We start from the raw sequence: 144,179 nt of genomic DNA on the forward strand, positions 1-144,179 counted from the left end.
CAAAATCTTTGGCACTTTACCCTCTAACTGGGTCCATTATTTTGGAGCAGAAGACTCTGACTCTGCAGTAAGGTAACAGCAGGTTACCACACCCATTTGGTTGTTGCGAACACGATCCAAAGAGCATTTTTTTTAATGAAATCCATTTATATCTTATTTTCTCATTGATACAATGTTATTTAGCAGGTGATATCACAAAAGTTGTTGGAGAGATAGATAGATAGATAGATAGATAGATAGATAGATAGATAGATAGATAGATCCAGGCATCTATCTATCTATCTATCTATCTATCTATCTATCTATCTATCTATCTATCTATCTATCTATCTATCTATCTATCTACCTATCTATCTATCTAACTATGTAGATATTGAATTTACCAAAACTGGAAAATGAGCTGTATTGGCAGATGGCAGCAATATGAACCACCAAGTTACTTTTTAACCACGAAGTGATTGCAAATTTTGGATAATAAGTTGACCTTGAACCGCTCTGCTAGTCTTTCAAGTCTTTCCTTCTACAAAACAGCCCATTCAAACTCAACTGCTATTTTCTAAAATTATTTATGGTAATCTAATTGTTTTACAAATGAAACATTTTGTTGAGCAGTATTGAAAAATGGATCCTCGACCACAAATTAGAATCTTTAAAACCCAAAGTAACTACTTGGCTGAGAATACAATGAAGATAATATGCCACACACGCAAACTGCAGTGTGACTTTGCGACATCTCACTAAAACAGCACATTGGTGCACTGTGCTCCCCTTGAGCAACGATGATGCCTACAGTACATACAGGAGCAGAGAGTATAGTGTGCCATAGGAATAAATATAATGTACAATACAATATACATTATAGGAAGAAAGCATAGCACTGCTGGTCTGTTTGGCATCTTCTACATTCGTAGCTGGTTATAAACTTCTGTCACTAGGTTTATGCTGTCTAGGTTGATGGCAGCATAAACTAGTGACAGAAATTCTAAACAGATCGGTGTATTACTTACATAATTTTGTTTAGCCGTTCTCCTAATATACAGGAGAATGGGATTCTTGACACACCCCCTCTAGCTGCTGATTGACAGTTGACTGCCTATACACAGCATGGATAGATAACTGCCAATCAGCAGCTGGTGGGTGGAGTTTTCTGTTTCTCATGAATATTGAGGACTACTGGGCTCATGCACATAATGGAGAGGATTACTTATTGTCCATGTTATTTAGGAGGATATCTCTAAATTAGCAGCACAGAAAAATGCAAGCAATCCATTATTCTGTTCAGCTTCTCTGTTACTAGTTTATGCTACCCTTAGATAGGACACCATATAACTACTGACAGAGTGTCTTTAAGTCTCAAAGTTTTTCCAATCCTCTATATAAAGACAGTGACAGATTTGCTGTAATATGTCTTATAGCATGTATTTATGCAATGTTGTCCCTGTATGGCCCTGCCTACCACTAGATTTGAACCTCCTGGTTCGAGCATCCCTAAATGCCAGGAGGGACTCACCCTACACTAGAGGGGTGTGTAGGAGTAAGTTCTGGTAAAGAGATGATTCTGTCTCAAGTCAGAGAAAGATAAGGTAAGGCATTTGTAGGTATGGCAGGAAGTGGTGAGAGATAAAAACCGGATCACATCTTTTGGCTATGTTCACACTACGTATCTTTCTGCTTGTAGTGCGAACCGCGAATATATGCACATAGTTTTGAGGTTGATGCATTCCCTTGAAAGTATACGATATACGGCCGCACAATGCACACTATGTATGAACTTACGATCGTATACGGCGCCGTGAAAAATGAACAAGACCTTTGTTTGAGGACGGAAATGTTCGAACTCACGGCCGTGGATTTACATGCAGTCCCGTACGGAGTACTTATTTCAGTCAAATTGAACTTGATTTTTCGATCCAAAAGGTTCTGTGAGTTTTATTGGTCTGGGCGAAGATTTCCAAGTAAATGACCTGCTTCAGATCGCTTCGAAACAAGCTAGGGAAGCATAACTGTACTACGGGTATATGTTCGCGGTGCCTACGCATTCGGCCGCATGTCGATTTTTCCCACGGTCGTAGTTTCAGCCGCACATGTACAGCGGCGTACGAACTGCGGACGGAATCGTACGCAATGTGAACATAGCCTTTAACTGTAAAAACAGCCGCAAGAGTAGAGGGAATTGCTAATGGTATTCCATATCCTGTTCAGCTGTGTCCTTCTTATATACCGGTGCCCAAAACTGTACACAGTATTCTATATGAGGTCTGACCAGTGATTTATAAAGAGGCAAAACTATGTTCTTATCTTTAGCATCTATATCTCTTTTGATGCATCCCATTATTTTCTTAGCCTTGGCAGCTGCTGCCTGGTACTGATCACTAAAGTTGAGTTTACTGTCCACCAATACCCCCAGGTCCTTTTCAGAAGCAGTTTTACCCAGTGTTTTATTATTTAGCACATAAATGTACTCATAATTTCTATGGCCCAAATGCATAACATTTGACATTTCTCCACCCAAGCCTCCAGCTTCTCCAAATCCCTCTGTAATATGATGTTATCCTCCTCTGTGCTGATTACTTTACCCAGTTTAGTATTATCTGCAAAAATGGAGATTCTACTCTATATACAGTATGGTATGTCCCACGTAGACGAGCTTCAGATGGATCATTCAGCTATAATGCTATATTGCTTTGTCGTAGGTTCTGGTAAACTTATGATGCGATGAATGGGCAGATGCTGTTCTCAGAAACAGGGAGTGCAGATTGATGACCTGCACATATACATACTGTAGGACTGAAACGCACGCTCGTGCTTCTTGGGGCAATGTTAAGTGTCCTGATGCGATATCAGATGTACAGCAGCCTACACCACTTCTCAAATCTCTCAAGTTAGGTGTATACAATATAAGTAATTATGTCTCTGAATGCAGTTTGTATAGATTATCTTTATATTTGTTTTTCCACTGTTTAGAATGTTCGTGTTGGTCACACCACCCTGAACAAGGCCGAACTCAGGAGCTGAGCAGTCAGGACTGGTTGGTACTTGTAAGGAAGGCCACCTGGGAATAACAGGATTGAACAGGTTTCATTATGTAAACATATTCCTATTACTCGTACTGTAGTAGGGTTGCTTATGTATTGAGTTTATTATCTCATTCTGTGTTTTGGCCCATTTAACCCCTTGGTAACATGTGATGTTTATGTATAACACATGCCGATCACTTAGACTGTGGACAAAGCTCAGGATCTGAGTGTGCCTCATAGATATCTCATCAATGATGTCTATGAATATGCTGATTTGGGGTATTAAACCTCTTAAAAGACTTGGCTTTTTTAACACACATTACAAAGTTATATAACTTTGTAATAGGGTTAAATGCCCGGTCTGGCCCCCTTCCCCCACTTTCCGACCCCCGACCCCCCCCCCCCTCCCGGAAGTTAAAGAATGTATACATTACCTATTACGATCGTCACGGTCCTCTTCTCCCGGTGACGACGACGTCAGAGCCGGGGGGCGGTCCGGGTCTTCTTCCTCCTCGGCGTCTTAATTGAAAGTGAATGGGAGAGAAAAGGCTGTTGGTGCACATGCGCACCAGCAGCCTTTTCATTGGCTGGAGCGCATCACATGGCTTCCAGCTTGCTCAGCCCTGATTGGCTGAGCTTGCTGGGAGCCATGTGATGCGCTCCAGCCAATGAAAAGGCTGCCCGTGCGCAAGCACACCGGCAGCCTTTTCTCTCCCATGGACCCGGAAGTAAGAGGCATCGCTGGACGGCGGACGCAGGTGACGGTGAGGCGTACGGCGGGCGAATGGAGTGGCGATCGTCACCAGAGGGATGGTGAGTATGTCTGTGTTTTTGTTGTTTTTTTTTTTTTGGGGGGGGGGGGGTACCCGGCAGAGTTGTCCTTTAAATGTTGAAATCAATAGCTGAATGAGAGGTGCTGTCCCAGATTAGCACTTCTGCAAAGTGACCAAGGGTTGCAGTTTAGTTACAATGGCAGCCAGTGGTCTATTGAAGGCCTCCTACCTGCCATGGTGGATCTGCTAATATGACCTTCTTTAGGTAGGCTGTACTAACAGAGCACCAAATGAACTATTCAATACCATGCAGTAGCATGGCATGGATCAGAATAATCAACCTTATAATTGCTTATAAAAGTCCCCTGGAAGGACTTAACAAGTCCCCCCTGTACCTAAATGGGAAGCAGTTAATAGTTTGTTCCACGGTCCAGTAAGACTGTTAGGAGCTCTGGGGCACCTGTAAGGAGCACTGTCCACCTCCATAAAAAGAGGCTGGCAGGACAGGAACGGCATTGAGGATGAAGATAAGAGACATACCTTCCTCCTCGGCATCTCCTGTGCAATAGGGGACTAGCAGGATCAGCAGGTTAGATTAGTGTAACCTACTGATAATTCCCCTTTAAAATTCTAATCACGCCCATTCACAAATGAAAAAAATGGAAACAAAAAAGTCAAATATGTTTGGTATTGCCACATGTTGAATTGTCTAGAGTGTTAAAAAGTTTAACCACATAAATGGAAAAAAAATTACTAAATTCCAGAATTGCTGATTCTTGGTCACATTATAAATACTAATACTAATACTAATCATCATCAAAATAAGGCCCCTTCTACCAAAAGCTTACAATCTTACAGGAATGGGGTTGAGACATATAGTCGAAAGCGCTTTGTATAATGGTCCAGCTATTGTATTTAAATAGTGTTCTGCATATAGAGGAGGATGAGCCAGCCACCAACCAATCTGTGTGTGCGTGAATAATAATAAAAAAAATAATCTACCCCAAAATAATACCAGTAAAAACTAGAGATCATGGTGCATGACATAAGCCTCATAAGTTATAGATGAAAAAAGAAAATCCTAGGGGTCAGAAAAGGGGAAATTTTCTGAAAATGTATTAAAAAAATTAGGTTTTGCTGGAATTGAATTGACTCACAGAATAAACCTTCAGTTTGGATATGTTCACACTACATAAGTTACGCATTAAACAACGGCTGTGATAACTATGTAACTTACATAGTGCTGCCCCTCTATGGAATTTCAGGTGGAGTGTATACACAAGGGGGGGGATTTATGAAGATATGAAGACCGGCGTCTTCTATTAAGCCCCACCCCCTTTTTCATGTCAGGATTCTCTAAGAGGCGTACGCCTCTTAGTGAATCCGGCCGGCCGGCCGGGCACCCGAATCTGCGCCCGGCGTACCAAATCTACACCTGCTTCCAGCAGGTGTAGATTTGAGTCATGATTTGCGCCTGTGAGCAGGTGTAAATCATGATAAAAGAGGTGCAGGAGGAGGCCACGCCTCCTCCCTGCCTCATCACGCCCCCACAAGCTCCGCTAGCCCGCCCATAGGGCGAGCGGGGCCCACGGGTGGCATACACCAGGGAGAAGGGACGAATCTGCACCTTCTCCCTGGCGTAAGCCTCTTTCGTAAACTTCATAAATCCCCCCATAGTATACACTCCGGCCAGGATCCCTAGCGGCATCCGAATTTAGTGGCAGTGAAGATCATCCATCCGGTACTGCAGTACCGCCTGGGATGATCTTCTCTGACACCGGCTGTTCCTTGACCTGGCTGGGTCACAGAACGGCCGGTGTCTTACTGCGTGGGAACATAGCCTTTTACTGCAAGCTGAACACCCCCCAAAATTAGCAAGATGAAAAGTCATTGCAAAGTACAAAATTCCGCTAAAACAGCAAGCCCCTTTATGGCTTTGTAGATGGCAAATGAAAAGCATTTTGGCTCTTAGAATGTGAGGAAGAAAAAAATAAAATGCAAAAATAAAAACTGTGTGCACAAATGGTTAAACAAGCTAACTAAACAAAGCCATAAAGACAAATAACCAGTAGGAAGAGGGAGATTGTGATCCCACTGTATAGAGATCTAGTGACACCACATCTGGAATACTGTGTCCAGTTCTGGAGACCTCACCTACAAAAGGACATTGATAAAATATAACAGGTCCAAAGATAGGCTTAAAAAATGGTGGAGGGTGTGAGGAATAAATCATATCAGGAAAACATAGAAGATTTGCTATATCATTTCTAGTTCAGAAGTCATTAACAGAGAAATGTGTGTTCAGCCTCAGCCTTTGTGTTCAGCACCATGGACAGCACACTGAACATTAGAAATAGCTGTGCATCACAGGAAAGGTTCCCGGTAGTTGTTGCAACTTTCTGTGTTGAACTTTTGAATTACAAGATATATTGTAAATCAGATTGTGGCAATTACTGAAACAATTCTACATTCCAATGCTACAAGATCACCTTTCCATTAAACAAAAAATTTCTCTTGATTAAATATATGTCAAGATGGCAGCCATGATCCAGACATGGGGTGTTCAATTTTTTTTAATTTCCAAAATAAAAGGTGTCTTGAGACTTTTTTTTACATGAGTCATCAGTCAAAATTGACATGTTATCTGTAGGTGGCTTCTATGAGCAACACCATGATTGCTCATAATGATCAGTGCAGTACCTATGTACTTCATTGATCCATTACCTTAGTGTTCTATTGGTTCAGAATGCTGAAAGTAGCTGCAGAAGGCCTAGAAGAGGCCTCAGGCTGTACTGACAATAGATCGGCTCTCTGAGGTTTCGTTGCGGGGAGCCGATGCAGACCACTGGACCACCAATGAGGTATGTGATGGCCATTTAAATGCAGCTGTCAATTTTGACAGCTGAATCTAAGAGGTCAAATAGCTGACAGGGAAGATTAGGAGAAGACAGGATCATAGTCTCAATGTAATCAGGGTTACCTGGCGTAAAAACCAAAGCCCTTAATAGTATTAAGCACAGAGGGGGTCTAATACTATTTAGGGGCACAGAAGGGGCCTATACTATATGGGGCATAAAGGAGCCTATACTATATGGGGATATAGGGGCCTATATCACTGAAGGGCCATGGGGAGCTGCAGTGCACCTCTACATAAGTCCTGCATGCTCAGGTGCTGGTGGGAAATTTTATAAGACGGGTGAGTGAGATGTTGGTCTTCATAAATTTGCCCCTATGTATAACTGGAGGTAGCCACTATAGATGGATCCATAAAATGCACTTAGGTTGGTATTGATACACTTTGGTTTATATAGATGGACTGTGAATATAGTTTGTACTACTATTTAGAGATGAGCGAACCGGGTTCGGGTTCGAACCGATCCGAACCCGAACGATCGGCATTTGATTAGCTGGGGCTGCTGAACTTGAATAAAGCCCTAAGGCTATGTGGAAAACATGGATAAAGTCATTGGCTGTATCCATGTTTTCCAGACAACCATAGAGCTTTGTCCAAGTTCAGCAGCCCCGGCTAATCAAATGCCGATCGTTCGGGTTCGGATCAACTCGAACCCGAACCCGGTTTGCTCATCTCTAACTACTATAACTATGCACTGTGGGCATTATTTATTTTTTACATCTGTCACCAATGGCTGCTAGCATAGCTAGCAATATTACCAAAAAGGACCCATAGAAAACTACAATTACTACCGAGAAATGCTATTGCTCTTGCTATTAGTAGTATATGGAACATAATGTTGTTTTGTTCTGTGTGGTTGGTTCACTGTTCACTTCAACACATTACAAAATAAAATCCTGTTGTAGTAACTTTATTGATGGTAAATAGTCATAATGATACATTTAGTTGGCGGCAACAGTCTGGTCCAACCAGGCTCTAAGAGCTGTCACACGAGCGTATACAGCGGGAGTGGATGTAGAGCAGGAAGAGCTTCCCCAGGATACAATACCGACCAAGGTCCAAGCTCCGTTTCTCTGGCACACAAGAGGTCCACCGGAGTCACCCTGCAGAAGAATTACAGAAGAAACTCTATGGTTATGTATGTTCTTGTGTTGGAAAATCTTTTTCTTTTTTTATTTTATTTAAGTAGTATGGACTTGTTGCTGTACCATTAACAAAGTGTAGAGCAGTTCTGGCCACACTGTAACACTAGCAAAGCCAACCGTGGCTGATGCATAATGCTCTCCTAAAAGTCTCCAACATCATTGGCGGCCATCAATTCTACTCAGCATGAATAAACTTACTTAAGTGAACAGAACTGAGGGCCACTGGTCCCTTGTCCAAGCTGTGATGCTCAAGAGCTCATGAGATGTTAGGGAGACAGTGACATGTTGTTGGGGTATACCCACCACTGATGTTGACTTTTGTTTCAGTAAATTATTTGAGATGAGGAAATTACCATTACTGCTTCTACTCAAATGCCCTACTATCATAAAATGTCATACCATGCAGGAGGAGGCTCCAGATGCTCCAGCACAGATCATGGTGCTCTGGATTTGGCTTCCCCAGTGTTTCTGGCAGTCAGCGGTGGTCAAAAGAGGCAGAGCCACCTGTTGCAGTTTGCTTGGGGTGGTTTGTGCTAAAAAAACATAAAGACATTTAATGGTTAAAAAAACCCTCAACATTGCAATATAGAGTTTAATTGGAAGCATCATAGTGAAGACATACAGATGTAAGAGAATAACCAAAGGGGTTGCCTCTTTAAGACCCGAGACATCCTTCTATCAAATGAACATCAGATAGTTAGGCAAATATGCTATACTATGTTTTCTTCTGCAAAGGAAATGCCTGGACAGACAACTTGCTACAGCCAAATTGGGGATTTCCTGGTGGTGCAGAGTGCAGGACTCAGGTTATTAGGGTATGGTCACACTACGTGGAGACTTCAAGCAGATTTCGCCACGCGGCCTCTACTTGAAGTTCAGCCCATTCCATACCCTCAATGATATTTGCCAGCAGATTCCGCCATCTGCCTTAAGAATTGACATGCCAATTCTTTAAGGGGACGGTGGAATTTGTTGGCAAATATTTTTTAGTCTGTGGAACGGATGGAACTTCAAGCGGAGGCCATCCGGCAGAATCCGCTTGATATCGCCGCTGAAATTCCATAGTGTGTATGTACCCTTACCCGATTGCCCCCGTAGTCGAATTCTAAAAGATATTGTTTCTGATGGATGAGAGAACTCCTTTATTTATATAGCTATGTTTAACCATAGTATTTTGCTCAGTATATTTAGCCAAAACCAGTAGTAGAACCAAGAGAGGAAAAACTATAATGAGAAGATTTGCACTGAAATACTATGTGTGAACATACAAAGCATTTAACATTAAGTTTTGCAAACTTTTTACCCAGTTTTGTCTCATGTTTAAAAAGTTATAAAAAAAAGTCTAGAAGAAAAAAACAAAACAAAAAGAAAACAAAATTACAAAAATGATAAAAAAAATGAGCTATACAAATACTAACACCTGAGTACAGCATCTCTGTTCAGCATACTGTTTTTATCAAACTTATACTTCCTATAGCTACATCACTTATAGAACTTACATGCAGCATTAACGTAGCCCCATCCAGTAGTGACACATCTCTCTCCACCATTGAATATATCAGCACTAGCGGCAATGCAGACGGGGCCCACACGTTCATTGTAGGTGGCAGCGCTGGTCAGCTTTATAAGAGTGATGTCGTTTACAATGGTCCAGGAGCTGTAGTTGGGATGTCTGAAGACCTGTTATAATAGCACAAGCTCATGATTCATGCTATCGGATAATCTACAAGATGTGTAACTAACATTGAGTGTTTTTTATTTGTGATGTTTTCTATACTTTATATATATATATATATATATATATATATATATATATATATATTTACTTTTTTTCTGCTTATACTGGAATCACACAAGTACTTATGGATGTTTTTGAGCCATATTCATGACCGTTCCTAGCAATAGTGTAACTTACCCTGGCGATGGTCTTGGTCTGAATAGGCTCAGCATTGGAAGAACGGTCGAATTCACCCAGAATTACACGGTGGTTGGTTCTGTGTACAAGAGGAACAAAAAGTTAGTTTCTGTTAAAAGAGTCATGTTAGTTTAATAGGTAATTAAAAATATATATTATGTGTCTATAATATTATTATGTTTTTCTAAATTCTAGTAAAGTTTCTGTACATGTGGTATTAGATTAATCCTCTTACTATACATCAAAACTGGTGGGAAGATAACCTAATACAGTCTAAAACTGACCCAATCTAAATTTACAATGCGTATTTCTACATCTCTAGATCCGTCTAACTTTATATAGCGACTATTGAGCTATTACTAAAAGTGATGAAGGTTTATGTATTACAAGCCATTCCCCTTTTGCCAAAACATGATATAATATTTTGCCCCAGAAAAAGCCCAATTTACAAGAACAGTATGTCTTGAGGAGACCACCAAGCTGGCAGATGAAGTCTTACAAGCCATGCAATACTCCATGGAAAAAGAGTATATAAATAGCTAATTTCAAGAAGACATGAAGAAAAAAAAATGCAACCAAAAACGAATCAATATCTGCCCCTAAAAAAAGCCTTAAAACATGATTAGGGATTATATGCAAGCCAGAATTACCATCTGTACTGGTAAGGGGCAAGAACCCTTAAACAACTACAGATGGGTTACTCCCGCTTTAAGAGGAGAGTTCTGGCTTGGCCTATAATCCCTTATCATGTTTTAAGGCGCCCACATTGCCATTACTATTATGCTGCTCTGGTTCCTGCTATGGGAGTGTTTCTGGGTTTGGGAATGTGACATAGTCGTTAAACAGTGGCTGTAGCTGTAAGTAGAAGTTATTTTAGTCATTTACCTCCTTCCTGGTTACAAAGCTAAAAAGAGTATTGCCCAGACAACTTCTTTAGGACTGGACATCGATTATTATGGAATCTACCTCCATCTTCTAAGCATAGCTCATTTTTCAAAAAGGAGTAAAAACGTTATCACTTACGTGACACCGCAGTGAGCAGCAGTGACAACCCAGAGAGAGTTGATCAGGGATCCACCGCAGAAGTGGAATCCAGTGCTGTCCTGTGGAGTGTAAACATATGCATTACTACATTGTTTGCAAATGCCACAAAAAACAAACAAAAAAAATGTATTCTTCAGGAACTGTATAGAAGATAGAAAAAAAAAATAAGTCTTACCTGAAGAGACACCTGCCATGGCCAGGATCCAGACACTGCATTCTCACCATTTACAATCCTGGCATAGCCAGAAATGACAGGCTTGATGGTTGGTACACCACAACCTAGGTGTTAAAAAAATATTCTTCAATGTAAGAAATTAGTCCAAAAATTCTAAATGTTCTAAATCATCCTAGTAAATGGACTAAATATTTAACTTACCAAGGGCGCCACCCAGAAGAGCAAAGCATGAAAGAAGCCAAAGGACTGCCATGGTGATTAAGTTCTTGAGTGCGACGCTTTGGTGTGTATGTGTTGAGTTTATATATTCTTAAGCCACCAATCACGATGAGCCCTTGGAAATTTGTGTATACAAGATATTCTTTCCCTGTCTTATCATAAAGCCTTGAGTCAATGCACAACATTTCATCACCTGCACGTTCGGTGAAAGATAGATGCAGTGCAGGTGTTCAGTTTGATCAGGCTGAATTCACACCTCATAGCAGTGCACCATGTGGCCGATTACTGCACATAACTTATTGTAAAAGTTTCTGCCTTGGGCCACATCTCTCTATTTGTTCCCCAATACCCATACAATGTTATTGGGAATATCAGCAACATTGTTAATCGGGGAGAAATGGGGACATGGTTTCTCCCACTTTTGAAACCCACATGGGGTATTCCCACATTCGTTGTTTCGTTGTGTTTCTTTGTTTACAAAATTACAACCTAATTGCTAATATGGACTCTTCAATGTTATCTAAATTAGGTTTTGGGACTTTTTCATGTGATCAGCATTACCAGGCTTCATCAGAAGCGTTTGTCTTGTCATGAACCATCTGATAAAGCCTGGTAATGCTAATCACATGGCCCAGAAAGTCAATTTAGACAAAATTGCACATAATAAATTAAACTCTTATTCTGTAAATAAATTATGTCAGTTCTATCACATGCAACGTATGAACAGGCAGCCCTGTTTTTTTAATGGTTTAGAATGGAATAAAAAGTACAAAAACAATAATACTCCCCTACAAATTTACCTCTATTGGCACTGGTGCTTATCTTCAAAGAGGTATCAGAGCTGTACAATAGGACTCCTTTTATTTTATACTATTACATTTAGGCTGAGTTTACACTACCTAAGACATCGGCCGTTCGGCGGATGTCCATTAAGTTAATCCTGGCCAGAACTTTCATTTCTTTAGAATTGGGATGTGGGCAAATTACTCATAGCCGACCGGAGCCATACTTTACATTGTCTGATCTGTCAGTGTTGTGCGGCCGCTATTCAATGATAGTGGCCGCACAAAACTGTCATTACGCAAATTTTGTTAACGTCCTAGGGGACGTTAACATTTTTACATTACATTACATTAACACTGATCACTGCTATGCCATAGCATTGCATTGATTAGTGTTTTCTGTAGTCAATGTGTGTGTGCAGACTCTATGCACTGTTTGCCAATCTGACTGCCGGAAGCAAGGTAAGGGACCTCTTGCAGTCAGTCACATTGATCGGAACCTCTGCAGTAACACTGCGGGGGTCCCGATCGGACAGTGACAGGACTGAATCTCCTGTCACTGACATTTAAATGCCGCAATCACTGCAGGGGTTAATGGCAGGAAACGAAGGAAAAGAAGGTTTTAACCCAACTCCTGTCAGAGGTTTGGGAACATTATTTCTGTTAGGGCCCTATTCCACCGGATGATTATCGTTCAGATTATCGTTAAATCGTTCGAATCTAAACGATAATCGTTCGGTTGAAATGCAGTTAGCGATTAACGACCGAGCGAGAAATCGTTGATCGCTTTATAAGACCTGGACCTATTTTTATCGTTGCTCGTTCCCAAAACGTTCGCAAATCATTCGCATTGAATAAGACGTCGTTCGGTTGTTCACAGTAGATACGAACGCAATAGCAAAGAAATAGCGAAGAAAAAAACTATCGCAAATACGATCATAAGTAACGATTATCGTTCCATGGAAATGAGTGAACCTTTTCAGGTCTTTCGCAATAGCGGTCGTTTGAGATCGTTAATCGTTAACGATTATGCAAACAATAATCGTCCGGTGGAGTAGGGCCCTTAAGGCCCTATTCCACAGAATGATTATCGGCCGCTACGGACGATAATCGTCCCGTGGAATAGAGTGCAACGATCAGCCGACATTGTTCATGTCGGCTGATCGTTGCAGTCGCTTGTTTTTCAACATGTTGAAAAACAAGCGACTGATATAGCAGCTATCTGCTGCCATCACTCCGTTGAATAGGAGCATCGGCAGCAGACGCTGCTATATCATATGGGCTGTCCGGACGATCAGCGATCCCCTGGGCAGCCCCCCGCAGCTCCCCGCCACCCCCTCCCGCACTCACCCGCTCGCTGCAGCCGCGTTGAATAGCGGCGGCAGCGAGCGGGGAACAAGGAGCTAACAGGTGCTGACATCGCTCGTTTGCTCCTCTATGGCGACCCTTGGAATAGGGCCTTTACACTTCACAAACATCTACATGATTCCTGTTTTCTAAGCTACTGTATATGTGTCATAATATCCTTCCATACTATAAAAGTAGACACGTGTCAGACTGTCCAAGGCATCTCCTCTCAAACTGTGTAGAGACAGTGTGGAGAGCACAGAAGAGCTCATAAGGAGCTACAACAGAGGTTAAAAGAGCTCCTTTGCCCCCTCCTTCACCTCTAGAATCCCCTGGAAAGGCAGAATAATATATTATTACCAGAGATAGAACCCTGTTCAGTATTGTATTGCCCCCCCAAAAGTTATACAAATCCCCAACATACAATTATTACAGGAAATGCTTATTAAGTGCTTTTTTCCCTGCACTTACTACTGCATCAAGGCTTCACTTCCTGGATAAAATGGTGATGTCACTTCCTGGATACCATGGTGATGTCACGACCCGACTCCCAGAGCTGTGCAAGCTGTGGCTGCTGGAGAGGATGATGGCAGGGGAACACTGAGGGACACAGGGCACTGGAGGGACACTGAGTATCCCCCTGCCATCATCCTCTCCAGCAGCCACAGCCCGCACAGCTCTGGGAGTCGGGTCGTGACATCACCATGGTATCCAGGAAGTGACATCACCATTTTATCCAGGAAGTAAAGCCTTGATGCAGTAGTAAGTGCAGGGAAAAAAAGCACTTAATAAGCTTTTCCCATGATAAGTGTATATTGCTGATTTGTATATCATTTGCGGGGCAATATAATACTTCAATAAAATTTTTTGCCAGACTTCCCCTTTAACCCCTTAGTGACCGCCGATACAGCTTTTTACGGCGGTCACTAATGGGCCTTATTCTGCTGCCATCAGCTTTTTACGACGATGGAATAAGGCTGCGGCGCTGGCAAGACCCCCACCCCGCCCCCCCAGCTACCAGAGGTAGCTGAGGGATCAGAGCAGTGTGTGGGGTACGATCACCGCTATTAACGTTATAGCAGCAGCCGCCAGTACAGGGCATTGCCACATGCTTTCATCTCCCCCCACCGTGAATCCACAGCGAGGGGAGATAAAAAAATGTGTCCCCGAGACCCCAGATCAGCCACCCTAGTAGTGCATTCACTAACCCTCCCCCGGCGGCCATCACTTCCAAGATGGCCGCCGCCATTACTGACAGACTATGTCTGTTCACAGTGATGGAAAATAAAAAATAATCAAAGCCCTATTTAGTGGCGGAGAGCATGGGGCAGTGATCAGGGACCATACCGCTGATCGCTTGTTCCCAGTTTTTTTCCCCTGTCACCATAAATCATTGGTGACAGGGGATAAAAAGTGAAGTCGCTCCCCCACCCCAAATCGCCAGTGACCCCTTCCCGATTGTCTGTAATCACCCCAGATTGCCCACAACCACGCAAGATTGCCATAACCACCCCAAATTACATAAACCCACCCCAGATTACCTATAAGCACTTCAGTTTATCTGTAACCACCCCAGATTATCTGTAACCACCCCAGATTGTCAGTAACCACCCCAGATTGTCTGTAACCTCCCCGTGTTGTTCATAACCACTGTAGGTTGCCTGTAACCACCGCAGGTTGCCTGTAACCACCACAGGTTGCCCATAACCACCCCAGATTGTCTGTAAGCACCGCACATTGCCCGTGACCACTCCAGATTGTCTGTAAGCACCGCATATTGCACGTGACCACCCCAGGTTGTCTGTAACCACCCCAGAATGTCTGTAAGCACCGCACATTGCCCGTGACCAACGCAGGTTGTTGGTAACCACCACAGATTTTTCGTAACCACCCCAGAGTGTTCGTAACCACCCCAGATTGTTCGTAACCACCCCAGGTTGCCCATAGCCACCCCAGGTTGCCCGTAACCACTTCCAGATTACCTGTAATCTAATTTATTTTATTTTAGTAACTGCGCTATTCTAATAACTGTTACTAGCTGCAGTTTTGCTCCAGCAAATTGACGCTCCTTCCCTTCTGAGCCCTGCTGTGTGCCCATATTGTGGTTTATGCCCACATATGGGGTACCGTTGTACTCAGAAGAACCTGCGTTACAGAATTTGGGATGTTTTTTCTCTCCTGTTTCTCAGCAAATTGAGACATTTTTTAATTAAAGAACATATTATTAGAAAAATTCTAGTTTTTCATTTGTACTGGCCAATTTTCAATACCTGTGGGGCAAAATGCTCACCACACCCCAAGATGAATTTTTTGAGGGGTGTACTTTCCAAAATGGGGTGACTTATGGGCGCATTTCACTCTGCTGGCACTACAGGGGTACTACAAATGCACCTGACAATCAGAAACTTCTTCAGCAAAATCTGCACTGAAACTGCTAATTGGCACTCCTTCCCTTCTGAGCCATGATTTGTGCTCATACCGTGGTTTATGCCCACATTGGGTACTGTTGTACTCAGGAGAACCTGCTTTACAGATTGTGGGGTATGTTTACTCTCCTGTTCCTCGAGAAATTGAGAAATTTCAAACTAAACCAACATATTATTGGAAAAAATCTAGTTTTTCATTTTTACTGTCTAATTTTGAATACTTTCCTCTAATACCTGTGGGGTCAAAATGCTCACCACACCCCAAGATGAATTCTTTGAGTGGTGCACTTTCCAAAATGGGGTGACTTATGGGTGGATTTTACTCCACTGGCACTACAGGGGCTACTGCAAATGCACCTGGCGCTCAAAAACTTCTTCAGCAAAATCTGCACTGCAAAAGCTAATTGGCGCTCCTTCCCTTCTGAGCCCCGCTGTGTGCCCATACAGTGGTTTAGCACCCATATGGGGTACTGTTGTATTCAGAAGAAACTGTGTTACAAATTTTGCGGTACATTTTCTCTCCTGTTCCTCGTTTAATTGAGAAATTTTAAACTGAACAAACATAATATTTTAAAAAATTGTGTTTTTCATTTTTACTGTCTAATTTTTAATACTTTACTCTAATACCTGGGGGGTCAAAATGCTCACCACATCCCACAATGAATTCTTTGAGGGGTTTACTTTACAAAATGGGGTGACTTATGGGGGGATTTTACTCTGCTGGCATTATATGGGCTCTGCAAACGCACCTGGCGCTGAGAAACTTCTTCAGCAAAATCTGCACTGAAAATGCTAATTGGCGCTCCTTCCCTTCTGATCACCGCTGTGTGCCCATACAGTGGTTTATGCCCACATATGGGGTACTGTTGTATTCAGAAGAAACTGCATTACAGATTTTGGGGTGTATTTTCTCTCCTGCTGCTTATGAAATTGAGACATTTCAAACTAAACCAACATATTATTGGAAAAATTTGAGTTTTCCATTCTTACTTTCTAATTTTGAATACTTTTCTCTAATACCCGTGGGGTCAAAATGCTCACCACACCCCAAGATGAGTTCTTTGAAGGGTGTACTTTCCAAAATGGAGTGACTTATGGGGGCATTTCACTCTGCCGGCACTATAGGAGCTCTGCAAAAGCACCTGGCGCTCAGAAACTTCTTCAGAAAAATCTGCATTGAAAAAGCTAATTGGCGCTCCTTCCCTTCTGAGCCCTGCTGTGTGCCCATACAGTGGTTTACGCCCACATTTGGGGTACCTTTTTACTCAGGAGAATTTTTGGGTGCTTTTTCTCTCATGTTGTTTTTCAAAATTAGAAACTTTAATCTAAACAGATACATTATTGGAAAATTTAAATTTTTAATTTTTTTTCCGGCCTAATGGTGAATACTTTCCTCCAGCCCCTGTAGGGTCAAAATGCTCGTTATTCCCCTAGATTAATTCCTTAAGGTGTCTAGTTTACTAAATGGGGTCACTTATGGGGGTTTCCAGGATACAAGCCTCCTAAATTTATTTAAAAAAAAGAACTGGTCCCTAAAAAAAATCAGTTTTGGAAACTTTCACAAAAATCTGATAATTTGCTGATAAATTTCTAAGCCCTATACCACCCTCAAAAAGTAAAATATGTTTACCAAAGTATGCCAGAATAAAGAAGACATATTTATGTGCTACGACTTCCTTTTTTAGAAGCAGAGAATTTTATAGTTCATAAAATGCTAATTTTTCTAATTTTTCATGATATTTTGATGTTTTTAACAAAAACACACAAAATACTTTTTTGCCATTTTGCCACTAACATAAAGTACCATATGTGACGAAAAAAACAATCTCAGAATCGCTAGCATTTGTTAAAGCATCACTGAGCTATAAGCGCATAAAGTGAGACAGGTCAGATTTTGAAAAATGAGCCTGGTCATTAAGGACCAAACTAGGTGCAGCACTAAGGGGTTAAGGTGGTGTAGAGGAGATTGGGGAGAGGGCAGGTGAAGAGGGAGAGGACATAAGGTAGCCATCACTTTAGAGGGGTCAGTATTACTATTAGTGTGTGTCTGTGGGTATTCCAGGGTGATAGGGCGATATGAAAACTGTCAGTAGCGTGGGTGGGGTTATTAAAGTTTGTAATTGGTGCACTGTGGTATTGGATTACTACAGATGGAGCAGTATGTTTTGGTACACAGTGGTATTCAGTTATTACAGGTGAAGCAGTATATATTTTTGCTCTGTAATGTTAATTTACTGAGATGGGGATCATGGTACTCTCTGCCACAGGACATTGCTGATAGTTGATGATTTGAAAAGGTTCATGAGGTATGTCTTTTTAAAATAAATACAATTTCAAGTTGTATTAAGTAGATTTGAGATGGGACTTTGATTTATGGATTTAGGGTACGTTCACACATACAGGATCTGCAGCAGATTTAATGCCGCAGATTTGATGCTGTGTTGTTATTTAGTACAATGATATCAAATTTGCTGCGGATCCTGTACGTGTTAACTCACCCTTTTTTTTTCTTTTTCCTATAATGGGATAATTTGCACCTGCATCATAATGTTGTTGTTTGTTTTTGCCTTTCTACAGGTTAACCTTGATGAACTCCTGTAACCTTATCAAGTATGTAACACAGTAGGTTGAAGTTGAGGGCAAGCTAACAATAAATTATGCATTCCAATATGTTATCTCGTACTGTCTACATTAGAGTACAGTAAAACCATGTGCCTCATAGAAGTTCAACTGAGCATGCCTGGCCCATTGTGGGTCGCAGGGCGGATTAACTTTACCATGGGCCCCGGGCTGTTCACAAAGCTTGGGCCCCCCAACCCACTATAACTATGGCGGCACTAGCTTTAGTCTTTTTCTTTCATAATGCAGCCTGTAAAGGACCTGGGGTGACATCATTGTCACATGATAAGGTCCTTCAGTATGTTCTCTAATGTTACTGCATTGTCTCCTGACTGCAGTTTTGCCCTGACTTGTGCAAAATGTTATTGAAAAGCAGTGATTTTTATGAAAATCATGGCAAAACTGTAGCCTGGAGATAATACACCACTGTAAGTACAAGTTTGTTTGGGGGGGCCATGGGCCCCAGGAGCTCAGGACCCAGGGAATAAAGTAAAGAACTTTTTGGATTTTAATTTCTTTTTTCTTTTCATTTCTACTCACATATTATGATCAAGCATCTTTTATTTTTGAGGTTAAGCTCCACAAAAAGGACTTTGTCCAATATTATCTTACATTGGATATACTATTTATGCCTCATTTTTTCTCCAGGTGGGATTGGCATTGATCCTCTCTGCCGTGTAGCATAATTTATTTGTGTTACCGCATCATTTTTGTGAATACGCTGCAGTACTGCAATGAAACTCCGACATGGTGAACACAGCCCTAATTTCACTGAAGACTTTTGCATCAGTGAAATCAGTGCAGCAGCTGCTTCTGACCGGTCAGAGATGGTGAATCACTCAGGGGATTGGGGGATCCAGCCAAGCCTCCTGGGACATCACGCCTTGCCCCCTGTCTGCATCATCAGCCTGATCTCAGCAAACACACAATGTGAGACAGAGGCATGAAAGATTTATCTCCTAAGATGGGAGAGCAGTGTAACGCCCGGAGTAGTGGATCCACTGGACCGGCACCAGCGATGGCACAAACCTTACCAGGGAGCGGAGTCTAAGGGGCCGCTGGTTTTCACCAGAGCCCGCCGCAAGGCGGGATGGACTTGCTGCGGCAGGCGACCCCCAGGTCGCTACCCCTGGCTTGGTTGCTGGTGTCGGCAGGCGAGGCGTGGCAGGAGCAGTAGGCAGGAGATGGCACTGGCAATGGTCTGCAGGTGAGAGCGCACGTGACAGGCTGAACGCAGGAACAGATGGAGTGACAGGGAAACAGGAACCAGGAACAGGGACTAGGGACCGGGTAACGGACAGGACTCAGGAACAGGGACTTGGGACCAGGTAACGGACAGGACACAGGAACAACAGGGAGCTGGGCCAAACGCTATGGGAAGCATGTAGAGGCTCCAACACAGGGGACAGGGCATGCTGGGATTTATAGGGGAGTGATTGGGTGCAACTACCAATTAGGAGCGCACTGCCCCTTTAAATCTGAGACAGCCGGCGCGCGCGCGCCCTAGGAGGCGGGGACGCGCGCGCCGGCCGGCACAGACCGCGACATGCACGGAGGAGAGGTGAGGCGCCCCAGGGGCCGAAGCAGCAGCAGCGCCGGGTCCCTACACAAGGACCCCGGCGGCTGCACGGGACAGGAGGCGGTCGCGGCGGCAACCCGGAACGCGGGAAGCCGCCGCGGCCGTGACAGTACCCCCCCCCTTTGGCCTCCCCCTCTTTCTTGCCTGCAAATGGCACAGGAAGCCACAAAGTCTTTGACATCTTGGGATAGGCTGGGCCACCAGTAGTGGCGAGAGATCCGTTGGCCGGTCTTACGGACTCCAGGGTGCCCGGCCTCCAACGAGGAATGTCCCCACTTCAAAATACCTCTTCGAAGCGCAGGGTGAACATGAGTCTTTCCGGGGGGTACTCTCTGAAGAGTGGAGGTGACGACTGGTACTAGGCGATCAGGCGGTATAACGTGGCAAGGGACTGTGGGTCTGTGGACGAGGACCTTCTGTAAGTTCTTCCGGTGGTGAGAGGACACGACCTTAGTCTTGGGTACGGGGAGAGGGTACACCTCGGCAGAGAAGGCATCCGCCGAGTCTTGGTCTTCTGCCGGTAGGCCGGATAGAGGCTTGGCCGGGACAGGAAATGACATAATACACTTGGTCTGAGGTGACTTGAGACACTGGTGGGAACAGTCCTGACCCCAACTGAGAATCTCCCCGGTTCTCCAGTCCAGCTGAGGGGCATGTTCTTGTAGCCACGGGAGTCCCAGGAGGACCGCGGGGGAAGAATGGGGCAGGACGTAGAAGGATATCTCTTCTTGATGTGAAGGACCCACCTGGAGGACTAAAGATGCGGTCTGGTAGTACACACGGTCGGTAAGAATTTCGCCCGTGACCGAGGAGATAGTCAGGGGCCTGGCTAGTCGGGTCACGGGTAGCCGCCATCTTTGGACCAATGTTGCCGCAATAAAACTGCCTGCTGAGCCAGAATCGAGGAAGGCAGTAGTCTGATGATTTTGTCCTGAGGGAGTCCGGATGGAAACTGGCATAGACAGACTTGGAATGGTGGCATTCGCACCTAGGGACACCTGTCCCACCGGACCTAGGTGCGAGCGTCCTCCGGATGTTTGGGGACGTAGGGGACATCCCAGCCGGAAGTGATCGGAACCACCGCAATAGAGACAGAGATTCTGCTCCAGGCGCCGGATTCTTTCATCAGGCGTCAGGTGAGCCCGTTCCACCTGCATAGGAATCTCAGGAGAGGGTTGGGACATCGAAAGGTCAGGATTCTGGAAAACCGGCGCCAGCTGGGGATGGCGACGGGAATGGGTTAGTAAATGTTCATGCCGAACCTCCTCCTCCCTCTCCGAAAAACGAGTATCAACTCGGGTGGCCAGTAGAATGAGTTCGTTCAGGGAGGTAGGCAGGTCTCGGGCAGCGAGCACGTCTCTCACTCGACTAGACAGGCCCTTCTTGAAGGTGGCCAATAGGGCGGCCTCGTTCCAGTCCAATTCAGCTGCCAGGGTGCGGAACTGGATGGCGTAGTCACCAACAGAGGAGCTGCCTTGAGAGAGGTTGAGGAGAGCAGTCTCGGCTGAAGAAGCACGGGCAGGTTCCTCAAAGACGGAGCGAAACTCGAATAGGAAGGCCCGGAGATTGGCAGCAACAGGATCATCACGGTCCCACAGTGGCGTGGCCCAGGCCAGGGCTCTACCTTCTAATAGGCTGATGATGAAAGCCACTTTAGAGCGCTCGGTGGAAAACTGACTACTCAAAAGTTCAATGTGCATGGTGCACTGAGTCAGGAATCCTCTGCACAACTTAGAGTCCCCAGAGTACTTGCTTGGGAGGGCCAGTCGGAGTGAAGAAGCAGCGTCAGGAGATGGTGTGCGCTGGGCAGTAGTCTGCTGCTGTAAGGCGGCAGTGAGTTGCTGGATCTGCTGTGACTGTTTCTGGATTTGTTGAGCCTGTTGCGCGACCACTCTGGCGACGTCACGGAGATCTGGCACCTCGCCGGGATCCATGGTTGGAGCCTACTGTAACGCCCGGAGTAGTGGATCCACTGGACCGGCACCAGCGATGGCACAAACCTTACCAGGGAGCGGAGTCTAAGGGGCCGCTGGTTTTCACCAGAGCCCGCCGCAAGGCGGGATGGACTTGCTGCGGCAGGCGACCCCCAGGTCGCTACCCCTGGCTTGGTTGCTGGTGTCGGCAGGCGAGGCGTGGCAGGAGCAGTAGGCAGGAGATGGCACTGGCAATGGTCTGCAGGTGAGAGCGCACGTGACAGGCTGAACGCAGGAACAGATGGAGTGACAGGGAAACAGGAACCAGGAACAGGGACTAGGGACCGGGTAACGGACAGGACTCAGGAACAGGGACTTGGGACCAGGTAACGGACAGGACACAGGAACAACAGGGAGCTGGGCCAAACGCTATGGGAAGCATGTAGAGGCTCCAACACAGGGGACAGGGCATGCTGGGATTTATAGGGGAGTGATTGGGTGCAACTACCAATTAGGAGCGCACTGCCCCTTTAAATCTGAGACAGCCGGCGCGCGCGCGCCCTAGGAGGCGGGGACGCGCGCGCCGGCCGGCACAGACCGCGACATGCACGGAGGAGAGGTGAGGCGCCCCAGGGGCCGAAGCAGCAGCAGCGCCGGGTCCCTACACAAGGACCCCGGCGGCTGCACGGGACAGGAGGCGGTCGCGGCGGCAACCCGGAACGCGGGAAGCCGCCGCGGCCGTGACAAGCAGTGGGAGCAGGAGACAATGTGAATTGGCACAGAAGCCATTTTTCTTCACTTCCTGGATTTCAAACAGCTACCAGTGTGGCAGAACTCGTTTGTTTCTGGCTGCAGCAGCTGGAAACAAACGAGTGCCAATCTCATTGATCTTTGCTGTATATCTATACAGCAAAGATCTCAATGAGAGATCAAAGTGGATATACTAGAAGTCCCCTAGGGGGGCTTCTAGTATATGTGTAAAAAAAAAAGTGTTGTTAATAGTAAAAAGCCCCCTCCCCTAATAAAAGTTTGAATCACCCCCCTTTTCCCAGGTTTTAAATAAAAGTAAACAAATAAATAAATAAACATGTTTTCTATCGCCGCGTGCGTAGTCGCCCAAACTATTAATTAATTCCCGATCTCGCACGGTAAACGGCGTCAGTGCAAAAAAATCCCAAAGTGCAAAATTGCGCATTTTTGGTTGCATCAAATCCAGAAAAAATGTAATAAAAAGCGATCAAAAAGTCGTATATGCGCAATCAAGGTACTGATAGAAATTTCCGCCTGGAAAACTGGAATACAGCCATAGCCATAGGCTGTATCCCAGTTTTCCAGGCGTTCCTCCCGCTGTATCCACCCGCTGCATGGAGCAGCCAGACAGCGGGAATCTGATGCCAAGCATTCGGGTTCATACGAACCCGAACCTTGGCAGGTTCGGACCATCCTTAGTTTTGAATGATAATGAGAAAAGAGAAAGGAAAATGTATTGAACATGCGCAGAAATGAGCAACAAGCCATGGAAAGTAATGACACCAGCTACAATCTATCAGTATTAGAACTTAGTGAAAAATAATATCAGTTGGTTCAACTCATGGCCCATAGAAAGGTGTCACATTGCCAAGGTGCCACCCAAGAAACATAAGAACATAAAAAGAATAGACGTGAACATAGCTAGAAGCTGTTATCACCAACAAAGGTTTTTGTACAAAGAACTAAATACATTTCAGTAGGTGCGCTCAATACTTTTCCCTGTTTCTCTATATTACACATAACTCTATTTATGGACATGGTTTATTATTGTATTTGCCTGTGTGGATTGGATGGTTTGTTACTGATATCTGGTGGGAATTGCATGTCAATAGGCCCTCTAGAAATATATTTGCCTAGAAATTATTATTATTATTATTATTATTATTAATAATGATAATAATAATAATAATAATAGTATTTAATATGACTGTATATTAAATGTCACATCACATGTTTTCTCTTTTAACACCTGTTCTACAACCCATATTTTCCACCATATCTATCTGTTAAAAATTTCTATATTAATTCAAGGTTGTGAGATAACAGCTTGGACGCTCCTTATGTAAAGCTCTATGTGTGATTGGCTACTTGTGGATATATAAGCTGCACAAATCCCGTTCATCCTCCCATTCTCACTATGGCATTTCTGTGGCTTCTGTCCTGCCTTGCCCTGTTAGGGGGCAGCTATGGTTGTGGTGTGCCAAGCATCAAGCCAGTCATTTCTGGTTATGCCAGGGTTGTGAATGGTGAGAATGCAGTTTCTGGATCGTGGCCATGGCAGGTGTCTCTGCAGGTAATGTACTGGGATCTTATATAATGTTGCTTGTTTATAGCTTACACATGTACTATATTGTAGAAAGCATGTACTGCATTCATTTCATACATGTGAAATGCTCCCAAACCTAGCTGGTCTTACTCAACAAGTCCCCCTGAGTATTATGATATAAGGGAAACAAATCACCAATCTCAGGGAGGGTTAAGGCGCTCAATGCAGTAAAATCCTAGGTGCATTGCTCCCTGGGAAATATGAATATGCAAAAAAGAGCCCGTGGAGCCTCATTTCAGAGTCTCGAAACACAGGACTAGCCAGATATCCCTCCGGCAATGGACCAGCCAAGGGGCCTTTAGCTGGGCCCTTCCCAGAGCTATATATGGCTAGTCCTGTGTTTTAAAACTCTTAAATGAGGCTCCACAGGCTCTTTCCTAAGTATTTTGAGACATATCCCATCTCTCTAGCTGCCGCCGCTCCTAAGCTGCACATTTTTCTAAAAGCCGATTTATATCCAAGATGGCGCCAGCCAGGAAACTACATTTCCCAACATGCATTGCATGCTCAGAGCCAACTACCAAGTCTTTTCTTCCATCTTGGCTCAATCTGCTTTTGTCTATCTATTTATCTATCTATCTATCTATCTATCTATCTATCTATCTATCTATCTATCTATCTATCTATTTATTTATTTGTTATCCACAGCCACCCGTATGGTTTGGGTATGGCAATGTGGGATATTGTGAGTTCTTTGAGATTCTAGGGGAATTGGGGTGGGGGTGGGGGGCTTGGGTCAGGTCTCATAAGGGTATCCTCTCTATAACACACCTTATGAGGTTAAACAGGCTTCATTGTAGTGCAGTTCAAAAGGATTTATTCAAATATATGCAGTAAACTTAGATGAAAAGAAACATCAGTGGTGACATGCTTCCTAACATCCACACAGTTCCTAGCACAATCCCCTTGTTGCAAATCCAGTTCCTGTGCTGAGATCTCTGGCTGCTGCTGTTTTCAAATAAATCTGTCCTTCTCCATTGCTGTTTATACTTTACACACTTCATTTTACCTCACAACATAAATCTGCCCTTCTACCTCACGGTATATACTTTACACACTTCATTTTACCTCACAACATACTGACTGGACTCCACACAAGATCCCTCTATGCCCCTTCTCTCACAGCACAGCTCTGTTAACTCCCTCACTGCTGGACAACTAACAATTTTGTATCCTGGCACTTCTAGCATTCTCCAACTATCAGACGGAGGTAATTAATTTTTCCCCGCCCATTGGGCAGGTGCTTACTGATTGGTGTCATGTCAGTGGTGGGCGGGTTAGAGATGAGATGTTACAGCTTGACTGGCAACAGAAGGGACTGTGGTCATGTGACTTCGGTCTCAGAAGGGAGGGGGAGGACAGAGGAGTGGAGGCCATGTGGACCAGGAAGTGAGGATTTTCTGCAGCTTCACGGTGTAAATGCAGGATGTGCTGCAAATAGAGATGAGCGAACCTGGAGCATGCTCGAGTCAATCCGAACCTGAACTTTCGGCATTTGATTAGCGGTGGCTGCTGAAGTTGGATAAAGCCCTAAGGCTATGTGGAAAACATGGATATAGTCATTGGCTGTATCCATGTTTTCCAGACAACCTTAGAGCTTTATCCAAGTTCAGCAGCCCCAGCTAATCAAATGCCGAACGTTCGGGTTCGGATCGACTCGAACCCGAACCCGGTTCGCTCATCTCTAGCTGCAAACGATCCAATTCATGTGATAGAAACCCATTACACACAAGCTTAGCTTATGAGTGGGGATTGAACAGGGTACAATTTTATTAAGTGGAGAACCCCTTTAAAATTAATAGATTGTAGGGAATGTATAAATTGTTATCTTTGGTGGTCAAATCTAACATTGTTCTGATTAAACATCTACAGGACAACACCGGATTCCACTTCTGCGGTGGTTCTCTGATCAACACTCTCTGGGTTGTCACTGCTGCTCACTGTGGTGTCACGTAAGTCATGTATTTTCTGGTAAAGCTCTCAGAAAATTATATTATGCCACTAAAAAGACAATATTGATGGGTATTTTTTTATTAACATCAAAGAAATTGCCAAGTTTCAAGAATATAAAAGTGTTTATGGCAGCCTGGCAAGTGTCAGGGCATTTCAGCATGCTTTAAAATCTATTCCTGAAGCATGTATTTCATGAATTCCAATGGTCTTGTTATATATATGTATTCTTAGATTATATAACAATGAGGAGCAGTACAGGTTGTGGCATTTGTAGATAGTACAGAAGAAGGGGGCAGTATTCATATAGCTCAAATTAAGAAACTTTACTCATTTGTGTATACATTGAATCAATAGGTGCCCTTATTGTGAGTGATCATTATAGTACTCACAGTATACATGTATAAATGAGGAATCAATACAATACTGTCCATTGTGGATAATATAGTTATCCATACATAAATATAATGGCCATGCTATTATCAGTGTAAAAAGGTGTTAAAGGGGTAGTTCACCAAAAATGTTTTACTTTTAAATCAAATGGTGCCAGAAAGTGCCAGAGATTTGTAATTTACTTCTATAAAGAAAAAAAAGTCTTCCAATACTTATCAGATGCTGTATGTCCTACAGGAAGTGGTGTATTCTGCCCAGTCTTACACAGTGTTCTCTGCTGCCACCTCTGTCCATGTCAGGAACTGTCCAGAGCAATAGCAAATCCCCATAGAAAATGTCTCCTGCTCTCCAGACTGGAAAGAATATACCACTTCCTGCAGGATATACAGCAGATGATGACAGAGAAGTACTGCAAGACTTGAGATTTTTTTTTAATAGAAATAAATTACAAATCTCTGACATTTTCTGGCACCGGTTTATTTGAAAGAAAAAGTGTGACAGTGGATTACTACTAATATGGTTGTACATTTCTATATACAGAACCAACCACCGTGTAATTCTGGGTGAATATGACCGCTCCTCCAATGCTGAGCCTATTCAGACTAAGACCATTGCTAGGGTAAGGAATTGTGAAAGTACATTCTTTAAATTTGGTCATTTTGCTTATATTTATAGAAACTGATTTTAAGGCCCATTTTTTAACAGGTCTTCAGACACCCCAGCTACAGCTCCCTGACCACCGTGAATGACATCACTCTGCTGAAGCTGACCAGCGCCGCCACTTTAAATACTCGTGTGTCCCCTGTGTGCATTGCCGCTAGTGCTGATGTATTCAATGGAGGAGAGAGATGTGTCACTACTGGATGGGGATACATAAATGCTGCAAGTAAGTGAATGCCAGACATTAATTGCAATGTGGAACCTTATCTAGTGATACCAAGCTGGGTATAACATGACCTCACTAGAAGCTCCATAAATCTAATATGTTATTTCGAATTTTAGCTCAAAACTCCCCAAGCAAACTGCAGCAGGTGGCTCTTCCTCTTCTCACCCCCACTGACTGTCAGAGATACTGGGGAAGCAAAATCCACAGCACCATGATCTGCGCTGGAGCATCTGGAGCCTCCTCCTGCATGGTATGACGTTTCCTATCTCTAGCCATGTCCTGTCTATTATTTACCTTAGTCACTTCGAAACATTTAAAGGATGACTACACTATTTTAGCAAAAATGAAACTTTTTGCATTCCCCCCCCCCCCCCCCCCCTATTTACTTAATTATTTTCTTCTAATTTTCAGGGTGACTCCGGTGGACCTCTTGTATGCCAGAGAAACGGAGCTTGGACCTTGGCTGGTATTGTATCCTGGGGAAGTTCTACTTGTTCAACTTCTTCTCCTGGAGTTTACGCTAGAGTTACCGTTCTGAGATCCTGGCTGGATCAGACTGTTGCTGCTAACTAAATATCTACTCTGTTTAATAAATTTGTCTTCACTAACCACTAAAAAGTAGCTTCTGTATTTTTTCTGCCACATGACCACAAAAAAACTAAAAATTCATATATTTTTTTTTACCTAGCTAAACCACAAAATAACCTCATGCACTAACCAGTACCACCCATCATGTAAGAGCATAGCTAGGAATAGAAGGAGGAGCAATAGCATTTATAAATAAAGAGTGAATGCTGTTTAGGGAACTTTTGTTAACACATAGGTCTAATAACCATGGAAAGAATTTAACAAACCAGTGCGGTAGCAACCCTCTCTTTGAGAACATAAAATCATTCAATAAACAACTAAGTTTGCAGTTTGGCCACAATGAGGGTTATACTAGCACATGTATAGCCTTACTTAGTATATAGAGTTGAGCAAACTTTGAACATGCTCAACAGTTCGGGTGGCATTTGGTTTGAAGCGGCTTCTGAAGATTAATGCAGCCCTAGGGAGTCCTGGAAAACATGGATACAGCCATAGGCTATGTTCACACGGCGTGTGAGACTGGCCGCTCCGTGACTTCGTGATTTTTCCGGCCGCGGCGCTCTGATGCGGGTGCATCAGCGCGCACCCGCATCAGAGCTTCCCATAGCCCACAGTGAAGAGAGCGGCCCGAGCCGTGTGAACTGACAGGGCTTTCTGTAGCCTAAATTCACTGAATTCTGGCCGCAGAAAACTGACATGTCAGTTTTTTCCAGCGCCGAATGGGATCCCGGCCGGAGCGCATACGATGTGTGTACGCTCCGGCCGGGAACCCATTGAAAATAAGGCTATGTTCCACCCTCAAAATTACGGCTGTAGTTCTGAGGCGAGAACTACGGCCGTAGTTTTACGTAGTGTGAACCTAGCCATAGGCTGGAACGATGTTTTCCAGGCAGCCGTAGGGGTCCATGCAACTTCAGCAGCCACCTCTAATCAAATGCCCCCGCTCAGGTTTGGATGAACTCGAGCATGTTCAAAGTTTAGCATACATCCAACCCTAGTCTAATATGCAGGCCAAGGGAAAGCTGTAAAAATGCTCCTCAAAAACTTCATATATTGTAATACCAGATGCTTCTCTGACAACAGTAGCGAAATGTGGCAGTGTGCCCTTACTCATGAACTGGACAGATCGCAAAGTGTCCCAACTGCTTACCATGTGGCTTATGCCACCTGCAGCTGATCTCTCCCAGCCGTTCTGCATGCCCCTCTGCCATTCTTTTGCCTAAATGTTCCTGCTTCCTTAGCACAACTCCTATTGCACACCCCTGTGTGTGACATCAGGTGAGCGCTTACCTTCTTTTTGCGACGCCCGCTGGCTTGGACTCGACAAACTCCTGCACTGGTTTGGCAGGTATATGGAAGTTTTTATCATGACAATGACTGCTAGAGAAACCTTAGAGTTGGCAGTGCCAGATGGTGGAGTCACTGCCTCTAGGGACACCTTGTAACTGTAGTCAGTGGGCTAGAGCTGTTCTTTGGGTGTTTGTAACCTGTGCCTTAGACTTTTTCTGGATACAGTCCGATAACATGGAGACAGTAAGTAGGTTTAAGAGTTCATGGATTTTGCAAGGCACCGGTTTCTTGTGCAAACTGATCACAGCAGGCAAAATAAGTGGCAACTCAGGCCTGCAGCATAGTAGGTTTCTGGTCCTCATCTGGATCATGAGTTTACACTTCGCAGGCATTAGAGCAGTGTCTGCTTCATCAGGAGCCTTCTGAATGCCTGATGGATCCTGAGAGTTGACATTCCAGTCTCAGGTGGTCCGTTGTGGCCAGGATGTGCCATAGAGAGTTTTGTCACACCGTATATAGCTGTTGTTGTCGCAGCCTTTGAACCTGCATGCACCACAGGCAGTGACTCATCTAGGAGAACGATAGACCATTTTTAAAAAGTGCAAGAACACAGTTTTTTGGCGCTGCCGCCTGTAGCTAAATAAAGTTATGTCACTGTCCCATATAGATGGCTGAAGACATAACCCCCACTCTGGTGGCCCCACTCTCTTATGACCAATGACACACAGCAAATGTCGCACAGTAGGTTACATGTATGAAAATGTAGTGTGGTACAGGTTGTTCCTCTATCTTTACACACTCAGGTAACACTGGTTCTGTCAGCTCCCACAGTAAGTGCAGTTAGCTGCTGTGCCTTACTCCAGCCACTAGATGTCTCACTTCCCCTATGTACAGCTGCAGTTGAGGCAGGAAGGTTAAACTCTCTCATGCACCACTTCCAGGTCAGTGAGTTAGTCAAGTGCTAGCTGAGGAAGAGTCAACGCCTGTTCCTCTTTTCCAGTGTGAAAGACTACAGCAGTCGTGCACTGATGAACCCAACCCTGGGGTAAACAGAGTTACAAGACTTATATTGCGTTTACACGGAACGATTATCGCTCCAATTTGCACGATAACAATCAAATTCGAACCATAATCATACGTGTAAACGCAGCGAAGATCAAACGACAATCGAGAAATCGTTCATTTTAATCTTACAACATGTTCTTAAATTGTCGTTATTCGTTTGCAAAAAAATTGCAGATCGTTCCGTGTAAACAATCGTTCACAGATTTAACCTATGTGCGAGATAGGCTTAAGCGATCGTAAAATGATTTTTCCGTATGATATATCGTTCCGTCTAAACGCTGATCGTTATAAAAAAAAATTGTTACTTTGAAATCGTACGATCGGGCGAATTATCCTAAAGTTCGTTTTTTTCCCCCATATCTACATAACTGTTTTATCATATTGCCGTATTACTAGGAGGGTTCTACAAACCTAAATACATAAAAAAAATAAGAAACAAATTAGTTAAAAATTGTTATTTAAAACAATACTCTAATACTTCTGCTAAAACCATGAAAAGAAAAACACATGGGGGAGCTAAGACCTACTGGAGGAAGGGTGCGAAGTTCAGAGCTTCATTGAGACCCATCGGAGCCATTGTTTTAAGGTTCCATATTCATTTTACTTCTCGTTGTGCCAGACGACCAGTGATATTACCGCCACGAATCCCACCGTTGATTTTATCAATACCTTTGACCTTCAAGAGATGAGAGTTGCAATCATGAAATTTTTTAAAATGTCTCGACACTGGTTTCATCTTATTCCAATCAATTTCATTACGTGCTGTTTCGGTGTCTCGCATGTGCTCACGTATTCTCACTTTTAGTTCACGGCTTGTTAGTCAAATGTATATCTTTCTACATGGACATGTTGTGTAATAAATCACATATTTGGTGTTACACGTAATGGATTGTGTGATTCTGTAGGTCCGTTTTCCTTTAGCATCGATGAATTCTGTTGCCGTTTCCACATTTGGACATGCCACGCATTTCCCACAGGGTGTACATCCCCACTTGGGTCCCTTTGATTTGAATAGAGTTTGCTTCTTTTCCAGATAGTGGCTTTTGGACAGAAGGTCTTTCAAATTACTAGACCTTCTAGCTGTAATAGATGGCATAGTTGGTAAATATTTCCTCAGGACGGGATCCGCTGTTAGAATTGTCCAATACTTTCCAATTTTTTCCCTCATTCGTAACCACTGGCTGTGATAGTTCGTCACATATCTCACCTGTGTGTCGGTCTTCCTTTCAGCCCCTGTATGTACCAGTCTTTGTCGATTGGAGTTTTTTGCTCTCATATATGCACGATTTATTGTCCGCTTTCCATAGCCACGGATGCCTCAAAATCCTCATCTGTGGAACAAATGCGAAGTATGCGTAAGAATTGTCCAATGGGTACCGCTTTCACTGTAGATATCGGATGTGATGATGTTGCATGCAGCAACGAATTCACCGATGTTGGTTTACGATAGACGTCCGTCTGTAAAAAAACAGATTAATCTTTTTTAATCAGAATGTCTAAAAAATCCATTTTGTTCGCATTATACTTGTAAGTTAAATGGATATTACGTGAATTGTTATTGAGCATGTCCATGAATTGTTGCAGATCTTCCGCCGTTCCATGTCAGATCAGGAATATATCATCAATGTACTGTGCCCACATAAGAACACGGTCCATTGAGACATTCCTATCTGACAGGAAAAGGTCCCTCTCCCACAGCCCCAGAAAGAGGTTGGCATATGAGGGCGCACAAGGCGCCCCCATTGCCGTCCCCTGGAGCTGCAGGAAGAAGGACTCATTAAAGATGAAGAAATTGTGCGTAAGAGTAAATCTCAATAGTTCCACAATACATGCTGACATAGATGGTGCTATGTCGCTCCCATTTAGAAAGAAGGAGACTGCCTCTATTCCATCCTCGTGCCTAATATTTGTATACAGCGATTCGACATCGCAGGTGACTATCATCCTGTATATGCAGCCCATCTAATTTTTTCGGGAGATCAGCTGTATCACGACGGAAGGCACTCAACCAGCGTTTTCAATTTACAGTCAATAAATTAACCAATTTTTTCAGTGTAAGATCCACATCCTGAAATAATTGGCCTACCTGGTGGAATAGTGGGATGCTTGTGTATCTTCAGAAGTAGGTATAGGGTAGGTATAGTGGGTTCCTGTATAGTTAATTCTTCATGCAGTGCTTTACCTATGGTTCCTTCCTCTAGATGTTTATTTAGGATTTTTTCCAAAATTGCCCTGTAGGAATTTAAGGGGTTAAATGTTAATTTTTGGTAGTGGTCACAGTTTTTTAATTGACGATAGGCCTCCTTCTCATACAATTTATTTGGCCACACTACAACGTTGCCCCCTTTGTCTGCCATTTTTATTTGTGTGTCTCGTAACTCACTTAGTTTTTCGAGGCTTTTCCTCTTGTGACAAATTGTCTTTCTGTATGAAAGTCGGCATTTTCTCAAATTCCTCTGATACTGATACTAGTGATACCACTTTTTAAATATGAGTGATCTCCCAAAGAAGTCTTTTATCGCTGTGAATGGATCAAATCGTGCACAAGGAGAAAATGTTAACCCTCTCTGTAACACTGATATGTCTACCTCTGTTAATTCATGAGAAGAAAGGTTAATTACCTTTGAGCCGCTTCCTCCCTCGTCCCTTTTGTCGTCGCCTCTCTGTCTCTTCTTGTTGCCGCCATATTTATGATTAAATTTCCTTACACGTGACCTGGACCGTTCCTGGTATCTATTGAATGTCGTTGTGGAGGTGCTTGCTTGTGACGCCAATGAAGATACAGATGATGATCTGCCCAATGATCGTGTTGTGTCCTTGACACGGTGCCATCTATACACCTTCTTCTGTTGATAATCATTTTGATCTCTTTGAAATTTTTTTGTTTTCATTTCCTGCACATCCTTTTCCCAGGTGGCAAATTGTTTCTCTAGGTTTTTACCAAATTGTTCCATCTCTTCTGTGGTTGATTCACTCTGTATGCTTAGTCTGGGTTTGTACAATGTCAGTCTACAACTGTTCCAATGACTTCTTGTTGAGACATATTAAAAGCTCCATAAATTTCTTGGACGCCTTTGTGCATACCTCCTCCCATTTATCCACAAACTCATCATCTTCCACTGGGAAGGAGGAAAATACCTGTATCCGTAATCCCCTTGGGACATGGCCCCTCTGTACATAGTTCTCTAAAAATGCCTTGTTCCACCAGGTCTTAGTGCGTCTCTGATAAAGGCCTCTCAATGAGCTCTGCAATTCACTTACATGCCTCTGTATCTCCGCTCCCCCTAGTGAAGATTAATTTTTGAAGATTGAGTCAAGTTGTTTTGGCTCTACTCTCGTCTTCATATCCATGGCTCATTAACAGTATGGTGATATTTGTTCTTTGCGACAGCGCTGTGGTCGGGCACCATGTAATTCTTCATCTTCCATGAACATGGTGCAGTTACATTGCAGTATTGTTTTTACTATAATAAATCAGGACAAAAACAGTACCACAACATTATTGTCATGAAACTGCAATGTTTAAACAAAGCCTTGTGCAATTCTGTTCCATTTCTTTCTTCATTTGTTGAGTTCATCTGCATGCAGGAATAGTGGTTTAAGTTGATTGTTTATTAGCATACAGCTCCTCCAGCTACGGTTGCTTGGTAGGGTCAGAGTTACATCCACAAATACTTCTACACGCTTTGAAATACTACTAGATTAGCCACGGGGCGGAGCCTGACCGGGCATGTGAGCGGACGTGTGACCTGAGAGCTCCGGCGGGTCCCGCTGCATACCGGCTATTATATCCTCCTGCGGGCCACCAAACTTCCCAGCAATCCTCCCAGGGGTACATAGATCCCCAGGAACCGCTCCGGTGCCGAAACCATGGCCGGAGGGACGTCTAAAAAGACTAAATCGACGGCGGGAGCGGGCGGCCGAGATATCCAAGATGGCGCCGACCCGCCGCCTCATACACCGCGCTCCACACGGCTGCTTAGTACAGGGACGGCTGCCAGGCTGGCCGAGTTTCAGAAGCCGCCGACCCCCCGGATGACCCACAACTGTGTCCGGTATGCTCATGAGGAGGGGGAGGACATTGAGGAGTGCCCCATAGAAAATGCCCCATTAGGAGCTGATATTGTGGAGGGCTGCAGTGGAGAGGAGAGGGAGGAGGGCTCTGATTCCCTGGCAGGAGCTGCAAAGCAGAGCAGTGCCCTATTTCTATGCACAGAGACAGCCCATGCTCAGGAGCCCACACTGAGGGACATTCTCCACGATGTAGCACAATGCAATTCCTCTATTTCTAAATGTAATACTGCAATCTCCACTCTTACACAACAAATTGGCAGCCTGCAGGGTGAAGTGGGGTTTCTCCGCCAAGATTTACGTAAAGTCAGTGACAGGACCACCGAGGTGGAACATAGGGTGGGAGATCTGGAGGACAAAGTTGCGCCCATCGCATCCACTTCCCGAAAACATGATCAGCTACTTTCTCAGTTACTACTGAAAACGGATGACTTAGAGAATCGTCTGAGAAGGAATAATGTGAGACTTGTGGGAGTGCCAGAGAGAGTCGAGGGTGCAAATCCCACAGAATATTTTGAAAAATGGCTTGCTGAGGTATTTGGGAAGGACAGTCTGTCCCCAATGTATGCGGTAGAGAGGGCTCACAGAGTACCTATGCGACCCCTTCCACCTGGTTCCCCACCTCGGGCAGTCCTAGTGAAATTGCTTCATTATCGGGACCGTGATATCATATTGAGAGCGGCACGGAATTCTCCGGATGCGGCTATTAACGGCAGTAAAATCTCCTTCTTTCCTGACCACTCTGCGGAAGTTCAGAAACAGCGTGCTCAGTTTATTGAGGTGAAAAGGAGGCTGCGTACCTTATGCTATGCTATACCCTGCCAAGTTACGGGTTGTTGCGGCGGGGGATACCTATTTCTTCACCTTCCCAAGAGATGCGATGCGTTGGCTGGATCAGGAGGAACAGCATCTTCGTGGAAGGCGCAGCCCTCTCAATCAAGATGCGCCAGCCTGAGACCCGGACATAACTGTCTCGCCTTAAGATTTGGTGCCCTCGGAGGACTCCCGAGTGTCTGATAAGTATTGACGTATAAGTATTTTCTGCCTTTTGTTTGCTCCTGCTGGCCCGCGGGATTTCATTTCTCCTGTTTCAAGTGGGACCTGTTATGCTCTCTGTATGCAGCATCATAGCTGACTGACTGTTCACTGTCCTGTGGTTATGGAGGACTGGTGCCCCAGTCTGCAGATTTTTTGGAAGCAGACCCTTTTGTTCCTGGATACACGGTTATGTTTTACTTGGGGGCACTTTTTCTCCCTCTGTTTTTCTTTTTTTGATTCCACATGGTGCCTTACTCCTTTCATTGTGCTTGTTGTGCTCCGAGACCTATGCGCTACTGCCACCCAGTGGCTATTTTTCTCCTCATTTTATGAGCTTCATTACTTGCAATGGAATGTGTATTATAGGATTAATGATATGCCTACTGTACAGTACTACCGTCCCATTTATGTGCTAAAGGGTGAATATGGCTAGTAGGCTTACGGTGATTTCTTGGAATGTGCGGGGCCTGGGGGTAGCGGATAAGCGGTATGCAATGTTTGATTCCCTGCGGCAGCATCATCCTGTGGTGCTGTGTGTTCAGGAAACGCATCTAACTGCTGACACTACACAACACCTGAAGCGGGCTTGGGTAGGGTGGAGTTACCACTCTGTGTACACTCAGTACTCTAGAGGGGTGAGCATTCTGGTTCACAGGGATATTCCCTTCACATGCATGGACAGTAAAATTGATCAGAATGGTAGATATGTCTGTTTATACTGTGTTATCTATGGAATTAGATGCATTTTAAGTGCAGTATATGTCCCTCCCCCGTACGGTTGCACGGTGTTGAATAGGGTGATGGAGTTTTGCGCTGCGCACCCGGATGCACCTATCTTGATAGTGGGAGACTTCAATATGGTAATTGACCCCTCGATAGATAAACGTAGCATGGGTTCTGTGAGCCCGGTGGCCTCTACCACTCCCTTGGGGAAAATGCTGGTGGAACTGTCTCTCTCAGGTGTCTGGCGCCTTAAGCATCCGGGTGAGCGGAGTTACTCGTGTTACTCTTCCACACATCATTCTCTGTCCAGAATAGATCTAGCTATATGCTCTGCCCCACTGTTAAATCAAATAACCTGTGTGGATTATCTCCCCAGGGCCCTCTCGGATCACTCGCCCTTGAAACTTCAAATGACGCACCCTGGATCTGGGGCGGTCGGGAGGAGTCTGTGGAGACTGAATCCTCACTGGCTGACAGTCCTAGATCCGGCTACTGTGGTACCGGTGGTGGAGGAGTATTTTGCTTTAAATGGGGGCTCGGTGTCTCTCCGGGTGGAGTGGGATGCCATGAAGGCATATCTCCGGGGACATTTTATCCAGCGTATCACGGGGGTAAAGAGGAGGAGGGGGCAGTTGCGTCAGGATCTTCTGAAGGGGAGAACGGGAGGAACAGCATATTTTACAACCAACTGAGGCTACGGCTCGGAGACTCCGAGCTGCCCATACGGCGCTTAACATATTCGACATGGAATCTGCAGCCCAGAAACGTACATTTGCCAAACATTCCTTTTTTGTGGAGGGGGAGAAGGCGGGACACATTCTGGCAGTGGTAGCCAATGCCCAAAGGGACACCACCTACATCACTAGTATCCAAAACCAGGAGGGGGTGGCGGTGACGACCAGGGGCGTAGCTAATGTCTCTTGGGCCCTGGTGCAAGAGGTCAACTTGGGCCCCCCCCCCTTTCTCGATGCTATTGGTAGATATATATCTCAAGACTGATATTACCAATAATACCAGTATACAGGAAATATTATCACCGTACATATTACCGCCATACTGTTACTAAACAAATCCTGTTTACTGAGACCCATATTACCAGTACACAAGGGGAAATATTACTGCCACACCACAACCATCACCACCATATTGTTACTGACCAAACCCAGTATACTAAATCCAATAAAACACAGTACCAGATAACAACAAATAATACCACCACATACTGACTAACACCACTGCTGCTACTGACTAATACCACCACATACTGACTAACACCACTGCTGCTACTGACTAATACCACCACATACTGACTAACACCACCACTGCTACTGAATATAATCCTCTGTACATAGACCAATATCACCTCATCCAGTCATATAGAGGTGGATGCAGCTCCACACAGGCTCTATACACCATATACATTACAGTGCAGTTATATCAAGTGACTCACAGGGGACGTCTTCTCTAATCGGAGTTCTTCCCTTTTCATCTTCTTCTCCATCTGCCCTGGGCCATTATGAGAACGTCTGAGCCACGAATCCACAGAATCTGCCAGACAGACATATTAGTCTCCTCACACTGACACCATCCTCATCTCTAAACACACTGCACATCTGTATTGGCCCCTTTACACCCTCATTTAGTAGCTAGCCCTGACACTATGTGATCCCCTTATAGTACATATCCCCCTCTGTGCATGCCCTATTGTATACACCCCCCATGTAGTCCACCTTATAGATGCCCCCCCAATGTTTCCCCCTTATAGATGCCCCCCCATGTTATCCCCCATATAGATGCCCCCCATGTTATCCCCCATATAGATGGCCCCCCATTTTATCCCCCTTACAGATGCCCCCCATGTTGTCCCCTCCTCCTGCCCCTTCATCACCATACTACTACCCCTTTCATCCTCCTGCCCTCCATCATCATACCACTACACCCTTCATCATCCTCTTGTTCCTTCATCATCATACCACTACACCCCCCATCATCCTCTTGTTCCATCATCATCATACCACTACACCCCCATCATCTTTTGTTTCATCATCATACCACTACACCCCCATCATCCTCTTGTTCCATCATCATCATACCACTACACCCCCCATCATCCTCTTGTTCCATCATCATCATACCACTACACCCCCATCATCCTCTTGTTTCATCATCATACCACTACACCCCCATCATCCTCTTGTTTCATCATCATACCACTACACCCCCATCATCCTCTTGTTTCATCATCATCATACCACTACACCCCCCATCATCCTCTTGTTCCATCATCATCATCATCATACCACTACACCCCCCATCATCCTCTTGTTCCATCATCATCATACCACTACACCCTCCATCATCCTCTTGTTTCATCATCATACTACTACACCCCCATCATCCTCTTGTTCCATCATCATCATACCACTACACCCCCATCATCCTCTTGTTTCATCATCATACCACTACACCCCCATCATCATACCACTACACCCCTCATCATCCTCTTGTTCCATGATCATACAACTACACCCCCATCATCTTCTTGTTTCATCATCATACCACTACACCCCCCATCATCCTTTTGTTCCTTCATCATACCACTACACCCCCATCATCCTCCTTTTCCATCCTCATCATACCACTACACCCCCATCATCCTCTTGTTCCTTCATCATACCACTACACCCCCATCATCCTCTTGTTCCTTCATCATACCACTACACCCCCATCATCCTCTTGTTCCATCATCATACCACTACACCCCCATCATCCTCTTGTTCCACCACCATACCACTACACCCCCCATCATCCTCTTGTTCCACCACCATACCACTACACCCCCCATCATCCTCTTGTTCCACCACCATACCACTACAGCCCCCATCATCCTCTTGTTCCACCACCATACCACTACAGCCCCCATCATCCTCTTGTTCCACCACCATACCACTACACCCCCATCATCCTCTTGTTCCATCCTCATACCACTACACCCCCATCATGTCCTTTAAAACAAAAAAATCTTTACTCACCTGGTTCCTCTAGTCTTCTAGTCACGCGCGCTGGCGGGCTTCTCGCGGCGGGGGCGGGGCTTCCACGGAGGGGGCGGAGCTTCGCGGGACCTGTCTTTTTGCCTACCTGATGCTCCCAGCCCCGCACGTCAGCCGGGGGGCGTCCCAGCCTGCCTCTTGTGATCGCAGGCAAAACATTGCTTGCGATCACAAGAGGGAGTGGGAGGGGAGCAGTGCAGTGGCAAGGGGGGGCCTCGCGGGCCCCCCCTTGGTAGCGGCCCGGTCGCGGCGGCGACCGTGGTAGCTACGCCACTGCAAGCAGCTTCGGGGACACAGCAAGGTGGCATGGGGGGCCCAGCCGGGCCCCCCTGGCTGGCGGGCCGGGTCGCAACTGCGACCGTTGCGACCCCTGTAGCTACGCCACTGGTGACGACACTACACGACATACTGGAAGTGTTCCGACGCTATTATCTGACACTTTACTCTTCCCATTTAGAGGTGACAACGGCCCAACTCACGCAATTTTTACTTGACATACCCTTACCAACTCTCACGCTAGAACAACGGGATTTCCTGGACGCACCATTGTCCCTAGAGGACCTGGAAGCTGCAGCAGCTACTCTGCATAATTATAAAGCCCCCGGGGCAGATGGGTTCCCGGCGGAATTGTATAAATTTGTGGGGAAGCCCTTACTCCCTAAATTGCTGGAACTATGGAATGCCTCCATGGAGTCGGGCACCCTGCCCGGGTCGATGCAGGAGGCGATAATAGTAGTCTTGCCGAAGCCCGGGAAGGACCCTCTAGTACCAGACTCCTATAGGCCCATCTCCCTACTTCCGGTGGATATCAAAATTATAGCTAAAGCCCTGGCCACCCGTCTCTCTGGGATTATCTCATCTCTGATACATCCTGATCAGACGGGGTTCATCCCTGCCAGATCTACGGCCTTGAATATACGTAGGCTACACCTTAACTTGCAGTTACCAGTGGAGAACCCGGGGTCTAGGGTGATTTGTTCATTGGACGCTGTCAAAGCATTTGACAGCGTCGAATGGCCATATCTGTGGGCAGTGTTGCAGAGGATGGGATTTGGACCGGTTTTCTTGTCAGCTATACAATTACTGTACTCGGCCCCAATGGCGTGCCTGCGGATAAATGGAGGGCTGTCGCCGGCTTTCCCGCTTCACCGGGGGACACGGCAGGGCTGCCCGATCTCCCCGCTACTGTTTGCGCTGGCTATAGAACCCCTAGCCTCCCTATTGCGCTCGCACCCTGGCGTGGCTGGCTTTAGGAGGGGATCGAGGGAGGATAAACTGGCGTTATACGCTGATGATTTATTGCTGTACCTTAGTGATTCTTCCTCTTCCCTTTCTACTGCAATGTCCATAATAAATGAATTCGGGACTTATTCAGGCCTTACTGTAAATTGGGACAAATCAGTTATTATGCCCATAGACTCAGAGGATAGTTTGCAGCTGGGTCCTGCCATCCCACTGAGGTGTGTCCACACCTTTAAATACCTGGGAGTTACTATTTCTAGGGATGTTAGGGCCTATGAAAAACTGAATATGACGCCCCTGATATATAAATTTCAGCAAAAGATAGCTGTCTGGCGCAAATTGCCTTTGTCTGTGGTGGGAAGGGCGAATTTGGTGAAGATGATTTGGATGCCCCAATTACTATATATTTTACATAACTCTCCTGTGTGGCTTCCATCTCGTCTTTTCCATAAGATACATGCTATTTTTCGCGCCCTGATCTGGGGATCCCAGCATCCACGCATTAAATTAGACACATTACAGCGATCCAAGACTGACGGGGGTTTGGCGATCCCTAATGCTGCCATGTACTTCCTGGCAGCTCAACTACAACATCTGAAGGGATGGGAGTTGGATGACGGAGGGGACCAAAATAAAGTACTGATTAGGTATCACCTACACTCTGACTACCTGTTTGAAACTCTGGAGGCCAAAAGGATACTACTGCTCTCCCCACAAATACCAACATTATTGCTCATCCATAAGATGTGGTGGAAACTTAGAGATCTGTATGGTATCACGGGGTATACACCGTACACCTCCATCTGGGACACTCCGTGGCTAGGGGATTTACACTTCCTAGAGGGATTTGCCACCTGGAGAGATGCCGGGATTCGGAAAATAATGCAGTTATATGATGGAGGGCAGTTGAAGCGTTTTGATCGATTACAGAGCCAATTTGTTCTGCCCCATACTCAATTTTATAAATACCTACAATTACGTCATGCATGTGAAGCGGAGGGGGAGGTTCTTGTGTCGGGGGTACAATATCTGCCGCCTATGAATATTGTTGAGGAATCGGATTCCACTAAGGGACTTATTTCCTGGCTATACCGCCACATTATCTCCAAGTATTTAGATAGGTACCCACTTACATTGCGGGAAAAATGGGAGGCGGATGTTGGCCCTATAGAAGAAGGTCAATGGAAAGAAATACTAGAAATGACACCTAAGCTATCCCTGGGGGAGCATCACCGACTCTCACACCTGTACCTCTTACACCGTGTGTATCGCACGCCACAATTCCTCTTCCGTATTAATGTCAGAGATACACCCATGTGTCCCAGGTGTCATGTCCATGAAGGGGGTCTTTTACATATGTTTTGGCGATGCCCCAAGCTGTTCCGGTACTGGAGAGGGGTGGCGTCGGCCATACATAAAGCCTATTCAGTAGAATTACAGCAATCTCCGCTGGTGTATATATTGGGCTATGTGGAGGATCTGGCATTGAATGTGGGGGAACAGACTGCAGTAGCTCGCATCCTGTTTATGGCACGTAAGCTTATTGCCCAACACTGGCTTGATGAAGCCCCTCCCTCGGTATCGGAATTTGTGAGAAAGGTTAATTGGTTAATTGGTATAGAAAAATACGCATATGAGAAGCGAAAAGCTAGCAAAAAGTTTGATAAGATTTGGGGTAGGTGGATGGCTGTGCCTGAGCTCGCACCCCCAGGGTCCCGCACGTAGGTTGCGTTGAACCGCGCGTAGATGGGAGAAATGGTATATATCGCTATCCTGTGTTCACCACCTGTCAGTGGGCGTTCTGTACATTTGAGTTCAGAGAATTTTCTAACTATTTTCTTTTTGAACTACAGCTCAAGAACATTCACGGTGTGCATGGGCACATAAGGTTCTCGGAAAGTTGCACTTGATTTATGTTTACATAGTGTGTGGAGTTGGACGGTTTAAGGGGTGGGAGGGAGGTATGAGGGTTGGGGGGGGAGGGAGGGGGTGATTGGAGGGTATACCCTCCAGGGTTTTTGCGATTGTATGGGGATAAAATCTGTATTGTGAAAAAGTTTTTTCAATAAAAAATTATTCTGATTAAAAAAAAAAAAGATTAGCCACTAGATGTCCTCAGAGTACAAGGTTCTACCCTTCTGACCTACTCTGTCTACATCATTAATACCCAGGACTGGACAGGAGATGAAGCTATTGTAAAGCAGCTAGGTATTACATGGTTACTTATTCCCAGAAAACTGTATTTAGAAGCTATTTCTTTAAGTTATGTCATTAAAGCACAGAACTATTTGTGGAAAGATATGTCTTGTACTGTAGTATATAAACATCCCTATGTCATGGCCGGTCATATGGATCTAGATCTCTAAGAAGAAACATAGCCTGTCAGATGGATCCAGATCTCTGTGGAGAAACATGGCCGGTCATATGGATCCAGATCTTTGTGGAAAAACATGGCCAGTCAGATGGATGTAGACCTCTGTGGAGAAACATGGCCGGTCAGATGGATCTAGATTTTTGTGAGAAACATGGCTGGTCAGATGAATCTAGATCTCTAGATGGCATCCATTGTTAGCTCATAAAATGCCTAACCCCCACATAATTACCCCAGTACCCACTGCAACAGAAGTACTGGGAAGAGTTGGGTACCAGTAGGCTGGTTATAGAAAAGAGGGGGAACCCTACTTCATGCCTTTTTTTTATATAATAAAAAAAAATAATAACTAGATTTGCATTTCCAGGGAAATACATAGTGCTTGAAAAGAGCGCCCCTTTACCAGTGACTTCCATTTAACTTTAATCCTGGGTGCCGTCCCTTTAAGAGCGACTTGGGTCCCATCCCTTTAAGAGCAACTTGGCTCCCGTCCCTTTAAGAGCGACATGGGTCCCTTTAGGAGCGACCTGGGTCACTTTAAGAGCGACGTGGGTCCCTTCGCTCTTGAAGGGACCCAGGTCACTCTTAACGGAACCCAGGACGCTCTTAAAGGGACCCAGGTCGCTCTTAAAGGTACCTAGGTCACTCTTAAAGGGTCCCAGGTCGCTCTTAAAGGTACCCAGGTCGCTCTTAAAGGGACCCAGGTCTCTCTTAATGGAACCCATTTCGCTCTTAAAGGGACCCAGATCACTCTTAAATTGACCAATTTCACTCTAAAAGGGCCCCAGGTCGCTCTTTAAGGGCCCCCGTTGCACTTAAAGGGACCCAAATGGCTTTTAAAGGGACCCAGGTCGCTCTTAAAGGGACCCATTTCGCTCTTAAAGGGACCCAGATCACTCTTAAAGGGACCAATTTCACGCTTAAAGGGACCCATTTCACTCTTAAAGGGACCCAGTTCGCTCTTAAAAGGACCCATTTTGCTCTTAAAGGGACATATTTCGCTCTAAAAGGGACATATTTCGCTCTTAAAGGGACCCAGGTCGCTCTTAAAGGGACCCAGGTCGCTCTTAAAGGGACATATTTCGCTCTTGAAGGGACATATTTCGCTCTTCGACCCAGGTCGCTCTTAAATGGATCAATTTCACTCTTAAAGGGACCAACTTCGCTCTTAAAGGGACCAATTTTGCTCTTAAAGGGACCCAGGTCGCTCTTAAAACGACCCATTTTGCTCTTAAAGGGACATATTTCGCTCCTAAAGGGACCCAGATCGCTCTTAAAGGGACCCAGGTCGCTCTTAAAGAGACCCAGGTCGCTCTTAAAAGGACCCATTTTGCTCTTAAAGCGACATATTTCGCTCTTAAAGGGACCCAGGTTGCTCTTAAAGGGACATATTTTGCTCTTAAAGGGAAATATTTAGCTCTTAAAGGGACCCAGGTCGCTCTTAAATGGACCAATTTCACTCTTAAAGGGACCTAGGTCGCTCTTAAAAGGACATATTTTGCTCTTAAAGGGACATATTTTGCTCTTAAAGGGACCCAGGTCGCTTTTAAAGGGACCAATTTCCCTCTTAAAGGGACCAATTTCACGCTTAAAGGGACCAATTTCGCTCTTAAAGGGACCCAGGTCGCTCTTAAAGGGACCCATTTTGCTCTTAAAGGGACATATTTCGCTCTTAAAGGGACATATTTTGCTCTTAAAGGGACATATTTCGCTCTTAAAGGGACCCAGGTCGCTCTTAAAGGGACCCATTTTGCTCTTAAAGGGACCCAGATCGCTCTTAAAGGGACCCAGATTGCTCTTAAAGGGACCCAGGTCGCTCTTAAAGTGACCAATTTCACTCTTAAAGGGACCAATTTCACACTTAAAGGGACCAATTTCGCTCTTAAAGGGACCCAGGTCGCTCTTAAAGGGACCCATTTTGCTCTTAAAGGGACATATTTTGCTCTTAAAGGGACATATTTTGCTCTTAAAGGGACCCAGGTCGCTCTTAAAGGGACCCATTTCGCTCTTAAAGGGACCCATTTCGCGCTTAAAGAGACCCAGATCGCTCTTAAAGGGACCCATTTTGCTCTTAAAAGGGACCCAGGTCGCTCTTAAAGAGACTAATTTCACTCTTAAAGGCACCCAGGTCGCTCTTAAAGGGACCCATTTTGCTCTTAAAGGGACATATTTTGCTCTTAAAGGGACATATTTTGCTCTTAAAGGGACCCAGGTTGCTCTTAAAGGGACCCATTTCGCTCTTAAAGGGACCCATTTCGCGCTTAAAGGGACCCATTTCACTCTTAAAGGGACCCAGGTTGCTCTTAAAGGAACATATTTTGCTCTTAAAGGGACCCAGATCGCTCTTAAAGGGACATATTTTGCTCTAGAAGGGACCCAGGTTGCTCTTAAAGGGACCAATTTCGCTTTTAAAGGGACCTTGGTCGCTCTTGAAGGGACATATTTCGCTCTTAAAAGGACCCAGGTCGCTCTTAAAAGGGACCCGGGCCGCTGCTAAAGGGACCTTGGTCACTCTTGAAGGGACATATTTCGCTCTTAAAAGGACCCAGGTCGCTCTTAAAAGGGACCCGGGCCGCTCTTAAAGGGACCCAGGTCGCTCTAGCGACATGGGTCTCTTTAAGAGCGACATGGGTCCCATACCTTTTGGAGTGTCCCGTCCGTTTAAGAGCAACTTGGGTCCCGTCCCTTTAAGAGCGACTTGGATCCCTTTAAGAGCTACATGGGACCCTTTAAGAGCGACTTGGGTCCCGTCCCTTTAAGAGCGACTTGGGTCCCGCCACTTTAAGAGCGACTTGGGTACCTTTAAGAACGACTTGGGTCCCTTTAAGAGCAACATGGCTCCCGTCCCTTTAAGAGCAACTTGGGTCCATTTAAGAGCGACAGGGCTCCCGTCCCTTTAAGAGAGACTTGGGTCCCTTTAAGAGCGTCTTGCGTTCCTTTAAGGGTGACCTGGGTCCCTTTAAGAGCGATCTGAGTACTTATAATTGTAAAGATCATTGCTCGGTTACCATGACAATCTTACTCATGTCGGGGAGACAAAATCGTTAAGGACCTTCCATATATTACGTAGAGCAAATCAGTGTTGCACACCTCTCGCTAGTAGGTGCTCAGTGGGTTGTGGTTCTTCAACCATGTATCCAACAAGTAGTAGAGATCCACGGCACTCAATGTTATGCAGAAGTGAAAAAGTTTATTATACAGTGGAAAAGAATAATGTACACTCCGACCAATATGAGATACTATGCAATAGAGATCATAATAGTGAGGCAAGCTTTCGGCCCTTCCCGGACCTTCTTCAGGCTAAAGGATCTCGTGTGCAGTGTGTAGCTGGGGTCTGGTGCCACCAGACCCCAGCTACACACTGCACACGAGATCCTTTAGCCTGAAGAAGGTCCGGGAAGGGCCGAAAGCTTGCCTCACTATTATGATCTCTATTGCATAGTATCTCATATTGGTCGGAGTGTACATTATTCTTTTCCACTGTATAATAAACTTTTTCACTTCTGCATAACATTGAGTGCCGTGGATCTTTACTACTTCCATATATTACATCTTCTATTGGCCAATAGTGGACATGTGACTGTGGATGGTGTGATACATTGCATGACGAGACCTTAGAGTTCCTATTGGCTGCTATATTTCAGCTATTTGCATATGTGCTGTGATTGGCTGTCAGCGGTTAGAGTGTGGCCATTATTTGCAATGGGCCATTATTTTCTATGGGAAATTTGGGGTCGTTTAACGTAAATTTCTTAAAAACGACAAATCCGATCTAAACGAAAAATAGATAGCACACCACACACCGCCGAGGGCTTCGAAACGCAGTTTGAACGGAGTGTGTGCACAAAGCGGTTCGGGCTGTATTACGCGCAGAAAAATGGCTGGAAGAAGAAGAAGAAGAAGAAGAAGAATACGGATTACAATATAGTGCTTTTCAAGCACTATAATAAATACCAGCCTACCAGTCCAGATGTGCAATTTGTTGATGCTCCGGAACTACTAGTACACGACTTATCCCAGTACCCTGTGGCAGTGAGTACTGGGGTTATAATATCTAAAGTTATTGATTACAGTGGGTCTCACTGCTGCAATCCATTGTGATTGAGAGATGTAGCCGGGAGAGAGCACAGGGAGAGAGCACTGCAGAAGCGCCATCAACTTCCCCACCAGCCACTAACTCCATCTATGTAGTCTCATAGACTTTCATTGACAGAATTGGTAGTTAACCCCTTAGCGTCCCATGACGTATCTGGTACGTCATGGTGCCGCGGGGGAGTGTTCAAAGAGGGGTCCCTCCGGGACCCCGCTCTGAACGCCACCGCTCCTGGCTGCAATATGCAGCCGGGGAGTGACTCTATTAGCCGGCGCGGGTCCCGTTGCCGTGCCGCTAATTAAGCACTTCAATGAAGCTGTCAAACCTGACAGCTGCATTGAAGTGCTTCATTCATAATCTCCCTGGTGTCTAGTGGGTCAGATCTTCCCCCCCGCGATGCAATCGCGGAGGGGAGATCCGTTCTTCTGCCCTTGCCGGGCCTCAGCGTCACGATGACGCTGATCCCGGCTCGGCAATAGATTGCTGTTTCTTCCAGCAAGCCATAGCAATCTATCACTGATTACAATGATCTTTGCTGTGTATAAACACAGCATTGATCTCTATGAGAGATCAGTTCTGTGTATATATAAGTCCCCCATGGGGACTATCAGTTACAGTAAAAAAAAAAAAAGTAAAAAAAGTGTTTTTATTAATAAAAAATCCCCTCCCCTAATAAAAGTCCAAATCACCCCCCTTTTCCCATTTTATAAATAAATAAACAAATAAATAAACATGTTTGCTATCGCCGCGTGCGTAATCGCCCGAACTATTAATTAATCACATTCCTGACCTCGAACGGTAAACGGTGCAAGCGCAAAAAAATTCCAAAGTGCAAAATTGCGCATTTTTGGTCGCATCACATCCAGAAAAAATGTAATAAAAAGTGATCAAAAAGTCGTATATGCGCAATCAAGGTACCGATAGAAAGTAAACATCATGGCGCAAAAAATGACACCTCACTCAGCCCCATAGACCAAAGTTATACATGTTATATATTGTTTTAATCATAACAACTTGAGGAACATGGATAACCAGTCAGTTTTACCCCAGGGCGAATGGCGTAAAAACAATACCCTCCAAATAAAAGATTTTTTTTTTTTTCTGGTTTCGCAGTGTACTTTATGCAAAAATTCAGCCTGTCATTGCAAAGTACAATTAGTGACACAAAAAATAAGGGCTCATGTGGGTTTCTAGGTGGAAAAATGCAAGTGCTATGGCCTTTTAAACATAAAGTGGAAAAAGCAAAAGCTCAAAAATTAAAATTGTCATTGACCTTAAGGGGTTAAAGAGGTACCGCAAGGGAGTGGGTGGCATGGCTGCCGTGCTTTTTCTTCAGCTTTATCTTTTGATCCCAGTGAATCTCAGCAGTCAGACCCGCTGTGATCAAAAACTTTTGACATGCCTGATGATTTGTCAAAAGTTATTTTTCTTTACAGTGACTCTTTAAGGCAGCTGTGCAGATGAAGATGCTGGAACACAGGCAAGGACGGGAAGGGGTAAATGTCAAGTCCCCACTGAGGAGCAGTACACCCATCATTTTAACAGATGTCCTGCTCCTCTAAAATAAGCATTAATACGTTTGATGCCAAAACATCTTCAGCTCCTCACTTTTGTAGCAAATCGTTATCCTCTAAACTACTGTAAGTAGAGCTTCTCATGCTGCAACAAGTGAATACTGCCAAACACTGTACCTCCTAAATATTCATTTCTCTTTATTTTCCATTTCCATAAAATACATATTTTATTGTTTATTCCAAGCTCAGTATCAGCAAAGTGGTCCCTTCCGGGAAGCAGTGTTTGAGCGTGGTACTGGAGCTAGCAGCCAGCTTGCGCTACCGCGAGGCTCCTCCCCATCCTCCCTTGATCAACATATTACCTCCTAAATATAATATTGCTACATCCTGCCCCCTCTGAATATAATTCTGCTATGCATGTAAATACATTATAATACACAATTTATTTTATTATACACTGTGTCCTCTCTATTAGTTATAATAAACTGTACAACCCCTCAATGAGGTATAATGTGCTGTGCCTCTCCTTAGTAACATATAAAGCACTGTGCCACATAGATAGAATGCACTGTGTTTAAAAACAGTAGGCGTTTTATAAAAAGTGAAATATCTACTGAACAGAATATGCCTCAAATTCAGGGTGAATTTTGTCTGAAATTACGCAGTAAAATTACGCAGAAATTGTGCGAAAGAACAAGAAGTGGATAAAAATTCAGTCAGTTATTAATGCTGTAAATATATTTTATTGAAAATAGAAGAATATAACATTTGGGTATTTAGTAAGCAGCAATAGTCTGATCCAGCCAGGATTTCAGGGCGGTAACTCTAGCGTAAACTCCAGGAGAAGAAGTCTTACAAAAAGGATTTCCCCAGGATACAACACCAGCCAAGGTCCAAGCTCCATTTTTCTGGCATACAAGAGGCCCACCAGAGTCACCCTGAAAATCAAAAGAAAAGTAGTATATATGTATAAATACGATCTGTAGTCTATGGGTTATATTAGGTGCACAGATTCTTTACATGAGCTCCAGCATAAAAGGGACGCTTACAGATCTGTCACACAGAGGTTGTCAGATGCAAAGCCACATGTGATCAGGGAATGTATACACATATAGGAGACCTGCATATGTTATGGCTCCTCTGATACTCTTCAGTAAGCTGCAATGATGTCCTCCATACACTTTACACATTCACGCAAAGAGCGATCCGTCTCCACTTTTTTCACACACTCTCAGAAGCGGTAGCAGCATGGAGGACAACATAAAACATTGCTGAGCAGTTTAGAGTACAGCACTGGGTTAGGTGTAACACTTATTAGATCTACTTAGTATCCTAATCCACTTTATATACATTTTTATGTGCAGCTGAATTGCAATATTTCGGTCAACTGATACTTGAGCAGTTTATAAAGTAGCTGATAAGTGAAGAGCAGCATTTCCTTACATTTGCTTGTACTATGACTTGATGTAAAGTTTGCTGTGGCTGAGGGGCAATAGCTGGAAAGATGTGAGTAAAGTAGATAATAGACAGGACATACCCTGCAGGATGAGGCTCCAGATGCTCCGGCACAGATCATGTTGCTCTGGATCGGTGGATAGATGCTTCCTACGAAGTGTTTCTGACAGTCAGTATTAGTGAGAAGAGGCAGAGCCACCTGCTGCAGTTTGCTTGGTCTTGTTTGCGCTAAAAGTAAAAAAAACAAAAAAAACATTGAGGTTAACCTACATATTATCTCTGGGATTCCGGTGATCAAGGTGACCTCATGTTATATCCAGCTTGGTACTTTACTATTGTCTTACATCTACTTACCTACACCATTTATGTGTCCCCATCCAGTAGTGACACATCTCTCCCCTGCACTGAATACATCAGCACTAGCGGCAATGCACACAGGGGACACACGAGCGGTGATAGTAGCAGGGCTGCTCAGCTTCAGAAGTGTAATGTCATATGTAAGGGATGAGTAGTTGGGGTGTGTGAAGACCTGTGAAATAAACCCACTAGTTATAAAGTGTAATTAAGGTGTCCATATGCAGAACCTGTCTGTAGTGTTTCCGCTTACCCTAGCAATGGATTTAGTCTGAATAGGCTCAGCAGAGGAAGAGAGGTCAAATTCACCCAGAACTACACGGTCAGATGTTCTGTATATAAAGAGGTACAACCATATTAGCTGCAACAATAATTTCTCATGTCTTATGCTGATGAAATGTACAGTACTTCAGTGTCATATATATATATATATATATATATATATATATATATATATACCATGTATACCATGTATACCATGTATACCATGTATACCATTTACAGCTGTTACCAGTATAGCCACAGTATATATGTATGGATAACAATATTCTCCACAATGGACAGTGTTTTATTGATTCCTCATTTATATACAGTGATTGCTCACAATAATTCCATGTAAATGGTCATTTTCCTGTACAATAACCTCAAGCAGCCATGTCAGTGTGAGGACAGCCCCCGTGATCAATTTTTTTTTACCCTTAGCAGTACTTCTATAGCTAGATTTTGATATATCACCAGATAGTGGCGTTGCTGTCTATGATCGTAAGTGAGCACTTTCTCTTGCTTCTATTCTATCTGCATGTTTAGTTTTTACATCCTTACAATGCATCATCAGGTTATATGATGTGAGGATCCATATACTGAATCCATCTGCAATTAATGATACAAATATTAAAAGGTAGGGTGCTGTAATTCCATGACTCTCGGTGGGACGCCATGAGCCCCTTTACTTGGCCAACTTTTGGAGGTCCCAGCTGGCATCATGTGGGTGTCTGATCTAACAAATCCCCATTATGACGGTCTTTACTATACAATACATGATAGAAGACTTACCTGACTTCACAGTGAGCAGCAGTGACAACCCAGAGATCGCTGATCAGAGAACCACCACAGTAGTGTGCTCCAGTGTTGGTCTATAGATATTTAATGAAAACCATCAGATTTACAACCAAGGATTTAATTTTTCTATTGTTCTATTGCTCTTTATGATTCCTTTCACCGCATATCTGATATCTCAGAATTAGGGATGGTCCGAACCCTCCGAGGTTCGGGTTCGCATGAACCCAAATGCTCGGCATCAGATTCCCGCTGTCTGCCCGTTCCGTGGAGCGGGTGGATACAGCGGGAGGACCGCATGGAAAACTGGGATACAGCCTATGGCTATGGCTATATCCCAGTTTTCCAGGCGGTCCTCCCGCTGGATCCGCCCGCTGCAAGGAGCGGGCAGACAGCGGGAATCATTACCGAGAGTTCAGGTTTGTATAAACCCGAACCGAACTTGGTTCGGACCATCCCTAATCAGAATTCTCAATACACTAGAACACACATAGAATAGTCCCCAGTGATGTTCATTAAGAGTCCACGTTATGTTATTCTTACCACACGCTGAATAGCGTAAGTTTAATATTATAAAGAAATTATAACATTATAAAGAAAAATAATTTTTTTCTATTATCCCTCTAAAAAGGGTTCATAAAAAATCAATCAATTAGTTTCAGGAAGCTGTAAATGATGGCAATAAAAAGTAAAAGTTGTCCCGCAAAAAACAACACCTCACATGGCTACATGGGCAAAAATAAAACAACGGTGCGACTCTTGGAAAGCGACAATGAAAAAATTGTGAAAATGACTTGGCCAATAAGACCCAAAATAGTCCGGTCACAAATAATCATTAGAATAGAGGTCAATCGTTTCCTAGGTGAATGAAGTGCCAGCATGCAAACTCGGCCAGTGCTATCTAGGGCCAAGTTCAACATTCATCAGTTTTCAGAAGACCCATAGAAAATGGTGGAGAGGAGAAGTGTTGAGCATCAAGCATGTGTGCTGCCACTCCATCCATTTTGGGGAAAATTGACCTGTAATTTCCCAGTTGGTGGAGGAGCCAGCGGTTCGATGCTTTAATGTTAACTACTTATCACCTATCCTGAACATAGGGCATAACTTGGAATAACTCCTTTGATCCATGTTAAAAAAAAAAAAAAAAACACAAGGTACAGGCTGTTTTTGAGATATGTAGACATGTACACTGCCTAATACTTCCTTATAGTAACAGCCTTAAACTATGTCTGTTCTCTCTTAAGATCACAGTACATTACCTGCACAGACACCTGCCATGGCCACGACCCAGAAACTGCATCCTCACCATTCACAACCCTGGCATACCCAGAAATGACTGGCTTGATGCTTGGCACACCACAACCTGAGGAATAAGTACATAATAGCTATCAATGGAAGGAACTAGTCATCTCCATAATATATTATAATACTGAATGCCTCTACTTACCATAGCTGCCTCCTAACAGGACAAAGCAGGACAAAAGCCACAGAAATGCCATAGTGAGAAGTGGAGGATGAACGGGATTTGTGCAGCTTATATATCCACAAGTAGCCAATCACACATAGAGCTTTACTAGAGATAGGAGCGTCCATGTTCTTATCACACAACCTTGTACTGATATAGAAAATGACGAAATGTGGAGGTAGAGGAAACTATGTGTGGGTAGGACAGGTGTTACCAGAGGAGCGGGTCTCATTGTCTCAACATGGAGTGACCAGTTATTTATAGCCATACTAGGTTACTATTAATATTAGGTAATACATGTTATGTAAATTAAGGGGATGCAGGGAATTTACGAAGACATGTTTAAAAGTTTTTGATTGGAAAAGTAGTACATCTTTGTGAATGGCTTAATTTGCACCAAATCTGTGACTTTTCTTATAAGACACTGTGGGGGAGATTTATAAAAAGGGTGTGAAATTTAGACTGGTGCAAACTGCCCACAGCAACCAATCACAGCTCAGCTTTAGGCAGTGCTGAAAGGAAAGCTGAGCTTTGATTGGTTGCTGTGGGCAGTTTGCATCAGTCTTAATTTTACACCCCTTGATAAATCTCCCCCTATAACTACTTATGTAAAAAGACGCAACTTAACATTAGAGGCCACATACTGCTTAGTGGTTTTACTGTTGTTTTCAACAAAAATTTTAATAAATGAAATCAAGATTCTGAGCCAAATCATTGCTGTTAAAGATTATGAGGGAGATTTATCAAACATGGTGTAAAGTGAAACTGGCTCAGTTGCCCCTAGCAACCAATCAGATTCCTCCTTTCATTTTCCAAAGAGTCTGTGAGGAATGAAAGGTGGGATCTGATTGGTTGCTAGGGGCAACTGAGCCAGTTTCACTTTACACCATGTTTGGTAAATCCCCATGTGCCTATATAGAATGTGCCACATTTTGCTCCATCTCCTTGAATATTAAAATGCCGGTTATAGTAAAATTCCCTCCTTAGTATTCAGGTTTACTTTTAAACTATGCATTGATAGTATAATTTACGTTACAATACATATACTGACCTACCCCTACTTCAAGAGTGTGTTCACATTTTTAGGTTTGTAATTGTAGTTATTGAATACAAAGCCAGTAAGAGATTATAAATGGAGGACACATATAACGTCTGAGGCTTCTTCTCTTATTACATCCATTCCTGGCTTCTTGGGGCCTTTTACACAATGCTGTAACTTCACTTTCTGGCCCTTTCTCCAACGACAGAGTTCATACCAGTAATACGTGAGGCTATGGGGGAAATTTATCTGCAAACTTTTTTTTTTTTAAATAAAGCTGCCACTTTCTCATTTCTGCCAATGTCAGCTACACATTTATTAACTTTACTCTTGATATACTGTATGGTGATTTTTTTCTATGTACTTTTTGCGGTGTTGTTTGTATGCCACCTTCTGTGTGGAGCTGTTAAAATAATTGTAGCTAAAAATATATGGCTTAAAACACATGTACCATAAGCCATGCCTTGCGGCTTATTAGTGTACACAGTCAGTTAGGGCTTAGTTTTGCCTGTAAAATTATCAGTGCTAACCCCCTGCCCCCTATTACCCCAATACCCACCACCACAGGGGTACTGGGAAGAGCCGAGTTGCAGTCTATGAGTAGAAGTATACTTTCTTTATTCTTATTCCCCCCCCCTTTCTTAAGGGTACGTTCACACGTACCGGATCCGCATCGGGTTTCTTGCTGCGTATTCGCAGCGAGATCCTCTGTGGATCCCTGCCCAGTAAACCCTATGGGCAGACAAACTCTCAGCAGTATGTACATCCTGCTTGACAGCAGCCTGCCTGGTTAACCCCCCGGCCACCGGAGCGTATACTTCACCTGGTCCCCGCTCCGGCTTGGGGCAGCGCACTGATTGGCCGAGTGGGACGTGCCGGAAACCCCCGAAGCAAGCCGGAGCGGAGACCAGGTGAAGTATAGCTCCAGTGGCGGGGGGTTATCTGGCGGGATGCTGTGAAACTCGCAGCAGGATGTACATCAGTTTGTCTGCCCATAGAGTTTACTGGGCAGGGATCCCCAGCAGATCTCGCTGCGAATAAAAAATCCGCTGCTGATCTGGTACATGTGAACGTACCCTAAAAGACGACCTGGATTACTTCAGGACATACCATCAAAAAGCAAAGAGGGGTCCACCTGATATGTCATAAATATCAGAAGTGTGGTTTCTAAATCTTGGACTCACATCTTTTAGAAGGGAGATTCTATGACTCTATATCAATCTCAGAACTACAGATCTGCACAAATAGCTGGGAGGGTGATAAAACAAATCATATTCATTAGAGATAATGAATACTTAAATGTTCGTTACTCGATTTGAGTACTTCCCAATGCTCGAGTGCTCGATTTGCGTAATGTACCCCATTAAAGTGTATGTTAAAGCCAATGGGAGACTCAAGCATTTTTTCAGGGTCCTACTATTCGGCAGAGGGAAAGGGGTCTGGTGCACCTGAAAACCTCAAAAAGTGATTAAAACACCATGGAAATGGAACTGGCACAACAGTCTTACTATGACACTGGTACCGTATGGCAGATGATTTTTTTGTGGTTTGTTTTCAAGAAAGGGATAACATTTTTAACTTTTCACTTTCTATATTAATATTTAAGTAAAAGCCAATAAAAGTAAGATTTTATGTTAGAGGAAGCATATGTGTATTTGGGCTTTTGGCCCTTACATATAATGGTTGTTTGTATATCCAGTCTATACTCTCCCTTTTAGGCTCATAGGTGTTTGAGACATTGGAATCTACACCAGCTATGAGCTTCCTAGTTTATACCAATGTTGGACACAATAGATGAACACAAGTACTACTCTTTTTTTTTTTTTAGATCTAGCAGTCTAGCATGTATCAGCAGCACAAAGCACTTGGTGAGCAGAGTGCTTGTACCAGCCTTTGTATTTATGTATGACGTAGCAGCACGTAGCACTGGATGAACACACTTATATATGTTATTGGGTCATGTGACTATGCCATCCAATAATTATTATTCTCGTTTCTCGCGATGCTACGTACACCAAGGGGCTGTGGCAGCCTCCCTGCATGTTGATTGGCTGAAACAAACTATTCGGCGAACTATTGGATAATGTTCAATACGATCGAATACCTTACTATTCGATTGAATATCTATTCGATCGAACAGTATTCGCTCATCACTACTCAGTACCTAATGGCAGTCAGGCTACCTCTGGAGAGCACATGGAAGGCTGTGCGGCCCTCCAAAGACATGCCACCCTACACCACTACTGATCCACTGCCAAACCAGTCATGCTGAGGGATGTTGCATACCATCCTCATAGAGTGACTGTTAATGCAGACACATGCACATTTGTGGCCTGCTGGGGGTCATTTTGCAGGGCTCTGGCAGTGCTCCTCCTGTTCCTCCTTGCACAAAGGTGGAGATAGTGGTCCTGCTGCCCTCCTACGGCTTCCTCCACATCTCCTGGTGTATGGGCCTCTCTCCTGGTAGTGTCTGCATCTTCTAGACACTACGCTGACAGATACAACAGACATAGCATCTGTCCTATGTTGGTGGCATAGTAGGGGACATTTTTATTATAGGGGTGGGGGGGGGGACATAGAAGAGGATATTATTACTATATGGGGGATCCTACATACAGGGGCATCTCACATACGTACTCACTTAACTGTGCATGACACCACTGTGCATGGGAGCCTATAGGTAGGAAAAGGGGAAGGAAGTTGAAGAAAAAGTTTGGAGTCTAAGATGTTCATCTGGCAGGTTCTGAAGAGATAATTTGTAGCTGGAAGAAATCATCATGGAGGCCTGGGCCAGATGGAGAGGAAAACAGAAAGTGTCGCCTCATGTGAGTCTGCCCTACCCGCTACCTTAACATATCTCTCTGACACAATTGTTCTCTCAGAGATCATGTTAACATGGCTACAGCTGTGGGTAAGCTAAGCCCTCAGCAATGAGAATAGGAGGTAAAATTATTTCTTGGAATACCCCTTTTAATCCAAGATGGAAGGACAAGTACAAGCTCTTTCTGGGATCTGTAGACATGTACATAGCTATATAACAGAACACAATCTCAAATATTTCCTTATAGTAACAACATTGTAATACAGTATATGAAGGATACAACATTAGTGTCCTGAAGAAAATTACTCTTTGGAGCGAACTACATAGGATTGAATTTCCCCTGCTCAGTCTATTTGTTCTGCTTGGCGGCCATAGTGAGTGTCAGGAATCTCTTACATGTCTGTCCTCTCTTTTATATTGTGGATAGTAAAAATAAGTAAATTGTACAGTATACAAGATCACAGAAACTGCACCCAAAGAGTCTCCAAGCTGTTATCATACAAAGACAAAACAATGCAACAGCTCACTGCAATGGCAAGATACAGACCCACTACAGACATGAAAATAGTTAAAAGCAGCCCCCCCCCCCCCCCCCTGCCAAAAAAAAACCTCCATGGAGAGGCCATAGTACAGTGTAGGACTGCCTCGGTATAAGGCCACTGTAACATGGTGGGGTAGTTTACATCATTTTCAAATGGTAACCAAGAGCCTCATTATTTTTGTGGAAGTTTTTTTGGGCAGTTGGGGGGGCTGCTTTTAACTATTTTCATGTCTGTAGTGGGTCTGTATCTTGCCATTGCAGTGAGCTGTTGCATTTTTTTGTGCTTTTGTGTGTTTGCAACTTCAGCCATAGCAACGTAGCAACGTGCTCCTGCCTAGTGTGAATGGTGTTCTAGGAGAGCTGACCAAATTTGTCTTTTTTTTCTGTTATCATACAACCTTGTACTGATATAGAAAATGTCCAAATGTGGAGGTAGAGGAAACTATGTGTGGGTGAGGCAGGTGTTACCAGAGGAGCGGGTCTCACTTTAACAACATGACGTTACCAGGTATTCATAGCCATAGTAATTATTTATCCTTATATACTATTAATGGTCTCACAGTTAAAGAGATTTAGGGGGAATTAAAGAAAATGTGTATATTAAGTAAATAATGTTTGTGCAATCCTCATTGTACACAATAATAATTCTTTCATTTGTATAGCACAAACTCATTCCGCGGCACTTTACACAGTTTGTTCACAAACACAGAGAAAACATACAAACTCTACGGTGATAACCAGTGGTAACCACTGAGCCACCATGCTGCCCGATAATTGAGACCTTTTCCCATTTTTTGGTTCTTTTGCAAATGTAGATTAGCTTAGCTGCCCAGCCAGTGCAATATAATTTAGAAGCAGTGACAAAACATCACCCAAACATATGCCAGATACATAAGGCAGCTCAGAGCTGGTATAGATCCCAATGTCTCAAACACCTACACTCACCGGCCACTTTATTAGGTACACCATGCTAGTAATGGGTGGTCTTCTGCTGCTGTAGCCCATCTGCCTCAAAGTTCGATGTACTGTGCGTTCAGAGATGCTCTTCTGCCTACCTTGGTTGTAACGGTTGGCTATTTGAGTCACTGTTGCCTTTCTATCAGCTCGAACCAGTCTGCCCATTCTCCTCTGACCTCTGGCATCAACAAGGCATTTCCGCCCACAGAACTGCCTCTCACTGGATGTTTTTTCTTTTTCGGACCATTGTCTGTAAACCCTAGAGATGGTTGTGCGTGAAAATCCCAGTAGATCAGCAGTTTCTGAAATACTCAGACCAGCCCTTCTGACACCAACAACCATGCCACGTTCAAAGGCACTCAAATCACCTTTCTTCCCCATACTGATGCTTGGTTTGAACTGCAGGAGATTGTCTTGACCATGTCTACATGCCTAAATGCACTGAGTTGCCGCCATGTGATTGGCTGATTAGAAATTAAGTGGTAACGTGCAGTTGGACAGGTGTACCTAATAAAGTGGCCGGTGAGTGTATGAGCCCAATAGGGAGAGAAAAGACTGGATATACCAACAACCACAACCAACAACCAAGTGCCAAAAGTCGAAATACACAGCCTTTACGCTCCTACTAACATGAAATAAAAAAAACTTTATTAAAGTATATAACTTATTGGCCTAAACTAAAATAATAATATAGAAAGTGAAAGATTAAAAAGGCACTGGCAGCACTGGCCCTAACTAGTATCACTTAGGAACATTGCCATATTGGCATGTGGCAAAAGTCAGATTGGCTGAATTATTTATAATTTGCTAGTGGTGGAGTGATGGTTTAAAATATACACCGCATAGCCCCTCAGCTAGTTTTCCTTCTCAAGAAGCATCATCAGGAGGAGGGCTTATGGACCTGCGGCTCCAAATCTGCTCCTTTCTATATGTTCCGTCCGATGACGTCATGAGGTCACTCTAATTCAGCCAAAGACCTTGCCCCATATTCAGTAACCAAACAGGAAACCAATAATATATTGCAATATCAGACAACAGATACACAATCCTATCCTAAACCCAAAACTACCTAAAAAGCATCTCTTGCTTTAGGATGCCCGTTCCGTCAATCTATTAGAGTGTACTTCCGGAAGATGGTAAATGCTTGTAAATCTTAAAAAAAAAATAAAAATACTTCCAGGTCCCGATTGATGGTTCATCACCACATTGCCACACATTGATGTATGACAGTAGACCCATGTGTCATGTGACCACACATTACCAGTTACTATTGTGCATGTGTGAAATATACACACCAATGTGCCTATCAGCGAATTATGGATTATGTCATCCAGGCGATTATGCTCATCCTGCTGCGCATGTATTAGAAAAATAAAAAATGGTCTGCTACTTTGTACACTTTTTTTTGGACACAATTAAGTAAAATTGGTGAGCACTATACCATTTACATAGAAGGTTCATGGGCTCCTGGGTGTTACCTTAATTGTCCATTACACTCCATGTGTCCCCCCTTTGTTTCTTTAATTAGACAACCATTCCTCCGAGTCCATAGTGAACTACCCCTATTTTCCCAGCAGGCCCTTTACCTTTTCATACCCTATGCCCATCTTTATAGACTTAAGACAAGAGAAAAAAAGGAGCCGGGAGGATGGTGCCTCGTGTAATCCTGTTACATGAAGATGTGTGAATTAAAAATATAGGTGGACTCTCACCTTTTAGCCCCTTGGGCTTTGTGCGTATCACCCCACTATGGGGTATCTTGTAGCGTCGGATGATGGCTGCCGGCCGAAGGATCCAGGAAACGGGACTCTCGCAGTACCGTGGTTTCATGCAGTAGACAGAAGAAAAAAGTACCTGGGTAGGTATCCTGGCGCTGCCAAAAATTCCATCACAACGAGTAGAGTATAAAAGATAAAATGGTTGATTTATTGAATAAAATCAGCAAAAATGTACATAAAATAAGCAATTACGCGTTATTGCTTATTTTATGTACATTTTTACTGATTTTATTCAATAAATCGGCCATTTTATGTTTTATACTCTACTCGATGTGAAGGAATTTTTTTGCAGCGCCAGGATACCTACCCAGGTACTTTTTTCTTCTGTCTACTGCATCTTTATAGACTGGATTTTTGTGCTGACCTGATGAAGTGAGCGAAACATGCGTCGGGCTGTCTGTGCTGGAGAGTGGTAAGATGTCAGTGTGGTAGCTGGTGCTCACCCCCTTCCTTTCTGTGTTTGGCTTTTTTATTTTTCATTCCTTCTGCTTAAACTTGGGCTTGTACTTATTATTTGCTGGGCAAATTAGCGGGTTTACTTTGTTTCACTATACACACTTGTTTTTCATGCCCTGTGTGTTGGCCCTGCATATACAGGAGGTCATCTAATATATATATATATATATATATATATTATATATATATATATATATATATATATATATATATATATATATATATAAATTGTAGGGATCTTCCCGGGGAATGGTGTGTTTGGACACAGTTCAGCAGCAGACTTGGACTTATAAAAACAGCTCGGCGTTTATTTGCAGCATAAACATTCCATCACAACAGAAATATAACAACACCATGCTTTTAAGAACAAAACAAAACAAAAGGTCCTGCCCGTCTGGGCACTTACTAACATACAGGTCGTCTATCTGACACTTCAATAAGTGGTTTCGCAGAGTGTGAATAAGCCCCAGCAGCGGCTGTATTCCCAGCTCCCAGCAAACACAGCACCCAGGCTGTTCACTCCTGGCTGAGAGCTAACACTCTGCACACTGTGAGAGCTTTTACCCTCGTGTAGGCTCATCAGGGCACACCTGGTCGCAACACCCGAACTGGATCGGGGGGGAAGGGAATGGCAGGTCCCACTACCAACCTACCCGCCATTCCAGTAAATCCAGGCCCGGAAAATGGAAACAACAACTCAGCAGCATAATACTGCTGAGTGACAGATCTCTTCTGGATTTACCATCTCACCATATGCAGTACCTCCTCTCGAACACTTTTCCAGTGACATGTCTACAATATATATAGCTGTGCCTTACACGGGGTGTTCCCCTTTAGATAGTTTACTTATATTATTAGTTCTTAGTCACATATACCCCACTGACATCCGTTCCCCTCTCCAGTTTTGTACTTCTGTGTATCTTTTTATCTCATGGTGGGAATTATGTAATTTATTATTGATTTAAATAAAGAAATATGAGCTTTATTCATTTCTTAGTTCTGCAATTTCTTCTTTGGTTGAAGTAAAAGCACTAAGCAGTATGTTGCCCCGTCCCTAATGTGTAAGCCGCCTCTTTTTACTAAAGTAGTTAGAGTGTCATGTAAGGAAAGTCACAGATTTGGTGCAATTTCAAAAGCCATTCAAAAACTTTTATACATGGCTTCTTAAATTCCCCTTAGGGTACAAACCCACTTGACGTATTTGCTGCGTGAATCAGTCTTAAAAATAAGCAGGCAAAACGCAGGTTGGCTTTATATGATTGTTCTGCGTTAAAATACGCAATTGCGTATTTTTGAAGCGTGAAGCTTGTTGTTAGCAAAGCATCAGTTGTTAAAATACGCAATTGCGTATTTTTGAAGTGTGAAGCTACATGCGTTTTTCGCACAGGTTGTTAACAACTGATGCTTTGCTAACAACAAGCTTCACGCTTCAAAAATACGCAATTGCGTATTTTAACGCAGAACAATCGTATAAAGCCAACCTGCGTTTTGCCTGCTTATTTTTAAGACTGATTCACGCAGCAAATACGTCAAGTGGGTTTGTACCCTTAATCTATATAACATTTATTACCAAATATGAATAGTAACATATTACGGCTATATATATATATATATATATATATATATATATATATACAGTATATATACTGAGTGGTCCAAAAAAATGTATCCACTGTTTAAAATTCCATAACTTGCAAACTAATTGACAGAATTGTCTCATATTTGGTAGTGTACTAGATTGTAGTTCCGGCAGTCACCACACAAGCGTTGTATTGTTTTGTCAGATGACAGTCGCCGGATAGTCTGTGTTGTGTTCGTAGTTGCACCTAGCTACTCGAGTAAACATGGCTGGCGCAAGGCTTACATTCGATGAAAGGAAGTCAGTTTTGAAGTGGTATTTTAAGTACGAATACATTAATGAGGTTCAACGGCAATGGCGAAATGAGTATCAAACAAAGCCACCGACACGTTTAACCATTCGTCGCATTCGAAACAAATTTGATGCCGAAGGCTGTGTTAAAGATGTACACAAACAATGATCTGGACGACCTGTAACAGTAAAAAGTCCAGCTAACTCCCGTCGTGTGTTACAACAATTCACTCGCTTACCTTAGAAGTCTTTGAGTCAGTGTGTCCGTGAAACTGGAGTGAGTCGCTCAAGTGTTCGGCAAATTTTGAAGACAGCAAAGTGGAAGTGCTACATCCCACGATTGCTACACGCAATGAACGAGGACGACCCAGATCGTAGAATGGAGTACTGCGAGTGGTTTATAATGCGCAACGATGACGAGTTTGCAGAGATGATTGTGTGGTCTGATAAGGCACAGTTCAAACTCAATGGTACAGTAAATCGCCACAATTGCATCTACTGGGCCGCCGGAAATCCGAATGTCCATGTCGACAAAGCCGTGAATTTGCCAGGAGTAAATGTGTGGTGTGGGTTGTCGTACCGGGGCTTGATTGGGCCATTATTTTTTGACGGCACAGTTACCGGTGAGGTGTACCTTCATAAGCTTCAGACATCCATTTTACCTGCCATCCGAGACCTGTATGGAGACGGAAGATTTTACTTTCAACAAGATGGTTCCCCAGCCCACTACCAACATCGTGTTAGGGCGTATCTCGACGAAAATCTAGCAGGAAGATGGATAGGCCGTAGAGGTGCTGTGGAGTATCCACCACGTTCCCCAGACTTAACTCCTCGGGACTTTTAACTGTGGGGAACACTAAAGGACGTCGTTTATCGACAAAAGCCACGCACATTGGATGAACTTCGAGAATCCATCTTACATTCATGTGCAAATATCGAACTGAACACGTTGCAGTCAGTATTTTGTGCTGCAGTTCGGCGTGTGTGGATGTGAATGGTGACCATTTCGAACACCTACAGTGATACCTTTAAGTTGGACTTTAAGCTACACTTTCACCAAATATGAGACAACCCCGTCAATTAGTTGGCAAAATATGGACTTTTAAACAGTGGATACATTTTTTTGGACCACTCTGTGTGTGTGTGTGTGTGTGTGTATATATATATATATATATATATATATATATATATATATATACACAGTATATATATATATATATATATATATACACAGTATATATATATATATATATATATATATATCTGCTCACATAATGTGGATACAATGACGTCCCGCTCCTCTTGTAACACCTGTCTCACCCACATAGTTTCCTCTACCTCCACATTTCGTCATTTTCTATATCAGTACAAGGTTGTGTGATAAGAACATGGACGCTCCTATCTCCAGTAAGCTCTATGTGTGATTGGCTACTTGTGGGTATATAAGCTGCACAAATCCCGTTCATCCTCCACTTCTCACTATGGCATTTCTGTGGCTTCTGTCCTGCTTTGTCCTGTTAGGGGGCAGCTATGGTAAGTATAGACATTCAGTATTATAATATATTATGGAGATGACTAGTTCCTTCCATTGATAGCTATTATGTACTTATTCCTCAGGTTGTGGTGTGCCAAGCATCAAGCCAGTCATTTCTGGTTATGCCAGGATTGTGAATGGTGAGGATGCAGTTTCTGGGTCATGGCCATGGCAGGTGTCTCTGCAGGTAATGTACTGGGATCTTAAGAGAGAACAGACATATTACAAGGCTTTTACTATAAGGAAGTATTAGGGATTGTGTTTGGTTACATAGCTATGTACATGTCTACAAATCTCAGAAGGAGCAGCCTGTACCTTGTTTTTTTTTAATATCAAAGGAATTATTCCAAGATTATAAGTTATGCTCTATCCTCAGGATAGGTGATAAGTAGTTAATATGGAGGCGTGTAACCGCTGGCTCCTCCACCAAATGGAAAATTACAGGTCAATTTTCCCCGAAATGGATGGAGTGGCAGCACACATGCTTGATACTCAACACTCCTCCTCTCCACCATTTTCTATGGGTCTTCTGAAGACTGATGAATGCTGAACTTGGCACTAGATATCACTGGCCGAGTTTGCATGTTGGCACTTCATTTACTCAGGAAACAATTAACCTCCATTCTAATGATTATTTGTGACCGGACAATTTTGGGTCTTATTGACCAAGTCATTTTCATACTTTTTTCATTGCTTCCTTCCAAAGAATTGTTGTTTTATTTTTGCCCACGTAGACATGTGAGGCCTTGTTTTTTGCGGGACAACTTTTACTTTTTATTGCCGCCATTTACAGGGTTATGAAACATTGATTTTTAATTACCTTTTTTTGGAGGGACAATAGAAAAAATTTCATTTATTTTTCTTTCTTTCTTTTTTTTTTTATATTAAACTTACGCTATTCAGTGTGTGGTAAGAATAACATGACAAAATGTGGATTCTTTGTGGACTTTTTAATGAACATCACTGGGGACTTTTCTATATCTGTTTTAGTGTATTGGGAATTATGATATATCAGATATATGGTTAAAGGAATCAAAAAGAGATAAGTGAAATCCTTGGTGGTAAAAACTAACCTTGTTCTTATGTTATTTTTTATTACACATCTATAGACCAACACTGGAGCCCACTACTGTGGGGGTTCTCTGATCAGTGATTTCTGGGTTGTCACTGCTGCTCACTGTGAGGTCACGTAAGTTGTGTTTCATTTATTACATAGTAAAGCTCTTCATAGTAAAGACCGTCATAATGGGGATTTGTTAGATCAGACACCCACATGATGTCAGCTGGGACCTCCACACGTCGGCCAAGTAAAGGTTCTCATGGCCTCCTGCCAAGAGTCATGGAGTTACAGCACCCTTACTTTTAATAATCGTATTATTAATTCCAGTAGGGTTCAGTATATGGATCCTCACATCATATAACCTGTTGATGCATTGTAAGGATATGAAAACTAAACATATAGGGAGAATAAAAGCAAGAGAAAGTGCTTATGGTGGATGATAGAGAGCAACACCAGAGCGGGGGATTAGCTCAAATGGTAGAACGCTAACCAATCTTTCGGTTGATCTGGTGATATATCACAATACAGCTACAGAAATATTACTAAGGTTACATGAAATTTATCATATGAGCTCTACTCATGCTGACATGGCTGCTTGGGGTTATTGTACAGGAAACAATGATCATTCAGATGGAATTATTGTGAGTGATCATTATAGTAATCACTGCATATAAATGAGGAATCAATAAAATACTGTCCATTGTGGAGAATATTGTTATCCATACATCTGGTAGCAGCTGTAAATGGTACACATTGTATATATGTATGACACTGGAGTACTGTACATCTCATCAATATAAGACAGGAGAACTTATTGCAGCAGCTAATATGGTTGTACATCTCTATATACAGAACCTCTGACCGTGTAGTTCTGGGTGAATTTGACCTCTCCTCCTCTGCTGAGCCTATTCAGATTAAATCCATTGCACGGGTAAGCGGAAACACTACAGACAATTTTTGCATTTTGACACATAAATTACGTTTTAGAAATAGTGGTTTTAAGGCAGATTTATCTCACAGGTCTTCCCACACCCCGGCTTTAGTTATGCAACTGCTGTAAATGACATTGCACTTGTGAAGCTGAGCAGCCCTGCTACTATCACCGCTCGTGTGTCCCCTGTGTGCATTGCCGCTAGTGCTGATGCATTCAGTGCGGGGGAGAGATGTGTCACTACTGGATGGGGATACATAAATGGTATAGGTAAGTAATAATAATCTAATATAGCAATACCTAGCTGGGCATAGCATGACGTCACCTTGATCATCAGAATCCCAGAGATAGGGTATGTTCACACTGAGTAAAAGCCTCAGAATTCTGCAGCAGAGCCGCCACCAAGGAATCCTGCCTGCCTCAGTGTGTAAAGGGATGCTGCTCTCCGCGGCTCTCCACACAATGAACTTACATGTGGTGGCTCTGCCGTGGAATTCCGCTGCTTTCATTCATTGTGAATATAATATGGAGATTAAACACAATTGTTTTTTTACTTCTAGCACAAACAAGACCAAGCAAACTGCAGCAGGTGGTTCTGCCTCTTCTCACCAATACTGACTGTCAGAGATATTTTGGAAGCAACAATCCAACAATCCAGAGCAGCATGATCTGTGCCGGAGCATCTGGAGCCACGTCTTGCAAGGTATGTCCTGTCTTTTATCTATTCACAATTTTCCAGCTATTACAGAATAACCTGAATAGGCCCCACAGTCACAGCAAACTTTACATGAAGTCATAAGACAAGCAAATGTAGGGAAAAGCTTCTCTTCACTTATCAGCTACTTTATAAACTGCTCAAATATATTGTAAGATCAGCTAATCAAAGTATCGGGATTCTACTGCACATAGAAATGTATATAAAGGGGAGGAGGATTGGCTAGAGGAAGAGAGAGAGATACTGAGTAGATCAATAAGTGTTACACCGTACCCCAGTGCTGTACTCACAACTGCTTAGTAGTGTTTTATGTTGTCCTCCATGCTGCTACTTTTTCTGAGTATGTGGTATTGAAAAAAAAAGTGGAGAAGGATGCATCTTTGTGTGAATGTATAAAGTGTATGGAAGATATCATTACAGCTAGTCCTTACTAAGTATCTAAGGGATAATAAATAATTAGAAATGGCGCCTACAGAGGATAAAAAAAGGCATTAATGCCACATACAAGTTATACAAAGGCCATAAATTACCATGTAACTACTTATGTGCATACTCAGAACAGCATTTCCTAAAAGTTGCAATTGAAATTGCAGGTATGTGTTAATGGACAACAATCACATTTACACCAATCCCATTATTGATAGACCTTCCTATGTATCACTGGAAGCGATAAGTGCTGGCAGGTACAGCAAGATAATTATTACTGAAGAGTAAGCCAACAGGATCAGTTTATTTATCAGTGTAGTGAACGTATCATTTATATAGGTCAGTAACAGTGGAGCCATAACATCTGCAGGTCTCCTATATGTGTATGCATTCCCATATCACATTTTACATCTGACTATCCCTGTGTGACAGATCTGAAAGTATCCCCCATTATGCTGGAGCTCATGTATAAGCCATAGACTACAGATTGTATTTATACACGTTTACTTACTTATGTTCTTCTAATTTTCAGGGTGACTCTGGTGGGCCTCTTGTATGCCAGAGAAATGGAGCTTGGACCTTGGCTGGTGTTGTATCCTGGGGAAGCCCTATTTGTAAGACTTCTTCCCCTGCAGTTTACGCTAGAGTTACCGCCCTGAGATCCTGGCTGGATCAGACTATTGCTGCTTACTAAATACCCAAATGTCATATTCTATTTTCAATAAAATATATTTACAGCAATAATAATTGACAGTATTTTTATTTACTTCATGTCCTTTTGGTCTTTTACACGCCACATATTTTCAGACAGGATCCACCCTAAATTTGAGGCATATTGTTTTTATGAAACTCCCACTGTTTTAAATTAAACACAGTGGTTTGTATATTACTAAGGAGAGGTAGAGCACATTATACCTAATTAAGGGGGTACAGTTCATTATAACTAATAGAGAGGACACAGTGTATAATAAAATAAATGTATGTGCAGTGTCCCAGAACAGCTCTTCTTATGTTCACACTTTCATTGCAACCAGTTCTGTTCTGGAAAGCTATGGCCCACTGCAAACTGCGTGTATTGTGTTACCCTTCTCAGTATTCAGGTCTGCTATTCCATTCATTTATTGTATATCTATTCAGTCATCAGTGCCTAATGGTATTATGTCGCCCCCCAGTGTTCAAGTATGGTACTTCTCAGGTATATTTCTCTGTACAACTGAAGACAAGTAGAGATACAACGGCAACTCACCAAAGTAGAGCGAAAATCAGATGCTTTATTTCAGGGACAGAGCAGTGTACAAACAAGCGGTGCGTTCCACAGATAAGAGCGCTCTTATCTGTGGAACGCACCGCTTGTTTGTACACTGCTCTGTCCCTGAAATAAAGCATCTGATTTTCGCTCTACTTTGGTGAGTTGCCGTTGTATCTCTACTTGTCTTCAGTTGTACAGTGGACTTTGGTGTTCAGCAACAAGCACCACCTGAGCGGCTATGTGCCACATGGAACGCTGGACTGTTGGAGTGTGTTGAATGTCGTAGTGCCTGCTTTCGTCCTTCTGCTTGTATATAGGTATATTTCTCTGTGTATGCCTAATGGTGTGATGATGCAATGGCTGGATGTCACGTGACTGTGCCCTGCTTCCATGGTAACTCCAATGGTCATCGAGCTTTGGCTGGGGTTACCATGTGACTTCCTGTTCTACCTTAGTCTTGTCCTCCACCTTCAGGAGACAAGTTATGTCTGTCCTCTCTCCCTGCTAAGAGGGAGGGGAGGCCTGCGTGTGCTCTGCTGCTCCAGTCCACTGGCTGTGTTCCTGTCTCAAGTCTCAAGATTCTCATCTGGGTGTCGATTCTTCATTCATTCTTCTCATCATCTTCTCTAATCATCAACAGCAAGTATTTCATTCAAGTCTCATTCCACCCAGCATCTCATCTTCAGTTTCACTACTACTCTCATCATTCAGCACGCTACTCTCACAGCCTATTGCAGCATCACCCATTACTCTGCTTTATTCAAGATTGCCTTATTCCCGGTTGCATCCGGAGAGACTGTTGCTACTAGTTACCACCGTTACAATAAATATACAACTACCGTTGTTTCTGAACCTTGGCATTGGTGTGATCATTGGTGCCCTGACTAAGGACAACGAAGAATCGCATGCCCAGTATTCCCGCATGGTCAGGAGCCGGTTTCCAGCTGTATCACCCTCGTGCCTACACCGTGACAACACTATACCCTACAGCTGCTCCCCATCTACACTGCGGAGTGGCCCCTAGGGGCCAGGGCATCGCATATGTATTGTAATTTATTTACATGCATGGTAGTATTATATTCAGAGGGGGCAGGATGTAGCAATATCATATTTAGGAGGTACAGTGTTTGACAGTTTTCATAGGGTGCAGCACGAGAAGTTCTACTTACAGTAGTTTAGAGGGTAATGATTTGCTACAAAAGTGAGGAGCTGAAAATGTCTTGGCATCAAACTTATTAATGCTTCTTGTAGAGGAGCAGGACATCTGTTAAAATGATGGGTGTACTGCTCCTCATTAGGAACTTTGCCTTTACTCCTCCCCGTCCCTGCCTGTGTCCCAGCATCTTCATCTGCACAGCAGTCACTGTCAAGAAAAATAACTTTTGACAAGTCATCAGGCATGTCAAAAGTTATTGACCACAGCGGATCTGACTGCTGAGATCTGCTGGGATCAGGAGCTATAGCTGGGGAGAAAGCACGGCAGCCATGCCATCCACTCCTCTTCCTGTATCCCTGTAAAAACCAATTCTGTCAATGAAAGTCCTTAAGACCACATAGATGGAATTAGTGGTTGGCGGAGGAGTTGATGGCGCTGCTGCAGTGCTCTATCCTGACTACATTTCCCAATCACAGCGGGTCTCAGCAGTGAGACCCACTGTAATCAATAACTTTTGACATGGCTGATGCACCCACATAACTCCAGTACTTACTGCCACTGGGGTATGGGGATAAGTTGTGTAACAGTAGTTCTGGAGCATGAAAAAAAATTACATTTGTGAACTGGTAGGCTGGTATTATTTTTTAAAATTAAAAAAAAGTGTGCAGGGTTCCCAACAGCAGCAGCCTAGAAGCCATTTATTTTTGCCCTTCCTAGCATAATAAAACCAGTTTGCTACCACCGAATTCAGGATTGCCCTTTTTTTTGATGCTCCGAGACTACTGGTACCCAACTCTTCCTATTACTCCAGTCGCGTTGGGTACTGGGTAACTAATTTCGGGGTTAGCCATTTTATCCATTTCTCTTGTTGTTGGGATTTTCATGGGTGTTTTATGGTCGGTGCTAACCTCAGCCCTAAATTTGACGCTTTGATATATTAACAAAACACAGCAATCACTGAGCTCAGGGAAATCAGTGAAAGAATGGAGGCCAGACTGTTACTCTTGGTCCGTTTGTTATCAATGTGTATGGCCAGATTACTATACTGATGCTGCAGTTGTTTATTAGATTACAGATTGTCTTCTGAATTGGATGGGATTTGGGTTTAGGTCGAGTCCAGGTACGCAAACAGTACTTTATTTTCAAGAGTTTAATCTCCGGAAGCAGTAAGACAAGTGAGGTAAATAATAATGTGTATAAAGCAGTCAGAATATACAGATCAGGGGACCCCATGCACAACACATGTAAGGTAAATAGTGTGTATACAGCAGTCAGTTTCTGCAGATCAAATTATCCCATGTACAACATACAGTATGTGAGGTAACTAATAACGTGTATATAACAGTCAGTAAATAGAGATCATCAGTATATATACAGATCAGGGAAATCCATGTACAACACGTGAAGTAACTAATAATGTGTATATAGCAGTCAGTATATACAGACCAGGGGACCCCATGTACAACACATGTGAAATAAATAATAATGTGTATACAACAGTGAGTATATACAGACCAGGCTATCCTATGTACAACACCTGTGAAATAACTAATAATTAGGGATGGTCCGAACCAAGTTCGTACGAACCCGAACTCTCGGTAATGATTCCCGCTGTCTGCCCGCTCCGTGCAGCGGGCGGATCCAGCAGGAGGACCGCCTGGAAAACTGGGATACAGCCATAGCCATAGGCTGTATCCCAGTTTTCCAGGCGGTCCTCCCGCTGTATCTGATGCCGAGCGTTCGGGTTCATACGAACCCGAACCTCGGAGGGTTCGGACCATCCCTACTAATAATGTGTATACAGCAGTCAGTATATACGGACCTGGGGAGCCCCATGTACAACACATGTGAAATAACTAATAATGTGTACACAGCAGGAACAGGACTAAGCTGCAGGTTTTATACAGGTCACTGGAACATAAACCTGGCCTGCACTATATTCACTATACACACCTGGATAGTATACACACACTATACAGCACAGTCATACACAGTATGGACATGTAGAGATTATCGGAGCAGTGCAGTCTCCATACTGAATAATCATCCTCCTCATGTATGTGTCCTCCTCTTCACCAGCCCAGGCTGCTTCTCTCTCCACATGTGTTCCCCCCAGCTCCCTCATAGAGCACAGTAATGGCAGCTATCTGTGCAAGCAGTGATCTATCAGCCATGCCTGCAGGGAGTATGTATGTACACAGACCCAGCTACAGTGTGTGAGGTAAGAAGAGCAGAGCCATGAGGAGACATGGTGACTGCAGGGAGTACATACACCAGCCCCATCTACAGTGTGTGAGGTAAGAAGAGCAGAGCCATGATGAGACATGGTGACTGCAGAGGGTGTACATAGCCCCAGCTACAGTGTGCGAGGTAAGAGGGAGCAGAGCTATGAGGAGACATGACTGCAGGGAGTGTACACAGCCCCAGCTACAATGTGTGAGGTAAGTGGGAGCAGAGCCATGAGAAGCAATGGGACTGCAGGGATCTCTGAGGTAATACTCATCCCATACATGATAGATAAGCTAATACTACACTATTATATGATAGCTGAGGTGAATGTAACATATGACAGGATAAACCCCAATATTATACTTTCTGAGGCTGCAGACATGTTTTCCTCCAGATTTTCTTGTGAAAGAGAGGAAGGGAGAGACAAGACAGGAAGTTATATATATTCTAAGGGTGCCTTCACATATGTTGGATCCACAGCGGATTTCTCACTGCGAATTCGCAGCAAGATACGCTGTGGATCCCTGCCCTGTAAAGTCTATGGGCAGACATACTTGCAGCGGGATGGACATCCTGCTGTCAGTACGTCAAGAGACCGCCCTGTTAACCCCCGGCGGCAGGAGCATATATATTGCCTGCGCCGCGATCCGGCTTGCTTTGGGGGTTCCCAGGTGCACATGCCGCTCAGCCAATCCAGTGTCAGTGCATTCCTGTAAGATGTCAACCCAACTGCAAGTTTTTAATTTAACCCTCCTGGCGGCCAGAGAATACATCACCTCCTCCCCGTTCCGGCTTGCTTCGGGGGTTCTCGGCAGGACGTTCCGCTCAGCCAATCAGTGGCTGCGGTGGGGCAGCGCACTGATTGGCTGAGCGAAGCAAGCGCAGCGGGAAGCTTGACTGTAGTTACTTGACTTAGTTTAAGGTAGTGGTAGTAGACTGACAGCAGGTTCAGTAGAGATAGGGCCCATCCAGAACCTAAAATACTCAGTTTTAGGGCCTTTAAGAAAATAGTACCTACATCCATGGTTATGAATCTTCTGCCTATTGCTGACAGCGAGCACAGAGTGACACTAATCAGTTTCACAAGCACAATGTCATTTGTATTGGGTGAAGGGTTATAGGCGGGGTATGTGAAGACCCATGAAATAAATCTGCCTTAAAATCACTTTATGTAAAAATGTATTCAAGAGAAAAAAAAATCAGAACGTGTGTGTAGTGTTTCCGCTTACCCTAGCATTGGATTTAGTCTGAATAGGCTCAGCAGAGGAGGAAAAGTCATATTCACCCAGAATTACACGGTCAGAGGTTCTGTATATAGACTTGTACAGCCACATTAGCTGCCATAATAAGTTCTCATGTCTTATATTGATGAGATGTGCAGTACTCCAATGTCATACATATTTACCATGTATACCACTAACAGTATATTAATCCCAAGCAGCCATGTCAGTATGAGTAGAGCCCCTATAATCAATTTTATGTAACCTTAGTAACATTTCTGTAGCTATATTGTGATATATCACTAGAACAGACCCTGGCAAAGTACGTCCCACAGGCCACATCCGGCCCGTTAACTTCGTGCCGCAGCCTATTAGGAGCCGGGAAGTGATCTCTCTAACAGGCGCAATGATATGAAATCATCATGCCTGCTAGAAGATCCATCTAGATATATTGGTGATGCAGTAGGGGACATTTTTACTATATGGGGGGGGGGGATCATACAAGGGGATATTATCCCCAAATGGGGGATCCTACATACAGGGGCATCTCACAAACAGCAGAATTAGTATTGTATGGGAGCCTATAGGTAGGAAAAAGGGAAGGAAGTTGGAGAAAAAGTTTGGAGCCTAAGATGTTTATCTCCAAAAAAGTACCAAAAAAGTATGGTCGCCATTTTGTTGTAGCTTTTTTAGTTTGATCTTTTGTGATTACTTGTTGATGTCTACTACGCATGGGCAGCCGTCTCAAGATGGCGCCCGCCACCATCAAACGCTGGATTCTCCTGCACATGGTATGACATCTAATCTAATCAGGATTGTAATTGTACCCACATGTGTTATATGTATATATAGTATGCCCCTCACTTTACTACTTACATCTCTGAGGAAGCCGCTGGGCGGCGGAACGCGTGGGTGACTCTATTCCCCTCTGACCCATTCTTTGCACTTTATCGGACTGCATTTTGGTGATTTATTTCATTATTTTCCTTTCATGTACATATTATTATGATGATGTTGCACTTTACAGGAATTCTGCTTAGGCAGCCTTGCTAGATTTCTATATTGCTCTTACAGTCCGGGGTCAGTGTGGTTAATTAGTTCCTGCCGGTACACCAGCAGGACTTCTGATGACATTTTGAGTGTTTTTAATGTAGTGTAGTATTTGGGGTTGGTCTCCCTTGTTGCTATACTCCTGCTTATTTGTATTTTTGGATTTTCTTGTATACTTATGTTATAATAAAGGAATTGTTTTGATGTGCTACCTATTTGTGCATATACTTTTGTTGTTTTTGGAGGTTTTATGTTATTTATATGCATTGGTTTAGCACTCTCTTTTCTCTATAGTGGTGCCCACTAGTTTCGTACATATCATTGTCCCATAAGATGTTTATCTGGTATGTTCTGAAGAGATAATTTGTAGCTGGAAGAAATCATCATGGAGGCCTGGGCCAGATGGAGAGGAAAAGGGAAAGTGACGCCTTAGATCAAAGAAGACGTCACATGTGAGTCTGCCCTACCCCCCCATCTTAATATACCTGTTACAATTGTTGCCTCAGAGATCATGTTAACATGGCTAAAGCTGTAGCTAAGCTAAGCACTCAGCAATGAAGATAACGGATAAAATTATTTCTTGGAATACCCCTTTTAATCCAAGATAGAAGAACTAGTACAAGCTCCTTCTGGGATCTGTAGACATGTACATTGTTATATAAGAAAACACAATCTCTAATACCTACTTATAGTAACAACATTGTAATATATGGAGGATATGACGTTAGTTTCCTGAAAACAATTACTCTATAGAGCCGAACTACATAAGAGTGAATTTCCCCGGCTCAGTCTACTTGTTGTAATTGGCGAGTGAGTGTCAGGAATCTCTTACATGTCTGTTCTCTCTTTTATATTGTGAATAGAAAAATAAGTAAATTGTACAGTATATAAGATCACAGAAACTGAACCCAGAAAGAGTGTCCAAGCTGTTATCACACAACCTTGTACTGAGGAAACTATGTGTGGGTGAGACAGGTGTTACCAGAGGAGCGGGTCTCACTTTAACAACATGACGTTACCGGATATTCATAGTCATAGTAAATATTTATCCTTATATACTATTAATGGTGTCACAGGTAAAGGGGTTGGCCACTTAAGAGTAAAATAGTTCAGTGTACAGTATTTGTAACTGTACTCACTGCACTTACTGAAAGCAACTCCCTGTGAACCCAATAGAGCTAAAATCATACTCTCATTCTCCAGGCTGTGCTGTCCTGGTCTGTGGTGAGTATGTCTATAAGATGGCTGACATGGTGGAGCATGTGACTATGCCCCGCCCCCAAGTGTCCACTACTGAGCCTGTATATTCCAATGGAAGACACAGAGGGTGGGGCATGGTCACATGCTCCTTTAGGTCAGCCATCTTATAGACAGACTCACTACAGAGCAGGACAGCATAGCCTGGAGGAGAAGAGTCTGATTTTAGCTCTATGAGGTACACAGGGAGCTGCAGTAAGTAAGTGCACTGAGTACACATACTAGTACTGTAAACTGAACAATTTTACTATAAAGTGGCCAACCCTTTTAAAGAAAATTAGAAGGAAGTGAAGAAAATATTAAGTATATTAAGTAAAAATGTTTGTGAAAGACTTATTTTACACAATAATCAATATATTTGTATAGCGCCAACTGATTCCACAGCAGTTGGTTCACAGACCCAGAGAGAACAAACAAACTCTACAGTGCAAACCAGTGCTAACCACTGAGCCACCATGCTGCCCGATAATTGAGACCTTTCCCCCTTTTTTGGTTCTTTTGCAAATGTAAATTAGCTTAGCTGCCCAGTGAATGCTATACAATTTATAAGAAGTGGCAAAACATCACCCTAACATATGCCAGATACATAAAACCAATGGCACCCCGTGTACTATCTAATACCCACAATATTAAGAGGGTGGCAAGGAATAGAATGACAACATGATAGCTTTGAGATTTTAGGGTATTCTTTTTAGCAACGCAGAGGTTCCTCTTTGCTCAGCCATGGACTTTGGGTGTGAATGTACGGTAAGTTTGTAACGCGATTCACCATACAAGACTGAGCTCAAACATATTACAGGAGTACTCCAAAGATTTTTCTTCCCCCATTCAAATCAGCTGGTGTCAGGAAGTTATATAGATATGTAATTTACTTCTATTTAAAAATCTGAAGTCTTTCAGTACTTATCAGCTGCTGTATATCCTGCAAATAGTGTTGTATTCTTTTTTGTCTTCCAAGGTGCTCTTTGCTGCCACCTCTGTCCATGTCAGGAACTGTGCATCCCCATAGTTTTCTATGAGGATTGCTACAAGGGTTTATACCTAATGATGCTGCAGGGCATACAGTAGTTGATAAGTACTGAAAAACTTGAAATTTATAAATAGAAGCGCATTCCAAATCTGTATAACTTTCTGAGCACCAGTTGATTTTAAAGCAATTTTTCCCCTCAGAATACCCCTTTAACTCCATTCAGTTGCATCCTTGCCATGTGCTAGGAAAGTATTTATGTAGCAATGAGCATTTTTTTTAACTCCAATTAATTTTTTTTACTTCCATTTTCCCTCCATATTTTATTAGGTATAAACATTTACAACACAGCAATCTATATCAATTGATATGTAACAAATAAAGACAAAAATATGTTCACAGATATTTCACCAGGGGAGTACATCTCCTTCCCAGGTGATGTGAACTCCAGAATGCTTCTCTGAAAGGTTGTCCAGGACCTTGAGAATTCCTTGGACACTCTCTTCCACTGTGATATGGGCCTAAAAAAAAAACACAGTGAGACCAGTATTACTTTTTTTTTTTTTTTTACCATAGAATATACTGCTCTATGCAGCAGTATGGCAGGGGCAGGAGGAAATTGATTACAAGTAGGAACTTACCTCTCCTCATGCCCACCGTGAGCAGCGGGATCTCCGGAGCTGACACGTCATGACCCAGCTGACGGACTGCCCACTCAACCAGTAAGTGACTAGGGCAGGACGCTGCTCCAGTCACTGATTGGCTGAGCAGCATCACAATGTCATCACAACTTGGTCGAAAATGCCTTCTGGCAAGGGTCCCGAGGCCAGTTCCACTGCTCAACGCGGGCACGGGGAGAGTTAATTTCTTACTTGTAATCAATTTCTCCCCGTGCCCCTGCCAGCTGCCAGATTTTATAATCCGCTGGACTTCTCCTTTAAATTATATCTTTGAATACACCTATGGGCTATGTTCACACATAGTATTTTGGCCAGTATTTATGTCAGTATTTTGGGTCAGTATTTTAGCCAATATCAGGAGAGGAACCGACAGAAGAAAACTACAGAAAACAGTTTCTGTATTTTTAACCCACTCCTGGTTTTGGTTGAAAAAATACTGAGTGAAATTCTCTGCGTGAACATAGTCTAGTGGTGGTAGCATTACTTTACACCATGGCTCACAGGACACTCCCTTCTGTATACGTGGATGACCCCATAGACATATAGTGGCAGGGTTGTAACTACCACTGTAGCAGCCATAGCAGCTGCTACGGGGCCCACCACATCTGGGGGCACATGCCTACAATAGATGCCTACCATAGGGGACACTATATACTGGGGGGGGGGGGGGATTATAGGGAAGACGTCTATTTTGGGAGACACTATGTACGGGGGAGGGGGGGATTCGAGTGGAGATGCCTATCATGGGGGACATTAGAAGAGATTCTTACCATAGGGGACACTAGGGGAGATGTCTACAATGGGGGGCACTATCTACTGGGGGATACCAGGGGAGATGCCTAACATATCCTACCTACTGGGCGGACCGCTAACAAAGAGGGGGATTTCCTACAGTGGGATGGGGGAGGGGAGGAGGAGGGCCCAATCAAAAGTGTGTATGGGGCCCTGCCCTTTCTAGTTACGCCCCTGTATACTGGGACTGTCCAGAAACAGAACATAGATTGCTGTGAACTATGGAATAAAGCAAGATATTGCCGGATTCTTCCCACTCTTTCTGCTGATAGGTGGGGGTCTCCGCACTGAGACTTTGACCAATCAAAACTTTTCATATGTTATACCCTAAAAGCTACTCACATGAACACCTCCAAGGTCTGTTTTAACCCATCCCGGATGGAGAGCAGTGCACAGAATACCATCTTTCTTGAAGTGCTGCGACTGGCACTGTGTCAGCATACTAAGAGCGGCCTGCAGCCAAAATAACAATTAAATATACAATTGTCAAAAATAAAGAAGACAGAATCACCATCTAGGATAATCACCATCTTTACAAGAAATGCAGATATATAAATTAGACAGGTAAGATATTTAGAAACTGCATTATCTCTAAATTTTACAGTTCATAAAATACATGAAAGGAGGGGAATTAGAAGGTTTGGTTTGTCTTATCACTTTGGGGGTAACTTATCAAGTCTTTTATACCTAGCAGTGCTGGCGTCAGCACAGGGCTTACCAGGGTCCACAGCGCCTCTAGGGGCCCACAGAGTGAGAGGGGCCCAGTGTTCTAGTGTTCAGCCTGATCGCTGTAGTGCAGGGTGAGCAGGCTGATCAAAAGACACAGGAGACGGAGTAGGACCTGAGCTGAAAGAGCAAAGGATGAATGAAGGACCTGATCACATGACCCATAGGTCCTTAACCTATGAAAGCCTGAAAAAGAGGAAGAGGGAGAAGACTGAGCTGTAAGGGCTGTGTGTCAGTGTCTGAGTGTGTCACAGTCCATTTCTGTGTCAGTCTGTCAGTGTCAGTCAGTCAGTGTATGAAGTGATTGTGCATTGTGGATGGATGATGGGTACATTGTAGATGGATGAGGGGCCTGCTGAAGCTCTGTTGCCCGAGGGCTCACAAAAATCTGGAGCCGGCCCTGATACCTAGGATAGCCAAAAAGTGCTCAAATGTGGGGGTGTTTCCCGAAAATAAGATGGTGCCTAATATTATCTTTCCCCCCAAAACAGGCACTACATCTTATTTTTGGGGGTATAAATAAGAAGGGGAGATAAATAAGACATCTTCCCCAAACTTCCCCGGAATACTCATTGTCAGCGGCAGGTCAGGCGTGCAGTGGTGACGGCGGGTCAGACATATGGCGGTGGGTCAGGCGTACAGCGAATCAGGTGCGCAGCGGTGGGTCAGGCGTGCGGTGGTGGCGTCGGGTCAGGCGTGCAGCGTTGGGGTGACAATCTGCGGCGTGCATTCGGAGGACATGGGGGCCATGGACCAGGCTGTCTGCGGTGTCGGTTTTGAAGGTCCACGAGCGGATTAGGTGAGTCCTGGGTGATGGCATGGGGTGGCCTTATTTGGGGGGGGGGGGGCGCCCTACTTTTGGGGGATGCCTTAGTTTAGAGTGGTGGGTGCCTTACTTTTGGGGGGATGCCTTACTTTAGGTTAAAGGGGTAGAGTAGGTGGGGTATTTTATATTAGAAGGGTGTTTTATTTTAGGGGAAACACGGTATAGGATACCTGTAAAGTTGAATTCCCATCCACAAACAAGTCCACTTGTTGGGTTGCTGAAAGGGTTCAGGGAGTTCCATGAACAAATCCTATTAAAGGGGAACTCCAGGTAGAGGAAATGCAAGGAATACACCTGCTTTTGGATCAAACTACTGACAAAATGCTGCGAGATAAGTTACAGTAACATGATTTTAAAGTGTATCTGTCACAGAAACGTTATTGATCAAGATCTATAGGGGAGATTGGCATATGGCCAGGAGAAGGCGCAGATTCGCCCCTTCTCCTTGGCGTACTCCTGCCATATCCACTGCATTCCCGATAGGCAGGCAGAGGGGTGCTGCAAGGAAAGGAGGAGGGGTGTCACACAGTGGAGAGAGATGCACTGGACTTCCCCCGACTTAATATTACGATTGTTCCTAATTAAAATTTTTAGGCTTACACACATATTTACAAACCTTAAAAGAATGGTAAAACGCAGCTGTAATTTTTAGCTAAAAATATGTCTGTATTTTCACTTAATAATGCACTTCATTGAAGTCCATTGGAAATTGGCCACCATTGCCCACACCATATAGAATAACTGCTGAAATTGAGCAATGCAAATAAGTAACATTCATTACCTTAACTAACTTTTAAACACCTACTTTTGCAAATTTGTTTATTTTTAATCCAAATTATTTCTGTATTTTCCATATTTAGCTTTTATTTCACTGTGTTTGAACATAGCTTTATTTTGTCTCTTCTCTGTAAATTAGGAAACAGCGACAGGTGATGTTATATTTTACTGGATACCTTGCTGCATCGATAAGAAAGCACTTTAAAATGTTCGTAGGTTTCTGGCACCATCGCTATTGATCCTAACCCCGAGGACATGTTTATGATAGCAGACCTGCTGACACTTAGACGCTTATCCTGATTTTCTTCTGCAGCTTTTTTTAAAAATGGCAGCAATTCCTGAAAGAAAAAAAAAAAAAAAAAAAAAAGATTAGCAACTTTGGTAGGTAAAGAAATATATTGTGTAATTCTAGTCAATCACAGACGGCCCGATCATAAAGTGTAAATGAGCACTGATCTGCTAGATCAATGCTCGTTTACTAAGCAATTACATAGGGCCATTATCGGGCAGCAAGGGCTGCATGGAAATCATTAGCGACGTCTGTGCAGCCCTTGCCTTTAGTGAAAAAAAAAAAAAGGTATTAACTCACCATACCACGTTCCCCGATGTCCTCGGAGGCCTTCCCCAGTGTGAGGGGGGGTTTGAATCAAATTTTTACTGGCGTTTTGATCAAATACCCAATCGAGTATTTTGAATAGTGTGCTATTCGATCGAATACCTACTCGATCGAATAGTACTCCCTCACCTCCATAAACGATCACAAACAAGAGCTTTTGGGAACAACCTGAAATCTTTCAACACAACACACAGACCGATAGTCGTTAATTATGATGGTTACTACCATCCTTTACTCATTCTGATCCCAGAAAAAAGGACAAACGATGTGTACTTTTAGCCAATATTTACAGAGCAATTAACAATGATTTTATGGTAACCTTAAGGCTATGTTCACACTACGTATGAGACCGGCCGTTCCGTGACCCCGGCCGGGTCACGGAACGGCCGGTCTCTGGCCGGATCATCTCGGCCGGTACTTAATCTTAACGGTCCGATCGCTGTGCCCGCTAATTAAGTATTCAGATGCAGCTGTCAAAGTTGACAGCTGCATCAGAATACTTATTGCAGCCCTTCCCTGGTGGTCTAGTGGGCGGATATAACCATTTTTAACCCTTGCAATAGGGCCCTTTGGGGTCCTGCCTAATAGTAAGTCAGGGGTCCTGCCTGATGGTCCTCCCCGCCTTGCAGGGCCCCCTCTCAAAGCTCCCCCATGCCCGGGTATACAGCAAGTGTACGCCAGGGAGAAGGTGCGAATCTGCACCTTGTCCCTGGTGTACGCCCCTGCCGTACTTTTCATAAATATCCCCTAGGTTTCAACATACAAATTCTCAGAATTCTACTACAGTAACAAAGTCCATTAGGGTAATTTCACATTCTGGTAAATGCTTTAATATAAATATCTTTACTACAAAAAGCTTCCAAAAAATCTAAAGATAAGAACATGCAAGGAAGCTGCTCACCAATCACAGAGAGAGCTTCTTGCTGGATTTATTTTTCAATGGTGCGTGGACTTTACCAGTTGCCATCCAAACCAGTTCAGTGCACCAAAATAAAATATCTTTCGGTCCAGCACAATATTCCATAAAGCATCCTCTTTATATGTTCAAAGTAAAATCATGTGTAAAAAAAATGAAATCATAAATAAAAATTGGGTTTGGGTCACATTCACACAACGTATATTTTCATTAAACAACGGCCGTAATTTAATTATAGCGGCCGATCACTTTAATTACTTTGGAATCCCATCTGGAGCGCATACACACTGTATATACTCTGGCCAGGATTCCATGCGGACGCACAAAAAACTTTTAATTAATGTACATAAAAAGATGTGCTATAATAGTGATGTTAAAATAATAATGAAGGTGCAAGGAAGGTAGGTATTTATTTAACGAGCTAGAACTAGGGTCTTATGATTGTAAGTATTGAGTTGGGGTATAGTATATGGTACTTAGCAAGCTGACCGTAGTCGTGAGATAGCAATAGTAGTGTAGTATAAGTGGTAGTGTCACCAATTTGCCAATAAGTGGCAGTTCAGTATTGGACAGTTTATCCGATATTCTGAAGCACTATTTAAATGCCCATACACTCTGTGATAGTATCCTGTGACTGGCCAGTTCACAGGGATACACTGTAGGTACGAATAATGCTTATTGCTATTAAGTAGTACCGATAATCCCCATATACAGGTATCGGAGTAGTGCATGGCAGAGCCAGCCCCGCCGGACACACACTGCTATAAACGGACCCTGTAAATGCTGTCTAGTAGATATGTATTATTTTAAAGTGCCATCTTCCTAAATAAATACCTTCTAAATTAAAATCAAAAACACTCCCACAACCACCCCGATGTTTCACCACTAATCGTGGCTTTACTAAGGGGACAGAGTAATAGCGACCTGATGGCGTGTTGGGGGCCTTTTTATAAGTCTATGTGTGTAGGCGTCATAACTATGACTACGTTACCATAAAGCCAATCCTATTAGGGAATTGGCGATTGATACAACAGTAGTCCAATTGTTATAAAAGTTCACATTTAAGAATCAGCCACTAGAAACCCTTTTAATGCAAATGATATCATGGGGAAGTGATGTCTAGAATGCGCAAGATTCTCATGTTCCCGTACATGCGCAAAGGTTGTGCTGATCTGCGCATGTCATCGGACTTAATTTTTGACGGAGAAAGGAATGATCGCATGATGTGTGCGTTAGCTTTGCGCTGAACTGCACATGTGGTCTAACTTAGTTTCTTATCAAAGAGTCACTGATACCGTACCACGCATGTCCCGAGACTTAGTGTGGAAATGATTTCACTCTTCTCCAAACTGCTGATGAAGAGACTGCGCATGATATTGAACTTAGCGATCAGATCGAGGTATTAGTTTAACAGCGCATGTTTATGGATTTTGTATTTTGTGCCTATATTCTTGGCCTAGACTAAGTTAACAGCGCATGTTTTTAGACTTAGTATTTTGTGCTGATACTCTTTGCATTAACTACTGTTGGTATTTCTCTATGGGTAGTATTTGGAATTATTTAGATTGTTGCCCCTAGCAACCAAACAGATTCCACCTTTCATTCCTCGCAGATCCTTTAAAAACTGAAAGGAGGAATCTGATTGGTTGCTAGGGGCAACTAAGACATTTCTCCTTTACACCAGTTTGATAAATCTCCCCTTATAGGTGCTCAAATGTTGAATATTGGTATTATTCTGTAATATTTACATCAAGGTTCATAGGGTGGATAACAAGTAACGTGGAGGTGTAAGAAGGTCACTATAATAGGTAATAGATAATAATCACTACTAAATAAATTACATATATATATATATATATATATATAAAACTCTGAACCAATGTTCAGGTAAAGTTACTGATCTAAACAAAATGAGAGAACTATATAAAGGGGGTGTATGTGAAACCTTCATTTAACCCTTTAGGGTTCATGCTTTCCAACCTATATATCCATTTGGCTTCCTCTTTTAGTAGGAGGTTATCCAGATTGCCACCTCTTGGGCCCAGCACTAGTCCCCGTAGTCCAGAAAATTAAAATTTACCAAGTGTTAACGTGGCCTCAAGCTATGTTCCCACACAGTATTTTGGTTAGTATATTCCAACCAAAACCAGCATTGGATTGAAAACACAAAAGGCTATGGGGGAGATTTATCAAACTGGTGTAAAGCAGAATTGTCTTAGTTGCCCCTAGCAACCAATCAGATTCCACTTTTCATTCCTCACAGACTCTTTGGAAAATGAAAGGTGGAATCTGATAGGTTGCTAGGGGCAACTAAGACAATTCTACTTTACACCAGTTTGATAAATCTCCCCCTATGTGTACACACGGTTGAAATTGAGTAGATGGCTGCTATTTAATGACCAATCATTGCCGTTATTTTATTTTTAAACAACAGCCGTTATTTGTTGGTAAATGACGGCCATCCACTCAATTTAAATAGTGTGTGAACATAGCCTTCCTGTGTTTTCAATCCACTCCTGGTTTTGGTTGAAAAATCCTGACCAAAATACAGTGGTACCTCGGTTCTCAAACTGCTTGGAACTCAAACAGTATTTTCAAGGAAAGCTTGCTTTGGTTCTCAAACTCTTGCTCGGTTCTCAAACACTTTTCGGGCCCCCAGTCTTGAAGTACAGTAATACTGCAGTATTTGAACAAAAATTTGCCTGGAAGTAGCGTTCAGAATTCAAACTTTGCTCGGTATCTGTACCAGATGTAAAGATGCATTACTTGGCATCCCAATTGTATTGGTTCTTATGGAATAGAAATAGCAAGTTTTTTGTTAGTACGGGGGAGGGGCTGGGAGATCAAGAATGGGATATCCTTCAGAAGCTTGAAACGGGAATGTGGAAACACAATAGATGTAAAGACCGGTGAATGCTTTCTGATATGTTGAAAGTGTGGGAAGCGGTTAGGAAAGTGTTGGGAGTAATGGGAATCTTTGGTTTCGCCCCATTATGAGGGAATTATAACTTGCCATTAGGGATGGTCCAAACTTGCCGAGGTTCGTGTTCGCACGAACCCGGACTCTCGGCAATGATTCCCGCTGTCTTAAACCTTAGTGGAGAGGGTGGATAAAGCGGGGAGACCGCCTGGAAAACTGGGATACAGCCTATGGATACAGCCTTCCCGGTATCCACCCTCTGCACGGAGGTTTAAGACAGCGGGAATCATTGCTGAGAGTTTGGGTTCGTATGAACCCCAACCTCGGCAAGTTCGGACCATCCCTACTTGCCATCTGTGGAAAATCTAAGGGGAATGAAGAAGTTGCAGAGAGCTGGGATAAAAAAATCTAGAGGACATATGGGATAAAAGAGGGATTAAAAGTTGGGATGCTCTGAGGGAGGAGTTTAGAGTGTCGGAAAATGTGTGGATGGAATATGCTAAGTTAGGGGGGGCACTGGGGTCTTGGTTCAGAGTAGATAGAGGCCGGATAGAAGAACTACATCCCTTGGTTGGGGGAATTCGGTCCCAAGAAATTAAGAAGAAGTGTATCTCTGCTCTATACGGGGAGCTGTGTAGGGTAAGAGGGTGGTGCTTTAAGAGCCAAGAGAAATGGCAAAAGGAGTTAGGGGTTGGCGGGCTGGAGAATTGGTCGGTTATATATAAAAACATTTAAAAAGTGTCGGGCTCCGGCAGCCATTAACTAATACAATTCAATATAGTCCACCAGCTTTACTATACCCCAGTTTTTTTTTGGTTAAAATCAAGAGAAGGGAGGAAGACAGTTGTTTGAAGGCAGGCTTTTTGCATTTATTGTGGGATTGTCGGGAGGCGGAACCACTATGGCTAAATGTTTTTGAGAAAATAAAGGAAGAACTAGGGGTTGAGGTGCCAAGGGAGCCGCTGTTAGCTATCCTGGGGGATACGTCCAGTTTGAAGATTGCCAATAAGAAGAATAGGATACTTAGGTTTTTTTTTTTATGCTAAACTATTGCTGGTTCGTAATTGGTTATCCTCGAGAGCCCCGGGTAGAGTTCAATGGGAGAGATGCCGTACACTATATGAAAAATATTATGAGGATATGAGTGGACAATAAGGGGTCAATACAATATACATATAGGTGCAAATTATTTAACTTTTTTTTTTTCCATGCTTTCCATGCAGATGGGAGGGAGAGGGGGAAGGGCTGGGAATATGTTTATTTTATGTAAGTAGGATGTAAGTTTGCAAATATATAAATTTGTAAGAAGCTGTTATACTTTGGTTATTGGATAAAGTATTTAAAAAAAACAAAAAAAACTTTGCTCGGTATCTGAGCATTTTTGCGAGCGTCGATGATGGATTGTACCTGGTGAATTTAGCACTGGTGAGGCTTCACATACAGTACAGTATAGTAAAAGACTGCTGGAGTGCATATACAGTACAGTATTAGTACAGTCAGTGCACTACTATCTCCCATACTTTAATGTGCTGGGATTGGAGGGACTCTGTACCGTAAAGGAGGAGTGAAGAGCTGGTGCTACTGTACTATAATTACTGGTTTTGTTGAATATTTTTTTGTGTATAATGTACTGTACAGTATAGTGCTGTTCTGTAATTTACTGTACAGTATAGTGCTTCTCTGTAATGTACTGTAGTGATTAAACTGGGTACTTTTGTAGTAGTAATGTAGTAAATGAGTATTGTAGGTAATTATTGTTGGGTGCTGGGACCAATTAAACTCATTTAAATTATTTTCTATAGGAAAAAAACTGCTCGGTTCACAAACTACCCTCCGAAAGCAATCAAGTTCCGAGAACCGAGGTACCACTGTACTGAGCAACCATACGGTGGGGGAACTAAGCCATACAGTTTTTTGTACCTCCATGGTGAATTTACTTTGAACAAATAAAGATTGGACGTTCTATGGAATGTTGAGCTGGACCTATAGATCTTCTGGTGCAGTGGGCAGGCTTGGATGGCAACCAAAAAAGTTCATGCACTGTTGAACAATAAATCCAGCTGTTCCATACCTTTGCCTACTGGGGACAGATAATTAAAAAAAAAAACTTTGCCAATTCTCTCTCACCTTTGCCATTAAAAATGATCCAACCACATTTGTGCTGTAAACATTCATGAAGTTATAGGAGTCCGCAGATTCAAAAGTGCTTTTCCTGGCAATCCCAGCATTATTAATGAGTAAATTAAGCCCAGCTCCATCCAGATGTTTTCCCACTTCCTTTGCTGCCTCTTTGATGCTATCAGCATCTCTGGTTTCTATAAAAACAAAACAACGAAAAATGATAATATGTATGAAAAGCAATTTTTACCATTATTTTACCATTAAGTTCACTCCGTTTTTTCAGAGGTAAAAATTTGCATACGTTTTGCTGTATTCTAAAAAAGGAATTTTCCAGTTTATGCAAATAGAGTTTATTCAATATACAAATGTATGCCCTATTACAACTATCAGACCAATTTGGCCAATTATCGCTCTGTGTAATAGAGAGAACAATCAGCCGATGAGATAATCATCGGCTGATCGTTTCTTTAGGCCCTGACCTAAAATCATCAGGCGTCGTGCGGCTGACTGCTGACAATTGAACAAACAGTTAATACATTACCTGTCCACACTCCTGGTCTTCTCCTGCACTTTGCATGTATCCCAGTGCCGTTTCTACAAAGTCAGAATTGTCTCTAAGCTGACAGGCTACTCATCCAATCATTGGCCACAGTGGTCCCGGCCAGTGATTGGCTGAGTGGCCTGTCAGCTTAGAGACCGCTCTGAAGCTTTAGCCGTGGAAATGGGAAGCACGCAGAGCTCAGAAGAAGACCGGCAGCGAGGACAGGTAATGTATTAACTCTTTGGGCAAGGGCTGCATGGACATCGCTAATGATGTGCGTGAAGCCCTTGCTAAACAATTATCAGGCCCAGTAAATGAACACCGATGTAGCAGATCTAGTTTACAATGTTGATTGGCCTATGTAAAAGTACCCTAAGTGTATAAATTTAACCTTCTAGTGTAATTTGGGTATAAATTATTAAAGGGGAACTATTAGCAGGATAGACAAATCTAACCTGCCAATAGATCCCATTTGTGCACGGGATGCTGAGGATGAAAGTAAGTCTATTACTTTCATCCTTCTGCGCCATTCCCATTCCTAGTGTAATCCTGCTTCCAGTAAAGGCATTTGGAGCACTGGAGGCGAGGTTACCACCCTCAGAGCACCGAATTGGCTTGCCCCCAATTTGGCCGATCACGTTCTGGGAGTAGTAGCCCCACCCTCTACAAACAGGGTGGACACTACAAACAGGACGGACATGGCACCGAGGATGAATGTTAGAGATTGACCTTCATCCTCAAAGCCCTGTAGGGCATTCATTTAGACCATCTGGAGTTTGTAAGTGGAATCTGTATATCTCCTATCACAGTTGCCACCTCTAACACATGGGCGGACTCTCTCAATGATCGAGAATTGTAGATTTGGAATGTCCTTCATGTATCGTGTTCACATGTCATGCAATGGATGCATCTCTCCCATGTTGAATATCTCTAAATTTTTTTAGAAATCAAGATGTACATGTGCAGAATTGGGAATTACTTCTGAGGATTTACCGGATGCACAGTTACTGGGCGGTCTCTTTAAGGGGGGCCAACAACTTTGGGCAGGGGCCCCTTTACGGAGAGGTCTAAAGAGTACAAGGTTGCCCCCCATTAAAAATACTGTTGTATATTGACATATATTGAAGTATGTTTTAACTAAATTACATGCCACAGTGATACTTAGTACAGGGCTACCCAACCACTGTGCCAGTGTACCATTTTGTCACAGGCTGCAGTTAGAGCATCAGGTGCAGAATCAGCACCAGGACCTAAAGTGAATAGCGATATTGGTCTTAATAGTATTGAATTTTATTCTGTGACATTATGCTGGCCAAATTGTCTTGCAAGAAATTGGTCCCTGGTGGAATTAAAGGGAACCTGTCACCCCCCGTACCGGGGTGACAGGCTCCCGACCCCCCGTTAGAGACCCCTATACTTACCTCATCCCGCCGGGTCCCGCTTCTGGATTCGGTCGGGTCCCGGAGATCTCAGCCGCTGCAGCCCGGCGCGCGCGCTGAGAGATGAGTCCAACACCCATAGAGAATGACAGGAGAGTCCAGCGCTCCGTCATTCTCTATGAGCGTTGGACTCATCTGTCAGCGCGCGCGCCGGGCTGCAGCGGCTGAGATCTCCGGGACCCGACCGAATCCAGAAGCGGGACCCGGCGGGATGAGGTAAGTATAGGGGTCTCTAACGGGGGGTCGGGAGCCTGTCACCCCGGCACGGGGGGTGACAGGTTCCCTTTAAAGTGTCACTGCTGTTTAATTTATTTTATTTATTTATTTTTTATTTTTGCAGAAATCAATAGTACAGGTGATTTTAAGAAACTTTGTAATTGGGTTTATTAGCAATAAAATGCATTTTTATCATGAAAAAGCAGTTTGAATCTCTTCCCCCCTGTCTTCATAGTTCTCTATGGAGAGGGGAGGGGTGGAGGGAGATGAGGCACCAAAACAGGACAGCAAAGAGTTAATTTACAGCTATATCACCAGGCTATCTCCTCTGAAGTCAGCACTGACCTCTCTGACCTCTAAATACGAGCTCCCACTGTGTAATTCTCTGCTTTCTGCTGGTCTCCCTCCTCTCTCCTCCACCCTCCCCATAGAACAGACAGGGCTCGACTGATGTAAAAGAGTCGAGATTTCCTGATAATTAGCAGTGAATGAGAGAGAGGAGGGAGGGGGAGGGGGGGACCTGGGGAAAGTCTTTTGAATGCAGATAATGGCATATTTGCCTAATAAATCCAAATACAAAGTTTCCTAAAATCGCCTGGACTATTAATTTCTGCAAGAAAAAACAAACAAACAAAAAAAAAAACAACAGTGACACTAAGGTTTTGGGGCTGCTGTTCTAGTTCATTGATTCTATAGAATTATATGCATACCTCTCTGTAATACATACCTAACTTTAGCACAACCACATTTGGATGTTTTGCAGCAAGATCAGTCAGATTCTGTGAAAATAAAGATATTACTAGTATCAATGGTGCCAAGCAATCTGTTATTTTCTTATATTGTAGACTTCCTATAGACATGCTGTCCAGGGCCGCTTCTGCCATGAGGCAGAATGAGTATTCCGCCTCAGGCGGCAGATTCTGCGGCCATGCAGGGGGCGGCAGATAGCCGCCCTGCAGCCGCTCACTTGTCCTGCGGCAGCCGTCCGGTCCCGCCACCAACGCTCACCGATGTCCCCTGCCGCGCTGTCAAGTCAGCAGCTTTCATGGTCCTCCAGCAAGTCGTGAGTGCCCGGGGTCAGCGGGGGCCGCGATGAGCTGGGACAGCGGCGATGACAGCCGCTGACTGACGGCGCGGGAGCGCGGCAGGGGACAGCGGTGAGCTTTGGCGGCGGGAGTGCTGCGGCAGGACAGGTGAGCGGATGCAGAGCTGGAGCGCGCGCGGGGGGCGGGGGGGGGGGTGTTCTTTGTATACGGGGGTGCCGGGTACGCATTGTGGCTGGGGGGGGGGGGGGTCAGGAGCTAGTGAGGGGGCGGCCGCCTGCGGTTTGCCTCAGGCGGCGGAGACCCCAGAATCGGCCCTGATGCTGTCATTGAAACTGGTGAGAGACAGTAACCTGATATATTACAGAGGTTGTGCAAGAATTTCAAGTTTTCTTGACAAAGGCTCAATGTGAGTTGAAACGTCGTATTGTATACTTGACCCTTTAATAGTTTTGAAGAATACTTCCACTTGGATTTTGTTGGACTCCTTACTAACCACTTCTCTGTTTACATGGGATTGTGGACCAACCAGCGGGCATTTGACATACAGCTGCAACATTGTATAGGCAACATTCCCTTAGGCAAGGCTTGGATGGAACAGATCTTGTTCAGCTCTTGACAGATTTTAGATCAAAAAGGATGTTTATTATTTTTAAAAATTTCACCTGACATGGTAAATATTTTGATGCGTTGCTAAGACCCCCACTGATTACTATAAGGCTGGGTTCACACTACATTTTTGCAATCCATTTTTTTGCATTGGTTTTGTAAAAGACAGATGAAAAAAAAAACAGATGCATTTGTCTGCATCCATTTTGATCTGTTTTACCTTTGACTTTCATTATATATATATATATATATATATATAAAGATCAAAACGCATCTGTTTTTTTAACGTACAGAAAAATGTAGCTGACCACATTTTTGTTTATGTTAAAAAAATGTATTTTGATCCGTCTTTTTTATAATGGAAGCCAATGGAAAAACAGATGCAGACAAATGCATACATTTTTCCATCCATTTTTTTTTTTTGTTTTTTTTTTTTGCAAAAATGGATTGAAAAAAAAAAAAAAAAAAAACAGATTGCAAATACGTAGTGTAAACCCAGCTTAACAGAGTAGCAGAATCACATCTGGGGACTGAAGCAAAACAGTTTCTGTGATGGTCAATGCAAGGGTTTACCTTATTCTGAGGAGAGCTGGGATCCCGACAAGTTGCAAAGATTTGTTTCATTGGGTTTTGTTGTTCTGCGAGCTGCCGGACAAGTTCATATCCAATTCCTCGATTGCATCCTGTAATGAGAAGTCTTAATGGGGTCATGTTACTTCTTCGTCCTTGTTAGAACACAATGACTGAGTAGGTGGAATTGGTTAATTATATAGAGTAGCCACCTAAAGGGAGTCAGCATAATGTCAAATTTATTGCCTCTTATAGGAGGGGTTATAGATCTGCCCGCAGCTAACATGCATTTTTCAAATGTTTAGGGGAAAAATGTAACTCCTTTAAGTTTTTTCACTGCAACTGCATTACCTCTACATAACCTGCCTTGAACACAAACCAAAAATGTTGACATGTCTCTATGACATCAGATAAAGGTATAGTCCAGTAGCATTCCAGTAACCATTTCAAGACTTTACTCACATATTCAGGTGCAGGTAACAAGCAACGTTTTGACCTTTATCAAGCATATGCAAAAAGGGGTCCGTGGAGCCTCAGTCATGAGCCTCAAAACACGGGGATAGCCAGACCTTGCTAAGGGGAGCATCTACCTTTCTCTTTACTGCTTGGATTTGGGTGCTGTTGGAACTTTGCTTCTGGTGTGTCTCTATGGCGTGTCAAAGTTTTTATTTATTTATTTTTCAATGAAAGAAAAACACACAAAAGAGATTTCCCGTGTTTGATATATAACCATGTAAGCCTAGTATTTTAGTGTTCATATGTGGTGCCCAGATGGTTGAGTGTGACACCACTTCTGTGGTGGTGTGCCGAGATATAGCCGGGCCCAAAGATGTTGTGTCGTGACGCGAGTGCCGGTTGGGCACGCAGATATGATGGCACACCTGCTTTTAGTTTAAAGGGCCGGTTGTACCTTGTTCTCCTGTTGTCACGGTGACCCACCCGGACTATTGGCACTGCCACCTACAGAAAGGGGAGATAACCCAAGGAGTGTGTGTGTACTGTTTTGGTGCTTGAGGAGGAAACACAGAGTCTCTTTACCATAAATAAAATCTGTTTTACTCCAAGAATACTTATATGCAGCAGATCATACAGCTTTACATTGACATAAGACATTCACTTGATCAAACATTTGATAGCTTAGGATCCAGATCTGTAGTGAGAGTATAGAGAGTGGTTGAGTCATGCTGACTAGGTTGCGTGGTGAGAGGTATACAGAAGAATTAGAAGAGTAGAGAGGAGGCTGTCGTGAGAGTCCCAACCTAAGTAGTACTGTGCTCTGCCGGGATGTTAAGAATAGAAGAAGGTAAGGAATAAGAATAGAAGAATACTTGAGAAAAGAGAGAGAATACTTGTGCCTGTGTTTTGACTCTTTTGGTCTTCGCACCACCTATTGCCCTACCAGTGTCGGGGGACCCATCCTAGTGGGTGATACAAGCCCCAGACCTTGTTACCTATGATGAATGGAATGCTGAGGGTTCCCTGCTGACACCCGCACTGCGAGATAGAGTTCATGCACTTTGCTCTATCCGGATCAGTTCCTAGCCTTGCTTTGTGGATACTGTCCTCCACTGTTACTCTCCTTGTCCTTGCGTGGGTTGAGATAATGTATGACTTGTCCTCTCTAGTGAAGGGTTCAACACTGCATAGTGTTGAGTGGAGTTACTTGAGAAGAAAAGGTGCTTGGGTCTGCTTCTAGACTGCCCTCTGAGACTGGGGACCGGGCAGAGGGCCAGGGCCCAACTGGACCGCTGTAGAGAGCGTTCTGGCTTGTGTCCTTCTTCTACAGAGTCTAGCGACAAAAGACCTCTACATTTCCTCTACCCACGTGACTTCCTATCTACAGCCCCTGTAAGGTGTGCTGTGAATGGGGGAAGAGTGCATATGTAAGAAGTAAAGACAGAAATGATAGGATAGAAGAAAGTACTCCCATTGGTCTACAGATCCATGTGACATACAAATAAGCGATTACCCTTTCAATACTACAGCTGTGCCACAACTAAGTACATATACTTACAATAGCAACATCTTGTGGCGAAACTTTAACACTACTACATCACCACTTGCATCAAAAAAGTACAGGCTTTTACGAAGGGTGTAACTAGTAGCAACACCCGTGGTGGGGAACCACACATATACTAATAACTGCTTTGCTTTAGGTCTCTTTCAAACTTGCTTTTTTTTTTTTTTTAGCTTGGGGAGAATTAAAGCCGAAAGTTGCCCTGAAAAGTAGACAAGTGTAAAGCATGTGACAACAAATGGATTAAACAGCACAAGCTCCTGTGATACACCTGATGCATATTTAGACTGTCTAGTTTCAGTTTACACAAGTAGATAGCACTGATAAATCTGGTCCAATGAGAAAGAAATCAATTATAGTATCCATTAGTACCAATCATCTCTGCTAATGCGTTCTGATCTACGTTGTCTCCCACTGCATGAATAAGCCTGTTAAAACTAGACTGAAACAAGTTGTTCTACATCGACACAGCAGTAGAAACTAACCGGCAATACTAGTTCAAAGCAGCATGTGGGCTTCAACCTCTATGGACCAGCATATAGAGCAGAGGTACTCAACAACTTTTAGTGAAGGTCCACTTACCGGGGTCTATTGTCAGGTGAAGGTCCGAGCTGAACATCAGTAGGAAACGTGTTTTGTTACTTTGTCACAAACGTTCAACTATTTATATACAGAATTGCTGCTTATTAGCGGAAAAACTGGCATTTTTTTCTCTCTCACCAGGCCTTTGATATTAGGTACAAAGGGGGTGACTGCCCTGGTAGTATATAGCCCCCCTGTTGCTCCCCCAGTAGTGTATAGCCCCCCCTGTGCGCTCTCCCTCAGTAGTATATAGCCCCCTGTTGCTCCCCCAGTAGTATATAGCCCCCCTGTGCGCTCTCCCCCTGTAGTATATAGCCCCCTGTGAGCTCCCCCCAGTAGTATATAGCCTCCCCGCGCTCTCCCCCTGTAGAATATAGCCCCCTGTGAGCTCCCCCCAGTAGTATATAGCCCCCCTGTGCGCTCGCCCCTGTAGTATATAGCCCCCTGTGCGCTGTCCCCCAGTAGTATATAGCCCCCTGTGAGCTCCCCCCAGTAGTATATAGCCCCCGTGAGCTCCCCCAAAGTAGTATATAGCCCCCCTGTGAGCTCCCCCCTGTAGTATATAGCCCCCTGTGAGCTTCCCCTGTAGTATATAGCCCCCCCGTGCGCTGTCCCCCTGTAGTATATAGCCCCCTGTGAGCTCCCCCCAGTAGTATATAGCGCCCCTGTGCTCTCCCCCAGTAGTATATAGCCCCCCTTGTGCTTTCCCCCTGTAGTATATAGCCCCTGTGAGGTCCCCCTGTAGTATATAACCCCCTGTGCGCTCCCCCCAGTAGTATATAGCCCCCTCAGTAGTATATAGCCCCCTGTGAGGTCCCCCCTGTAGTATATAGCCCCCTGTGCGCTCCCCCCAGTAGTATATAGCCCCCTCAGTAGTATATAGCCCCCTGTGAGGTCCCCCCTGTAGTATATAGCCCCCTGTGCGCTCCCCCCAGTAGTATATAGCCCCCTCAGTAGTATATAGCCCCCTATGAGGTCCCCCCTGTAGTATATAGTCCACCTGTGCGCTCTCCCCTTGTAGATGTCCCCCAGACAGAAAAAAAAAATAACAAAAACAACTCACCTAGCACCTCGTTCCCCGCTGCGGCTGGCTTCTTCTCTTCCCGTCGGTCCGGCCCCCGGCTGATACGCGCTCTGTAGGGATGTCCCGGGGATTCCCCAGCAGAGCGCGCATCAGTTATCTCAGCGTACGCCGCCGGCCTGCACTTCCGGGAAGGACAGGCCGGCGGCGTACACTGAGGTCTGTGGTGCGCGCTCTGCTGAGGAATCCCCGGGACATCCCCAGAGAGCGCGTATCAGCCGGGGGCCGGACCGACACTGCCCCCAGCCCCACAGGCGTACTGACATCTAAGGACAGTACGACTATGGGGCGGGAGGCAGTGCGGTGGGGAGCGGGACCTCATAACCGCCCCGGGACGGACCGGATCCGGGGCGGTTAGGAGGTCTGACCAGGGGTCCGGACAGCTGGCCTCCGCGGTCCGGGTTCGGACCGCGGTCCGCCAGTTGAGGACCCCTGATATAGAGTGTACAACAGTGACTACGGGGGCTCAGGGTAGCAGACATTCAGTCCGGTAGTAAATCCAAAACAGCTTAGAAACTGATGACACAGCACTTACCCAGTCTTCTGTTTTTTCTTTATTCAAAAAACTTACGCAGGGCAGGTACACATACCAAGTGAGGAAGGACTTAATGTGGTTTAACGACGATTGTTTTGTGGGTGAGGAAAAACAGAAGCCTAATAAAACACATACAATAGTGCAAAAAAAAAAAAAATAATAATCTAAAAACATTACAGGAAGGCATTAAATTCATGCCTATCAATAAAAAAATTAAGGATCCCAAGGCTTAAAAGTAGAAAATTAATTAACTGTTTCTAGCCCAAAAAACTTTAGAACACTTATAACACTATTATTTACTTCCCTTATGTGGTTAATAAGTCTTGGTGCAGTATGCAGTGCTGAACCCTAAAGGTGGGGTAACCGGACACTAGGACAACCCTTGTTTATAGCTTGGAATCTCAAGTCAGGACAGTCACCCCCAAAGGAAAGGAAGAGGGACTGATCCCCAATAAAACAAAAGTGCACTAAGCTGAAGTACTTTACTGACACTACGCTCGACTACATGGGGAAACCTTCAGTAGTTAGCTCCACCCAGAGACAGAGACCTGGGACTCGTACTACTTCACAAGGTAGCCTCCGATATTGTATAGACAGAAGGAAGTCAGATGTTAAAATCATATCTAAACTATGAGTATGAGAAGTTCAAGTATACTAAATTTAACCTGCATCTCGGCAGAGTACTGTTACTACTTAGACAAGGGCTCCTATATGGCCCCTACACTACCCGTGCAGAAAAGCCTTTTTTTTTATAACTTCTACCTCAAGAGTCTGTCTAAAGAGTATTGTTATATTTTTACAATAGCGCCTGTGAGCAGTAATGTTACCATATATTGTATTTCACTGAAGTTGTTTCAAGTAATGTTAAACTACTGGTTAAATTGGGACTCTGTCATTTCTGTCGCTACACCTGCACCTACATCCGTACCTCATCTCAGTTCTACCAAGGACCGGTGTCTGTATGTCTTTGGGGGTGGGTACTTCTACCATTCCTGGCCACTGTGACAAAGTTGCCCCAAAATACCAAAGCCCACCAGCTGGTGCAATACCAGTATCCAGCGCCCGAGCCACAGCACTAAGACCACACCAGTCAGTTGCTTGTTACCTTTACCTGAATACTGTATGTGAATAAAGCCTTGAAACCTTTACTGAGATGATGTTGAACTCTACCGTTATCTAATGTAATTGTGTCAGCTTCTGGGATTACTGATCTACTGGCATGCGTCTACCTCTCTCTCTACTGCTTGAACTTGGGTGCTGTTGGATCTTTGCTTCTTAGACAATTGGTCCCGGGAAAAATACTAAGTACTGACGCATGCGCATCGTTAACCCAAAGATGTGCTTATATCCATATGGATATGACGTTGTAAATCAATCAACCTTCTCTGGTGCTGAATGACCAATGCAATTCGAACACGTAGATCTATGCACAGCATATTGGTTCATACGAATGCGTTTCATCCCCCTCACCCTAGCTCTGGTCTAGAATCCCCTTTAAAAAGGTGGAATAGACTGACTGAATGCCAATCTCTTTGATAAAGTCGACAAGGTGCCGACGAAACATGTTAGACTACGGCAGAAAGGTTTTAATATGTGTCACGAGTATTGAAAGTTAGCAGGGGAATGGGTTGATGCATATACAAAATCGCATCTAGACAGAGTCCTTAAGACTGTAAGACTACAGCAACCAGGCGTTCACTGGGAGAGGGTGCGCCCGCATCAGAGCTTCCCATAGCACCCAGTGAAGCAAGCGGCCTGAGCCACTTGCTTCAATGTGTGAACTGAATTCACTGAATTACGGCCACAAAAAACTGACATATCAGTCATTTGCGGTGGCGTATGGGATCCCGGCCGGAGCGCATACAATGTGTGTACACTTCGGCCAGGATCCCATTGAAAGTAAGGCATTGTTCCACCGCGGTAAAAGTACGGCCGTTGTTGCCATCGGCCCGCAGAGTTACTTTCGGCCCGCAGAGTTCTGATGCAGGCGCATCTGTGCGCAACCGCATCAGAACTCCCCACTGCACGCTATGAAGCTTGCGGCCACAGCCGCTCGCTGCAATGTCATGTCAGTTGTTTGCGGCGCCACTAGGGGTCCCGGCCAAAGCGTATACTATGTGTATACGATCCGGCTGGGATCCCATAGACATCCGGCCAACATATTTTCTCATATTAACTACGGCCGTTGTTGCAATCGCCAACAATGGTTGTAGAAATACGAAAAAATATGTTGTGTGAACATAGCCTCAATCAGTATCAATCATTTCTGCTAATGCGTTCTGATCAGCGCTGTTTCACACGGTATAAATAAGCTTGTTGACTGGAACAAGTCTGGAACACAGCAGTAGTAACTAACCGGCAATACTAGTTCAAAGCAGCATGTGAACTTCAACCTCCATGGACCAGCATATAGAGTGTACAATAGTGACTACAGGGGCTCAGCGTAGCAGACATTCAGTCCGGTAGTAAATCTAAAATAGCTTAGAAATAGATGATGCAGCACTTACCCGGTCTTCTCTTCCTCTATTAAAAAAAAATACACAGGGCAGGTACACACACCAGGTGAGGAAGGACGAACGCTTAATGTGGTTTAGAGATGTTTCGTTTCGTGCGCACTTTTCATCTGGGTGAGGAACAACAGAAGCCTGCACGAGGCCACGTCTATATAGGCGGTAATAAAACACATGTACTAGTGCAAAAAAGTTAAAAACATCTAAAAAGGCGCTTGATTCATTCCTATCATTAAAAAGTTAGGGATCCCAAGGCTTCAAAGCGGAAAATTAATTAACTGTTTCTAGCCCAACAAACTTTAGAACACTAATATCACGAGCTTCCACGAGCTGCCGGTTTTGTTGTTCCACAAGCTGCCAGTTTTGTTTTTCCACGAGCTGCCGGTTTTGTTGTTCCACAAGCTGCCGGTTTTGTTGTTCCATGAGCTGGCGGTTTTGTTGCTCCATGAGCTGCCGGTTTTGTTGTTCCACAAGCTGCCAGTTTTGTTTTTCCACGAGCTGCCGGTTTTGTTGTTCCACGAGCTGCCGGTTTTGTTGTTCCATGAGCTGCCGGTTTTGTTGTTCCACAAGCTGCCAGTTTTGTTGTTCCACGAGCTGCCAGTTTTGTTATTCCACGAGTTGCCAGACAAGTTCATATCTAATTCCTCGGTTGTATCCTGTAATAAGAAGTTTCACTGGAGCCTTGTTACTTATTCGTCCTCAGTGCTAGAGTACAATGACTGAGTAGGTGGAATTTGTTAATTATACAGCAGACACCTAAAGTGTGTCAGCATAATGTCGTATTTACTGCTTATTACAGGAGGGGTTATAGATTTGCCCGCAGCTAACATGAATGTTTTAAATGTTTAGGGATTAGAGATGAGCGAACCGGGTTCGGGTTTGAGTCCATCCGAACCTGAATTTTTGGCATTTGATTAGCGGGGGCTGCTGAACTTGGATAAAGCTCTAAGGTTGTCTGGAAAACATGGATACAGCCAATGACTATATCCATGATGCATCCAGGCATGGTCTGGAGAACCTATTCTGGAGAACTATTAGCTGCCTGCTTGTCTAAGTAGATGACGTGCTGGTAGGCAGCCTATTGACTGGATGAAGCTATAGCCTATGCTGTGTAGGAACCCTGAAAAGGGCTTTAGGGGTCTTGTCTGCCTACAATCACTTAAAATCCTAAACTAAAGCCTATTCATCACAGTGAGCAGCTGCCTGCCTGTCTGTGAGAATAAGCTTAAGATGTTCTGGTAGCCGGCCTATTCATAGGAAATATAAAGATTTATACTGTGCTGTGTCTTTGGGGTCTTGCCTGTCTATAATCAGCTAAATCCTCACTGTCCCTACTCCAGGGTCGCTCCGTGAATGCCTTCAAGATGGTATCTGATGACCGTCAGGAAAAGGCAAGTTCTTATACTCTGGAGGTCACATGAGTAAGCCAGCCAATGATTATAGACGCTGTTCTTGTGATGCCTGCGTGCTCCTAGGGCACCCCACACCCCCCTACATAGTTATTAACTAGAAAAGGCACCAGGCAAGGTGGGAGGAGAAATTAATTTTTACTGCGTTTTTGATCGGATGCTTGATCGAAAACAAATATTTTGAATAGTGTAGTATTTGATCGAATAGCTACTCACTCGAGTATTACTTGCTTTGTTCTAGTCACTTTATCTTTCCCTTTCCCGCCGGGACAGACCACCATTGAGATTTTTTTCAAGCTATAATTCATCTCTTCAGAGCCCGCCAGACAAACATCTTAGGCTCCGCACTTTTCCTTCAACTTCCTTCCCTATAACCACCTATTAGATCCCATACAGTAATAATTCTGCTGTTTGATGTAGTGTGCAGTGAAGTGAGTATGTATGTGTTTTGCCCCTTGTATGTAGGATACCCAATATAATAATTATATCACCTTCTGTGATCCTGCCAAATAGTAATAATGTCCCCTACTGTGCCCTCTATATAGTAATAATGCCCCCTGTTGTGCACTCCATATAGTAATAATGCCCCTGCTGTGCCCTCCATATAGTAATGATTCCCCCTGCTGTGGCCTCATGCAAAACTGGGGTTGCTTGATGTTATGTAGCTGGCCGAGATGGTGGTGTACCCAAATGGCACTTGTCACAGTGGCCAGGATTGGTATGTGCTCCACCCCTGGATGTACTGACACACAGATTTTTCTAAGTAGAACAGGTGAAGTGCAGGTGTAGGTGCAGCACTAATCACTGAGGTTTAGATAACTTAAACAGAAAAAGGTTTGCTGAAAGCTTCTTAAGTGCAGTACATGCAATACAGTCTCTTGGAGTAGAGTGAAATACAGTCACTGAATACTTTATACTTGCCTTAAATAGCCTTAAAGAGCATATAACACACAAAGTACCAACCTGAACCAGCTGCTGAAATAAAGCAGAGTCCTGCTCGGGGATACTGCACTAGACACCTGCTCTGGGACACAAGCCATAATGCTCCCGCTATGCACTCCCACATAGTAATGTGCACACCTCTGACACAAAATGCCCCTGCTATGCACCCCCACACATAGTAATAATGCCCCTGCTATGCATCTCCCTCACATAATAATGTCCTTGCCATGTACCCCCTCCCACCCACAGTAATAATGTCCCTGTTATGTGGGGGTACATACCCACAGTAATAATGCCCCATGCTGTGTACAACCCCCACCCACAGTAATAATGCCCCCTGCTGTATTCAGCCCATCAACCACAGTTATTATGCCACCTGTTGTTTATAACCCCCCACATAATAATATTGACTCCCTATTGTGTAAAGTCTCCCACCCATAATAATAATGCCCCCCTGTTGTGTACAGCTCCCCAACCCACCGTAATTATTCCGCCTGCTGCATACAGCCCACCGCCCAGAGTAATAATGACCCCATGTGGTGTACAGTCCCATAGTTGCCAACATTTAATTTTTTTTTCCAGGGACACTTTAGCATTGGCAAGGGGTGGTGCTTATTATGGGTGTGGTTTATGTAGGGTGTGTGGCCTGTTATGAGTGTGGTTTGCAGGGTGTGGCTTGTCACCAATACGGCCAATTATCATTCAGTGTAACAGGGCCCTTACTCTGGAACCCATACCTCTTTTCTCAGCCCCCCAAGCCTCCCAGAGATCAGTTTTAGGAATCGGAGATTCTGACTTTAATTTAGAATCGGCTCTAGAGGATTTTCCACTTCATGATTGAGGGACAGGCGTATACTGTCCGGTCTTCTTAGTTTCGAAGACTTTAGGAAGGTGGAGGCCTATCATACATCTAAGATATCTAAATCAATATATTGTGAAGAAGAAATTCTGTATGGACACAATAAGATCAGTTCATCACATACTTCTCAGAAACGACCATCTCGCATTATTAGACCTACAAGATACGTATTTCCACATTCGCATATGGCCTCCTTACAGGAAATTCCTTTGAATTGCGGTTTACATCAGAGGCCAGTTGCACAATCTACAGCTCAAGAGTGTGGGACAGATCCCTGTGATCCATAGATCGCAAGATAATTCTTTCAACGAACAGCAGGAGATCCCTTGCATGGTGAAGAGATCTCAGAGATGGCATGGACTTGGAGGAGCCTCACTGGTTGATTCTCACGACAGATGCCTCAGGTACCGGATGGGAAGCTCACCTGAGGGATCTGCAGACAGCAGAAACCTGGACAGAAGAAGAGACTCAATTGACATGCAATGTTAGAGAGCTGAGAGCCAACTACCTGGCACTTCGCCATTTTGCTCCAGGCCTTCTGCACAATGCAGTTTGCATACGCACGGACAACATTGGGTGTTACATAGTTGCATAGTTAATCAGTTGAAAAAAGACACGTCTATCAAGTTAAAGCAAGGAGGGGATGGATGCAGGGAAGGGGGATGGATGATGGATGGGTAGGTTCTATACATATGAATTAATGTTATTTTGTTCTAAGAACGTGTCTAAGCCTATTCTGAAGCCCTCTACTGTTTTTGCCGTGACCAGATCCTGGGGTAGACTGTTCCACAGATTCACTGTTCTCATGATAAAGAAGGCTTGTCGCCTCTGGAGATTAAAGCGACTCTGTACCCACAATCTGACCCCCCCAAACCACTTGTACCTTCAGATAGCTGCTTTTAGGGTATAAACCCACACACCGTATAAGCAGCGTATTTACTGCTGCGATACGCAGCAAATACGCAGCAAACACGCAGCAAATACGCAGCAAAAACGCAGCAGATTATATCTAAATAACTGAACACAGCATCAAATCTGTACCAACAAATCTGCTGCGTATTTGCTGCGTATTTGTTGCGTATCTGCTGTGTATACGGTGTGTGGGTTTGTACCCTTAATCCAAGATCTGTCCCAGGGTCCATTCGGCAGGGGATGCAGTTATTGTCATAAAAATAACTTTTAATCCAGCAGCGCTGTGTCTGACGGCCGGGGCTTACATTTGTATATGCATTAGGCTGGCACACCCTCTTTGTCCTTCCTTTCCACCTTCCTCAACATTTACTGCTGTTTGAGCTTTGCACAGGTGTATTAATGATCCAGCCCATGTTCATTATACAAACAGGTGGGGAATAGGGAGCAATCTGTCTGGAGCATTCCTAATGCTGAGGAGGGTGGGGAGGAAGGACATAGAGGTAGTGCCAGCCTAATGCATATACAAATGTAAGCCCCAGCCGTTAGACACAGCGCTGCTGTGACAATAACTGCATCCCCTGCTGAATGGATCCCAGGACAGATCTTGGATTAAAAGCAGCTATCTGAAGGTATAAGTGGTTTGAAGGGGTCAGATTGTGGGTACAAAGTTGCTTTAAACCTTTTTTTTTTCCAGTGCCCTGTTGTCTTTTGAGGGGGTTTCAACTGGAACATCTTTTTCCCATATTTCTTGTATATATTTAAATAAATTAATCATAATCAAGAGCCTGTGAGGAATGAAAAGTGGAATCTTAATGGATGCTAGGGGCAACTGAGCCAGTCCATGTTTGATAAATATCCCCCAATGTGTCTAAGTCAGCTTGTAACATCTGCACACCTTCCATAGACTGTACTATAAAGCTTGGTGTCATTTGCAAAGATAGAAACATTGCTGTTAATTCCATCCTCAATATCATTAATAAACAAGTTAAACATAAAAGGGTTCAGTACTGACCCTTGGGGTAGGCCACTTATTACCATTTGGAGTAGGAATCATTAACCACCACTCTCTGGGTACGATTATTAAGCCAGTTCTCAATTTAGTTACAGACTAAACTTTCCAAATTCATAGACCTCTACTTACCCATCAGACATTCATGAGGGACTGTGTCAAACACTTTTGCAAAATCCAGGTACACTATATCCACAGCCACCCCTTATCCAGGCTTCTACTCACCTCTTCATAAAAACATATTAGGTTACTTTGACAGCTTCTATCTTTAGTAAAACTATGCTGGTTATCACTTATAATACTGTTACCCCTGAGCCTGGTTCGCAATGCTTATGGCAATGAAGCAGGGAACTTTCTGGAGACTTCCCCTTTGGCCGGACCTTTTAACACAGGGGACATTACATTGCAAAAGCCTGAAGGCATTCAACTTGGCTCACTGCAGTGCTGTGTCTGGCCTAATTTTTGGGAGGCTCACTTGCCACCTCACTCACTTTTAATGGTTCTCTGTGTCCTCACTGCCATGCTCTGATGTCACTACGTCTTCGGAGGAGTGGGACAGGTTGTCGGGGGCCCGCCGATCGTGTTCCCGGCAACCAGCCAGCTGTGTTATCTTTTTTTGTGTGTAGCTGCTGCCAGGGCCTCACCACCCCCGGTCGATCAGCATCAGTTGTACCCTTGATGGTGACTGACAGATGGCCAAGCCAGTTAGCTGTCAGCACCTAGTTTTGTGTCCACTATAAATCCTAGCCCCTTGCCTCACTCCAATATTTTGGGAGGCTCACTTGCTACCTCACTCACTTTTAATGGTTCTCTGTGTGCTCACTGCCATGCTGTGTCTGGCCCAATTTTTAGGGGGCTCACTTGCTTCCTCACTCACTTTTAATGGTTCTCTGTGTCCTCACTGCCATGCTGTGTCTGGCCTAATTTTTTGGAGGCTCACTTGCCACCTCACTCACTTTTAATGGTTCTCTGTGTGCTCACTGCCATGCTGCACATGGCCTAATTTTTGGGAAGCTCACTTTCTACCTCAGTCACTTTTAGGGTGCCTTCACACCTACCGGATCCACAGCAGATCTCACTTCTGCGGATTCAAAGTGAGAACCGCTGCGGATCCAGTATCAATTCACCCCTATGATAGCACATATTCGCAGTGGGATTGACATCCCGCTGTGAATATGTGCTTTAACTCCCTGGTGCCCGCAGCCCCGCCGTCGCATCCCCCATCCTCGGTGGCGGCACATCCCCCCCATCCCAGCCATATCCCCCCATTAGCCCATCTCTGGCCCGCCGCCGCAAGCATACATTACCTGCTTGGTGGCGCAGCTGCAGTGAGGCTCCCGGCTCCGGTGATCTGAGCGGGACCGGAGCCGGCAGCCTCACTGCAGCCGCGCCGCCGAGCAGGTAATGTATGCCCGCGGCGGCGGGCCGGAGATGGGCTGATGGGGGGATGTGGCCGGGATGGGGGGGATGTGCTGACGCCGGGGATGGGGGATGCGACGGCGGGACTGCGGGTACCAGGAAGTTAAAGCACATATTCACAGCGGGATGTCAATCCTGCTGCGAATATGTGCTATCATAGGGGTGAATTGATACCGAATCCACAGCGGTTCTCGCTTCGAATCCGCAGGAGTGAGATCCGCTGTGGATCCAGTAGGTATGAAGGCACCCTTAATGGTTCTCTGTGTCCTCACTGCCATGCTCTGATGTCACTACATCTGCGGAGGAGCGGGACAGGTTGCCGGGGTTACGCTGATCGCGTCCCTGGCAACCAGCCAGCTGTGTTATTTTTTTTTTGTGTGTAGCCGCGGCCAGGGCCTCACCACCCCCAGTCGATCAGCATCAGTTGTACCCTTGATGGTGACTGACAGATAGCCCAGCCAGTTACCTGTCAGCACCTAGTTTCGTGTCCACTATAAATCTCAGCCCCTTGCCTCACTCCAATTGAAAACTCTCAGTACCCCTTATATTTATACAGCTATGCTGGGAGTTGTAGTCTCTGAGAGGACAACCATTTAAAAAATCACTGTGTGCATATTCTCCTGGTGGCTTCAATCTGTGGGTGACAACCATCATCCCTGAAGGTCCAGCAATACATTTGTCTACACTCTGCTACAACTCCCAGCATATCCCGAGGGCTGCAGACTGTCAGTAAATGCTGGGAGTTGTAGTGTCTGCAGCTGTTGTAGTTGGGTTCTAGGTGCATCATACACTGGATGCTTTGTGGGAGATCAGAATACATAGATCAGTGGGGGCTCAGTGTAGGAAAGTGACCCCAGAACATCACGAATAGGGGTAGATGTTTTTGTTCTATCCCCAGTTTAGTGATGTTCTGAGGTCACTTCCCTACACTGAGCCCCCACAGATCTATGTATTTTGATCTCCCACAAAGCATCCAGTGTATAATGCACCTAGGACCCAATTACAACAGCTGCAGGCACTACAACTCCCAGCATTTACTGACAGTCTGCAGCCCTGGACTGGACCTGGGAGCTCCTAGGCAGTTTAAAAGTTTGCGCTAATGTACTGTAGTAACCGCGGGGGTGTGTCAGTACACTACCAAAAAGGATACACTTACCCATTGGTACACAGGCTCTGCACACTATAGAAGCGATTCTTCTCCGAATCTTGCTCACTTTTTGCTTTCTTCTCCATCTAGTACAGTCATCATGAAGACTTCTCCGACCACAACTCATCTGCAGAGGGGCAGCTGGGGGTGACTGGGGAAGGGAAGGAGCTGGAGGTGACAGGGGGAGAAGCTGGGGGGGAGGGCAGGGGAGGGAAAAGATGGGGGGGCAGGGGAAGCAGCTGGGGAGGGCAAGGAGGGTAGCTGGGGTAAAAGGGGCAGGGGGAGCAGCTGGGGTGACATGGGGCAGGGGGAACAGCTGGTGGGGCAGAGGGAGCAGCTGGGGTGACAAGGGAAAAAGCTGGGGGGGGGGGCAGGGGGAAAAGCTGGGGGCAGGTGGAGCAGCTGGGGGGGCAGATGGAGAAGCTGGGGGAGCAGCTGGGTTGGCAGGGGGAGAAGATGGGGGGCAGGGGCAGCAGCTGGGGGGCAGGTGGAGCAGCTGGGGATAGGGGCAGCCGCTGGGGGGCAGTGAGCAGATGGGGGTCAGGGGCAGCAGCTGGGGGACAGGTGGAGCAGTTGGGAGGCAGGGGTAGCAGCTGGGGGGCAGGGGTAGCAGCTGGGGGGCATGTGGAGCAGCTGGGGGTAGGGGCAGTCACTGGGGGGGCAGGGGGCCAGCGGTGGAGGCACAGGGAGCAGATCACGGACAGCAGCTGGGGGGCAGGTGGAGCAGCTGGGGGGGGGGGGCAGGGGCAGCATCTGGGGGGCAGGGGGAGCAGTTAAGGGACAGCTGGAGTGGACCGGAGCTCAGGTAGCAGACAGGATGACGGGGTAGTGAGTCAGGCTGGGCTGGTCCCCCCTGTGCAGCTTCTGGGCCTGTGTGAGCTTCTGACACAGCTGCAGAACTTCTCTGCGCTGCAATGACGTCACATGCAGGAGAGAAGTCCGGGCACCACAGGGCTGCAGCTGTTAGCTTCCGGCCTGTGTTGGAAGCTCACACAGGCCCAGAAGCTGCACGTGGGGAAGGTTGCTGCATGCCTAGGGGCCTCAGCTGTTGGACGGTTACTGTGGGCGGGCAAGGGGCCCACCGGAGGATCCCAGTCCGACAATGCCTCTACCTCCCTGGTTCCATCGCCGGGTCCTGGCCAGATTGCGCCTCCCTGTTCTCCCGTCCGGCTGCCACTTCCTGGTCTGAGCTGCGGCTTGAGATGTGGCGTCTCAAGGCAGCTCAGCCATTTAGCGGTCGGAGCGGAGTCCCGCCTCGGCCGCTGAATACCTGAGCTCTGAGCTGGAAGGGGAAACGGGGCAGTACAATCCGGCACCCGCTGATGGAACCGGGGAGGTAAGTGACCAGCGGCCTTTACTTACACCCCTTCCCCGGCCATACCCTAAAAATATCCTCCCGCCCGGATTACCCCTTTAACCAGTAGGAAGAGGGAGATTGTGATTACGCTGTAAAGAGCTCTAGTGAGACCACATCTGGAATACTGTTCCCAGTTCTTGAGAACTCACCTAAACAGGGATATTGATACAATAGAACGGCTCCAAAGACGAATAACAAAAATGGTGGAGGATGTCAGGCATAACACCTACCAGGAAAGACTTAAGGATGAAATTTTGATATATGTTAAAGGAGTTAATGAGGGAAGTGTTCAAGGGGGAAGTGTTTTTAAGAAACAACTGAACTCAAGAACAAGAGGTTAGTTGGGGGAAAGATCAGAAGCAACGTGAGAAAATATTACTTTACGGAAAGAGTAGTAGATGCTTTGAGGAAACTTTCAGCAGATGTAGTTGGTAAATCTACAGTGGCCTGCCTGGTGTATACATATATCTATCCTAAGATAATAAAAACGGATATACTATTAGGGCAGATTAGATGGACCCAGTGGTCTTTTTCTTCTATATTTGTATATTTCTATATAAAGCCCACACGAAGAGCAAGTTAAATCACATCCGCGAGTTATTATCGGGTTAATCAAGGCAGTGAATGAGTTGAAAATTATAGTTTATCATACTTATTATATAACTTTTTTGTACTTTAACAGAAATACCCACGGACTTTGAATTGGAGCCAGCATGCCGGCGCATGTCCACCCGCCTTTATGCAGCGAGTCACCTGCTGTAAGGCCTGCAACTTGAGCTTGCAGTAATGCAGGCAATGCTGGCAAGGCGACGCCAAAGGCAGCGTTAATTTTTTTTTTACTTTTCTTAAAAATTCTTTTTTTTTCATTGTTAATAAAAATTTTATTTACGTATGCAGTGTTTGTCTTTATTTTTTTCCGTTTCTTTTTATCATCCACCTTGCTGCATATTTTTCTCACATGCCTCAAATCATCCAAGCACGTTAATAATGATGTAATCCTACGGTACCAGTTGGAGGGCTGTGTGGAGGAGTCTAATAATGCACAGTTCACAGTTGAGCTTATAGGAATAGAGCTGTAATAACTAAACAAATGTACACGTACACAAATGAGATGTACATTTAATAACTGTATGACAAAGGTTTACTATTTCGCATTTTTCCTGACGAACAGAGGACCTTTTTCAGCTTATAGCTATGTTCACACTACGTATATGTCCGGCCGCATATTTTCCGCGGCCGGACATATACGTATGAAACTCCGGCTGGGACTTTACGCAAGTTGCGGCCGGATACGTACGGACCGCAAACTTATGCCCGTAGTGTACTTACGCTTCCTGAGCGCTCTTCGTAGCGATCTGACAGCGGTCTTTTACTTGGAAATCTTCGCCTAGCCCCGGACACCCCACAGAACCTTTTGGATCGGCACAAAAAGCTTTCAAAATGAAGAAATCACCACTACGTACGGGACCGCATGTAACGCTACGGGCATAAGTTACGGCATTTCAGTCCCAAAATAATGGTCTGGTTCATTTTTTACGGCGCCGCATACGATCCGGGCATAAGTTCGTACGTAGTGTGAACTGTGCGGCCGTAGATCGTATACTTTACATTGTACGCAAACTACGTAAGTTTCCGGCCGCTTATTCACGGAACGCGCTACGGCCGGAAACTTACGTAGTGTGAACCCAGCCTATAGGAATAGAGCTGTAATAACTCCAGAAATGCATGTACACAAATAAGATTTGATTTGATTACTGTATAACAGATGTCTACTATTTTGTATTTTTACTGATGGACAGAGGACGTTTTTCAGCTTGAAGGAATACAGCTGTAATCACAAAACAAATGCACGTACACAAATGAGATGTACGTGTAGGTACTATGTATGTATGGGCACTATGTATGAATTGGCAAATCCAATATGCAGCCTGCAATCCCAAAGCTAAGTATTGCTGTGGCTGCAATGGTGTCTATGGGCAGGAAAATGCTTGTTGCAAATATGCTAGTGTAACCTTGATAAACACCTCACTAATCTCTCTAATCTCAATGCCTATCTCTGTAATTTCACAAATCTCACTGCCTATCTGTGGGATAGCTGTCTGTACAGAAAGGTAAGTGATGAGACAATGGCGTCCAGAACGCAGCAAAGTGACTAAATGAAATGGCTGCATGCAGGCAGATGATACGCTGAATGAGGAGAAAATAGCGCCCAGAATGCGGCACAGTGACTTTTATGTGATATTGTCATGTGATTTTAGCAGCCAATGAGACCCCTACACCTCGGCAATGACATTTCTGCTCTGTACTGATTGGGTGGCAAAAAAGGCGCTCGAACACTAACTCGAACGCTAACTCGAGCAAACAGTAAAATGTTCGGTTCTGTTTGAGTTAGAGAAAATCGAGATGTTCAACTCGAACTTAACTTTTCTCGAACAATTCGATCAACACAAGTCAGCTCTAAGGGATTTGATCCAATGTCTCCAACTACCCCACAAATTTTGGATTTCCTCCAAGATGCATTTGACAAGGGTCTAAGACCCAGTTCGATCAGAGTACATATCGCAGCCATGTCAGGACTTCACGAAAGCAATAGACAGACTATGACCTTCACTGGTAAAACCTGTATAAGCATGGGACATGACACTCAGTGTTAAAACAATTATGTAAGCACCCCTTTGACCCTCTAATGGAGGAAAACTATAAATACCTTTCTTTCAAGATGGATTTACTACCAGCAATTACAACTGCTAAAAGAGTTGGGAAATTACAAGCTCTAGGTTCAAATGAACCTTATATATCCTTCGGTAATGATGTCCCTGCAGCCCTCGCTCAACGATCATCGGGCCGGGGAATAGGCCCAGTAAACGAGCGGCGATCTAGCAGATCAGCGCTCGTTTACATCGTTGATCGGGCCTTGCTCAGCCCGTAAAATAGGGCCCTAAGAAGACCACAAAACCCACAATATCTAGATGGATCTGTGACTGCATAAGGACTTGTTACAATGAAGCAGAAGCGCAAGCCCCAAAATCTTTCTCCACCTCCTGGGCGGAGAGATGATCAGTTCCTATAGAGAATATCTGCTTAAATGCCACATAGTCATCTCCCTTGACTTTTGTAAAAAATTACCAGTTAGAGTCTATATTTTCGAACGGCCTTCGCCAGATCTGTACTTGATGCTGTAGATACAAAGAGCCCAGAGATACAGAGGGTTCTTCTTGCTAACTCCCCGTCCATTGTGAGGCTAACAGGACTATAGGGAAGTTAACATTTTGAATAATGTGCAAGCCCACACGCAAGGAGACACCCCATCCGTTGTGATGCTAACAGGACTCAGGGAAAACACATTAACATTCAAAATGTTAACTTCCCTCATGTGGTTCATAAGTCTTGGCACCCCCTTGCATGTCCTAAAGCAATTGAAATGTTCATGGAATCTGATATTAGTGTGATGGATAGTCCTGAGGGGCAGACAAAAACTGCTTAGGGCCCCTATGCAAAAAATGTGCATGACCCCCTCCGCCATGGGCAAACCACTGCTAAGAGGAAGTAAGTACAGCTGCAGTCACACATGGACATCTCATGTCCTAATGTCATCCTAGTATGAATACACACACGGACGGCCATAGGGATGTAAGACGTTACTCTGTCTCCTGTCCTTATGTCATCCTATTATGAATACACCCACATGTCTTGTGTCCAAATCTTTGCTGGCTCTCTGACTCTTCCCAGGTTAGACTAGATCACTGTTTCCCAACCTTTTTCACCGCTACTGAATAATGTTAGACAAAAGACAAAAAAAACCTTTATTCAGAGACTTGGGTCCTAATACACGGAGCGATTTTTAAAGATTAACGATAAACAATCACAAACTAGATTGTTTTTTGTTAACCTGAAATCGTTCACCATATTACACAGGACAATAGTCGTTAGTTATGATCATTACTATGATCGTTATTGTGATCGTTACTATGATCGTTTATTCCTTCTGATCTCAGCAAAACAATGAACAATGTGCGATTACACTGAACGATTTGTGAACAAATGCGGAACTTGAGCGAACAAATGTGCAATTACAGCGAACGATTAGCGAACAATAAGCCAACGATTAATAATAATTTTAGGTTCAGATCTAAATCAATGATCAATGACATAGGAACAATTTTTCAATTGTTGCCGGCAATTACACAGAACGATTGTTTAAATTGGAACAATATAACGATTTTTCGCACAATAATCGTCCCATGTAATAGAGAGATGCGTGATTAGTAAAATATTTGAAAGCTCGAAATTCCATTTGAATAGACCACGATGTTTGACTATTCGATTGAAGATGGCGCTTCAAGATGCCTTTCATTACACATAAAAGGGTGTGGAACTCATAGGAACCCTCCAAAAGTGGATTTTGAGTCCCTTTAGGTGAGCCCTCCAAAAATGGAGTTAGAGGCCCAGTAGCGCAGAGTGGCAAAACCTGCCCTGCTACATTTAAGCTATGTTCACACAACATCGGCAACAACGGCCGTACTTTATGCACCTGTGAACATTGCCTGTTTCTTTATGGGATCCCGTCCGGAGCGTATACACAGCCCCCTACTGTGTACAGCCCCCCCCCCCCATCCACAGTAATAATGCCCCCTGCTCTGTACAGCCCCCATCCACAGTTATAATTCCCCCTGCTGTATCCAGCACCAGCACCCACAGTAATAATGCCACCTTCTTTGTACAGCCCTTCACCCCTAGTAATAATTACCCCCTGTGGTGTATAGTCCCATAGTTGCCAACTATTGATTTCTGCAAAAAAAAAAAAAAAATAATGACAGTGACACTTTAAGTACTGTAAATTTTTATGTATTTTAATAAAAGTATGTATTAATTATTCTAATGGCTTTGATCCTGGCGATTTCTTTGGTGTAAATGGTTTAAATGGATTGCTGCTTTAGTAAAGTGACAGACAATAAATTATTACTGTACTGAAGGATACATATTATAATTTTAATTAGGTGTCTGCTGGAACAGTTGTATATAATTATAATGATAAGTGCATACACACAATTCAGCTTCACCTTAAATCACCCTGTTCTAACACAACCTTTATTACTTTTCTAAGAATAAAAGCCCCTGACATATATAAGTGTCTGTGCATTATGACTACTCATTGTGATCTTAGTTATGGTCATGCTACTATTATGCCTTGTGCTCAATATTAAGGGGTAGTGATCACTTATAGTGTAGGGACCTCTGAAGCATACAGTGTAATAAAACCTTTGATCACCCTCGATAAAGCAACACGCGAAACGCGCGTCGGGTGTACGGTGAGGTGGACCTATATACTAAGGACATGTATGGGTAATATTTATTGTTTGTTGATGGTGTCTTTATGTTTTTCTGCCATATACCCACTGTGGGGATTATTTATTTATGTATTCTCTGTATGTAGTACCAACCCAGTGCCCAGTATATATGTTTGTATATGTAGGTTATTTATTTATCTCCTACCTTATGATATAGCATTTTATGTATAAAAATTCTTTGATCCACCGTTTTTATGGGGATTTGTATTAGCTCTAGCCCCCCCATTATGTACTTTTTAATAATCTTTTTTTGATATAATAATAAAAAACATTCATATTTATATTGGTCTTGCATTCCAGTTCTTTTGTTTTTGGATTTAGTGTAATAAAACCTGCAAAGTATTCACAGTCCTGACTTTCTTTCATTCTATGTCTGTTTCCAGCTATCATTGCAGGTCATGGGGTCAATGAAGTCGGTGGTGTGTAGCAGACAGTATAATTTATGGCTTCTCCATAAAATCTGGCGCCGCTACAAAGCTGCCTCCTGAGCAATAAACTAAGTGAACAGTGAACAAATTAATAGTTAACCCTTCACCTTAACTGTGCACACAGACAGATAGATAGGGGAGAATGAGACACCAAGTGGTGATGGTACTGAAAAGTGTGACATCTGACAAAGTTACCTTTCAACAGGGGACATAAGCAGTGGCGTAGCTACCATGAAGGCAGGGAAGGCGACTGCTATGGGGCCCCTGCAGGAAGGGGGCCGCAGGAAGCCTGCTCTGCCTTCATGGTAGGTACTGTATGCCACTGACAGCTGACCACTGTACCCCGCTCCCCCATGGGTCCAGAGAGGAAGAGGGACCGACCACTGCACTGTTCAGCCCCCTCACTGTAGTGCTGGGTGAGCGAGCTAAACATCAAAAGGTGAGGGACTGGTCCTGCACGGCACAGAAGAGGGATGAAGGACCTTATGATCACATGACCCAAAGGTCCTGAAGACTTCTATGTGAAGATCAGCCCGGAGTACAGGAGGAGGAGGGGGGATACCTGGGAGCTGTAAGTGCTGTGTATGTGTCTCAGTGTGTGTATATATATATATGTATCTGTGTATATATGTATATGTCAGTATGTGTATGTATCTGGGGTTATATGTGTGTGTATGTAAGTAGTGTCTGTAACACTGGTGTATATGTGTGTGTGTGTATGTCAGTAGTGTCTCAAGTGATTGACAGGTTTGCCCCCAAAGATGTTCTGCAGCAGCTTCTGATTTCCCTGTGTACAGTCTACTCATGGAGTATACATTTGCACTGGTGTAATCACATTACAGCGTATATATGTGTGTACAGTATGTCAGTAGCGTATCTGTATATACGTTAATGATGCCTCTGTGTGTGTATATGTGCGTCATTGTCTGTGTTTGGCAGTGGGGGGTGGGGGGGTAGGGGAGCGTATAGGATTCATGGGGCCACGTACAGTTTTTTTGCTATGGGGCCCCATGAATCCTAGCTACGCCCCTGGGCATAAGACTTAGGGTACAATTAGACGGGTCGATGGGGGCCCGATAATAACTGTAAACGAGCACCGATCTGCGCTCATTAACTGGGCCTATTACACGCCCCGATAATCATTTAACAGGGGCTGCAGGGACACCCAGTGGCGCAACTACCAGGGTCGCAGCGGTCGCCGCTGCGACCCGGCCCGCCACAAGGGGGGGGGCCGCGGGGCCCACAGGGCCCCCCTCATCAATCACTCTTGTGACCGCAAGCATTGCTTGCGGTCACAAGAGTCTGACTTCGTCTGACCCCGAATCATGCGCTGCTGCCGGGGGTGTCGCGTCCTATCCCCGGCAGCGCACGCATCATAGAGTTCCCTGCACATTAGAGACGCTCCCTGTGCTGGAGGTCTCAGCCTCGGCGCACAGGGAATCCCATGATGCGCGCTGCCAAGGATAGGACGCGACACCCCCGGCAGCAGTGCATGATTTGGGGTCAGATGGAGGCTAAAGAAGGAGAAGATCGACGGGGGAGTGCGTTGTTAGGTGAGTTGTGTGTGTTTTTTTTTTAATTTGTTTTCATGAAGAAAATCTATAGGAGGGAGGGGGAGAGGGGGCCATTTATAAAGGGGGGGGGGGTGAGAGAGGTGGCCATCTATAAAGGCGGGCAAGAGAGGGGACCATCTATAAGGGGGGGTGAGAGGTGACCATCTATAAGGGGGTGGAGGGTGAGAGGAGACCATTTATAAGGGGGAGGGTGAGAGGGGACCATCTATAAGGGGAGTAATGGGATGAGAGGGGACCATCTATAGGGGGGGTTGAGAGGGGACCATCTATAAGGGGGTGAGAGGGGACATCTATAATGGGGGGGGTGAGAGGGGACCTCTATAAGGGGGGTGAGAGGGGACCATCTATAAGGGGGGGGGTGAGAGGTGACCATCTATAAGGGGGGTGAGGGTGACCATCTATAAGGGAGGGTGGGTGGAGGGGACCATCTATAAGGGGGGGAGAGGGGACAATCTATAAGGGGGGGAGGGGGAACCATCTATAAGGGGGGGTGAGGGGGGAACATCTATAAGGGGTGAGGGGACTATCTATAAGTTGGGGGGGTGAGGGGGGACCATCTATAAGGGGGGGGAGGGGACCATCTATAAGGGGGAGGAGAGGGGACCATCTATAAGGGGGGGGGAGAGGGGACCATCTATATAAGGAGGAGGAAGAGGGGGCCATCTATAAGGGGGGAGGGGCCATCTATAGCAGAGGGGGCCATCTATAAGGGGGGAAGGGGCCATCTATAGGAGAGGGGGCCATCTATAGGAGGATGGGAGAGGGGGCTATCTATAAGGGGGGAAGGGGCCATCTATAAGGGGGGGCATCTGTAGGAGGGGAGAGAGTGGGCTATCTTTAAGGGGGGGAAGGGGGCATCTATAAGGGGGCATCTATAAGGGGGGGAGAGGGGGCCATCTATAAGGGGGATACACAGAGGGGGAATCTATAAGGAGGCTACATAGTAGGGGGCATATTCTATAAGGGGGGGATACACAGAGGGGGACCATCTATAAGGAGGCTACAAATAGGGGGCATACACTATAAGGGGGTCACATAGAGTCAGCCTACCCACTAAATGAACAACAATTAAAAAAAAAAAGCTATACTCACCTGCTTGCATCACTCCTCTGGTCCCTCAGTGACTCGTCTCCATGCACTGTACAAGGGAGATCACTTAGGCTTGGGGCTGGGAGGAGACAGCGGCCCCTTGTGGCTGGAGGTACTGTCACAGCTTATGATTCCCCGCTGTGTTCCCCACTGATTAGGAGTGCTTGTAGCTAAAAGCATAGGTGGGCGGGGGAGGAGAGTTCCTGCGATGGGGGACATACCTAGGACATGATTTTGCCAGGATTGTCACCTGATAATTGGGACAGTCTTGGCACATGTTTAACTAACTTTATGCCTTTGTCTCTCCATATTGGCTGAAATCTATTGAGAAGTGGTCATAGAGGGCATACCTGTCTAGTTCCCTTCTGTAGGGCAAAAGAAGAGGAGGGAAACCTGGAGTACTAATTTGTGCCATGGGAGAAGCGTAGAGTACTCCATGGTATGATATAAATGAACCCTCAAAGCCCATCTTGTCCAGCACTGCCCAAACTCCAACAGCACAATATCGAAAGCCTTTTCAGCATCTATGGATAAAATAACAGGGGAGGGGTGGAGGTCTGGACGAAGTTGAATTTCATCAAGGACACTCATAATGGCGGTTCATTGCCGACCTGCCCTGCACAAAACCCACCTGGTTATGGGATATAAGTTTGGGTAGTAAACCTGCCAAGTGGACGGTCACTTATAGTCCCTGGGAGATATAGACTGATATCCTTATTTTGAATACAATCTTCAGATCTATATTTATTAAGGATATCAGTCTATATCCACCAGGGACTAAAAGGTCTTTGCTGGGTTTTGGGAGCACCTTCATGAAAGCTGTATTTGTATCCTGTGATATTGTGCTTCCCCGTAAATAAGGGCCCTATTCCACGGGCCCGATCAACCATGTAAACGAGCGCCGATCTGCTAGATTACTGGGCCTATTCCACAGCCCGATGATTGTTGAGCGAGGGTCCCGGCCTGTGATTGGCTGAGCGCTCCGTCAGCTGACAGGTCATTCTGAAGCTAGATGTCAGGGAGTCCGGGAAGATGGAAGTCCCTTGTCTAGACCCGCAACCCCTGTCCCTACCTGCTTGCCCCCCTAGGCTAACCCCTAGGGCAGCAACTGGGCGACAGTCCCTAACTTACCTAGGGATACGGGAGGTAGACAGTACACACAGACAGGTATATACGAACAGGTCAGGCAGTCCGAGTCAGCAACAGGAGGTCACGTCAAAATCCGAATCAGCAAACAAGGGGTAAACAGAGTCCGGTCCTAGGTCAAACACAAGCGGTAACGCAGTACAGAGGATGAGGCAAAAGCGAAGTCCAAGTCCAAGTGTCAAAATATCTAGCAGAACAATAAGATACGCTGGTGTAGCTGGAGACCAAACATACACTGGCAACTACAAGGTGTAATTCACCAGCTTAAATGCTACCAGAGCTCCCGCCCCAGCCTCTGATAGGAGCAAAGAGTCTGACAGCAGCATGAGATACCAATAGCAGCCAGGGAGCCCTCCCCTGTACTCAGACAGGAGCAAGCCTCAGGAGAATGCAACACCTGAAGGCTTAACCCCACAAGCACCAGAGGAGGAGTCAGGAGAAGCATGAAGCCGGGTGTCAGCTCCCTGGCAGCAGAGCAAGAAGTGTGAACAGGTCAGAGAGAAATTGGGCGTCGGCTGATTCTTCCAGCCGAGTTCACACACACAGACTGAATTCTAACACTAGAGCGCGCAGGACCCGGAGAGGAAGACAGAGCGGAGGAGAAGCCCTGCAGGTAATGTATGCTTGTGGAATAGGGCCCTAAGAATTATAAAGGAAGTGGAGGGCAGGACCAATCTTGTCTGTAAGCAGCTTAAAGAAGTCACCAGTGAAGCCATCAGGTCCCGGCGACTTGTTGGGTTTAAGAGCTTTAATAGTTCTAGTTGTCTCCTTAAGAGACACCTCAGCATTTAACATTGCCCTTTCCTCATCGGAAATGGTCGAAAGCTAAGAGTCGTCCAACCACTCCCTTTTGGGACACTCTACAGGGGGCATATAAGTATATAGCTTTTGATAGAAACCCTTCAGTATGGTGTTGATCCTGGATTGAAGAGTCAGGACATTTCCTCGACTAAAGACTGAATGTAATGAAGAGCGAACAGACCCTTTGCCAGCTTGGCCAGTAACTTTCCTGGTAGTTTCCATACCTAAAAAGTGTGGTTTCAAAAGGTGTGCGGTTGATCTTCACCCTACAATCTAAGCCCCCCTTTAGCTGATTGCCAATGTTCCGTAGCTGCAGTACTTGGGGAAGAAACAAATGCTGTGTATGCCAGACGCAGCTCTTTACTATGAGTCTTAACTTGTTCTGTAATTTTTTTTCTTCAGGCCCTTCATTTAAAAATTAACTTAATTTTATTGATATATCTTTTCGTTTCACCGCAGTAAACCTTAAGTTCTTTTTCACAATTAGCCGACTTCTCATTTAATTTGTAGTTATAATATAGGAGCAGTAAGGCTCGGTTCACACCTGCATTGTATTTTCTGTTTTTCTGCTCAGTTGTTTGTGCAAAACAACAAAAAGGAAACTCTTTGGGAGGTCACTCATGCAGATATGAATGGCACTTGAAGGACCCAACTGACATTAATAGGGTCCATCAGGTTTCACCCATGGTGCCCAGCATTTCACCAGCAAATTAGTCATCATGTCATCTACCAAAGAGAGTCTCCAAAATTGGTATAAACTAAACCTAAGGCACCCCATGTACTATACAATACCCAAAATATTGGGAGGGTGGCTGGCTGGGAACAGAATGACAGCATGATAGCTTTGCAGAAGTGTAGTCAAACGACTACAGGACCGAAGACCAAGTCCACACCAGAAACGATGAGCGCAGGAGTATATACAGTTTACACACGGCGGTGCAACCAAAAGTTATCCAAAAGTAGATGACGTAGTAAATCAATGTTCATTTATTGCAACGCGTTTCGGCCCTATATTATCTAACATGGGCCTTTATCAAGCATCTTGCTTGATAAAGGCCCATGTTAGATAATATAGGGCCGAAACGCGTTGCAATAAATGAACATTGATTTACTACGTCATCTACTTTTGGATAACTTTTGGTTGCACCGCCGTGTGTAAACTGTATATACTCCTGCGCTCATCGTTTCTGGTGTGGACTTGGTCTTCGGTCCTGTAGTCGTTTGACTACACTTCTGCATTTGCTTCTCCCACCGTCGGTGGTGATGTCCCCCAGTACAGCTGCGGAGTACACCCCTTCATGCTGCATTTAGAGTTGTGCCTAATATTTGCACAACCTACCCAGGTGAGTGGATCCCTGTCAGATCTTCCTTCCATCCACCTGGTCACTCTTTTCTACACAAGGAAGCGCCCCCTGTCTCCCCTCTTCTCATTCCAGCATGATAGCTTTGACATTTTGGAGTATTCTTTATATCAACATAGAGGTTCCTCTGCTCTCAGCCATGGACTTTGTGTGAGAATGTATGGTAAGTTTTTAAGTCACAATGCAAGAGTGCGTAAGTTCAAGCAGATTACAGGGGTACTCCAGAGGAATTATTTTTCTTTCAAATTACCTGGTGTCAGAAAGGTATACAGATTTGACATTTACTTTTTAAAATTTCAAGTTTTCCAATACTTATGAGATGTCCTGCAGGAAGTGGTGTATTCTTTAATGCCTGACACAGTGCTCTCTGCTGCCATCTCTGTCCATGTCAGGAACTGTCCAAAGCAGAAATAGTTTTCTATGGGAATTGCTACTCCTCTGGGCAGTTCTTGTCATGGATAGAGGTGGAAACAGAGAACACTGTGTCTGGAAAGAATACACCACTTCCTGCAGGGCATACAGCAGTTGATAAGTCCTAAAATTGAGATTTATACATAGAAGTGCATGACTAATCTGTATAACTTTCTGACACCAGTTGATTTCAAAACATTACTCAGTGCTTGGCAATGGGTTACTGCATTTTGTCACTGCAACACATTTTTGTTTACTATACTTACTATACTATACTATAGGTATAAACATTTACAACACAGCAAAATAAGATAAGAAAATAAATGATAAAAGATAAATGAGAAGATAAAACAGATACAGTTAAAAGTATGTTCAGCGATATTTCACCAGGGGATTATATTTCCCTCCCAGCTAATGACAATTCCAGAATGCTTCTCAGAGAGGCTGTGCAGGACCTTGAGAATTCCTTGGACACTCTGCTCCACTGTGAGAGGGGCCTAAAAAAAATAAAAAAATAAAATGAGTTAAAGTTTGAGGCTGAATGTCGATGCCTTTCATAGATCTCTATTTTTCCATATACAGAGCCACGTTAGACCAGTATTACTTATTAAAGATACTTTTTTTTAACTATAGAATGTACTGCAAAATAGTGGGGAAAAAACTGTAGCTCTGCAACTTTTCATATAGTAAAACCAATCTGTTATCTTTATTCTCCATGTCAGTACCTAGAGATTTGCTTTCTTTCTTACTTTTCTTTAAGCTCCACTAGGGGACATTTATAAGCATTCATTATATTGCTTATACTGATCACGGCAATCGCTATTGATTGTGGCATGTATAGAGTAAGGCTATGTTCACACTACGTAAAATAACGGCTGTTGTTTTCACCGGTCGGACTTTTGCGACCAAAACTACCACTACTGTTTAATTTTGATTCCTAGCATGTTTATAAGTGCGATGAAACAGGTCATTAACTTTAAATACTGCGCCCAGCCCGAGAAACCACTCAGAATTTTTTTTTACATCAAAATCCAGTTTCATTCGGCAGATATAAGTTTTACGTTCGCGGCCGCATTGAAATCCACGGCCGTTATCTGATATGTAGTGTGCATTCAACGGCCGTAGTTACATTGCACTGCAGTCATAATAGGAAACCTCAAAACAACGGCCGTAGTTTTGCGGCGCGGACAACGGCCACTATTTTACGTAGTGTGAACATAGCCTAAGGGTGCATTTACACAGACAGATTTATCTGACAGATTTTGGAAGCCAAAGCCAGGAATGGATTTGAAAAGAGGATAGATCCCAGTCTTTCCTTTCTGCCCTGATCCCTGTTTATAGTCTGTTCCTGGCCTTGACTTCAAAGATCTGTCAGATAAATATGTCTGTGTAAATGCACCATAAGGCTATGTTCACACTACGTATCTCTCCGGCCGTAGTGCGAACCGCGAATATACGCACATAGTTTTCAGGTTGATGCGTTCGCTTGAAAGTATACGATATACGGCCGCACCATGCACACTACATATGAGCTTACAGCCGGATCGTATACGGCGCTGTGAAAATTGAACAAGACAATTGTTTGAGGACGGAAATGTTCCAACTCATGGCCGTGGATTTCCATGCGGTCCCGTACGGAGTACTTATTTCAGCCAAATTGAACGTGATTTTTAGATCCAAAAGGTTCTGTGAGTTTTATTGGGCTGGGCGAAGATTTCCAAGTAAATGACCTGCCTCAGATCGCTTTGAAACAAGCTAGGGAAGCATAACTCAACTACGGGCGTATGTTCGCGGTTCGCCCGCATGTTCGCAATCAGGCCACATGTCTATTTTTCCCATGGCCGTACTTTCAGCCGCACATGTACGGCTGCGTACGAACTACGTCCGGAAAGATACGTAGTGTGAACATAGCCTTAAACTGTGAGTTTAAACTGGAGACTGTTTAATTCCCCCTCCCCCATTTATTTTAAACAGACCTGTTAGTAGATCATTGTGTTTTTAATTCAACATTCATCATTGTTAACCCCTTAAGGATGAGGCCAATTTCGATTTTTGCGCTTCTGTTTTTTCCTCCTTGGTCTTAAAAGGCCATAGCAGTTGCACCAGTTTTCACCTAGAAACCCACATGAGCCCTTATTTTTTGTGTTACTAATTGTACTTTGCAATGACAGGCTGAACTTTTTCATAAAGTACACTGCGAAACCAGGAAAAAAATAAATGTGTGGCGAAATTAAAAACAAACACACATTATGTTTATTTGGGGGGTATTTGTTTTTACGCCGTTCGTCCTGGGGTAAAACGTGTTATATATGTTCCTCAATTCCTCGACGATATGTAACATGTATAACTGTGGGGGTCCTGATAAGACAGTGACTGGAACACAGTCATTCTATTTGACGGCCGGATGTCCCTTACCTTCCTCCAGGCAGTCAGATCGGTGATCATTGTATACAGTCTGCCACAGGCAGACTTTATGCAATGATCACAGATTACACTGATAAGTGCTATGCTATGGCATAGCAATGATCAAAGTATATAATGTAATGTGAAAACACATAAAAATAAAAAATAAATACACATATTATATACTGTAGTGTGCCTAATTGACTGGTCTATTAATATATATAAAATGCATATCGCTGTATTCAGACTGACCTATAAAATATAGATATCATATTAGTTTTAAAGAGCATTACGTAAACACGGAACCCCCCAAAAATGTGCAGAATTGTGTTCTTTTCAAAATTTTTATAAAATAATTATATCTCTTAGAAGGCGAGGTGGAAAAACCGAAAACGCTAAACTAAAAATTGGTGTACTCCTTAAGGCCATTTTGGGCTCTGACCTTAAGGGGTTGAAGCCATGCCCCCTTTTATGGGCAAAAACGCATAATAATTTGTTACACAAGACATACTCTTTTGACACATCACAGTGGCATATGGAGAGTATTTATCAGTCGTGTAGTAAATTCCCTTCCGTTTACCTGGACGGTCCCTAGACCTATAAAAGGACCATCCAGTGAAACAGAACAAATGTTGCTGTGAGCTATGGAGTAAAGTGAGCTGTTGCCTGATCCTTCTTACTTGTTATGCTAATCAGTGGTGGTCTCAGCACAGAGACTGTGACCAATGAATACTTTTTAAATGTCACACTCAAAAATCTACTCACATGAATGCCTCCAAGGTCTGTTTGAACCCATCCTGGATGGAGAGCAGTGCACAGAATACCATCTTCCTTGAAGCCCTGGGACTGGCACTGTGTCAGCATATTAAGAGCGGCCTGCAACCAAAACAATTTAATGCACAATTGTCAAAAAAAAAACAAAAAAAAAACAGAGTCACCATCTAGGTGAACTTTATGAGAAAACAAGAAAAAGTGATAAGATACAGTAACATGATTTTAAACTGTACTTGTCTTAGACACATGTGAAAAGTTTTTATCGCTTGAAGTTAAGTGACACAGCCCAATAGACATACACTATGGGGGAGATTTATCAAACTGGTGTAAAGTAGGGCTGGCTCAGCTGCCCCTAGCAACCAATCAGATTCCAGCTTTCATTCCTCACAGATTCTTTGGAAAATAAAGGTGTAGAGATGAGCGAACCTCGAGCATGCTCGAGTCCATCCGAGCCCGAACGTTCGGCATTTGATTAGCTGGGGCTGCTGAACTTGGATAAAGCTCTATGGATATAGTCATTGGCTGTATCCATGTTTTCCAGACAACCTTAGAGCTTTATCCAAGTTCAGCCGCCCCAGCTAATCAAATGCCGAACTTTCGGGATCGGATGGACTCGAACCTGAACCCAGTTTGCTCATCCCTAAAAAGGTGGAATCTGATTGGTTGCTAGGGGCAGCCAGTTTGATTAATCTCCTCCTTTGAGTCCATCCCGTTCTTGTGACACACACTTCACCTAACTCGTTATCTTCATTGGCTCTAACTGATTAATACTTTAAGGGTGCCTTCACACCTACCGAATCCGTAGCGGATCTCACTTCTGAGGATTCGCAGCGAGATCAGCTGTGGATCCAGTACTATTGATGCCTATGTTAGCACATACTCGCAGCGGGATTGACATCCCGCTGTGACTATGTACTTTAACCCCCTGGCGCCCATAGCCCCGCCGCTCGCATTAGCCTCTCCACCGGCATCCTCTATCCCCGCCTCTATCATCACCACCGCCCGCTTCCTCTATCCCGGCCCCCCATCAGCCCGGCCGCCGGCATCCTCCATTCTGGCCCCCCATTAGCACCGCCGCCCGCATCCTCCACCATGCCCCCCCATCATCCCCGCAACCCACATGCGGGCGGCAAGGAGAATGGAGTATGTGGGCGGCGGGGAGAATGGAGGATGCGGGCGGCGGGGATGATGGGAAGCCGGGATGGAGGATGCGGGCGGCAGTGATGATAGAGGCGGGAATAGAGGATGCCGGTGGCGGGGCAAATGCGAGCGGCGGGGCTGTGGGCGCCAGGGGGTTAAAGCACATAGTCACAGCGGGATGATAATCCCGCTGCGGGTATGTGCTAACATAGGCATCAATGGTACTGGATCCGCAGCTGATCTTGCTGCGAATCCGCAGAAGTGAGATCCGCTACGGATCCGGTAGGTGTGAAGGCACCCTAAGGCTATGTTCACACACTATAAAATACAACTGTAATTATGAAGTAAAAAAACACAGTAATATTGGGGAGATCCTCTGCAGGCCCCTCCAGGAGGGAGGGTTAGGATGTCCTAACATTAAGCACTATTACTATGCAAATATAATTGATCAGACTAGATATTGGTGGGCATTTGACAATACGAAAAAAATGGGTACAAATGGAAGCCTTAACTGCCCCTGTAATCTTCAATCATTACTTGTATCCAATAGACTTCTCCCTTATGTTAAAAAAGGTCTGTCCCCAACTGTATCTGCGGCATTAAAAATCTGGAATAACCCTCTTGTTTCTGACATAATGCTCCCCACCCGTTTCTACTCCCTACCACTAGGGATACTACATTTTCTTATCCCAGACTCCAACTATAAAGAATGGACCCAGAAAGGTATAACATGCATAGGCGACCTATATGAGGATTATGTACTGAAATCATTCCCCTCACTGTCTCCCCAATATGGAGTCTCCTGTAAAGACTTCTATAAATATTTACAACTTCGCCACTGTGTGCAACACTTCAAGCTACCTGATTCCCAAATTGCTAAACATCTATACGAAACATTTTATGCCAATCCATTATTACACCCCAAAGGTCTTTCAAGGGCGTACAAAGCCCTCCAAACTCACCATATCCCCATTTCATGTGTGTCCAAATGGGAAGACGACCTAGGCGTTTTCTACACACCAGAACAATGGTCTAATGTGTTCTCCGCTGTAACTAAAGTGTCAAGGTGCATTAATCATCTGGAGGCCTCCAGGAAATTGCTTTATAGGTGGTATATGACCCCATACCGCCTTTCTAAAATCTTCCCAGCAGTTTCCCCCATTTGCTGGAGATGTCAGAGCTCCATAGGGAACCTTCTGCACATCTGGTGGGAATGCCCAATCCTCAAACCACTATGGTCCCAGATCTACAACCTGCTAACCCAGATACTTAATATTCCGATCAAATGGACACCTGGTTTAGCTCTATTAGGATTAGACATGGATGCATTGGGACATACCAGACACCACTATTGCTCTTCACGTATTAACATCCACCAGGAACTGCATAGCTAAAAAATGGAAAAGCAAGGACCTACCCTCCACACAGGAGATACTGCACGCCGTAGAGTTTAACTTTGTGATGGAAACTGCTGTGGCAACTAGATTGGGTTCCCTAACCGGTGTATGGAAGCGTTGAGAAAAAAGGAGTCTCTACCGTTCTGCTCCCTCTACGGTCTCATACTTAATACTCGACTCTGACGGTTGACCCCTTCATAATAGCATCAGTGCCTCTCACTTAACCTTGACCAACAGCGAGTCTGGTTGAAAATTCTACAATATGGGAAGAAATTCGTGAAATGCAGTTTTCTATGTATCGCTTCTTTCATTATCTTACATCACCTTGCGAGTGTGTTATATAATTCTTAGTGTTATATCTTCTTTATTGTTCTGTATCTTTTTTTTTGTTTTGTTTTCTTATTTTACTTGATACCTTTGCTCTATGTGATCTTTTATACTTCCTGGGGCATTTGTACTGCCCAATCTGTATCTGAATATTTAAAATTCTTTAATAAAAATTATAAAAACAAACAAACAAAAACAAAAACACATTAATATTTTTAATATAATAATGTGCGCCACCGAAGTCAATGGGACACACTCGATACAATAATGGCTGTAACCGACTATGACCATCCGAATAATGAACATGCTCATTATTTATGACCTGATCATTTCTTTCACACATTTTTAATTTTTACCCAAAATAACGTCTGTATTTAGCTTTTATTTCACTGGGTGTGAACATAGTCTTAATCTGTCTCTACAACATATTGACAGTGCCCATTGATCTGTAACTAAAGAAACAATGACAGGTGATGTTATATTTCACTGCATACCTTGCTGCATCGATAGGAAAGCATTGGGAAAAAGCTGAAGCTTTCTGGCGCCTTCTCTATGGATCCTAACAGGGTGGAGACATTTATTATAGCAGACCTGCTACAACTTAGAGGCTTCTCCTGATTTTCTTCTGCAGCTTTTTTTAAAAATGGCAGCAATTCCTGAAAACAAAAGGATTAACACTGTTTTGATAAACAATATATTAAGGTAACTATATTATGATCATAATTCTAGTCATATAAGAAGACAAGCAATATATATATATATATATATATATATCATAACAGAGCCAGCGGGGTGCCCGATGCGGAGATCAGCTGGGGGTACAGAGGTCGTTCCCCTCCGCGATTTCCTACTTTTCCCTTATCCTGTGGATAGGGGAAGAGTGAATTTTTCCTGGAATAAATTAGAGAAGCGTACAATCTTTATTTGTTCAAAGGAAAATCATGTACAATTTTTATTTTACAATTTTATAATTCTTAGGAGATTTTACTTTGAACAAATAAAGACTAAACATTTTATGGAATATCGTTCACGCATTAAAGAATAAATCCAGCTATTTGGAAACTGGAAAAAAAAAATCACTGTTATTTCTCTCTCACCTTTGCCAGTAAAAATGGTCCAATCACATTTGTGCTGTAAACATTCATGAAGTCATCAGAGTCGGCAGAGTCTAGAGTGCTCTCTGGCATGATCCCAGCGTTATTAATAAGTAAATTAAGCCCAGCTCCATTCAGATGTTTTTCCACTTCCTTTGCTGCCTCGCTGATGCTATTGGCATCTCTGGTTTCTATAAAAACAAAGAAAAATTATAATATGAATTAAAAGCTGACAATTAAAATTTCAGCCGACAGTCACTGTCAATGACTTGCATAGGAGGTCAATTCAATAGAAGTATCTAATGAGTTATTTGACAGGTGCTGTGTCTGTCAGGGTTTCCTTCAATACCCCCCGTGATGCAATCATATAATGAAAATCAGTTTTCAAGGCAGCCCTGTCCAAAGCATTCTGAAGGCCTCTGCGGCTGCCATGTAAAATCTGCTAGTACAGCCTGCCATTTTATATTATTTTACAAGGGTCCACAACCACTGTGCCAGTGGATCATTTTGTCCTAGGGCCAAAATCAGCACCTGTAGCCAGGTTCCTTGGGGAACCCATTCAGCTGCTGGGTTCTACCCCCAGTCCTGTCCTTTCATCATTTTTACGGTCAGCAGAGCCTGTTGAACTGGAATCTACCAATATATAAGCACTGTATATGTAGATATTGTTCTAAGTATAGTAAATGATTTTATTAATTGACATTGTGATGGTCAAGGTTCGTATTATTTGAAACTGGTTTCTGATGAAAAAAAAAAAAAAAGTTTTGTGGCGGGGGTGCGAGTGGGGGGTGGCTGTGGTACTGTTCTACTACATTAATACTATAGAAATGTATGCATACCTCGAAATCAATTACATACCTAACTTTATCACAACCACATTTGGATGTTTTGCAGCAAGATCATTCAGCTTCTGTGGAAATAAAGATATAACTAGTATCAATGGCGCCAAACACTCTATCTGAAGTGTATTTTTTACACTATGGACTTCAGAAAGAGATGCCGATATAAGTATATACACTGCTCAAAAAAAGGGAACACTTAAATAACACAATGCCATATTCTAATTAAATACTTTGTTCTGTACAAAGTTAAATGTGCTGACAACAAAATCACACAAAAATCATCAATGGAAATCAAATTTATTAACCAATGGAGGCCTGGATTTGGCGGAGGTAGCGGTCCTGATGCTGAGTTGTTGCCCTCCTACGGCCGCCTTCACATCTCCTGATGTACTGGTCTGTCTCCTGGTAGTACCTCAAGCCTCTGGACACTGTGCTGACAGACACAGTAAACTTTTTTCCCACAGCTCACATTGATGTGCCATCCTGGATGAGCTGCACTACCTGAGACACTTGTGTGGGTTGTAGAGTCTGCCTCATGCTACCACGAGCGTGAAAACACCACCAACATTCAGAAATGACCAAATCATCAGCCCGAAAGCATAGGTACTGAGAAGTGGTCTGTGGTCCCAACCTGCAAAACCACTACTTTATTGAGTGTGTCTTGCTAATTGCCAATAAGTTCCACCTGTTGTCTATTCCATTTGCACAACAGAATGTGAAATTGATTGTCAATCAGTGTTGCTTCCTAAAGGTGCGTTTACACGAAACGATAATTGGCCCGATCGTACGATTAGCGATGCCGGAGTAACGATTTTTTTTTCACAATGATCAGCATTTAGACGGAATGATATATCGTATAGAAAATTCGTTTTGCGATCGTTTTGCGATCGCTTAAGCCTATCTCACACATTGGTTATATCAGCGAACAACTGTTTACACGGAACGCTTTGTGAATTTTTTGCGAACAATGAACGACGATTTGAGAACATGTTGAAAGATCAAAATGAACGATTTCTCGCTCGTCGTTTGATCGTTCGCTGCATTTACACGTACGATTATCGTTCGAATTTGATCGTTATCGCACAAATTCGTACGATAATCGTTTCGTGTAAAAGCACCTTAAGTGGACAGTTTTATTTCACCGAAGTTTGATTTACTTGGAGTTATATTTTGTTGTTAAAGTGTTCCCTTTATTTTTTTGGAGCAGTGTAGATGCGGCACTCACTTGAGCTTCATTAAAAAGAGCTTTATTCCATCAGAACATGAACAATCACGGGATTGAGACTAGTAGGAAGACGGTTTTGAAGGACCTGGAGGAAGTGCATAGGTGTGTGCGCAAAACGGGCCGTCGCCCTACCAGTCTCCATCCCGTGACTGTTTGTGATATGATGGAATAAAGCTCTTTGTCATGAAGCTCAAGTGAGTGCCGCATCAATATACTTATAACTTCCATGCTGAGTATCACAGGAGTGAACAGGGGGCTAAGCAGGATTGCAGCCACACCCATATTTAAAATAAAAATTAAATTGAGTAAAAGAAAATTAATAACAACAACATCTCGCCTACTCTACCCCCTTCTCCTCTGAAACTCCCAGACCAAAGGACATGTTTCTCCTCTCTTCAACATATATCTGTTGCCATTACATTGTTCATGACCTTTAGACAATAACTTTTCCTCCACTCAATGCTGCCAACACCCCAAATGTTTGTGCATTCATGTGCAGCATAGTTAGAGGGTGAATCACATTGTTAGCATCCCATTTTCTAAGTTATTACTTGAAATATTTTCCAGGTTGTTGGTTCAGATTCTTGAGGCCCACACAACCTGCTGCTGTCACAACAGCCTTGCCTAGTCTCCTCCTTCTTATGGCCTCTTGTGTTAGTAGACCTCTTATTGATTATCTCTTTATGTGACATTTGGTAAACTAATGCTTCGTTTACATGATAATTGGCCCGAACGTACGATTAACGATCAGCGCTTAGACGGTACGATATATCGTACGAAAAATTCGTTTTGTGATCGCTTAAAGCCTATCTCACACATTGGTTAAATCGGCGAACGACTGTTTACACGGAACGATCTGCCAATTTTTTACGAACGACGATTTGAGAACGTTGTAAGATCAAAATGAACGATTTCTCCTTCGTCGTTTGATCGGTCGCTGCGTTTACACGTACGAATATCGGTTGAATTCGATCGTTATCGCGCAAATTCGCACGATAATCGTTACGTATAAACGCAGCATAACAATGAAATTCTGTGAAGGGTCATAAAATGAGTAGTAAGGTACTGGTGGTTAGAAGAATGTTAGAGAATGCCAAAGTGGTTATACGTTATATGAGTTCATTAGTTATGTGCTCCCTTCACTCAGCTTTGTTTATTATAAATAGTAATTGGCAGAGAGCAGGCATGTGAGACCCCTGGCACCAGTGGGAGGAATAAACCTGTTTGTTTGATTTCATATGGAGTGCCGCGGTGGTTTACCTTGTTTAGATGTGCACTGGTGGTTCCACAGTCCACACTTCTGGCATCCCCCAAAAGTGTGCTGCTCCCACTATACATACCTTAGATAGATAGATAGATAGATAGATAGATAGATAGATAGATAGATAGATAGATAGATAGTGGAATCTGATTGGTTGCTATGGGCAACTAAGACAATTCTACTGTACACCAGTTTGATAAATGACACATGTAAGGAAGCACGTTTTTAATCCCCACATTGCATTCGTCTATACACATCTGTTAAAATTGGAATTCTTCTGGCAGTGCCGTGGACTGTATTGTGTATAATGACACTGCCAGAAGAATTCTGTCTGAACATGGAGCCCAGAGGAGGGATTTTGACAGCGTATTTCAGCGCACTCCTACCGACATGATATTTTGCACAGTTGTGGTCCAGTTAGTTAATTAGTAGTAGTAGTTAGAAAGTTAGTTAGCTAGTAGTTTTCTGAGGAGCAGGAACAGCTAGATATAAGGGTTTACCTTATTCCGAGGAGGGCTGGGATCACGACACGTTGCAAAGATTTGTTTCGGTGGGTTTTGTTGTTCCACGAGCTGCCGGACAAGCTCATATCCTATTCCTCGGTTGCATCCCGTAATGAGAAGTCTCAAAGGGGCCATGTTACTTCTTTGTGTACCTCTGTGTTAGTGCTCAATGACTTAGTAGGTGGAATTTGGTAGTTTCAAGGGTAGTCAGTGACAGTGAGTCAGCATAACTTCATATTTACTGCTTTGTATATGACTGTTTCTCGATCTGTCCTCATACATGTTTCCAATTATGTAAAAAAAAGTTTTTACATTCAAGCCACAATTTTTTTTTTTTTTTAACAAACAGGTTAGAAATTTGTAGTAGTTTCTTGTAAAGCTTCGTAATGCTCTTCTCTTAGCCGAGGATAGTTTGACTCCCAACTCAGATTCCCAAAAAAGTAAGAATATAGGAGCAGGGGCGGATTAACTTTACCATAGGCCCGGGGCTGATCAACAAGCCTGGGCCCCCGGACCCCACTGTAACTATGGCAGAATTAGCGTGGTGTTCATAGTATAGGATAGATAATGTCATGATGCTCTGATTTGCGCAAAATCGAGGTAAAAAAGCGGAGGTTTTTGGAAATCATAGCAGAACTGTAGCCAGGAGACAGTACTCTACTGAAAGTATAAGTCTGTTTGGGTGGCCATGGGCCCCCCAGGAACTCAGGGCACCGGGCTACCGAACAAAACTGACCTGTTATAATCCCTTACTGTATAGGAGGTGTAGGAAAAACAGATGAGAGTAGAAGAAAGGAAGACAAAATTTCATCCCACCAGGCCTGCTCCAACCACATCATCTCTATAACTGATTTGTCTGTATGCAAAAAACTAGTGCAGGTTTGTTTTATTATCAAAGGTTTGAGAAAGTTTAGGCAGTGAGGTGACACCAAAGATTCGATCTCCATGTCCGAACTAACCCTATTATTTGTAATTAAAGCAGAGATAGTAGTAGTGTTGAAAGGAGACCATACTGAGTCACTGTCAAAGGGGAGGGGGGATTTTAGCAAATATGGAAATAGACCAGCTGATGTGAAGGGAGAGCTCAGGTGTGTTTGGAGATATTTGAGCTTGTACTACATGGAACCTCTTAACAGTGGTTTAGGCAGGGAATTAATATCTGAGTCAGTAGGTAGCCATAGATAAAACAGGTAGTCAGGACCCGGAAGAGCAGTCTCTAAGTCTGAGACTCTCAATAGCCCAGCCACCATGACCAGATCTATCCATCTTTGATGTTAAACTGCAGAGTAACTCAGCTCAATGTCAGGCAAGCCTATGCCTACGCACTCGCCTTCTTCTGTTTAGAAGTTTATGCACTAGGCTCCGGATCTCAGTGAAGAACGATCGAGGGAGGTCTAAAGGACCATCGCCATTACATACAGAATGATAGGCAACATATACGTCTGGAGGAGACTCTTTCTACCTAACTATGCCATAGAAGGGACATGGTAAGTAGAAAGTAATTGTGAGACTATGGACAAGAGTGGCTTGAAATTCAGGTCCTAAAGAGAGGAAAGGATTTGGATCCTCATTGAAGTATCTGACCAAGAAAAGGGAGAAGATTTGGCTAATAAGGCTATATTCACACTAAGTAAAAGCATGGCCGTTGTTGCCATCGGCAACAACGGCCGTACTTAATGCAGTGTGGAACACTGCCTCTTGTTCTATGGGATCCCGTCCAGAGCGTATACACATCGTACACGCTCCGGTCGGGATCCTATGCCGGGCCGCAAAGAACTGACATGTCAGTTTTCTGCGGCCACAATTCAGTAAATTGCGGCCGTAGGAAACCCTGTCAGTTAACTCATTGTGCGCTATGGAGAGTTCCGATGCAGGTGCGCGCTGATGCGCCCGGAAAGGTCACCTGGCTGGTACTGCATTAATGGCTGGGATGATCTTGGCAGAGACCAGCTGTTCCGTGACCTGGCTGGGTCACGGAACGGCCGGTCCGATACGATGTGTGAACAAAGCCTAAAAGAGCAACTTGGCATATGGGGAGTGTTAGGTTAAATATTTCAGATTTACTGTAATTAACTTTAAAATTGAAACGATGGTTAAATTGTGTGAGTGTTCTTTGTGGGGCATTGAATTGATTGGGTCTGTAACTAATAAGAAAAGGTTGTCAGCAAAAGCTGCTGCTAGATGTGTTTGTGTACCAACCGTTAGGCCTTTAATGTTGGGACTTTTGATGAACACATCGTAAAAGGGTTTCCATGACAAGTATTTACAAAGTGGGGGATAGCAGGCAGCCCTGCCTAGTTGCATAGTTAATAGGGAGAAGATAGAATACTGAGAAAGAAAAAGTGAGTCTTAGTATGCTGGGGGTGTAGAAAATTGCCTGAAGGACTCTGTGAGCATTATGCCTCCCTTCTCTGCCTTTCTTGAAACCGGTCTGGTCACTGTGGATAAGGGCAGCAGGAGAAGGCTCATTCTTTTAGTGAGCAAGTTTGCCCAGATGTTTAGAGCAAGGTTCAATAATGAAATGGGTCTATAGTTGGAGGAGAGTTTAGTATCTTTGTTTTCTGTTGGCAAGACTACTATATGGACTTCCAAAGTTTGATAAAGCAAAGAGCCTCACTGTAAAAGCGAGTTACAAGATTGGGTCAGATGTGGTAGTAGAATATCTTTGAAACATCTATAGTAGGCCGCTGGGATCCCGTTAGAACTGGGCCTTTTCCGTTTTGGGAAATAAAGTAATGATTCCTTAATTTCTTGAAAGGAGTATGGTTGGAGCAAGGTATCCGTTTCCTCCTTAGTTAATTGTGGGAGGCATAATTTTTCTAAGAAAGCCTTAGTGGCAGAGTCATCCAAGGATGAGTCATCTAGAGAGGAGTGGAGGCAGTATAGTAGTCCCTGAAGTCTTTGGCTATATCTTTAGAGGCCTGTAATATTTTTACCATCTGAAGAGCTCATGTATATGGGTTTTGTCTCTGCAATTTTTAATAAGTGCAGAGATTAGCTTCCCTCCCTTATCTACATGAGCATAGATCTTCTGCTTGTAATAGAGGAGACTGTTGACAAGTTTGGCCTTCAAGAGGTCCCCCAATCTTTCATGGAGGTTGCAAAATTCTTCTGAGACTAACTGAGCAGGCGATCACTTGTGAATAGAGATGAGCGAACCGGGTTCGGGTTTGAGTCGATCCGAACCCGAACATTCTGTATTTGATTAGCTGGGGCTGCTGAACTTGGATAAAGCTCTAAGGTTGTCTGGAAAACATGGATACAGCCAATGACTATATCCATGTTTTCCACATAGCCTTAGAGCTTTATCCAAGTTCAGCAGCCACCGCTAATCAAATGCCCAACATTTGGGTTCGGATCGATTCGAGCATGTTTGAGGTTCGCTCATCTCTACTTGTGAAACATTTCCAGTTGAGAAATTTGTGCAAGCAATTAGTCTATCTCTTTATTTCTCTCCTTCTCGACTTCAGACCCTAGAGAGATAAAGAGACTTCTAATGAAGGCCTTGTGAGCCTTACAAATAGTCGTTGCTGAAACATCACGTGTGGTGTTTATTGAGAAATAATATTCAAGTTGGAAGGTAAGGTAGGCGGGGTGGGAAGGATTGTCATGTAGCGTCTTGTTTAGCCGCCACATCCAATCCCTAGGTGGAAGGTGACAAAGGTGAAGGGATGTGGTGACTGGGGAGTGGTCTGAAATGGTGTGGAGCTCTGTGTCTTAAGAGAGGACAGCTGATACTAAGCTATCATGTATGAGTGGATAATCCAGTCTCTGGTGAGACTAATGAGGTGCAGAAAAGTAGGGATTGTTAGACGAGGAAGGGTTTATTAATCTCCAAGTATTCGTTGATAAAACATGTTTTGTGGGTTGTCCCCAGGAACGATTAGCGACGATATAACGATGTAAAAACAATCGTTCATAACAGTAATCGAAGAATGTAATAACCTCAGAATCTTTCGCTACAAAATCGCTAGATTTTACTAGCAATCAAGCGTTACAGTGACTCATTAAACGATAATCACCAGGTGTAATACGGCCTTCAGGTATCTTGTGCACCTTAAAGTGTGTCTCTTGAAGGAAAGCAATACATTTTTAACAAAGAGATAATTTGGTTTCTCTTATGTGGGAAGTGGAAACATTTTAGATGGTAAATTTGATGAATAGCATACTAGTTTACCAAAGAGGGTTAGGGCCCTATTACACGGGACGATTATTGTGCGAAAAATCGTTATGTGGTTCGAATTTAAATCTTAGCCAGTCAGTGGCTGCAGTCCTACCTCAGATGCTTGTTGGCTGAGCTGCTATAATGAAGACGGCAAGAAGACCGCAGCGGTAATTATACTTTTCTGACTCCCCCCCAAGGTGGTGTAAAGTGAACCTGTCAAAGCTGTACCTTCTGGATCATCGGAGAGATTCTCTGCTAATCCAGAAGGTCAGATCTCCACGAAGACGCAGTCAGGCGATAATGCATTATCATCTAATCTGTCGTTATAACTTTCAAACTCTAAGTCAACAGTGGAATAAAGCAAGTTTGCAATATAGATTAATTATTTTTTTTGTTGTGAAACAAAGATGAACTTACCAGAAATCCAGGTCTATTCTCATAAAGGCAGATTAGTTGACTTTCACTAAAAGTCACTGAAAGTCACTAAACACAGGAATTCCAGCCAGTACAGAGAGTCACGGCTCAATGTGATTGTTCAGATGTCCTGGGAAACACTGGACTTCCTGTTTACTGACTCTTTGAGAAAAAACAGGAAGTGCTGTGTTTTCCATGAAAACTAAAAATAATGTAAATTGCAAACTTGCTTTATATCACATCTACTGGTGATTTAAATTTTAAAAGTTATAACGATAGTGACACTTTAAGGCAGCTGCAATGGAGTATAAATTTTTACAGCCTGCTTAGCAGCCTTTCAACAAATTATTGTACAAGAGCAGCATGCAGCTGGTGTATGGAGTACTTTTAAGTAGCTTGATACTCGAGCAAATACTATACTTGATGGAGCATGCTGACTCATGTTTATTATATTATTTTGCTATAAAAACAACTTGGTTATTACTTTATTATGAAACCTGTACCCATAAATATGTCATCCCTGTCAGAAATCATTTGTACAGTATATAAAACAGTTAATCTCTTCATTCCTGCACTCACACTTGGATACAACAGCCAAAAAATCTGTACACATCATTAGCACATATACTGTATCCATTACATCCGAGATGAGCCAGTATTGGCTGGTGTCACACATGAGACAATCTCATCTCGAAGCTAACGGCGGCTATAGGCAGTGGGTGACAATGGCATCCGCATTCGGATATGTAAGGTAAGGATACCATGTTAGTTATGTTTTCTTATATGGCAGCAAGATGTAAAAATGTTCTAGCACCAGATAACTCCTTGAAAGACACAAAGCCCTCACTTGGTTGAACCTGACGGACGTGTGTTTTTGTTCAACCTTGCTACCTATGTAACTAGATCTCCGGATTGATTTCTGGCATGATGCATCCTTCACGATTGCTGTGGTTGGGGCATCCACTGCACGTGCTGACAATATAGAAAAGACAAACCAAGAAACCGCCTTGAAGAAGGCAAAAGAAATGAAGGATGGAACTTGAACTCATGCATGCAGAGCACAATAGATTTGCAGTCCTTTGCCTTAAACACTCAGCCATCTTGTGAACCCAGCTAGCATATTCATATCAATATGCTAATGTATTATTTGTAACTAATGTATTATTTGTAATATTTTGAGGCACCTGCCATGTTGTGGTGGCGGTGACTGTTGTTACTTTTTTTTGTGTGTTTAAAACAATAAAAATCAATTGGAATTAAAACAAATTTTTTACACCTCTCATTTAACAATATCCACTGCGGTCCTGGGAGAAATTGATTTAACGCTGCTGATCCACCGACATCACTTGCTGTCCATCGCGGAAAGGGATCCCGGCCGGAGTGTCTACCATGTGTATAAACTCCGGCCAAGATTTCCTCGGCCTGCAGCACAACGTAGGCTCCGTACCAATCATGGACGTTGCACAACTTACATTGTGTGAACATGGCCATAGATTGTATGTTCACACAATGGGTTTGTCTATTCAAATAAATGTGTGCAAAATACCTGGCAAACCTGTTTTACAGCATCATTCATCATACCGCTATGTTTCTTCCAAGACAGAAGGTTTTCTTTTTCTGACTTTGTGTTGTAAGTTGGTTTTGTATTGAGCAAAGTGAAGGTGGCGAAGCAGATTCACTGCGAATCATTCTTCCAATTTGCTTTGTTGCGTGAAGTGAATTCTGAGAGATTTGCTAACAAATTCGCTAAACATGATGGCTGAATATGTTAGCTTGCAGTACTGTCACTTGGCGGCGGCAAGGGATCATCCATGATAATTTGTGACCGTTCAATTACCTGCAAGCCCCACTATGATGTTAGCAACCCCCTTTCACCCTCTATATAGGGTGATCCGCTTCCTGGAGGTGGCCAGTCGGCTGTGTGTTTAGTGGAGAGTATGTTACAAAAGGCATTTAAAGCAGAGCAGATAGAGAACTAGACAGTCAGGGACAGAGAGAAAAGTAGATTGTGTTTTTTTTTTTTTTTCCCCCGTGTGAGCTGTGAAGCCAGTGTCCAGTATACCAAGTAACTGGGTGCTGAGTGTGCATTATACCAAGTCACTGGGTGCTGAGTGTGCATTATACCAAGTCACTGGGTGCTGAGTGTGCATTATACCAAGTCACTGGGTGCTGAGTGTTCATTATAACAAGTAACTGGGTGCTGGGTGTACACTATGCTTTCTAATAAGTCACTGGGAGCAGTTAAGGCAGTGTCCATTCTAATAATTCAGTGGGAGCAGTGAAGATAGTGTCCTTTCTAAGAAGTCACTGGTTGCTGTGCAGACATTTTTTATTATCAGTCAGTGGGTGCTCTGAAATCTTTGGCACTAAATTTATTTAAGAAAACCAGCAATATGTCCAAGCATGCAAAAAATCAGGCCCTACTCAAGGTATAGCCAGTGTCATCGGGCAAGGTGAAACACAAGATGGTCCCAGTGGAAGACAGTCATGGGAGTAATGATCCTAACCATATTGGAGGAAGGTTTAAGCTCCCAGTTACACTGAGTGGGCAGATGAACAACAGCCAGGCTGGGATTGTTGACTGGATCTTTCAAAGTTCCAACTCCACTGCAGGCTAGTCCCAGAGACAGCAGTCAACAGAGGAGTCTACGTGTTGTTTTTCTTCTTTCTTTTACCTAGGCACCTTGGAAATTGGACAGTCATTTCAAAGTTGGTTTTCCCACAAAACTTTTGTTTTTACCTTCTCACAACTCGATAGGCTATCTTTGTTCTTGATACTGCCATGAAAGGATTCACTCACACTTACGGCTATGCTGCAAAGACAGACGTTTAAAACTGACAGTGGATCAGGAGAAATTCTCAGCTGTCTGCTTTGGATCCACTTGACTTATTTCCTTAAGCCTGTGAAAAAGAGAAAGCTGCATTCCTTTATGTCCCACAGCGGTACAGTAATGGGGTATCCATGCCCCCGTGAGCTAGGCAGGATTATGGAATTTACAAAATAAAGTTTAAAGCGAATGTACCATCAGGTACATTTTTTTCCTCATCCCTCCCTGTATTTTAAATATTACCTGGTTTGTCTGTAGTCTCATCTTTTACTCCTTATGCCTTAGATGCAGGTCTGTCTGGGAATTCTGCATGTTCCTCCATTGTGAGCCGTGCTATTCTGTCCTCCACAGCCCTGTCAATTGGTTGCGGCTCATTGGAACGCATTTTGCGTTCCACAGACTGGAGATGACGTCAGTGATGTCACTTCAACTCCTCCTGCGCTCAGAGACCAGAACTAGTCCGGTGTTTTTATCATTCTGTCTTGGAGTATGCAAGAATTGTGATTCCTTCCTTTTCAGTTATTTTGCAGGTATCATAGTACATGGCTTTGGGAGGGAGAGACAATGATACTATGATCTTAATCTGCCCCCAGTAGGAAGAGTTTAAGTCTGGCACTATCTTCAGTATTTAATCTGTAGGCAAACACCTAGATCTTGCTGTCTCATGCTGAAGCCAGTTAGTGTTGCATCACATTTTTGCAGTTTTCTGCCTTACTAAGGGCCCTATTCCACCGGACGATTATCGTTCAGATTATCGTTAAATCGTTCGAATCTAAACGATAATCGTTCGGTTGAAATGCAGTTAACGATTAACGATGGAACGAGAAATCGTTGATCGCTTTATAAGACCTGGACCTATTTTTATCGTTGCTCGTTCGCAAAACGTTCGCATTGAATAAGACATCGTTCAGTCATTTGCAATAGATACGAACGCAATAGCTAATAAATAGCGAATAAAAAACAATCGCAATTACGATCATAGGTAACGATTATCGTTCCATGGAAATGAGTGAACGTTTTCAGGTCTTTAGCAATAGCGGTCGTTTGAGATCATTAATCGTTAACGATTATGCAAACGATAATCGTCCGGTGGAATAGGGCCCTAATGGTCCTTTTACACGGGACGATGCACGTTTTTGCACGATAACGGTCGAATTTGAACGATAATCGTACATGTAAACGCTGCAAGCGATCAAACGACGAGTGAGAAATCGTTCATTTTGATCTTTCAACATGTTCTTAAATCATCGTTGATCGTTCGCAAAAAATTTGCAGATCGTTCAGTGTAAACATTCTTTCAACGATTTCCCCTATGTGTGAGATAGGCTTAAACGATCGCAAAACGATCGCATAGCGAATTTTCCGTACGATGTATCGTTCCGTCTAAACGCTGATCGTTATAAAAAAACATTGTTCATTCAAAATCGTTAATCGTGCAATCGGGCGAATTATCGCACCGTGTAAAAGTACCATAAGTCTACACTTCTTTAGTAAGTAGGTGATGTAAACTGCTCATTTTAGTCTGATATATACTTATGTGTATATTTTATTTCAGTCATGTCCAGAGATTCTTCTAGCCGCAAGTCCTCCTCTAAAAAGCACCATCTGGTATGTAGACAATGAGAGACTCCACTGCCTGATAACAGTGAATTTACAACCTTTGAATCTTGTCGCCCCAGGATTCAGGTATGACACACTCTTGTGGATTGTAATTGCATGCATCCTCCGGAAAACAGGTACAAATTAGGTTTTTTCCCTCAGGGGAAAGACAAGCCCACTATTCAGGATATTAAAATCTTGGTCAGTGATCTTGTGCATAACTCTGTCATAACAGTTTAAAAGATTCCCTGACTCGTCCCAGGTATTAGTGATTTCTGTAAACTTTAAAATCCTCATTTTTTTTTTCCAAATTGGTTAAGTTAGTCCGAGTGAAAACTGACTGATCAGGAGGAAGCTACTTCCTAAAAAAAATACTAAAGTTTTAAGGATGATAAAATCAGAGTGGAAGAAAATAGATAAAGCCCCCTCTATCAGTAAAAAAATGGGGCTTTATTTCCTGTTGATGAGGGTCAGTTTGAATCTTGGACTGATCCTCCTGAAGTGGAAATAACCACAGCCAAATTGTCTAAGAAAATAATAGTTTTTCTTCTGATGGTGGTTTGAACTTCAGAGATCCTTTGGATCGCAGGGTAGAAGCGTCTCTGAAAAGAGCCTATTTAGCTGCAGTAGGTCAAGCTTCCATAGCCATCTCCAACCTTAAAGTTACTAAAGACATGATAATCTTATCCAAGTGGTTGGATAAGATTCAGGATCATATAGATTTTGGAGTGAATAGAGACAATATTCTCTCTTTAAGGAAAGTCAATGTAGCTATAGAGTATATCTGTGATTCAGTGTCTCATCAAGCTAGACTTGCTTCCAGATCGATGGCCTTATCTTCATCAGCTAATAGAGCTTTGTGGTTATGTCCGTGGCCTGAAGATAAACCCTTGAAATTTAATATGTGTAACATATAAAGCCCTTTCGGTGCAGACAAAATACATAGGTCTCTTTAAAGAGGCAGATAAAAAATTTTTGAGGAAGAGGTAGAGGGTCCGGAGGCTACAGAAGGGGAAGAACCTCCAAAGGAGGTTAGTCCTCCCCAAAAGGAAAGGACTTCTGACCCCAACCTTCCTGTCAGAGGTCACCTGTCCTATTTTCTGCCCCAATGGGAGAAGCTTATCAGAGACACATGGGTACTAAACATCATCATCAGAGGTTATGTTCTTTCCTTAGAACTTCTGTCACCGAGAAGATTTCTCGTTTCCTCTCGTCCTTGTCCCAAGCAACAGAAGCTACTGGAGCAATCTATCCTGGATCTTATTCGAATATCAGCATAAGAACCGGTTCTGCCGAAGGAGAGAGGGTTGGGAGTTTATGCCCCAGTATTCCTAGTAACCAAAACTTCAGGGGAAAAAGACGTTGATAATAGACCTACGATTACACAAGTTTATAAACAAAAACAAGTTTGGAATGGAAACAATATGAAGGATGGAGCCAACATAGAAGACACAATCTGGACTATTCTCAGCACAGATGATGTGTAAAAATGATTCTAAACAAATATCTTGATTTGAAAGACGCCTACTTTCATATATCAATCTACAAAGAACACTGGAAGTTTCTCCGTATCACGGTTCACATGGGAGAACAGATTCTACATCTTCAGGTTCTTCCATTCAGGATGACATCGGCCCCCTTTCTATTTACAAAGATCCATTGTGCTCTGCATGCATGGGTTCGAATCCCATCCTCGTCGGTTTCTTCTGCTTTTTCCAAGGCGGGAACTTGCTTTGCTCTTTCTTTATCGTCAGCACGGGAAGTGGGTGCCCCAACCATAGATGTTCACTATCAGCAATCGTGAAGGATGCAGCATGTGACAAATCAATCCTTCATCATAGGTGCATAGTTAGTAAGGTCGAACAAACACAACCCCAAGTGAGGGCTTTGCTTTGCCTCTTTAATTTGTCATGTGTGGTGTTCCATGCTATCCTGTTAAGAAGACAATGACATTTCCATCTTTTGCACAGAAACACCTCCAACACCAACCAAGCATGGATCGTGGGGCGCAGGTCCAGTGAAATAAGAACATATAGTATAAAATAATTATATTTATTGAGACTCGACGCGTTTCGGAATCGCACCGGTTCTTTTCTCAAGAGTCATAATAGTTCACACAAAAAACACAGTTCATATAAAAGAGATAGCGATATGACATCAGAATATGGGGGAGGAGGGAACACACCCACTTAGAACAGGTGAAGCAAATCTCTATTAAGACAAAAGTATAGCAATATATATAAAAAATATACTGATAAAAACATATATATATATATATATATATATATATATATATATATATATATATAAACACTATAACTAGAGACATTATATAAAAAAATAATTTAAATGAAAAAAATGCATAAAAACAAATTTATTTATTATACTTTAGTATTTTCTATTGTTTCGTTTAAGCCACCTGGTGTCAAAGAACACATCCTAAAAATCCAGTAGGATTCCCTATTTATAAGTTGTTTGTATCTATTTGGTGTAGATTCTGAAATTTCTTCCAGAATAATGAGTCTTAAAGTGCTGGGATCAGAGTTATGTTTGAGAAAATAATGTCTGGATAGACTATGTAACAAGAAAGAATTTTTTATGTTAGCGCGATGTTTGTTCATGCGGGACCGCACAGTCTGAACAGTGCGGCCCACATATTGTAGCTGACATGGACATTCTAAAAGGTAGATAACAAATTGAGAAGAGCAAGAATATGTGTTATGAACATTAAAAATCTCATTCGTCACTGATGACTTAAAATTTGGTGATGGAATAGTGGAGATCCAATTGCAACACAAACATCTAGTTATATTGCAACGTATGGTACCAATAGAATTCATGTTTGATCCCACACTGTCGATGTTAGCAGTAATGTTACGAAGTTTACCGGGGGCTAATTGGCTGCGTAGTGTCTTGGTTCTATGGAAAATTACAGTAGGTTGTCTTGGAAGAATAGGTTTTAAAACTGGATCGTTCAAAACAATATTCCAATGTTTCATTAATATCTTTTTGATTTCCTGTGTGCCACAATTATACTCCGTAATTAGCGCTGCACTGAATTTATTGTGAGTAATTGTGTTGCAATTGGATCTCCACTATTCCATCACAAAATTTTAAGTCATCAGTGACGAATGAGATTTTTAATGTTCATAACACATATTCTTGCACTAACATAAAAAAATCTTTCTTGTTACATAGTCTATCCAGACATTATTTTCTCAAACATAACTCTGATCCCAGCACTTTAAGACTCATTATTCTGGAAGAAATTTCAGAATCTACACCAAATAGATACAAACAACTTATAAATAGGGAATCCTACTGGATTTTTAGGATGTGTTCTTTGACACCAGGTGGCTTAAACGAAACAATAGAAAATACTAAAGTATAATAAATAAATTTGTTTTTATGCATTTTTTTCATTTCAATTATTTTTGTATATAATGTCTCTAGTTATAGTGGTCATATATATTTTATATATATTGCTATACTTTTGTCTTAATAGAGATTTGCTTCACCTGTTTTAAGTGGGTGTGTTCTCTCCTCCCCCATATTCTGATGTCATATCCCTATCTCTTTTATATGAACTGTGTTTTTTGTGTGAACTATTATGAACTATTATGAGAAAGGAACCGGTGCGGTTCCGAAACGCGTCGAGTCTCAATAAATATAATTATTTTATACTATATGTTCTTATTTCACTGGACCTGCGCCCCACGATCCGTGCTTGGTTGGTGTTGGAGGTGTTTCTGTGCAATTCATTCCTTTGGATAGTGGGAGTGGCTGCGGTCTATCGTATATGCCAATACGAGTGTTGTGCCTCTTATTTTAGCACAACCTCATCAGGTGAGGGTCTCTTTGCATGTTGGTCCCTCTCTGTCTCTTATAGTTTGATCCGCGCTATGGAGCGCTGTCCTTTTCTATTTTGGTCATAGATTTCGTGCACCGTGTTGGTACTCGAAGGGAAGACATTCCCTATTTTTGGATAGCAGCACCGTTTTGGCTTGGGATCATATTTTCTTACGGATATAAGAATAAAGAATAAACTATAAAAGAACTATTACACACATGGAGTTTTACAATAATAGGAATGAACTCAGAGATCAACTAATACAACAAATTCTGACATCATCTGGTAAGGACTCAGACAAATATGTATCAGATAATCACATATCAAACAGTCATGTTCCTCAGGATGATTTAAAGACTATGACTGATCTATTCCTTAAACTAGAAGATCTCTGTAAGATGGAAATTCAACAAACTTTAGATGTAACGTTTTTACAGTTATATATACGCGAATCAATCGCACCTAGGGGTTTACGTATTCCAATAGAATCCCCATTTCTTCATGATACAGAGTTTACTGAGAACTGGGAAAAACTTCTTGAACAATGTACTGCTAATATCATGTTGAATTTAATCACAAAACGAAATGACATAGCTAGCAGGGCCTTTATAGATGCAAAGGTGGTCATTGCTGAACTAGTACCTTTTCGCCATTATGCTGAGTATAGAAAACTAGACAAGTCCACCTTAGATAGATTGAATTCATTAGAGGTTGACATTATAAACAAAAAAGTGTCAAAATTTAATCGAGATAGGGAAGATTACCTTACAAAACAAATTAGAAATTGGCCAAAAAAATCTACTCTCAATAACATCAACTCTAATACAGAGAATAATACTCGTTCTAACAGACGCTTTCAGCAAGCTAACAGACATCCTTCCACTAACCACACCCTTACACACAAGCCCACACCCAAACCTTCTACTCACTCTGCACAACACAAACCTACAGGTATAACACAGTCACAATCATCTGGTCCACCTTCTTTAATTCAAATAGGTCACGATTCACACGTAATAGCAATACATCGGTTCCGTGTACCACTATACAGGGTACTGTTCCCTTGCATACTAACACACCTCTCATTACAACAGAACCATTCATTGCTTCTGGTTCAATAAGTTTTTATTGAAGAAAGGTATTTTCAAAAAAAAATGTTTTAAACATAACAGAAAGAAGTATAACAGAACACATACAATAAAGGGAAGCATTTTTGCATTATGTCGCATCTCCACCCCTCCATAAGTTATCCATAAATGTAATAACGAGGGTCGTTTCTCTGAATAAGTAGGATAGCAAATGAGTATACACTTAGATGTGATGTAAGCGTTGCAGGATCATCAATGATGTGAGGTAATGGAGAAATATCTAACAGGGAAAAAAAAAACAAAAGGAGCAAGACAAACAGTGAAACCCAGGACAATCAAACAAAAAAAAAAACAAGATTGGATAGAGAAAGGCCTGAAACAGTAGGCCGCAGAGTTTACTCTCTAAAAGGAAATAACCGGTAAAACAAAATAATGAGGAAAGAGAGCGTAAAAAGA

General features: G+C 43.6%; 5 protein-coding genes and 2 long non-coding RNA genes across 8 annotated transcripts; 3 read left to right on the forward strand and 4 right to left on the reverse strand.

Moving 5' to 3' along the window:
- Positions 1-7,598: 7,598 nt before the first annotated feature.
- On the reverse strand, positions 7,599-11,264 carry LOC138787935 (chymotrypsinogen A-like). The gene is made up of 7 exons (XM_069965259.1): positions 11,185-11,264; positions 10,984-11,087; positions 10,788-10,867; positions 9,765-9,843; positions 9,349-9,529; positions 8,249-8,382; positions 7,599-7,807 (listed from the first exon to the last, which is right to left on the reverse strand). The coding sequence occupies exons 1-7, from the start codon at positions 11,234-11,236 to the stop codon at positions 7,646-7,648; spliced, it is 792 nt and encodes a 263-aa protein (XP_069821360.1). The 5' UTR covers positions 11,237-11,264; the 3' UTR covers positions 7,599-7,645.
- A 12,736-nt stretch (positions 11,265-24,000) lies between these two features.
- LOC138787937 (chymotrypsinogen A-like) lies at positions 24,001-67,688 on the forward strand. Of its 2 annotated transcripts, none has more exons than XM_069965262.1 (6): positions 24,001-24,191; positions 26,097-26,176; positions 27,108-27,186; positions 27,273-27,453; positions 27,570-27,703; positions 67,489-67,688. In XM_069965262.1, the coding sequence occupies exons 1-6, from the start codon at positions 24,036-24,038 to the stop codon at positions 67,648-67,650; spliced, it is 792 nt and encodes a 263-aa protein (XP_069821363.1). In that variant the 5' UTR covers positions 24,001-24,035; the 3' UTR covers positions 67,651-67,688. The 2 variants fall into 2 exon arrangements, with proteins under 2 accessions (XP_069821363.1, XP_069821362.1); XM_069965261.1 differs by lacking the exon at positions 67,489-67,688 and adding an exon at positions 27,865-28,071.
- On the reverse strand, positions 49,235-53,267 carry LOC138787941 (chymotrypsinogen A-like). Its single transcript, XM_069965267.1, has 7 exons — positions 52,811-53,267; positions 52,623-52,726; positions 51,361-51,440; positions 50,561-50,639; positions 50,308-50,482; positions 50,036-50,181; positions 49,235-49,436 (listed from the first exon to the last, which is right to left on the reverse strand). The coding sequence occupies exons 1-7, from the start codon at positions 52,860-52,862 to the stop codon at positions 49,275-49,277; spliced, it is 798 nt and encodes a 265-aa protein (XP_069821368.1). The 5' UTR covers positions 52,863-53,267; the 3' UTR covers positions 49,235-49,274.
- Positions 63,742-65,013, forward strand: LOC138787943 (uncharacterized). Its single transcript, XR_011362533.1, has 3 exons — positions 63,742-63,823; positions 63,908-64,011; positions 64,934-65,013. It is a non-coding gene; the product is annotated as an uncharacterized lncRNA (long non-coding RNA).
- LOC138787942 (uncharacterized) lies at positions 65,734-66,499 on the forward strand. The gene is made up of 3 exons (XR_011362532.1): positions 65,734-65,815; positions 65,905-66,085; positions 66,376-66,499. It is a non-coding gene; the product is annotated as an uncharacterized lncRNA (long non-coding RNA).
- An 8,803-nt stretch (positions 67,689-76,491) lies between the features above and the next one.
- LOC138789513 (C-signal-like) lies at positions 76,492-91,017 on the reverse strand. The gene is made up of 6 exons (XM_069968192.1): positions 90,880-91,017; positions 89,382-89,433; positions 86,465-86,652; positions 80,062-80,223; positions 77,899-78,009; positions 76,492-76,605 (listed from the first exon to the last, which is right to left on the reverse strand). Exons 1-6 carry the CDS (start codon positions 91,015-91,017, stop codon positions 76,492-76,494), a joined length of 765 nt encoding a protein of 254 aa, XP_069824293.1.
- Positions 91,018-118,921: 27,904 nt separating this feature from the next.
- LOC138787940 (C-signal-like) lies at positions 118,922-129,914 on the reverse strand. The gene is made up of 6 exons (XM_069965266.1): positions 129,777-129,914; positions 126,807-126,858; positions 125,952-126,139; positions 125,349-125,510; positions 121,982-122,092; positions 118,922-119,310 (listed from the first exon to the last, which is right to left on the reverse strand). Exons 1-6 carry the CDS (start codon positions 129,912-129,914, stop codon positions 119,197-119,199), a joined length of 765 nt encoding a protein of 254 aa, XP_069821367.1. The 3' UTR covers positions 118,922-119,196.
- Positions 129,915-144,179: the final 14,265 nt, after the last annotated feature.

The sequence above is a fragment of the Dendropsophus ebraccatus genome, chromosome 4 (genome assembly GCF_027789765.1).
Source record: "Dendropsophus ebraccatus isolate aDenEbr1 chromosome 4, aDenEbr1.pat, whole genome shotgun sequence".
In the NCBI taxonomy this organism is placed as follows: domain Eukaryota; kingdom Metazoa; phylum Chordata; class Amphibia; order Anura; family Hylidae; genus Dendropsophus; species Dendropsophus ebraccatus.

Bases quoted from the DNA above. Each gene is read 5' to 3' on its own strand.
- LOC138787940 (XM_069965266.1), bottom strand. From the start codon at position 129,914: ATGGCCCCTTTGAGACTTCTCATTACGGGATGCAACCGAGGAATAGGA. The intron at 126,859-129,776 runs GTAAACCCTTAT...TTATTTCCACAG, and splicing joins CCAGCCCTCCTCGGAATAAG to AAGCTGAATGATCTTGCTGC. The intron at 125,511-125,951 runs GTGAGAGAGAAA...TTTTGTTTTCAG, and splicing joins GACCATTTTTACTGGCAAAG to GAATTGCTGCCATTTTTAAA.
- LOC138787937 (XM_069965262.1), top strand. From the start codon at position 24,036: ATGGCATTTCTGTGGCTTCTGTCCTGCCTTGCCCTGTTAGGGGGCAGC. The intron at 24,192-26,096 runs GTAATGTACTGG...AAACATCTACAG, and splicing joins CATGGCAGGTGTCTCTGCAG to GACAACACCGGATTCCACTT. The intron at 27,454-27,569 runs GTAAGTGAATGC...TTCGAATTTTAG, and splicing joins GGGATACATAAATGCTGCAA to CTCAAAACTCCCCAAGCAAA.
- LOC138789513 (XM_069968192.1), bottom strand. From the start codon at position 91,017: ATGACCCCATTAAGACTTCTCATTACAGGATGCAATCGAGGAATTGGA. The intron at 89,434-90,879 runs GTAAACCCTTGC...TTATTTTCACAG, and splicing joins CCAGCTCTCCTCAGAATAAG to AATCTGACTGATCTTGCTGC. The intron at 76,606-77,898 runs GTGAGTAGCTTT...TTTTTTTTTTAG, and splicing joins CAGACCTTGGAGGTGTTCAT to GCCCATATCACAGTGGAAGA.
- LOC138787935 (XM_069965259.1), bottom strand. From the start codon at position 11,236: ATGGCAGTCCTTTGGCTTCTTTCATGCTTTGCTCTTCTGGGTGGCGCC. The intron at 11,088-11,184 runs GTAAGTTAAATA...TTTAACACCTAG, and splicing joins TCTTCTGGGTGGCGCCCTTG to GTTGTGGTGTACCAACCATC. The intron at 10,868-10,983 runs GTAAGACTTATT...TACACTCCACAG, and splicing joins CATGGCAGGTGTCTCTTCAG to GACAGCACTGGATTCCACTT.
- LOC138787941 (XM_069965267.1), bottom strand. From the start codon at position 52,862: ATGGCATTTCTGTGGCTTTTGTCCTGCTTTGTCCTGTTAGGAGGCAGC. The intron at 51,441-52,622 runs GTAATGTACTGT...AAATATCTATAG, and splicing joins CATGGCAGGTGTCTGTGCAG to ACCAACACTGGAGCACACTA. The intron at 50,640-51,360 runs GTAAGTCTTCTA...CTTTATATACAG, and splicing joins GCTGCTCACTGTGAAGTCAG to AACATCTGACCGTGTAGTTC.